At 32.7% G+C, this 126,779-nt stretch overlaps 11 protein-coding genes and 1 pseudogene across 17 annotated transcripts in view; 6 read left to right on the top strand and 6 right to left on the bottom strand.

The window, feature by feature from the left end:
• Positions 1-1,188, top strand: part of LOC137819763 (lectin-like protein LEC) — a 1,499-nt gene extending 311 nt beyond the window's left edge. Inside the window, exon 1 of the mRNA XM_068623742.2 lies at positions 1-1,188. This exon is cut by the window's left edge and continues 311 nt beyond it. Coding sequence (XP_068479843.1) covers positions 1-978 — 978 coding nt within the window. The 3' untranslated portion in view covers positions 979-1,188.
• Positions 1,189-2,203: 1,015 nt separating this feature from the next.
• On the bottom strand, positions 2,204-4,659 carry LOC137819765 (tubulin beta-2 chain). The gene is made up of 3 exons (XM_068623743.1): positions 4,034-4,659; positions 3,207-3,476; positions 2,204-3,093 (listed from the first exon to the last, which is right to left on the bottom strand). Exons 1-3 carry the CDS (start codon positions 4,425-4,427, stop codon positions 2,408-2,410), a joined length of 1,350 nt encoding a protein of 449 aa, XP_068479844.1. The 5' UTR covers positions 4,428-4,659; the 3' UTR covers positions 2,204-2,407.
• Positions 4,660-45,382: 40,723 nt separating this feature from the next.
• On the top strand, positions 45,383-46,199 carry SOUL-1 (SOUL heme-binding family protein). Its single transcript, XM_068621735.2, has one exon. It carries the CDS (start codon positions 45,412-45,414, stop codon positions 46,033-46,035), a length of 624 nt encoding a protein of 207 aa, XP_068477836.1. The 5' UTR covers positions 45,383-45,411; the 3' UTR covers positions 46,036-46,199.
• Positions 46,200-46,326: 127 nt separating this feature from the next.
• Positions 46,327-48,133, bottom strand: LOC137818363 (Yos1-like protein). 4 transcript variants are annotated; one of them, XM_068621737.2, is made up of 2 exons: positions 48,001-48,133; positions 46,327-46,686 (listed from the first exon to the last, which is right to left on the bottom strand). In XM_068621737.2, the coding sequence occupies exon 2, from the start codon at positions 46,681-46,683 to the stop codon at positions 46,450-46,452; it is 234 nt and encodes a 77-aa protein (XP_068477838.1). In that variant the 5' UTR covers positions 46,684-46,686; positions 48,001-48,133; the 3' UTR covers positions 46,327-46,449. The 4 variants fall into 4 exon arrangements, with proteins under 4 accessions (XP_068477838.1, XP_068477840.1, XP_068477837.1 ...); XM_068621739.2 differs by having other exon boundaries at positions 47,997-48,018; XM_068621736.2 differs by lacking the exon at positions 48,001-48,133 and adding an exon at positions 46,838-46,893.
• Positions 48,134-51,148: 3,015 nt separating this feature from the next.
• FLN1 (fructokinase-like 1) lies at positions 51,149-54,638 on the top strand. 2 transcript variants are annotated; one of them, XM_090296769.1, is made up of 3 exons: positions 51,149-51,989; positions 52,114-52,151; positions 53,688-54,638. In XM_090296769.1, the coding sequence occupies exons 1-2, from the start codon at positions 51,270-51,272 to the stop codon at positions 52,147-52,149; spliced, it is 756 nt and encodes a 251-aa protein (XP_090152895.1). In that variant the 5' UTR covers positions 51,149-51,269; the 3' UTR covers positions 52,150-52,151; positions 53,688-54,638. The 2 variants fall into 2 exon arrangements, with proteins under 2 accessions (XP_090152895.1, XP_068478361.1); XM_068622260.2 differs by lacking the exon at positions 52,114-52,151 and having other exon boundaries at positions 51,153-51,989.
• Positions 54,639-56,511: 1,873 nt separating this feature from the next.
• LOC150024152 (uncharacterized) lies at positions 56,512-65,023 on the top strand (annotated as a pseudogene).
• A 4,020-nt stretch (positions 65,024-69,043) lies between these two features.
• LOC137819083 (uncharacterized) lies at positions 69,044-70,549 on the top strand. The gene is made up of 4 exons (XM_090296564.1): positions 69,044-69,187; positions 69,287-69,536; positions 69,655-69,933; positions 69,969-70,549. Exons 1-4 carry the CDS (start codon positions 69,044-69,046, stop codon positions 70,547-70,549), a joined length of 1,254 nt encoding a protein of 417 aa, XP_090152690.1.
• A 3,702-nt stretch (positions 70,550-74,251) lies between these two features.
• On the top strand, positions 74,252-78,293 carry LOC137818523 (uncharacterized). The gene is made up of 4 exons (XM_068621994.2): positions 74,252-74,633; positions 75,137-75,280; positions 75,373-75,578; positions 77,866-78,293. Exons 1-4 carry the CDS (start codon positions 74,398-74,400, stop codon positions 78,012-78,014), a joined length of 735 nt encoding a protein of 244 aa, XP_068478095.1. The 5' UTR covers positions 74,252-74,397; the 3' UTR covers positions 78,015-78,293.
• Positions 78,294-80,006: 1,713 nt separating this feature from the next.
• Positions 80,007-84,608, bottom strand: LOC137818873 (Ribosomal protein L13 family protein). The gene is given in 7 exon segments (XM_090296407.1): positions 80,007-80,188; positions 80,190-80,390; positions 81,779-81,890; positions 82,117-82,283; positions 83,220-83,291; positions 83,427-83,520; positions 84,414-84,608. Coding segments are annotated over 6 exon segments (702 nt in total). The 5' UTR covers positions 83,463-83,520; positions 84,414-84,608; the 3' UTR covers positions 80,007-80,074.
• Positions 84,609-87,828: 3,220 nt separating this feature from the next.
• On the bottom strand, positions 87,829-92,167 carry LOC137818498 (uncharacterized). Its single transcript, XM_068621957.2, has 3 exons — positions 90,348-92,167; positions 89,407-89,828; positions 87,829-88,610 (listed from the first exon to the last, which is right to left on the bottom strand). Exons 1-3 carry the CDS (start codon positions 91,243-91,245, stop codon positions 87,906-87,908), a joined length of 2,025 nt encoding a protein of 674 aa, XP_068478058.1. The 5' UTR covers positions 91,246-92,167; the 3' UTR covers positions 87,829-87,905.
• Positions 92,168-96,323: 4,156 nt separating this feature from the next.
• PSP (3-phosphoserine phosphatase) lies at positions 96,324-100,178 on the bottom strand. Its single transcript, XM_068622737.1, has 7 exons — positions 99,698-100,178; positions 99,467-99,599; positions 99,254-99,361; positions 97,884-97,977; positions 97,164-97,313; positions 97,033-97,086; positions 96,324-96,688 (listed from the first exon to the last, which is right to left on the bottom strand). Exons 1-7 carry the CDS (start codon positions 99,924-99,926, stop codon positions 96,563-96,565), a joined length of 894 nt encoding a protein of 297 aa, XP_068478838.1. The 5' UTR covers positions 99,927-100,178; the 3' UTR covers positions 96,324-96,562.
• Positions 100,179-103,304: 3,126 nt separating this feature from the next.
• On the bottom strand, positions 103,305-108,245 carry LOC137819027 (O-fucosyltransferase 19). 3 transcript variants are annotated; one of them, XM_068622729.2, is made up of 8 exons: positions 107,386-108,245; positions 106,185-106,257; positions 106,024-106,091; positions 105,820-105,908; positions 105,594-105,726; positions 105,278-105,510; positions 104,669-105,145; positions 103,305-104,094 (listed from the first exon to the last, which is right to left on the bottom strand). In XM_068622729.2, exons 1-8 carry the CDS (start codon positions 108,001-108,003, stop codon positions 103,845-103,847), a joined length of 1,941 nt encoding a protein of 646 aa, XP_068478830.2. In that variant the 5' UTR covers positions 108,004-108,245; the 3' UTR covers positions 103,305-103,844. The 3 variants fall into 3 exon arrangements, with proteins under 3 accessions (XP_068478830.2, XP_090152891.1, XP_090152890.1); XM_090296765.1 differs by having other exon boundaries at positions 105,594-105,715; positions 107,386-108,198; XM_090296764.1 differs by lacking the exon at positions 107,386-108,245 and adding an exon at positions 106,416-106,678.
• Positions 108,246-126,779: the final 18,534 nt, after the last annotated feature.

Here is a 126,779-nt window from a genome sequence, read left to right on the forward strand (position 1 = left end):
GCATTTGACCCGATTCCTTTGTTTTCTTACGCTGGGTTTGGTAAAGATCTGAAATTTAAGCCCAACGTGGCCCTTTATGGTAATGCAAAGGTTGTCAATGACGGGTCTGGGATTCATTTCTCTGGGTCTGGGAGTTCAGACACTGGGAGAGTCATGTACAAGAAACCCATCAAGCTTTTTCAAGGTAAACCAAGGCAATTGGTGTCAATTTCTACTTACTTTGCATTTTCAATCTCCTTGGACATGGGGGGTGGTTTGGCTTTTGTTATGGTTCCAAAGGGTTCTGTAGGTGATGTGTTTTATCAAAGCTCTACTGGGTTGAATGATAGAAATTTTGATGTTGTTAGTGTTGAGTTTAGTGCTTCAGAGGGTGGTGGAAATGGGGTTTCTGCTAGTTGTAATGTGACCATTAGTGTTGGTGGTTCAGTTGTTGCTAAAATAAGTAACCATTTGGCGTTAACAAGTGGAGAAAAGTTGCATGCTTGGATTGACTATGAAGCTAGTTCAAGGCGCTTGGAAGTCAGATTGAGTCATCATGGAAAATCAAGGCCTTCTGTTCCACTGCTATGGCACTCAATTGACTTGTCAGATGCGTTGAAGGAGAATGAAATGTTTGCGGGTTTTAGTTCTGTGAAGGGGAATGATTCTCAAGCATGCTTTCTCTATTCATGGAGCTTTGTTTTGAGGAGTTTTCCTCATTCAATGCATTCAGAGCCTCTGGATCCAAAGGTCTTTGTTAAAAGCACTGAAAGTTCTGTGGTTAAACAAAGGAGTGATTGCTTTTTAAGAGTTCTTGCTGCAATGATATTTGGTACTGGATGTGGAGCTTTGACAGCATTTATTGTTCTTTACTTGTGGACCATCTTTGGTAACAAACGTGCAGTAGTGCCAGAGGAGACTGTTATGCAACCTGTAGATGTTGAGTATAGGAAAGTCAAGATTGTTGTAGATAAAACCATCCAAGACCGTAAGAATTAGAACCTCGTGAGGGAAGAGATTGAAAGCTTGTGTTTATAAATTTATTTTGTCTTGTATTTTAGGTTTTGCTCTACTGTAGCAGTCTTGGTAAAGGGGCTATGTATTTGGCTTTTCTGACGTCTATTGTTTTATCCAACTGTGTTAAAAATTGCTTACTTTTTTGATAAATGCCCAAATTGAGGTTATTAATGAACTATATGATGTTGCTTACATTGATTTTGTTGTATGAAAGATATCACAATCAACAAATGAACTGGTTGTTCCTCAACACATGTTTAAAGAATATTTATGTATCTGGTTTTCTCTGATATTGTTCATCCAAGAGAAATTCTAAACCGAGAATTTTGATTATAAACTGTCAATAAGAGATAGAACGACCTCTTTAATCTTTAATAAGTTTAGGGAGATTTACAGAAATGATGTTAGAGAAATAACTTTATCTTTAAATTATGGGACTCGTTTATTTTATATCCTAAAACCTCTTTACTTTTCATACCTGTTTTCTAGTACTTGAAGTATGACCTCCTATAAATCGACACCTCATAGGTTGTGATTAAACGAATGTTATGATTTGGTGGTATAATTATGGTTCCTTTATAGTCTCCACCATCTCCCACTTCTAAATCAGAACAAAAATGAATTTTGTGATTTGGTGGTATAAATAACGGCTATAATTATGGTTCCTCTAAAGTCTCCATCACCACCCTCCCGCCATTTTAACACTGTATTCAAAAGAATCTGGTATATCTTTCAAAATATCGAATATCTTACGAAATATTTCAATAGAGGACAAAATGGTAGGATAAAAAAAAGTAGTATAAAATGGAAAAAATAGCATCTAGTGCTCTAAATTTTGGTGAGAGCTGAGAAGTAGTTTAAGAGCTGTCAGACAACAATACATACAAGTAAGGTAGCTCAATTCAAACACACGCAAAGCTTTGTCTTAGAAAACTTTACTTGCGGACGAGCTTTGATTGCTCAGAGTTGAATTTTTAGTCATAAAGTAATCTTCAATTAGAATGAATGACCAACGACTTTGAAAAACACACCCACTTGCTTTTGTTCCCAAGGTTCAACATTCATTTGGAACTCATAACAGCAATCTCAACCACTCTGAGATGGTAGAATAACTTCTCTTTCAAGAGCAGTAAATAGTGACATATGCATAAGTAGTGCAAGGTGCTAAAAAGTGAACACTAATAATCATCGACTTTAGGACGGATCATAAAGAGAAATAGCGGTTTCATATTGTCTTTTCATCCCTAACAACAGGTTACATAAAAACAGAAACAAAAAACACCAGAGCCTGTTTTATATAGAAACTTAACCTAGCCGGAACAGAACCATCCCCTCAAAAAGAGACAATCAACCGGCAACAGGAAGTTGCGGCATGTTATACAGATTCCACCGCAGTACACTAACATCAAAATCAAACTTCATCTGCATGATAATCATCTTCCTCATCTTCCTCCTCATACTCATCCTCCTCAGCAGTGGCATCCTGATACTGCTGATACTCCGAAACAAGATCATTCATGTTGCTTTCAGCCTCAGTGAACTCCATCTCATCCATGCCTTCACCAGTGTACCAATGCAAGAAAGCCTTTCTCCTGAACATAGCAGTGAATTGCTCACTCACTCTGCGGAACATTTCCTGAATGGATGTAGAGTTTCCAATGAAAGTAGAGGCCATTTTCAAGCCTGTTGGGGGAATGTCACAAACTGTGGATTTCACATTGTTGGGAATCCATTCAACAAAGTATGAGGAGTTTTTGTTCTGCACATTGATCATTTGTTCATCCACCTCCTTGGTACTCATTTTGCCTCTAAACATGGCAGAGGCAGTGAGGTATCGGCCATGGCGAGGGTCAGCAGCGCACATCATGTTCTTGGCATCCCACATTTGTTGTGTGAGTTCTGGAACACTCAGGGCCCTGTACTGCTGAGAACCACGGGATGTCAGTGGAGCAAATCCCACCATGAAAAAGTGGAGGCGGGGGAATGGAATGAGGTTCACTGCAAGCTTTCTCAGATCAGAGTTAAGTTGACCAGGGAACCGCAAACAACAAGTGACACCAGACATGGTTGCTGAAATCAAATGGTTCAAGTCACCAACTGCACAAGAATGAAACAACACAGTCAGTATTCTCATCAAGCAATAGAACAATGGACAAACACAGGCTAAAATTGATTAGAAACAGGGTGAAGTGGAAATTGTAAAATCTTACAGCTTGGAGTTGTTAGCTTGAGGGTACGGAAGCATATGTCGTACAAGGCTTCATTATCAAGCACCATGCACTCGTCTGCATTTTCAACAAGCTGATGAACTGAGAGAGTAGCATTGTAGGGCTCCACCACAGTATCAGAAACCTTAGGAGAAGGAAAAACTGAGAAAGTAAGCATCATCCTATCTGGGTATTCTTCCCTAATCTTAGAGATCAAAAGGGTACCCATTCCTGATCCAGTCCCTCCACCCAGAGAGTGGCATACTTGGAAACCTACACGAAGGAATAACAATCCAAAAATCAAACAACTAACACGATGTTTCAAAAATCACCCACTGTCCAAACAAACAATTACATTATAAAAGACAACTCATAAGCCTCCAAATAATCACATACTTCCCAAACATAAAAAAAAAAAGAACCACAAAACCTGCAAATGAACACCCCCAATTCAAAATCAACCACAAAAAACCTCCATTTCGAGGATAAACAACAAAAAATTTCCTCGCCTTACCATCTAAAACCAAAGATTTTCCACATGTTTCAAATCAAAAACAGTCACGGAAAAAATCCCAAGCTACCTTAAAAAAAAACACATGCAAATCCTAAATCACCCACAAAATTTCTCACAAACACACTCCATGAAACACCCAACTCAAAACCAGCCACAAAACCCTAACAAGCTGGCTATAAACCACACTAACACCCTCATTTCAAACCACTGACAACCCTTCCACCCTACAATACATCAACAATACACAAAACCCTAACTTAAAAAATTTCCAGCAAAACAATGAAAAGCTTAAACCTTTATACATAAAAACCCATACCCTGAAGGCAATCGCAGTTCTCCGCCTCCTTGCGCACAACATCCAGCACAGAATCAATCAGTTCAGCCCCCTCGGTGTAATGCCCCTTGGCCCAGTTGTTCCCTGCACCAGACTGCCCAAAAACAAAGTTGTCGGGTCTGAAGATCTGACCGTACGGCCCAGACCGGACGCTGTCCATGGTGCCCGGTTCAAGGTCCATGAGAACCGCTCGCGGCACGAACCGTCCGCAACTGGCCTCGTTGTAGTAAACATTGATCCTCTCGAGCTGCAGCTCGGAGTCCCCATCGTACCTCCCGGTGGGGTCGATGCCATGCTCCGCACAAACCACTTCCCAGAACTTGGCACCGATCTGGTTGCCGCACTGGCCACCCTGAATGTGAAGGATCTCACGCATCTTCTCTGGAGAAAAGGAGAAAAAAAATGAAATTGGTGTCTGAAAGAGATAGAAAGATAGTGTTGTGTCTGAGTGGGGACGATGGGACAAGGAAGGTGAGAGGGTTCTTTTTTATAGAAAAGTTGGTGCCTTTTTGTGGCAACGGTTCGATTTTGAATAGGGTTGGAGAAATTGATGAGCTGTGTCTTGTTTTTTTTTATTTTTTTTATTTTGGGTGGGAAAAAGGTGTGTCTGAGATAGGGTTTTGAATTTTGAAATTTTGAATGTCCAGCTGGAGATACTGTTTCTGTGGACCCCAAAAGGGAAATAAATTAAGAGTTTTTTTTTCTCTCTCTCTCTTGAACGTTGGTCTTCATAGAGATTTGAAACTTTTGGCTTTTTATTTCTTCAACGTTTAATAATTGAGTAATTTATTTGTGTTTTTGCCTCATTTTTTGTGGAATGTAAATCTCTAATTAAAAAAAAACAGTGGAGCCTTTTTTTATCAAATAAGATTGATTCAATTTTTTTCACGCAAAATATGCTCAAATAATCATTACTAAAGCGATAATCACAACGAAAAAATATACAAAATTTTAATAATGTTTAATGTGCATGTTAATTACTTTTCACTTAAGTGCCTTTAATCTTCGTTTCCAATGGAAAGGTACTGCAAGCCGAGGAGTAAAAATTGAAAATAATAAATATAAAAATGGAGATAAAATAGATATACTAAATATAACTTCTTGCTGTATGTTTAGATGAGAGTTTGAGCATAAAAGGAAGAAAAGTAGGAGAAAAAGAAATTGAAGTTAAAGTTGTTTCGAGGTAAGAAAAAATGAATGTTTGGACGAGAGTGTGAGCATAAGAGGAAGAAAAGGAGGAGAAAAAGAAATTGAAGTTGAAGTTGGTTGGAGGTAAGAAAAAGTGAGTAAAAATAAGTAGGAGGTTTGTAGTTGAAATGATTAAAAAATTAATAAAAATTAATTGCTTAATTTCTTCATTTATAAAAATATCTTTGACTTTAATCTGTTAGAGTTATTTTTTAGTTAATGAAATTAAACATAAATTTTTATGTGTACATATATGAAATAGTGTACTTAATAACTTTTGTGTAGTTAATAACTTTTGTAAGTAAAATTGTTTATGTACCATTGGAATGACACTATCAAGTGACGTGGTCAAATCTTCATTCGGTTGCAAGATTGAACCTCACGCGAATGATATGGTCGAATTTGATGATTAAGGAAGCAATAATTAACTTTATGTATAATGCAATTAACTTCAACAAAGGTACGAAATGTTATTTTAGCATCAAGATTAGCTTTGCGATCTACCTTAATACAAGCTCAAAATAAAAACAAATGCATCATGCAAGCAAAGAACCTAAAAATTGAAAAGAATAAATATTGTTCTTGTATGGACCGGAAAGTACTTTCCTTGTTCTTCTGAATCCTTGTAGTCAGCAATGTTGCACTAGATCCGGTCTTTGATGATGAGGCGGGATACCTACAAAAGATACTTTGATGCCTAAGTTAGAACTCGATATGTGGTAGGTACGAGTAATAAATATTGTTCAATGATGCATACATTTCTCTTGCATATAGTGCATATTTATAGGGTTATAATGAACCCTTGATTATGAATCAAGATTAGGGTAGGCCACAAAGTTAATCTTGGTGTTAAAAGTAATATTTCCTACCTTTAATTAGGCTAATTACGCCATACAAAATCATTGGCTCGTTGGCTCCCTAGGTATCAGTTTTGGTCACGTCACTGATGTAATATTCAACCACGTCACCAGTGAGACACTCAGTCATTGTTTTATAAAGTCATATTGTTATAGAAGATTCATCCTCTTGGCGAGGTTATTGATTTTCGGGATTCACAAAACATTTATTTCAACCATACGATTGGAACAAATTTGATGATTGTGAAGGTCGTGACGCATGAGTTCTCGTCCGCTTTCACACCCTACAAAAAGGGGATGTCATTTCTACGAGGGACCATTTGTTTTCCTCTTCATTCCAAATAATGGCTAGGTGCAGAGAGTTCTCTTTTCTTCTAGGTTAGCATGTCTCTTTCATCAAGTTCTTTGTCATCTTCGGGTGGGCAGTCCCTGGCAGAATTTGGGGAATTGTCGGTTGTCAAAGGAAGTGGTACTTCCAAGATGGAGTCCAAGACAAAGTCATGTCGGGGGGATGCCCTTGATCGGGCAAAGCAGTTCATTATGGAGGAAGTTGAAAGAAACTTACTATTGTGAACGAGATATGAGTGGGTAGATAGCAAAGGGACCGAGCATTTCTCTTAATATAGGTGGTCTTCCTTGGTTAGGTCTTTCGTATTGAGTGCTCTCATGTTGAATCTAAACACGAAAGTCAACATTGTCTCGGCCAATAGATATTACGCAATTGACAACGTGTGTCATGGTTGGGAGGGTGTTGAGTCTGACTTCTTCTCTGTTTACTCTTTTTCCTTCATTGACCTTCATATCCATTTCCCCCTTGATGACTTCACCATGGGTATTCTCCGTGTGTTGAATGTTGCCCCCACACAACTTCATCTGAACTTGTGGGCAACTCTCCAAGCCTTTTGCTTGATTTTGTGACATGTTGCGATTATCCCTCATCCCTCAATTTTTTCTTCACTACTTTAGTGCTCATTCGGCATTCTCGAGGGGTGGTTATCATTAGTCGACACTTTGCGTTCTTGCTTGTTCTCTCTCTTCATGTCTTCATATAAAAACTTTAAAGGTAATTTTTTTTAAAGTGTATATAAAACCACCCGGTCGATCCCTATTTTTTTACAAGAATAACAATACGGGATTTCCCTTCTATTGGACTCAGAATTCGGTCTGTTATAGCTCATGGCCCGGGTCGCCCATGACGTCAAAAGACCAAGACATGCTAAGGATTTTAGATCCATTGACTAAAAAGTTGTCCACTCAAAAGATTATTGTCTTGTACTGGTCCCTTCATCGTTGGGGATCATGACGTTAGTCTCGTATGTCAAACTATATGGTGTCTCCTACATTGTCGACTGTGGGGTGTACCAATATGCCCATAAGACCTCTACTAGTTCTTCTTTTCACCTTCCCTTACACAAGTGGTGGTGGGTTTATATAAATATATTCCTTATTTATAAAGTTATCTTCAACCTTCGATGCAAGAAATTCAAATTTGAATTCCTTATTTAATGAAGAAAACACAAAATCAATTCGTTTGTATACTCAAAGAAAACATTCCTTAATCAAGAAACTAAATTATAAAACGAAACAAGAGAATAAAACAACTTGAACAAAAGCAATCATCTAACATAATTCTTATTCAATATTCTCCATTTCAAGAATTCAATCACTTTCTCAATGTAAATTTGTAGAAGATAAAGCATAAAAGAAGATACAACGTAAAGGGTGAAAAAAGAAATGAGAGACAAGGAAGAGAGAAAAGGAAGAACTTGAATAATCAGCACCAGAAACTATATAAATTGAAAAAATAGAGAACTAACTAAGCTGTAAAAATGGTAAAGTAAATGTAAAGTCGTGTATGTGTCAATTGTGCAATTCTCTTTAGTTATTCCCTATTTATAAGATTTAAAAACAACTACTATAAGAAAATGATAAAAAATGGTAAGAAGAAGAAATGTTTCTTATTCTCTTATGTGTATATTACATCACTTCATGTATAGGAAATATATAGGGAGTTTCTCCCCCAAATTAATCATAAAACCGGCTCAATGAGGTGAGGTTTGCACTACTTATATACTATGAAAGACTCTAATCTCTAGTCGATGTGGGATTTCCAACACACCCCTCACGCCGAGGCTACCAACTCGTGCGTGGAGATATATGTTATGGGTGGTCCGATAACGGCCCGATGGCGGGTGGCCTGATAAACCCAACAAATACTCGCTAGGATAGGCTCGAAATGGCTCTGATACCATATAAGAAAATGATAAAAAATGGTAAGAAGAAGAAATGTTTATTATTCTCTTATGTGTATATTACATCACTTCATGTATAGGAAATATATAGGGAGTTTCTTCCCCAAATTACAATCTAATTAGATAGGATAGTAATCATGAGATTCTATAATTATTAAATTAATTGCATATAATTGAGTACAATATCGTCAAATATTGCATACAATAATTATATATAATTTGATAATTATTATTTCCTTAATAACTACAATTAAATGATTTTAAACTGAACAAAATTTGGACACATAAAAAATCTATTTATGTATTTAAATTGTGTTTGACATTAATTTTAATCGATATATGAGAGTTTACCAAAACAATAATAATTAACAAAAAATAAAATATTTTCATAATTATATATATATATATATTAATTTTACTTTTATGATTTGATAATTGTTTTGTATTGTAATAACAATTATATTAAATTTATTCAACGGTTTGTCGTCCCTGTTTTTCTACTGATAGTATCACTAAAACAATTTGTAACTACTTTTTTGTGTTTACAGTTTGTTTTACTGTTTATTTCTAGTAGTTATCTTAATGGAAACTTATAAAGCTTACATTACATAATTATAACAGTATAAAATAATAAAAAAATATGTACATAATTTTTTATAATTTATAATATTTTTCATTTTTATATTATTATAATAATAATTATTATTATTTTTTATTACATTTTTTATTATCATCAAACGGCAAGATCTAAAAAAACAATCTTGTAGTAAAATAAGAACATAATCATATCTAAACCAAAAAAATTTTAAACTTGAAAAATTTTAAAAACTTTTTTCTTGAAGCTATAAAAGAAAATACAACATGCAGATGGTAAATAGCCATACGAATACAATGTCAGGAAAAAAAATCCAATTATGAAGGTAAAATAAGAACAGATCGTGTTTGAATAAGAAAATAAAAACTTAAACATGGTTATTAATCATACATAAGTGACCAATGTTGGTAAACATGATGGCATAAATATATTCTGTTTATAATTAAATTAAATTATGTATTAATAGAGAATCAAAATCATTTCATTTTGAAAAATTTAAAAGATTAAATATTATATTTTGATAAAAAATCTGTTTAAGCTAAAAAAAAGTTAATACAAATTAAAATAAATGATATCTTAACCTCCATTCTATTTACTAGCGAAAACACAGTCGCTACAACGCCTGTGTATCTGCATTTTCTTTTTCTATTCAATTTTTACGATGATAGAAATTTAACTTACATACAGTAAGAATTTTGGATGAGTCAAAAATTGAAAAACAAAAAATAACATGTAAAAGAAAAATGATAATTTGATTAATCAACCTTTTTTTTCTCCTATTGTTTGAGTTTCTCTTCTTCAAGCTTTTTCTTTTCTTCTATTGATGGTTTTGGAATCAGATAGTACAATGATGTTCACGTTAAGATAGATAAAAAAGAATGATGGTTTTACCAAAAAATAGAGCTGTTGTTTGAAATAGAATGGAGTGAGTAATTGGAAATGAATGTTATTTTATTTGATAAGTGAGATTTGGTGTAGAAATGGAGGAGTGAGGGTGAGAGTATGCTCTCTTTATTTCTGTTGTTGCCTTAAAATAAGGAAGTAAGGAAAGAGTGGGGGAGTCAGTTTGCATCACATAACATTAATTTTAAAAAAATAAAAAAATAATTTAAATAACTTAAAAAAATAATTAAAAAAAATAATTTTATTTTTAAAATAATTCATATGAAATGACAAAATAATCCATTGTACTAATAAGATGAGATATATTAAATTAGGGTAGAATCAGAAAAAAATTGTATACACCAAAAAATGACTATAGTGGGGAATCCTCTTTATATATAGTTAAAGTATATGAAAGTGAACAAAACTAGCGAATAAGATCAAGGAAATTTATTTTTTGGAAATTTCCTTGGGTTTGTTTATTCCTTGGGTAATTTTTGAGAAAATTTGTGCAAACCAAGACTATCATCCACCAAAATTTGTGAAATTTTGCCCTACTTTCTGCAATTTCATTATGGGTCCATACTTGATGAAAACCCACAAAGACCCCAAAACCAAGTCCACAAGAAGATGACCAAGGATGCCAAATATGAAGGGTCATCTCAACAAGCAAAGGAAGACCTCATCAATAGGAGGAATGGACATGGTCCAGAGCACTTGAAGTTCTTCCTTTTAGTCTTCTTAAATATTTAAAAAAATGTTGTAAATAAATTGGGCTCAAAGGAGGGGTCCAAATAGTAGAAATAAGCTAGAATAAAGTACCTTTAGCATAGTAGGGGGTGTGAGTAGCATTCTAGCTTGTTCCTAGCCCATTTGAAGTCATTTTGACCTAATTTCTAGAATGATAAACCTAGAATACGGGATTGACTTAGTCAAACCCTATGGCTGTCCACTTTTTTCCCTTTTCCCATTCTACCCTATATTCTTAGTCCCCATCAAGTACTTTCATATGTTGTTTGCACCCAGCTAAGGAGGCACGTCCATAAACAAATCACAGAAAGGAGATAGAGGGAAGAAAAGCCAGGACGTTTTGTTTTCAAAAAACCAGTTTTGTTCACTCTCCGTCTGGGACTTACTACGCCTTATTCCTTGGGTCTTTTAATGTGAAATTTTTACCAGGCACTCGTCATTGAGTGAATTGAGTTATGACTACGATTTGAGCCCCAAATTCGTCTCACAAGATTTGCAATAAATGTTTTATTCATAACTGTTAGGCCTAAAAGGAAGATTCGTTTGTCGGTTAAAGTGTTTCATTTTTTTCCTAGGTGAATACTCATCCGTTTAACCTAAAATTTGTCGCATTTTGTCCCAAATTCCGTCGAGATTCTTTCGAGAAATTTCAACAAAAAATTATTTTGGGAGAATTTTTCAGAAAATTTGTGCAAACCAAGGCTATCCTCTACCAAAATTTGTGAAATTTCGCCCTACTTACTACAATTTCATTATGGGTCCATACTGCATTGAAAAATTCCAAATATATTGACACGAGTACTTTCATATGTTGTTTGCACCCAGGTCAGGAGGCATGTCCATAAACAAATCACAAAAAGGAGATATAAGGAAGAAAAGCTAGGACATTTTTTTTTTCCGGAAAACCAGTTTTGTTCACTCTCGGTCTGCGACTTACTACGCCTTATTCCTTGAATCTTTTGGTGTGAAATTTTTACCAGACACTCATCATTGTGTGAATTGAGTTTTGACTGAGATTTGAGCTCTAAATTTGTCCCACAAGATTTGCAATAAATGTTTTATTCATCATTGCCAAGGCTGAAAGGAAGGTTCGTTTGTGTGTGAAACTGTTAGAATTTTTCCTAGGTGAATTCTTGTCCGTTTGACCCGAAATTTGTCGCGTTTTTTGCCAAATTAAGTCAAGATTCTTACGTGAAATTTCCACAAAAATTTATTTCGGGAGAAGTTTTCAAATTTTTTTGCAAACCAAGGCTATCCTCTATAAAAAATTGTGAAATTGCGCCCTACTTTTTGCAATTTCATTCTCGGTCCATATTGCATTGAAATATTCCAAAACTATTCACACAAGTACTTTCATATGTTGTTTTCACCCATCTAAGGAGGCACGTCCATAAACAAATTACAAAAAGGAGATATACGAAAGAAAAGTCAGGACATTTTGTTTTCGAAAAACTAGTTTTGTTCACTCTCAGTCTGGGACTTACTATGCCTTATTCCTTGGGTTTTTTGGTGTAAAATTTTTACCAGACACTCGTAATTGTGTGTATTCAATTTTGGCTGATATTTGAGCCCCAAATTCGTCCCACAAGATTTGGAATAAATGTTTTATTCATTATTACCGGGGTTGAAAGGAAGGTTCGTTTGTGTGTGAAACTGTTTGATTTTTTTTTCTTAGGTGAATACTCATATGTTCAACCTGAAATCTGTCACGTTTTTTCCCAAATTCAGTCGAGATTCTTACGTGAAATTTCAGGAAAAAACTATTTTTGGAGAATTTTTCAGAAGTTTTTTGCAAACCAAGGCTATCCTCTTCCAAAACTTGTGAAATTTCGCCATACTTTCTGCAATTTTATTCTAGGTCCGTATTGCATTGAAAAAATTCACACAATGGGTGCAAACAACATATGAAAGTACTTGTGTATATTTTTTTAACGCATTAGACACAATAACGAATGTCTGGAAAAAATTACAGACTAAAGCACCCCAGGAGTAAGGCGTAGTAAGTCCTAGACCGAGAGTGAACAAAATTGGATTTCTGAAAACAAAACGTTTTGGCATTTAATCCCTATCTTCTTTTTGTGATTTGTTCATGAACGTGCCTCCTTACCTGGGTGCAAACAACATATGAAAGTACTTGTGCGAATTTTTTCAATGCAATACAGACCCAGAACAAAATTGCAGAAAGTAGGGCGAAATTTCACAAGTTTTGGAAGAGGATAACCTTGGTTTGCACAAAATTTCTGAAAAATTATCCCGAAATCGTTATTTTTTGAAATTCAACGAAAGAATCTTGAGTGAATTTGAGACAAAACGCGACAGATTTCAGGTCAAACGAATGAGTATTCACCTAGGAAAAAATCAATCAATTTCACACACAAACGAACCTTCCTTTCAGCCCTGGTAGTGATGAATAAAAGATATATTTCAAATCTTCTGGGACGAATTTGGGGCTCAAGTCACAACCAAAACTCAATAAACACAACGAAGAATGTCTCGTAGAAATTTAAGATCAATACACCAAGGGAGTAAGGCGTAGTTAGTTTCAGACCGAGAGTGAACAAAATGGTTTTCCACAAACAAAACGTCTTGACTTTCCTTCCTGTATCTTTTTTTTGTGATTTTTTCATGGACGTGCCTCCTTACTTGGGTGCAAAAACCATATGAATGTACTTGTGTGAATTTTTCAACGCAATACGGACCCATAATAAAATTGCAGAAAGTATGACAAAATTTCAGAAGTTTTGGTAGAGGATAGGCTTGGTTTGCACAAAATTTCGTAAAAATTCTCCCGAAATAGTTTTTTTCTTTAAATTGCACGTAAGAATCTCGACAAAGCTTGGGACAAAACGCGACAGATTTCCGGTCAAACGGATGAGTATTCACCTAGGAAAAAAATCAACAGTTTCACACACAAACGAACCTTCCTTTCAGCCCTGACAATGATGAATAAAAGATTTATTGCAAATCTTTTGGGATGAATTTGGGGGTCAAGTCTCAGCCAAAACTCTATAGACACAATGACAAATGTCTAGTAAAAATCTTAAACCAAAACACCCAAGGAGTAAGGTGTAGTAAGTGCCAGACCGAGATTGAACAAAACTGGTTTTTCGAAAACAAAACGTCTCGGCTTTTCTTCCCCATATCTTCCTTTTGTGATTTGTTCATGGAAATGTCTCCTTACCTGGGTGCAAACAACATAGGAAAGTACTTGTGCGATTTTTTTGAACGCAATACGAACACTGAATAAAATTGCAAAAAGTAGGGAGAAATTTCAAATGTTTTGGAAGAGGATAATCTTGATTTGCACAAAATTTCGTAAAAATTCTCCCAAAATAGTTTTTTTTCCTGAAATTCCACGTCAGAATATTGACTGAATTTGGGACAAAACGCGATAGATCTGAGGTCAAACGGATGAGTATTCACCTAAGAAAAAAATCAGACAGTTTCACACACAAATGAACCTTCCTTTCAGCCCTAACAGTGATGAATAAAAGATTTATTCCAAATCTTGTTGGACGAATTTGGGGCTCAAGTCGCAACCAAAACTCAATAGACACAATAACGACTGTTTGGTAAAATTTTTAGACTAAAACAATCAAGGAGTAAGGTGTAGTAAGTCCTAGACCGAGAGTGAACAAAACTGGTTTTTCGAAAACAAAACTTCCTGGCTTGTCCTCCCCGAATCTTCTTTTTGTGATTTGTTCATGGAAGTGCCTGCTCACCTGGATGCAAAAAACAAATAAAAGTACTTGTGTGAATTTTTTCAACGCAATACCGACGCAGAATAAAATTGCAGAAAGTTGGGCGAAATTTCACAAGTTTTGGTAGAGGATAGCCTTGGTTTTCACAAAATTTATAAAAAATTCTCCCCAAATAGTTTTTTTCCTTAAATCCCACCTAAGAATCTCGACTGAATTTGGGACAAAACGTGAAAGATTCCAAGGCAAACGAATGAGTATTCACCTAGGAAAAAAATCAAACAGTTTCACACACAAACGAACCTTCCTTTCAGCGCTGATAGTGATGAATAAAAGATTTATTGAAAATCTTGTGGGATGAATTTGGGGGTCAAGTCTTAGCCAAAACTCAATAGACACAATGACGAATGTCCGGTAAAAGTTTCAGACCAAAACACCCAAGGAGTAAGGCGTAGTAAGTTCCAAACCGAGAGTGAACAAAACTGGTTTTCCAAAAACAAAATGTCTTGGTTTTTCTTCCCCGTATCTTCTTTTTGTGATTTTTTTCATGGAAATGCCTCCTTACCTGGGTGAAAACAACACAGGAAAGTACTTGTGTGAATTTTTTCAACACAATACGAACCCAGAATAAAATTGCAGAAAGTAGGGAGAAATTTCAAATGTTTTGGTAGAGGATGATAGCCTTAGTTTGCACAAAATTTCATAAAAATTCCCCCGAAATAGTTTTTTTCCTGAAATTTCACGTAAGAATATCAACTGAATTTGGAACAATACGCAACTGATTTGAGGTTAAACAAATGAGAATTCACCTAGATAAAAATCAAACAGTTTCACACACAAACAAACCTTCCTTTCAGCTCTGACAGTGATGAATAAAATATTTATTGCAAATCTTATGGGACAAATTTGGGGCTCTACTCTCAGCCAAAACTCAATAAACACAATAGCGAATGTCTGGTAAAATTTTAAGACTAAACAAATCAAGGAGTAAGGTGTAGTAAGTCCCGGACCGAGAGTAAACAAAACTGGTTTTTCGAAGACAAAACGTCCTGGCTTTTCTACCCCGTATCTTCTTTTTGTGATTTGTTAAATGGAAGGGCCTCCTCACCTGGATGCAAAAGACATATAAAAGTACTTGTGTGAATTTTTTCAACGCAATACCGACGCAAAATAAAATTGCAGAAAGTTGGGCGAAATTTCACAAGTTTTGGTAGAGGATAGCCTTGATTTGCACAAAATTTCTTAAAATTTCTCCCTAAATAGTTTTTTCCCCCTGAAATTCCACTTAAGAATATCTACTGAATTTAGGAAAAAACATGATAGATTCCAAGTCAAACGAATAAGTATTCACCTATGAAAAAAATCAAACAGTTTCAAACACACACGAACCTTCCTTTCAACGCTGACAGTGATGAATAAAAGGTTTATTGCAAATCTTTGTTGGACGAATTTGGGAGTCAATTCTTAGCCAAATCTAATAGACACAATCACAAATGTCTGGTAAAAATTTTAGACCGAATCACCCAAGGAGTAAGGTGTTGATGTGATTCCAATAACATGATATGGATATGATATGAACATGTTATGGATTCAACAAGAGTTGGAATATGATTAGGCACTTTTTAAGAATTGGATCAATGTTCTTAACATTCAAGAACTCACCAAAACACAAAAACCAAGCCAAACTCACATAGAAACCCATTTTGAACAACAAACCAATGGATAGAAACTCAAGAACACAACATATAGTATATATACCCATGGAGGACGTGACCAAAACAACAAGAACAACCAATTTGCACCGATTAAAATTGAATATAAGTGCAGCAAACGAAAGAGGACATCATAGGGAAGATATTGCATCGATTGAAAGTGAAAACAAATAAGTAGAACAAAAATGGGTAATTTGGAATGAAGGGAAAAATGGACTTATGTGGATGAAGCTCTTGGAATGTGCACGCCACTTGAAGGATGGTTGGCTTCAAGATGAGTGTTGTTGCCTCCACTTGAGAGCCCAAGAATTCACTCAAGATAAGACTAGAAGAGAAGAACACACAAGTCTCTCTCAATCACTCACCATTTTGGTAGAGGTTCTTTACTCTAAAAAATCAATCTTATTATTTCAAAGACCTAAGCATCCCTTTTATAATAGAGAGGGCTGGTCACAAATGTACAAGAGAAGCTTGAAAGGTTGCCTTCTAACTCCTTCTATTCTAGCGCCTAAAGGAGTGTGAAGAGACACCTTTCTAGATTTTTCCTAAAACTAGCGCCTAAAGTGCTATCCAATGGAGGTGTCTTTAAAGTTTCCCTCTTTAGCACATCCTAAAGCTATTCTATATTATTTACAAATTTATACAAACAAAAACTATAAAGAGAGATATTAATTGGAGCCCATTCTTGAATGCTTGTAGTCTTCTTGTTGGCTTTAGGCTTGGTCCTCTCTTTATTTAATTCTTCTTTAATTTTTTAGAAGACTAGAAGGAAGAACTTTAAATGCTTGGGTGGATGGCCTCTTCCTCCATTAGTGAAATCCTCTCTTACTTGATCTCCATCAAGGTATAAGGCGTAGTAAGTCCCAAACCGAGAGTGAACAATATTGGTTTTTCATAAACAAAACGTCCTGGCTTTTCTTCTCTGTGTCTTCTTTTTGTGATTTTTTCATGGACGTGCCTCCTCATCTGGGTGCAAAAATAATATAGAAGTACTTGTTTGAATTTTTTCACCGCAATACGAACCCAACATAAAATTGCAAAAAGTAGGGCAAAATTGCACAAGTTTTGGTAGAGGATAGCCTTGGTGTGCTCAAATTTTCTGAAAAATTCTCCCAAAATAGTTTTTTTTACTGAAATTCCACGTAAGAATCATGACTGAATTTGGGACAAAACGCTACACATTCCAGGTCAAACGAATGAGTATTCACCTAGGGAAAAAATCAAACAGTTTCACACACAAACGGACCTTCCTTTCAGCCCTGGCAGTAATGAATAAAAGATTTATTGCAAATCTTGTGGGAATGGGGCTCAAGTCTCAGCCAAAAACTCAATAGACAGAATGACAATGTCTGGTAAAAATTTCAGACCAAAACACCCAAGGTATAAGGCGTAGTAAGTCCCAGACCGAGAGTGAACAAAATTGGTTTTTCATAAATAAAACGTCCTGGCTTTTCTTCCCCGTGTCTTATTTTTTTGATTTGTTCATGGACGAGCCTCCTTACCTGGGTCCAAACAACATATGAAAGTACTTGTGTGAATTTTTTCAACGGAATACGAACCCAGCATAAAATTGCAGAAAGTAGGGCAAAATTTCACAAGTTTTGGTAGAGGATAGCCTTGGTGTGCTTAAAATTTCTGAAAAATTCTTTCATATGGTGTTTGGACCCAGGTAAGGAGGCACTTCCATGAAAAAAATCACAAAAAGAAGATCCAGAGAAGAAAAACCAGTTTATTTTGTTTTCAGAAAACCATTTTTTTCTAGTGTTGGTCAAGGACTTACTACACTTTACTACTTGGGTATTTTGGTCTGAAATTTTTACCTGACATTTGCCATTGTGTCTATTGAGTTTTGGTTGAGATTTGAGCCCCAAATTCATCCCACAAGATTTACAATAAATATTTTATTCATCATTGCCAGGGCTGAAGGGAAGGTTCGTTTGTGTGAGAAACTGTTTGATATTTTTTTCCAAGTGAATAATCATCTGTTTGACCTGAAATCTGTCCCGTTTTGTACCATATTTACTCGAGATTCATACGTGGAATTTCAGGAAAATAACTATTTCTGCAAATTTTTTCATAAATTTTGTGCAAACCAAGGCTATCCGCTACCAAAACTTATGAAATTTAGCCATACTTTCTCGAATTTTATTTTGGGTCCTTATTGCGTTGAAAAAATTCACACAAGTACTTTCATATGTTGTTTCCACCCAGGTAAGGTGGCACATCCCTGAACAAATCACAAAAAGAAGATACGGGGAAGAAAAGCTAGGACATTTTGTTTTCGGAAAACATGTTTTGTTCGCTCTCGGTCTAGGACCTACTACGCCTTACTCCTCGAGTGTTTTGGTCTGAAATTCTTACCAGACATTCCTCATTGTGTCTATTGATTTTTGGTGGAGATTTAAGCCCATAATTTGTTTCACAATATTTGCAATAAATCTTTTATACATCATTGCCAGAGTTAAAATGAATGTTCGTTTATGTGTGAATTTGTTTGACCTGAAATCTGTTGCAATTTTCCCCAAATTTAGTCGATATTCTTACGTGGAATTTCAGAAAAAAAATATTTTGGGGGAATTTTTGAAAAATTTTGTGCAAACCAAGGCTATCTTTTACCAAAACTTGTGAAATTTTGCCCTACTTTCTAAATTTTTATTCTGGGTCTGTATTGCGTTGAACAAAATTCACACAAGTACTTTCATATGTTGTTTGCACCTAAGTAAGGAGGCACGTCCATGAACAAATCACATAAAGAATAATCGGGGAAGAAAAGCTAGGACGTTTTGTTTTTGGAAAACAAATTTTTTAACGCTCGGTTTGTGACTTACTATGCCTTACTCCTAGGGTATTTTGGTCTAAAATTTTTACCACACATTCGTCATTGTGTCTATTGAGTTTTGCCGGAGATTTGAGCCCAAAATTCGTCTCACAAGATTTGCAATAAATATTTTATACATCATTGTCAGGGTTGAAAGGAAGGTTCGTTTGTGTGTGAAACTGTTTGAGTTTTTTTTTCCTAGGTGAATATTCATTCGTTTGACTTGAAATTTGTCGTGTTTTCTCCAAATTTCAGGAAAAACTCTTTCGAGAGGTTTTTTTAGAAATTTTGTGCAAATCAAGGTTATCCTGTACTAAAACTTGTGAAATTTCGCCGTACTTTCTGCTATTTTATTCTCGGTCCGTATTGTGTTGAAATAATTCAGACAAGTACTTTCATATGATGTTTGCACCCAGGTAAGAAGGCACGTCCATGAAGAAATAAAAAAAAGAAGATTCGGGGAAGAAAAGCCAGGATGTTTTGTTTTTGGAAAACCAATTTTGTTCAGTCTCGGTCTGGGAGTTACTACGCCTTACTCCTTGAGTGTTTTGGTCTGAAATATTCACCAGATATTCGTCATTGTGTCTATTGAGTTTTGGCTGAAATTTGAACCCTAAATTCGTCCCACAATATTCGCAATAAATCTTTTATTCATCACTGTCAGAGCTAAAAGGAAGGTTCGTTTGTGTGAAACTGTTTGATTTTTTTCTAGGTGAATACTCATCTGTTTGACCTAAAATCTATTGCGTTTTGTCCCAAATTCAGTAGACATTCTTACATAGAATTTCAGGAAAAAACTATTTCGAGAGAATTTTTCACAAATTTTGTGCTCTACCAAAACAAGTGAAATTTCGCCATACTGCAATTTTATTCTAAGTCCGTATTGCATTGAAAAAATTCACACAACTACTTTCATATGTTGTTTGCACCCAGGAGAGGAGGCACGTCCGTGAACAAATCACAAAAATAAGATACAGGAAGAAAACCCAGGACGTTTTATTTTTGGAAAACTAGTTTTGTTCACTCTCGGTCTTAGACTTACTACGCTTTATTCTTTGGGTGTTTTGGTCTCAAATTTTCACTAGACATTCATCATTGTGTCTATTGAGTTGTGGATGAGATTTGAGCCCCAAATTCATCCCACAAGATTTGCAAGAAATCGTTTATTCATTACTGCCAGGGCTGAAAGGAAGATTCGTTTGTGTGTGAAATTGTTAGATATTTTCCCTAAGTGAAAACTAATCCGTTTGAACTGAAATCTGTCGCGTTTTGTCCCAAATTCAGTTGAGATTTTTATATGGAATTTCAGGAAAAAACTATTTTGGGAGAATTTTTTAGAAATTTTATGCAAACCAAGGCTATCATCTACCAAAACTTTAGAAATTTCGCCCTACTTTCTGCAATTTTATTTTGGGTCCGTATTGCATTGAAAAAAATTCACACAAGTACTTTCATATGTTGTTTGCACCCAGGTAAGGAGACACGTCCATGAAGAAATCACAAAAAGAAGATACGAGGAAGTAAAGCCAGGATGTTTTGTTTTCGGAAAACCAGTTTTGTTCACTCTCGGTCTTGGACTTACTACGCCTTACTCCTTGGTGTTTTGGTCTGAAATTTTCAGCAGACATTCATCTTTGTGTCTATTGAGTTTTGACTGATATTTGAGCCCCAATTGGTCTGTCACGTTTTTACCCAAATTCAGTCGGGATTCTTACGTGGAATTTCAGGAAAAAACTATTTTGGGAGAATTTTTCAGAAATTGTGTGGAAACAATACTCTACCAAAACTTGAGAAATTTCGCCCTACTTTTTTCAATTTTTTTCTGGGTCCGTATTGCACTGAAAAAAATTTGCACAAGTACTTATATATGTAGTATGCACCCAGGTAAGGAGGTACGTCCATAAACAACTCACAAAAAGAAGATACGGGAAAAAAAAGCCATAACGTTTTGTTTTCAGAAAACCAGTTTTGTCTCTGGGACTTACTACGCCTTACTCCTTGGGTGTTTTGGTCTGAAATTTTTACCAAACGTTCGTCACTATGTGTATTGTGTTTTGGCTGAGATTTAACTCCCATATTCGTCCCAAAGGATTAGCAATAAATTTTTAATTGATTTCTTCCAGTGCTGAAAGGAAAGTTCTTTTGTGCGTGAAACTCTTTTATTTTTTTCGTGGGTGAATACTGATCCGTTTGACATGAAATTTGTTGCATTTTGTCCCAAATTCAGTGGAGATTCTTAAGTGGAATTTCAGGAAAAAACTATTACGGTAGAATTTTTCTGAAATTTTGTGCAAACTAAGGCGTACCAAAACTTGTGAAATTTTGCCTTACTTTTTATAATTTTATTTTGGGTTCGTATTGCACTTAAAAATTCATACATGTTCATTCATATGGTGTTTCACCCAGGTAAGGAGACACGCCGATAAACATATCACAAAAAGAAGATATGGGGAAGAAAAGCTAGGACGGTTTGTTTTCAGAAAACCAGTTTTGTTCACTCTCGGTCTGGGACTTACTACGACTTACTCCTTTGGTGTTTTAGTCTGAAATTTTTACTAGACATTCGTCACTGTGTCTATTGTGTTTTGACTAAGATTTGAGCTTCATATTTGTGCAATAAGATTTACAATAAATATTTTATTCATCACTGCCAGGGTTGAGAGGAAGGTTCGTTTGTGTGTGAAACTGTTTGATTTTTTTCGTGGGTGAATACTCATCTGTTTGACATGAAATTTGTCACGTTTTGTCCCAAATTCAGTGGAGATTCTTACGTGGAATTTTAGTAAAAAAAATATTTTGGGAAAATTTTTCAGAAACTTTGTCCAAACCAAGGCTATCCTCTACCAAAACTTGTGAAATTTCATCCTACTTTTTGCATTTTTATTCTGGGTCCGTATTGCGCTGAAAAAATTCACACAAGTACTTATATATGTAGTTTGCACCCAGGTAAGGAGGCACGTTCACAAAAAAGTAAAAAAAGAAGATACGGGGAAGAAAAGTCAGAACGTTTTGTTTTCAGAAAACCAGTTTTTTTTTTCACTCTTGGTCTAGGACTAACTACGCCTTACTCCATGGGTGTTTTTGTCTGAAATTTTTACCTGATGTTCGTCATTATGTCTACTGAGTTTTGGCTGAGACTTGAACCCCAGATTCGTCCCACGAGATTGTCAATAAATTTTTTATTCATCACTGTCAGGGCTAAGAGGAAGGTTTGTTTCTGTGTGGACCCTAAACCCTAAACCCAAAAATTCTTCCGAAATTTGGGTGAATACTCGTCCGTTTGACCTGAAATTTGTCGCGTTTTGTCCCAAATTCAATGGAGATTCTTACATGGAATTTCAGGAAAAAACTATTTCGGAAGAATTTTTCAGAAATTTTGTGCAAACCAAGGTTATCCTCTACAGAAACTTGTGAAATTTCACCCTAGTATCTGAAATTTTATTATGGGTCCGTATTGCGCTGAAAAAAATTCACAATACTACTTTCATATGTTGTTTGCACCCAGGTAAGGAGGCACGTCCATAAACAAATCACAAAAAGAAGATACGGGGGAGAAAAGCCAGGACGTTTTGTTTTCGGAAAATCAGTTTTCTTCACTCTCAGTCTAGGACTTACTACACCTTCCTCCTTGGGTATTTTGGTATGAAATTATTACCAGACGTTCGTCACTGTGTCTATTGAGTTTTTGCTGAGATTTGAGTTCCAAATTCGTCCCACGAGACTGTCAATAAAGTTTTTATTCATCACCGTCAGGGCTGAGAGGAAGGTTCGTTTATGTGTGACACTGTTTAATTTTTTTCGTGGGTGAATACTCATCCGTTTGGATTGAAATTTGTCGCGTTATATCCCAAATTAAGTGGATATTCTTATGTGGAATTTCAGGAAAAAACTATTTCAGGAGAGTTTTTCAGAAATTTTGTACAAACCAAGGCTATCATCTACCAAAACTTGTGAAATTTTGCTCTATTATCTGAAATTTTATTCTAGGTCCGTATTGCACTAAAAAAATTCACACAAGTACTTTCATATGTTGTTTACACCCAGGTAAGGAACCAGTCCATTAAAAAATCACAAAAAGAAGATACGGGAGAGAAAAGCCAGGACGTTTTGTTTTCGGAAAACCAATTTTGTTCACTCTCAGTCTAGGACTTACTACACCTTACTTCCTGGGTATTTTGGACTGAAATTTTTACCAGACGTTCGTCACTGTGTCTACTGAGTTTTGGCTGAGATTTGAGCCCCAGACTCATCGCACGAGATTGTCAATATATTTTTTATTCATCACTGCCACGGCTGAGAGGAAGGTTCGTTTGTGTGTGAAACTGTTTAATTTTTTTCATGGGTGAATACTCATCTGTTTGACCTTAAATTTGTCGCATTTTGTCCCAAATTCAGTGCAGATTCTTACATGGAATTTCAGGAAAAATCTATTTCAGGAGAATTTTTCAGAAATTTTGTGCAAACCAAGGCTATCCTCTACCAAAACTTGTGAAATTTCACCCTAGTATCTGAAATTTAGTCTTGGTCCATATTGCGCTGAAAAAATTCACACAAGTACTTCATATGTTGTTTGCACCCAGGTAAGGAGGAACGTCCATAAACAAATCACAAAAAGAAAATACGGGGGAGAAAAGCCAGGAAGTTTTATTTTCGGAAAACCAGTTTTGTTCACTCTCGGTCTCGGACTTACTACGCCTTACTCCATGGGTATTCTGGTCATAAATTTTTACCAGACGTTTGTCACTGTGTTTACTGATTTTTGGCTGAGATTTCAGCCCCAGATTTGTTCCACGAGTCTATCAGTATATTTTTTATTCATCACTGCCAGGGTTGAGAGGAAGGTTCGTTTGTGTGTGAAACTGTTTGATTTTTTTCGTGGGTGAATACTCATCTGTTTGACATGAAATTTGTCACGTTTTGTCTCAAATTCAGTGGAGATTCTTATGTGGAATTTCAGGAAAAAAACTATTTCAGGAGAATTTTTCAGAAATTTCGTGCAAACCAATCCTCTACAAAAACATGTGAAATTTCGCCCTAGTATCTGAAATTTTATTCTGGGTCCGTATTGCGCTGAAAAAATTCACACAAGTACTTTCATATGTTCTTTGCACCCAGGTAAGGAGGCACATCCATAAAAAAAATCACAAAAAGAAGATACGCGGGAGAAAAGCCAAGACGATTTGTTTTCGTAAAACCAGTTTTGTGCACTCTCGGTCTGGGACTTACTACGCCTTACACACTGAATATTTTGGTCTGAAATTTTTACCAGACATTCGTCATTGTGTCTATTAATTTTTGGCTGATATTTGAGCCCCAGATTCGTCCCACTTCACTGTCAATATGTTTTTTATTCATCAATACCAGGGCTGAGAGGAAGGTTCGTTTGTGTGTGAAACTGTTTAATTTTTTTTCGTGGGTGAATACTCATCCGTTTGACCTGAAATTTGTCACGTTTTGTCCCAAATTCAGTGGAGATTTTTACGTGGAATTTCAGGAAAAAATTAATTATGGAGAATTTTTCAGAAATTTTGCGCAAACCAAGGCTATCTACCAAAAACTTGTGAAATATCGCCCAAGTATCTGAAATTTTATTCTGGGTCCGTATTGCGCTGAAAAAATTCACACAAGTACTTTCATATTTTGTTTGCACCCAGGCAAGGAGGCTCGTCCATAAACGAATCACAAAATGAGGATACGGGGAAGAAAAGCCAGGACGTTTTGTTTTCGGTAAATCGGTTTTCTTCACTCTCGGTCTGAGACTTACTACGCCTTACTCCTAGGGTATTTTGCGCTGAAATTTTTACCAGACATTCGTCACTGTGTCTATTGTGTTTTGGCTGAGGTTTGTGAAATTCAGTGGTGATTCGTTTATGGACGTGTCTCCATGCCTTGGTGCAAACAACATACGAAAGGGTTGTGTGAATTTTTTTCAGCGCAATACGGAAATTAGGCCGGAATTTCACAAGTTTTGGTAGAGGATAGCCTTGGTTTGCACAAAATTTTTGAAAAATTCTCCCGGAATAATTTTTTCCTGAAATTTTACCCAAGAATATCCCCTGAATTTGGGACAAAACGCGACAAATTTCAGGTCAAACGGATGAGTATTCATCCACGAAAAAAATCAAACAGTTTCACACACAAACGAAACTTCCTTTCAGCCCTGGCAGTGACGAATAAAAAATTTATTGCCAATCTTGTGGGACGAATCTGGGGCTCAAACCTCAGCCAAAACACAATAGACAAAGTGACGAGTGTCTGGTAAAAATTTCTTTCCAAAATACCCAAGGAGTGAAGCATAGTAAGTCAAGGACCGAGAGTGAACAAAACCGGTTTTCCGAAAACAAAACGTCCTGGCTTTTCTTCCCTGTATCTTCTTTTTGTGATTCGTTTATGGCCGTCCCTCCTTGCCTGGGTGCAAAAAACATACGAAAGTGCTCGTGTGAATTTTTTTCAGCGCGATACGGACCCAGAATGAAATTGCAGAAATTAGGCAGAAATTTCACAAGTTTCGGTAGAGGATAGCCTTGGTTTGCACAAAATTTTTGAAAAATTCTCTCGGAATAGTTTTTTCCTGAAATTCCACCCAAGAATGTCCATTGAATTTGGGACAAAACGCGACAAATTTCAGGTCAAACGGATGAGTATTCATCCACGAAAAAAATCAAACAGTTTCACACATAAACGAACCTTCCTTTCAGCCCTGGCAGTGACGAATAAAAAAATTATTGCCAATCTTGTGGGACGAATCTGGGGCTCAAACCTTAGCCAAAACTCAATAGACACAATGACGAGTGTCTGGTAAAAATTTCAGACCAAAATACCCAAGGAGTGAGGCGTAGTAAGTCTCAGACCGAGAGTGAACAAAATCGGTTTTCCGAAAACAAAACGTCCTGGCTTTTCTTCCCCGTATCTTCTTTTTGTGATTCGTTTATGGACGTGCCTGCTTGCATGGGTTCAAAAAACATACGAAAGTGCTCGTGTGAATTTTTTTTCAGCGCGATACGGACCCAGACAGAAATTGCAGAAATTAGGCCGAAATTTCACAAGTTTCAGTATATGATAGCCTTGGTTTGCACAAAATTTCAGAAAAATTCTCCCGGAATAGTTTTTTCCTAAAATACCACCCAAGAATCTCCACTGAATTTGGGACAAAACGCGAAAAATTTCAGGTGGATCGGATGAGTATTCACCCACGAAAAAAATCAAACAGTTTCACACACAAACGAACCTTCCTTTCAGTCCTGGCAGTGACGAAAAAAAAATTTATTGCCAATCTTGTGGGATGAATCTGGGGCTCAAATTTCAACCAAAACTCAATAGACACAGTGACGAGTGTCTGGTAAAAATTTCAGACCAAAATACCCAAGGAGTGAGGCGTAGTAAGTCCCAGATCGAGAGTTAACAAAACCGGTTTTCTGAAAACAAAACGTCCTGGCTTTTCTTCCCCGTATCTTCTTTTTGTGATTCGTTTATGGACGTGAGTCCTTGCATGGGTGCAAACAACATACGAAAGTGTTTGTGTGAATTTTTTTTCAGCGCGATACGGACCCAGAAAGAAATTGCAGAAATTAGGCCGGAATTTCACAAGTTTCGGTAGAGGATAGCCTTGGTTTGCACAAAATTTCAGAAAAATTCTCCAGGAATAGTTTTTTCCTGAAATTCCACCAAAGATTCTCCACTTAATTTGGGACAAAATGCGACAAATTTCAGGTGAAACGGATGAGTATTCACCCACGAAAAAAATCAAACAGTTTCACACACAAACGAACCTTCCTTTCAGCCCTGGCAGTGACGAATAAAAAATTTATTTTCAATCCTGTGGGACGAATCTAAGGCTCAAACCTCAGCCAAAACTCAATAGACACAGTGACGAATGTGTGGATAAAATTTCATTCCAAAATACACATGGAGTGAGGCGTAGTAAGTCCCAGACCGAGAGTTAACAGAACCGGTTTTCCGAAAACAAAACGTCCTGGCTTTTCTTCCCTGTATCTTCTTTTTGTGATTCGTTTATGGACGTGCCTCCTTTTCTGGGTGCAAACAACATTCGAAAGTGCTTGTGTGAATTTTTTTCAGCGTGATACGGACCCTGAATGAAATTGCAGAAATTAGGCCGGAATTTCACAAGTTTCGGTAGAGGATAGCCTTGGATTGCACAAAATTCCTGAAAAATTCTCACGGAATAGTTTTTTCTTCAAAATTCCACCCAACAATCTCTACGGAATTTGGGACAAAACGCGACCAATTTCAGTTCAAACGGATGAGTATTCACCCATGAAAAAAATCAAACAGTATCACACACAAACGAACCTTCCTTTCAGATCTGGCAATGACGAATAAAAAATTTATTGCGAATCTTGTGGGACGATTCTGGGACTCAAACCTCAGCCAAAACTCAATAGACACAGTGACGAATGTCTGGTAAAAATTTCATTCCAAAATACCCAAGGAGTGACGCGTAGTAAGTCCCAGACTGAGAGTGAATAGAACCGGTTTTCCGAAAACAAAATCTCCAGGCTTTTCTTCCCCATAGCTTCTTTTTGTGATTCGTTTATGGACGTGCCTCCTTGAATGGGTGCAAAGAACATACGAAAGTGCTCGTGTGAATTTTTTTCAGCGCGATACGGACCTAGAATGAAATTTCATAAATTAGGCCGGAATTTCACAAGTTTCGGTAGAGGATAGCCTTGGTTTGCACAAAATTTCAGATAAATTCTCCTGGAATAGTTTTTTCCTGAAATTCCACCCAAGAATCTCCACTGTATTTGGGACAAAACGCGACAAATTTCAGGTCAAACGGATGAGTATTCACCCACGAAAAAAATCAAACAATTTCACGCACAAACGAACCTTCCTTTCAGCCCTGGCAGTGACGAATAAAAATTTTATTGCCAATCTAGTGGGACAAATCTGGGGTCAAACCTCAGCCAAAACTCAATAGACACAGTGACGAACGTCTGGTAAATATTTCAGACCAAAATACCCAAGGAGTGAGGCGTAGTAAGTCCCAGACCGAGAGTGAACAAAACCTGTTTTCCAAAAACAAAACGTCCTTGCTTTTCTTCCCCGTTTCTTCTTTTTGTGATTCGTTTATGGACGTGCCTCCTTGCCTGGGTGCAAACAACATACGAAAGTGCTCGTGTGAATTTTTTTCAGCGCGATACGGACCCATAATGAAATTGCAAAAATTAGGCCGGAATTTCACAAGTTTCGGTAGAGGATAGCCTTGGTTTGCACAAAATTTCAGAAAAAATCTCCTGGAATAGTTTTTTCCTGAAATTACGCCCAATAATCTCCACTGAATTTGGAACAAAACGTGACAAATTTCAGGTCAAAGGGATGAGTATTCACTCACGAAAAAAATCAAACAGTTTCACACACAAACGAACCTTCCTTTCAACCCTGGTAGTGACGAATAAAAAATTTATTGCCAATTTTTTGGGACGAATCTGGGGCTCAAACCTCAGCCAAAACTCAATAGAAACAGTGATGAATGTCTCATAAAAATATTAGATCAAAATACCAAAGGAGTGAGCCGTAGTAAGTCCCAGACCGAAAGTGAACAAAACCGGTTTTCCGAAAACAAAACGTCCTGGCTTTTCTTCCCCGTATCTTCTTTTTGTGATTCGTTTATGGACGTGCCTCCTTGCCTGGGTGCAAACAACATACGAAAGTGCTCGTGTGAATTTTTTTCAGCGCGATATGGAGCCAGAATGATATTGCGGAAATTAGGCCAGAATTTCACAAGTTTCGGTAGAGGATATAGCCTTGGTTTGCACAAAATATCAGATAAATTCTCCCGGAATAATTTTTTTGCTGAAATTCCACCCAAGAATCTCCACTGAATTTGGGACAAAACGCGAAAAATTTCAGGTCAAACGGATGAGTATTCACCCACGAAAAAAATAAAACAGTTTCACACACAAACGAACCTTCCTTTGAACCCTGGCAGTGACGAATAAAAAATTTATTGCCAATTTTGTGGGACGAATCTGGGGCTCAAACCTCAGCCAAAACTCAATAGAAACAGTGACGAATGTCTCATAAAAATTTCAGACCGAAATACCAAAGGAGTGAGCCGTAGTAAGTCCCAGACCGAGAGTTAACAAAACCGGTTTTCCGAAAAAAAAACGTCCTGGCTTTTCTTCCTCGTATCTTCTTTTTGTGATTCGTTTATGGACGTGCCTCCTTGCCTGGGTGCAAACAACATACGAAAGTGCTCGTGTGAATTTTTTTCAGCGCGATACGGACCCATAATGAAATTGCAGAAATTAGGCCAGAATTTCACAAGTTTCAGTAGAGGATAGCCTTGGTTTGCACAAAATTTCTGAAAAATTTTCCCGGAATAGTTTTTTCCTGAAATTCCACCCAAGAATCTCCACTGAATTTGGAACAAAACGCGAAAAATTTCAGTTCAAAGGGATGAGTATTCACTCACGATAAAAATCAAACAGTTTCACACACAAACGAACCTTCCTTTGAACCCTGACAGTGACGAATAAAAATTTTATTGCCAATCAAGTGGGACGAATCTGGGGCTCAAACCTCAGCCAAAACTCAATAGACACAGTGACGAATGTCTGGTAAAAATTTCAAACCAAAATACAAAAGGAGTAAGGTGTAGTCTTGGTGAATTTTTCGTGAGAATTTTTTAGAAATTTTGTGCAAACCAAGGCTATCCTCTACCAAAACTTGTGAAATATCGCCTTAGTATCTGAAATTTTATTCTAGATCCGTATTGCGCTGAAAAAATTCACACAAGTACTTTCATATGTTGTTTGCACCCAGGTAAGGAGGCACTTCCATAAACAAATCACAAAAACAAGATAAGGGGGAGAAAAGCCAGGACGTTTTGTTTTCGGAAAACCAGTTTTGTTCACTCTCGATCTGGGACTTACTACGCCTTACTCCTTGGGTACTTTGGTCTGAAGTTTTTACCAGACGTTCGTCACTGTGTCTACTGAGTTTTGGTTGAGATTTGAGCCCCAGATTCTTCCCACGAGACTGTCAATAAATTTTTTATTCATCACTGCCAGGGCTGAGAGGAAGGTTTGTTTGTGTGTGAAACTGTTTGATTTTTTTCGTGGGTGAATACTCATCCGTTTGACCTGAAATGTGTCGCGTTTTGTCCCAAATTCAGTGGAGACTCTTACGTGGAATTTTAGGAAAAAACTATTTCAAAAGAATTTTTCAGAAATTTTGTGCAAACCAAGGCTATCCTCTACCAAAACTTGTGAAATATCGCCCTACTATCTAAAATTTTATTCTGGGTCCGTATTACGCTGAAAAAATTCATACAATTACTTTCATATGTTGTTTGCACCCAGGTAAGGAGGCACGGCCATAAACAAATCACAAAAAGAAGATACGGGGGTGAAAAGGCAGGACGTTTTGTTTTCGGAAAACCAGTTTTGTTCACTCTCGGTCTGGGACTTACTATGCCTTACTCCTTGGGTATTTTGGTCTGAAAGTTTTACCAGACGTTCGTCACTGTGTCTACTGAGTTTTGGCTGAGATTTGAGCCCGATATTCGTCCCACAAGACTGTCAATAAATTTTTTATTCATCACTACCAGGGTTGAGAGCAAGGTTTATTTGTGTGTGAAACTGTTTGATTTTTTTGGGGGGTGAATACTCATCCGTTTGACCTGAAATCTGTCGCGTTTTGTCCCAAATTTAGTGGAGACTCTTACGTGGAATTTCAGGAAAAAACTATTTCAAGAGAATTTTTCAGAAATTTTGTGCAAACCAAGGCTATCCTCTACCAAAACTTGTGAAATTTCGCCCTAGTATCAGAAATTTTATTATGGGTCCGTATTGCGCTGAAAGCATTCACCCAAGTACTTTCATATGTTGTATGCAACCAGGTAAGGAGGCACGTCCATAAACAAATCAAAAAAAGATGATGCGGGGAAGAAAAGCCTGGACGTTTTGTTTTCGGAAAATCAGTTTTGTTCACTCTCGGTCTGGGACTTACTACGCCTGACTCCTTGGGTATTTTGGTGTGAAATTTTTAGCAAACGTTCGTCATTGTGTCTATTGAGTTTTGGCTGAGATTTAAGCCCCAAATTCGTCCCACGAGACTGTCAATAAATTTTTTATTCATCACTGCCAGGGCATAGAGGAAGGTTCGTTTGTGTGTGAAACTGTTTGATTTTTTTCGTGGGTGAATACTCATATGTTTGACCTGAAATCTGTCGCGTTTTGTCCCACATTCATGGAGATTCTTACGTGGAATTTCAGGAAAAAACTATTTCGGGAGACTTTTTCAGAAATTTTGTGCAAACCAAGGCTATCCTCTTCAAAAACTTGTGAAATTTCGCCCTAGTATCTGAAATTTTATTCTGGGTCCGTATTGCGCTGAAAAAATTCACACAAGTACTTTCATATGTTGTTTGCACCCAGGTAAGGAGGCACTTCCATAAACAAATCACAAAAACAAGATAAGGGGGAGAAAAGCCAGGACGTTTTGTTTTCGGAAAACCAGTTTTGTTCACTCTCGATCTGGGACTTACTACGCCTTACTCCTTGGGTACTTTGGTCTGAAGTTTTTACCAGACGTTCGTCACTGTGTCTACTGAGTTTTGGTTAAGATTTGAGCCCCAGATTCGTCCCATGAGACTCTCAATAAATTTTTTATTCATCACTGCCAGAACTAAGAGGAAGGTTCGTTTCTGTGTGAAACTGTTTGATTTTTTTGTGGGTGAATACTCATCCGTTTGAAGTGAAATCTGTCGCGTTTTGTCCCAAATTCAGTGGAGACTCTTACGTGGAATTTCAGGAAAAAACTTTTTCGGGAGAATTATTCTGAAATTGTGTGCAAACCAAGGCTATCCTCTACCAAAACTTGTGAAATTTCGCCCTAGTATCCAAATTTTATTATGGGTCCGTATTGCGATGAAAAAATTCACACAAGTACTTTCATATGTTGTTTGCACCCAGGTAAAGAGGCATGTCCATAAACAAATCACAAAAAGAAGATATGGGGAAAAAAGACAGGACGTTTTGTTTTCGGAAAACCAGTTTTGTTCACTCTCGTTCTGGGAGTTACTACACCTTACACCTTGGGTATTTTGGTCTGAAAGTTTTACCAGACGTTCGTCACTGTGTCTACTGAGTTTTGGCTGAGATTTGAGCACCAGATTCGTCCCACAAAACTGTCAATAAATTTTTTATTCATCACTTCTAGGGCTGAGAGGAAGGTTCGTTTGTGTGTGGAACTGTTTGATTTTTTTCGTTTCTGAATACTCATCCATTTGACCTGAAATCTGTCGCGTTTTGTCCCAAAATCAGTGGAGACTCTTACGTGGAATTTCAGGAAAAAACTATTTCAGGAAAAATTTTCAGAAATTTTTTGCAAACCAAGGCCAACCAAAACTTGTGAAATTACGACTTAGTATCTGAAATTTTATTCTGGGTCCGTATTACGCTGAAAAAATCTCACAAGTACTTTCATATGTTGTTTGCACCCTGGTAAGGCGGCACGTCCATAAACAAATCACAAAAAGAAGATACGGGAGAGAAAAGCCACGACGTTTTGTTTTCGGAAAACCAGTTTTGTTCACTCTCGGTCTGGACTTACTACGCCTTACTCCTTGGGTATTTTGGTTTGAAATTTTTTCCAGACGTTCGTCACTGTGTCTACTGAGTTTTGGCTGAGATTTGAGCCCCAGATTCGTCCCACGAGACTGTCAATAAATTTTTTATTCATCACTGCCAGGTCTGAGAGGAAGGTTCGTTTGTGTGTGAAACTGTTTGATATTTTTCGTCGGTGAATACTCATCCGTTTGACCTGAAATCTGTCGCGTTTTGTCCCAGATTTAGTGGAGACTCTTACGTGGAATTTCAGGAAAAAACAATTTTGGGAGAATTTTTTCAGAAATTTTGTGCAAACCAAGGCTATCCTCTACCAAAACTTGTGAAATTTCGCCCTAGTATCTGAAATTTTATTCTGGGTCTGTATTGAAAAAATTCACACAAGTACTTTCATATGTTGTTTAGACCCATGTAAGGGGGCACGTCCATAAACAAATCACAAAAAGAAGATACGGGGGAAAAAAGACACGACGTTTTGTTTTCGGAAAACCAGTTTTGTTCACTCTCGGTCTGGGACTTTCTACGCCTTACTGCTTTGGTATTTTGGTATGAAATTTTTACCAGACGTTCGTCAATGTGTCTACTGAGTTTTGGCTGAGATTTTAGACCTAAATTTGAACCACGAGACTGGCAATAAATTTTTTAGTCATCACCAGCAGGGTTGAGAGGAAGGTTCGTTTGTGTGTGAAACTGTTTGATTTTTTTCGTGGGTGGATACTCATCCGTTTGACCTGAAATCTGTCGCGTTTTGTCCCAAATTCAGTGGAGACTCTTACGTGGAATTTCAGGAAAAAACTATTTCGAAATAATTTTTCAGAAATTTTATGCAAACCAAGGCTATCCTCTACCTAAAAATTTGAAATTTCGCCCTAGTATCTGAAGTTTTATTCTGGGTCCGTATTGCGCTGAAAAAATTCACACAAGTACTTTCATATGTTATTTGCACCCAGGTAAAGAGGCACGCCCATAAACAAATCACAAAAAGAAGATATGGGGAAAAAAGACAGGACATTTTGTTTTCGGAGAACCAGTTATGTTCACTCTCGGTCTGGGACTTACTACGCCTTACTTCTTGGGTATTTTGGTCTGAAATTTTTACCAGATATTTGTCACTGTGTCTACTGAGTTTTGGCTGAGATTTGAGCCCCAGATTCGTCCCATGAGACTGTCAATAAATTTTTTATTCATCACGGCCAGGGCTGAGAGGAAGGGTCGTTTGTTTGTAAAACTGTTTGATTTTTTTCGTGGGTGAATACTTATCCGTTTGACCTGAAATCTGTCGCGTTTTTTCCCAAATTTAGTGGAGACTCTTACGTGGAATTTCAGGAAAAAACTATTTCGGGAAAATTTTTCAGAAATTTTTTGCAAACCAAGGCTATCCTCTACCAAAACTTGTGAAATTTCGCCCTAGTATCTGAAATTTTATTCTGGGTCTGTATTGCGCTGAAAAAATTCACACAAGTACTTTCATATGTTGTTTGCACCCATGTAAGGGGGCACGTCCATAAACAAATCACAAAAAGAAGATACGGGGGAAAAAAGACACGACGTTTTGTTTTCGGAAAACCAGTTTTGTTCACTCTCGGTCTGGGACTTTCTACGCCTTACTGCTTTGGTATTTTGGTATGAAATTTTTACCAGACGTTCGTCAATGTGTCTACTGAGTTTTGGCTGAGATTTTAGACCTAAATTTGAACCACGAGACTGGCAATAAATTTTTTAGTCATCACTAGCAAGGTTGAGAGGAAGGTTCGTTTGTGTGTGAAACTGTTTGATTTTTTTCGTGGGTGGATACTCATCCGTTTGACCTGAAATCTGTCGCGTTTGTCCCAAATTCAGTGGAGACTCTTACATGGAATTTCAGGAAAAAACTATTTCGAAAGAATTTTTCAGAAATTTTATGCAAACCAAGGCTATCCTCTACCTAAACATGTGAAATTTCGCCCTAGTATCTGATGTTTTATTTTGGGTCCGTATTGCGCTGAAAAAATTCACACAAGTACTTTCATTTGTTTTTTGCACCCAGGTAAAGAGCCACGTCCATAAACAAATCACAAAAAGAAGATATGGGGAAAAAAGGCAGGACGTTTTGTTTTCGGAAAACCAGTTTTGTTCACTCTCGGTCTGGGACTTACTATGCCTTACTTCTTGGGTATTTTGGTCTGAAATTTTTAACAGACGTTTGTCAATGTATCTACTGAGTTTTTGCTGAGATTTGAGACACAGATTCGTCCCACGGGACTGGCAATAAATTTTTTATTCATCACTGCCAGGGCTGAGAGGAAGGTTCGTTTGTCTGTGAAACTGTTTGATTTTTTTCGTGGGTTGATACTCACCCGTTTCACCTGAAATCTGTTGCGTTTTGTCCCAAATTCAGTGGAGACTCTTACGTGGAATTTCAGGAAAAAACTATTTCTAAAGAATTTTTCAGAAATTTTGTGCAAACCAAGGCTATCCTCTACCAAAACTTGTGAAATTTCGTCCTAGTATCTGAAATTTTATTGTGGGTCCGTATTGTGCTGAAAAAATTCACACAAGTACTTTCATATGTGGTTTGCACCCAGTTAAGGAGTCAAGTCAATAAAAAAAATCACAAAAACAAGATATGGGGGAGAAAAGTCTGGACGTTTTGTTTTCGGAAAACCAGTTTTGTTCACTCTCGGTCTTGGACTTACTACGCCTTACTCATTTGGTAATTTCGTCACAAATTTTTACCAGACGTTCGTCACTGTGTCTACTGAGTTTTGGCTGGGATTTGAGTCCCAGATTCGTCCCACGAGACTATCAATAAATTTTTTATTCATCACTGCCAGAGATGAGAGGAAAGTTCGTTTGTGTGTGAAACTTTTTAACTTTTTATTGGGTGAATACTCATCCGTTTGACCTGAAATTGGTGGCATTTTGTCCCAAATTCACTCTAGATTCTTACATGTAATTTCAGGAAAAAACTATTTCGGGAGAATATTTCAGAAATTTTGTGCAAACCAAGGCCATCCTCTACCATAGCGTGTGAAATTTCGCCCTATTATCTGAAGTTTTATTCTAGGTCCGTATTGCGCTAAAAAAATTCACACAAGTACTTTCATATGTTGATTGCACCCAAGTAAGGAGGCACATTCATAAACAAATCACAAAAATAAGATACAGAGGAGAAAAACCAAGACATTATGTTTTCGGAAAACCAGTTTTAATCACTCTCGATTTGGACTTACTACGCCTTACTCCCTAGGTATTTTGGTCTGAAATTTTTACCAGACGCTCGTCACTGTGTCTATTGAGTGTTAGCTGAGATTTGAGCCATAGATTCGTCCCACGAGACTGTCAATAAATTTTTTATTCATCACTGCCAGGGTTGAGAGGAAGGTTCGTTTGTGTGTGAAATTGTTTGATTTTTTTCGTGGGTGAATAGTCATCCGGTTGACCTGAAATGTGTCGCGTTTTGTTCCAAATTTTGTCAAGATTCTTACCTGGAATTTCAGGGAAAAACTATTTCGTGAGAATTTTTCAGAAATTTTGTGCAAATCAAGACTATCCTCTACCAAAACTTGTGAAATTTTGCCCTAGTATCTGAAATTTTATTCTGGGTCCGTATTGCGCTGGAAAAAGTCACACAAGAACTTTCATATGTATTTGCACCCATGTAAGGAGGAACATCCATAAACATATCACAAAATGAAGATACGGGGGAGAAAAGCTAGGATGTTTTGTTTTCGGAAAACCAGTTTTGTTCACTCTCGGTCTGGGATTTACTACGCCTTACTCCTTGGGTATTTTGGTATGAAATTTTTACCAGACGTTCGTCACTGTGTCTACTGAGTTTTGGCTGAGATTTGAGCCCAAGATTCGTCCCATGAGATTGTCAATAAAATTTTTATTCATCACTGCCAGGGCTGAGAGGAAGGTTCGTTTGGGTGTGAAACTTATTGATTTTTTTTCGTGCGTGAATACTCATCCGTTTGACCTGAAATTTGTCACGTTTTGTCCCAAATTCAGTGGAAATTCTTGCATGGAATTTCAGGAAAAAACTATATAGGGAGAATTTTTCAGAAATCTTGTGCAAACCAAGACTATCCTCTACCAAAACTTGTGAAATTTCGCTGTAATAGTTGAAATTTTATTCTGGGTCCATATTGCGCTGAAAAAATTAACACAAGTACTTTCATATGTTGTTTGCATTCAGGTAAGAGGCACGTCCATAAACAAATCACAAAATAAAGATACGGGGGAGAAAAGCCAGGTAGTTTTGTTTTCGGAAATCCACCTTTGTTCATTATCGGTCTGGGACTTACTACGCCTTACTCCTTGGGTATTTTGGTCAGAAATTTTTACCAGACGTTCGTCACTGTGTCTACTGAGTTTTGGCTGAGATTTGAGCCCCCCCAGATTCGTCCCACGAGACTGTCAATAAAGTTTTTATTCATCACTGCAAGGGCTGAGAGGAAGGTTCGTTTGTGTGTGAAACTGTTTGATTTTTTCGTGGGTGAATACTCATTCGTTTGACCTGAAATATGTCGTGTTTTGTCCCAAATTCAGTGGCGACTCTTACGTGGAATTTCAGGAAGAAACAATTTCGGGAGAATTTTTCAGAAATTTTGTGCAAAACAAGGATACCAAAACTTGTGAAATTTCGCCCTAGTATCTGAAACTTTATTCTGGGTCCGTATTGCGCTGAAAAAATTCACACAAGTACTTTCATATGTTGTTTGCACCAAGGTAAGGAGGCACGTCCATAAACCAACCACAAAAAAAAAACGGGGGAAAAAAGCTAGGACGTTTTGTTTTCGGAAAACCAGTTTTGTTCACTCTCGGTCTGGGACTTACTACGCCTTACTACTTGGGTATTTTGGTATGAAATTTTTACCAGACGTTCGTCCTTGTGTATAATGAGTTTTGGTTAAGATTTGAGCCTCAGATTCGTCCCACGAGACTGTCAATAAAAATTTTATTCATCACTGCCAGAGCTGAGAGGAAGGTTCGTTTGTGTGTGAAACTGTTTGATTTTTTTCGTGGGTGAATACTCATTCGTTTGACCTGAAATCTGTCGCGTTTTGTCCCAAATTCAGTGGAGACTCTTACGTGGAATTTCAGGAAAAAACTATTTCTGAAGATTTTTTCAGAAATTTTGTGCAAACCAAGGCATACTCTACCAAAACTTGTGAAATTTCGCCCTAGTATCTAAAATTTTATTCTGGGTCCGTATTGCGCTGAAAAAATTCACACAAGTACTTTCATATGTTGTTTGCACCTAGGTAAGGAGGCACGTCCATAAAAAAATCACAAAAAGAAGATACTGGGGAGAAAGCCAGGACGTTTTGTTTTCGAAAATCCAGTTTTGTTCACTCTCGGTCTGGGACTTACTACGCCTTATTCCCTGGGTATTTTGGTATGAAATTTTGACCAGACGTTCGTCACTGTGTAAACTGAGGTTTGACTGAGATTTGAGCCCCAGATTCGTCCTACGAGACTTTCAATAAATTTTTTATTCATCACTGCCAGGGCTAAGAGAAAGGTTCATTTGTGTGTGAAACTGTTTGATTTTTTTCATGGGTGAATACTCATCCGTTTGACCTGAAATCTGTTGCGTTTTGTCCCAAACTTTGTGGAGACTCTTACTTGGAATTACAGGAAAAAACTATTTCGGGAAAATTTTTCAGAAATTTTGTGCAAATGTAGGCTACCAAAACATGTGAAATTTCGCCCTAGTATCGGAAATTTTATTCTGGGTCCGTATTGCGCAGAAAAAATTCACACAAGTACTTTCATATGTTGTTTGCACCCAGGTAAGGAGGCACGCCCATAAACAAATCACAAAAAGAAGATACCGGGGAGAAAAGCCAGGACGTTTTGTTTTCGGAAATCCAGTTTTGTTCACTCTCGGTCTGGGACTTACTACGCCTTTCTCCTTGGGTATTTTGGTCTAAAATTTTTACCAGACGTTCGTCACTGTGTAAACTGAGGTTTGGCTGAGATTTGAGCCCCAGATTCGTCCTACGAGACTTTCAATAAATTTTTTATTCATCACTGCCAGGGCTAAGAGAAAGGTTCATTTGTGTGTGAAACTGTTTAATTTTTTCATGGGTGAATACTCATCCGTTTGACCTGAAATCTGTCGCATTTTGTCCCAAACTTTGTGGAGACTCTTACGTGGAATTACAGGAAAAAACTATTTCGGGAAAATTTTCAGAAATTTTGAGCAAATCTAGGCTACCAAAACTTGTGAAATTTCGCCCTAGTATCTGAAATTTTATTTTGGGCCGTATTGCGCTGAAAAAAATCACACAAGTACTTTCATATGTTGTTTGCACCCAGGTAAGGAGGCATGTCCATAAACAAATCACAAAATGAAGATACGGGGGAGAAAAGCCAGGACGTTTTATTTTCGGAAAACCAGTTTTGTTCACTCTCGGTTTGGGACTTACTACACCTCTCTCCTTGGGTATTTTGGTCTGAAAATTTTACGAGATGTTCGTCACTGTGTCTACTGAGTTTTGGCTGAGATTTGAGCCCCAGATTCGTCCTACGAGACTGTGAATAAATTTTTTATTCATCACTGCCAGGGCTGAGAGGAAGGTTCGTTTGTGTGTGAAACTGTTTGATTTTTTTCGTGGGTGAATACTCATCTCTTTGACCTGAAATTTATCGCGTTTTGTCCCAAATTCAGTGGACACTCTTACGTGGAATTTTAGGAAAAAAATATTTCGGGAGAATTTTTCAGAACTTTTATGCAAACCAAGGCTATCCTCTACCAAAACTTGTGAATTTTCACCCTAGTATCTGAAATTTTATTCTGTGTCCGTATTGCGCTGAAAAAATTCATACAAGTACTTTCATATGTTGTTTTCACCCAGGTAAGGAGGCACGTCCATAAACAAATCACAAAAAGAAGATACGGGGTAGAAAAGCCAGGACGTTTTGTTTTCGAAAACCAGTTTTGTTCACTCTCGATCTGGGACTTACTACGCCTTACTCCTTGAGTATTTTGGTATGGAATTTTTTCCAGACGTTCGTCACTGTGTCTACTGAGTTCTGGCTGAGATTTAAGTCCTAGATTCGTCCCACGAGACTGTCAATAAATTTTTTATTCATCACTGCCAGGGCTAAGAGGAAGGTTCGTTTGTGTGTGAAACTGTTTGATATTTTTCGTGGGTGAATAATCATCCGTTTGACCTGAAATCTGTCGCGTTTTGTCCCAAATTCAGTGGAGACTCTTATGTGGAATTTTAGGAAAAAACTATTTCGGGAAAATTTTTCAGAAATTTTATGCAAACCAAGGCTATCCTCTACCAAAACTTGTGAAATTTCTCCCTAGTCTCTGAAATTTTATTCTGGGTCCGTATTGCGATGAAAAAATTCACACAGGTACTTTCAAATGTTGTTTGCACCCAGGTAAGGAGGCACGTCCATAAACAAATCACAAAATGAAGATACGGGGGAGAAAAGCCAGGACGTTTAGTTCTCGGAAAACCATTTTTGTTCACTCTCGATGTGGGACTTACTACCCCTCAGTCCTTGGGTATTCTGGTCTGAAATTTTTACCAGACGTTCGTCACTGTGTCTACTGAGTTTTGACTGAGATTTGAGCCCTAGATTCGTCCCACGAGACTGTCAATAAATTTTTTATTCATCACTGCCAGGGCTGAGAGGAAGGTTTGTTTGTGTGTGAAACTGTTTGATTTTTTTCGTGGGTGGATACTCATCCGTTTGACTTGAACTCGGTTGCGTTTTGTCCCAAATTCTGTGGAGACTCTTACGTGGAATTTCAGGAAAAAACTGTTTCGAGAGAATTTTTCAGAAATTTTGGGCAAACCAAGGCTACCAAAACTTGTGAAATTTCGCCCTAGTATCTGAAATTTTATTCTAAGTCCGTATTGCGCTGAAAAAATTCAAACAAATACTTTCAAATGTTGTTTGCACCCAGGTAAGGAGGCACGTCCATAAAAGAATCACAAAAAGAAGATACGGGGGAGAAAAGCCAGGACGTTTAGCTTTCGGAAAACCAGTTTTGTTCACTCTCGGTGTGGGACTTACTACGCCTTACTCCTTGGGTATTTTCGTTTGAAATTTTTAACTGACGTTCGTAACTGTGTCTACTGAGTTTTAGCTGAGATTTGATCACCAGATTCGTCCCACGAAACTGTCAATAAATTTGTATTCATCACTGCCAGGGTTGAGAGGAAGGTTCGTTTGTGTGTGAAACTGTTTGATTTTTTTCGTGGGTGGATACTCATCCGTTTGACCTGAAATCTGTCGCGTTTCGTCCCAAATTCAGTGGAGACTCTTACATGGAATTTCAGGAAAAAAACTATTTCGAAAGAATTTTCAGAAATTTTATGCAAACCAAGGTTATCCTCTACCTAAACATGTGAAATTTCGCCTTAGTATTTGAAGTTTTATTTTGGGTCCGTATTGCGCTGAAAAAATTCACACAAGTACTTTCATTTGTTGTTTGCACCCAGGTAAAGAGGCACGTCCATAAACAAATCACAAAAAGAAGATATGGGGAAAAAAGACAGGACGTTTTGTTTTCGGAAAACCAGTTTTGTTCACTCTCGGTCTGGGACTTACTATGCCTTACTTCTTGGGTATTTTGGTCTGAAATTTTTAACAGACGTTCGTCAATGTATCTACTGAGTTTTGGCTGAGATTTGAGACACAGATTCGTCCCACGGGACTGGCAATAAAGTTTTTATTCATCACTGCCAGGGCTGAGAGGAAGGTTCGTTTGTGTGTGAAACTGTTTGATTTTTTTCGTGGGTTGATACTCATCCGTTTCACCTGAAATCTGTTGCGTTTTGTCCCAAATTCAGTGGAGACTCTTACGTGAAATTTCAGGAAAAAACTATTTCTAAAGAATTTTTCAGAAATTTTGTGCAAACCAAGGCTATCCTCTAGCAAAACTTGTGAAATTTCGTCCTAGTATCTGAAATTTTATTGTGGGTCCGTATTGCGCTGAAAAAATTCACACAAGTACTTTCATATGTTGTTTGCACCCAGGTAAGGGGGCACGTCCATAAAAAAATCACAAAAATAAGATACGAGGGAAAAAAGATAGGACGTTTTTTTTTTCGGAGAACCAGTTATGTTCACTCTCGGTCTGGGACTTACTACGCCTTACTTCTTGGGTATTTTGGTCTGAAATTTTTACCAAACATTTGTCACTGTGTCTACTGAGTTTTGGCTGAGATTTGAGCCCCAGATTCGTCCCACGAGACTGTCAATAAATTTTTTATTCATCACGGCCAGGGCTGAGAGGAAGGTTCGTTTGTTTGTAAAACTGTTTGATTTTTTTCGTGGGTGAATACTTATCCGTTTGACCTGAAATCTGTCGCGTTTTTTCCCAAATTTAGTGGAGACTCTTACGTGGAATTTCAGGAAAAAACTATTTCGGGAAAATTTTTCAGAAATTTTTTGCAAACTAAGGCTATCCTCTACCAAAACTTGTGAAATTTCGCCATAGTATCTGAAATTTTATTCTAGATCCGTATTGCGCCGAAAAAATTCACACAAGTACTTTCATATGTTGTTTGCACCCAGGTAAGGAGGCACGTCCATAAACAAATCACAAAAAGAAGATACGGGGGAGAAAAGCCAGGACGTTTTGTTTTAGGAAAACGAGTTTTATTCACTCTCGGTCTGGGACTTACTACGCCTTACTCCTTGGGCATTTTGGTCTTAAATTTTTACCCGACGTTCGTCACTGTGTCTACTGAGTTTTGGCTGAGATTTGAGTCCCAGATTCGTCCCACGAGACTGTCAATAAATTTTTTATTCATCACTGCCAGAACTGAGACGAAGGTTCGTTTGTGTGGGAAACTGTTTGATTTTTTTGGGGGGTGAATACTCATCCGTTGACCTGAAATTTGTCGCATTATGTCCCAAATTCAATGGAGACTCTTACGTGGAATTTCAAGAAAATACTATTTCGGGAGAACTTTTCAGAAATTTTGTGCAAACCAACGCTATCCTCTACCAAAACTTGTGAAATTTCGCCCTAGTATCTGAAATTTTATTCTGGGTCCGTATTGCGCTGAAAAAATTCACACAAGTACTTTCACATGTTGTTTGCACCCAGTTAAGGAGGCACGTCCATAAGAAAATCACAAAAAGAAGATACGGGGTAGAAAAGCCAGGACGTTTTGTTTTCGAAAAACCAGTTTTGTTCACTCTCGGTCTCGGACTTACTACGCCTTACATCTTGGGTATTTTTGTCTTAAATTTTTACCAGAAGTTCGTCACTGTGTCTACTGAGTGTTGGCTGAGATTTGAGCCCCAAATTCGTCCCACGAGACTGTCAATAAATTTTTTATTCATCACTGTCAAGGTTGAGAGGAAGGTTCGTTTGTGTGTGAAACTGTTTGATTTTTTCGTGGGTGAATACTCCTCCGTTTGACCTGAAATTTGTCGCGTTTTGTCCCAAATTCATTGGAGACTCTTACGTGGAATTTCAGGAAGAAAACTAATACGGAAGAATTTTTCAGAAATTTTGTGCAAACCAAGGCTATCCTCTACCAAAACTTGTGAAATTTCGCCCTAGTATCTGAAATTTTATTCTGGGTCCGTATTGCGCTGAAAAAATTCACACAATTGCTTTCATATGTTTTTTGCACTCAGGTAAAGAGTCACGTCCATAAAAAAATCCCAGAAGAAGATGAGGGGGAGAAAAGCCAAGACGTTGTGTTTTCGAAAAACCAGTTTTTTTCACTCTCGGTCTGGGACTTACTACGCCTTACATCTTGGGTATTTTGGTCTGAAATTTTTACCAAACGTTCGTCACTGTGTCTACTGAGTTTTGGCTGAGATTTGAGCCCCAGATTCATCCCACGAGACTATCAATAAATTTTTAATTCATCACTGCCAGGGCGGAGAGGAAGGTTCGTTTGTGTGTGAAACTGTTTGATTTTTTTCGTGGGTGAATACTCATCCATTTGACCTGAAATTTTGTCGCGTTTTGTCCCAAATTAAGTGGAGATTCTTACGTGAAATTTCAGGTAAAAACTATTTCTGAAGAATTTTTTAGAAATTTTGTGCAAACCAAGGCTATCCTCTACCAGAACTTGTGAAATTTCGCTCTAGTATCTGAAATTTTATTCTGGGTCCGTATTGCGCTGAACAAATTCACACAAGTACTTTCATATGTTGTTTACACCCAGGTAAGAAGGTACGTCCATAAACAAATCACAAAAAGAATATACGGGGTAGAAAAGCTTCGACTTTTTTTTCGAAAAACCTGTTTTGTTCACTCTCGGTCTGGGACTTACTACGCCTTACTCCTTGGGTATTTTGGTCTGCAATTTTAACCAGACGTTCGTCACTGTGTCTACTAAGTTTTGGTGAGATTTGAGCCCCAGATTCGTCCCACGAGACTGTCAATAAATTTTTTATTCATCACTGCCAAGGCTGACAGAAAGGTTTGTTTGTGTGTGAAACTGTTTCGTTTTTTTCGTGGGTGAATACTCGTCCGTTTGACCTTAAATTTGTCGCGTTTTGTCTCAAATTGAGTGGAGACTATTACGTGGAATTTCAGGAAAAAACTATTTCGGAAGAATTTTTCAGAAATTTTGTGCAAACTAAGGCTATCCTCTACCAAAACTTCTGCAATTTCACCATAGTATCTTAAATTTTGTTCTAGGTCCGTATTGCGCTGAAAAAATTCACACAAGTACTTTCATATGTTGTTTGAACCCAGGTAAGGAGGCACGTCCATAAACAAATCACAAAAAGAAGATACGGGGGAGAAAGCCAGGACGTTTTCTTTTCGGAAAACTAGTTTTGTTCACTCTCGGTCTGGGACTTACTAGGCCTTACTCCTTGGGTATGTTGGTCTGAAATTTTTACGAGACGTTTGTCACTGTGTCTACTGAGTTTTGGCTAAGATTTAAGCCCAAGATTAGTCCCACGAGACTGTCAATAAATTCTTTATTCATCACTGCCAGGGCTGAGAGGAAGATTCGTTTATGTGTGAAACTCTTTGATTTTTTTCGTGGGTGAATACTCATCTGTTTGACCTGAAATTTGTCGCGTTTTGTCCCAAATTCGGTGGAGATTCTTATGTGGAATTTCAGGAAAAACATATTTCGGGAGAATTTATCAGAATTTTTGTGCAAACCAAGGCTATCCTCTAGAAAAACTTGTAAAATTTCATCCTAGTATCTGAAATTTTATTCTGGGTCCATATTAAGCTGAAAAAATTCACACAAGTACTTTCATGTGTTATTTGTACCCAGGTAAAGGGGCACGTCCATAAACAAATCACAAAAAGAAGATAAGGGGGAGAAAAGCCAGGACGTTTTGTTTTCGGAAAACCAGTTTGGTTCACTCTCGGTCTGGGACATACTACGCCTTACTCCTTGGGTATTTTGGTCTCAAATTTTAACCAAACATTCGTCACTGTGTCTACTGAGTGTTTGCTGATATTTGAGCACCATATTTGTCCCGCGAGACTGACAATAAATTTTTTATTAATCAGTGTCAGGACTGAGAGCATTTATAGAGTTTTTTTTTTAGTATTTGCTGTCAAACAAAATTTATTTTTAAAACATACTTATTTAACAATTCCATAAATTAATATTTTAATTATATTTATTTTATTTTTAATATAAAATATTATTATATTATTATATATAGCTGTTATTAACAATTCAATAAATTAATATTTTAATTATATTTATTTTTTAATTTAAAATATTATTCTATTATTATAAATAGTTGTTAAATGAAAGTAAGTTAATGTTTGCTGTGTCAAACAAGTTTTTCCCAAAAAAAATTAAAACTTCAAAACCTAAAAAGAAAAAGAGGTGGCAACGGGCAAACGGTGTCCACAACTGCAGAATATCGTAGCAGAATCCCAACCATTAATTTTTGCAAGCAAAATTCCAAACGTTAACCCCTTTACAAAGAAACTCGAAGAAACATGTCACTCTTGCTATATATACTATCCAATTCCATGCTCCATCATCATCGAAATCACTAATTCTTATCTCCAAAGGCTTTTTCACTCTTTCTCTTTCTCCTTCATGGGTTTAGTATTTGGAAAAATCAGTGTGGAGACTGCAAAATACGAAGTGATCAAATCCACAAGCGAGTACGAAATCCGCAAATATGTACCCTGTGTAGTGGCTGAAGTCACATATGACCCATCACAGTTCAAGGAAAATAAAGATGGTGGCTTTATGGTTTTGGCCAGTTACATTGGTGCTGTGGGGAACCCCCAGAACACCAAGCCTGAAAAGATTGCAATGACTGCACCAGTTATAACCAAGGAGAGTGGTGGGGGTGGTGAGAAGATTGCTATGACAGCCCCAGTTGTGACAAAAGATGGTGCTGGTGAAGAAGGGAAGAAGAACAAGATGGTGACTATGCAGTTTGTTTTGCCAGCTGTGTATGGGAAAGCTGAGGAGGCGCCTAAACCTACTGATGAGAGGGTTCTGATAAAGGAAGAGGGTGAGAGGAAATATGGGGTGGTGAAGTTTGGAGGTGTGGCATCAGAGGAAGTGGTGAGGGAGAAGGTGGAGAAGCTGAGGGTGTGTTTGGAGACTGATGGGTTTAAGGTGGTTGGGGATTACGTGTTGGCCAGGTACAACCCACCTTGGACAATTCCTGTCTTCAGGACTAATGAGGTTATGATCCCAGTTGAATGAAATTGGAGGATTGTATACAAAAATTCAGTGTTTACACAAAATTCAGTGTTTTTTTTTATCTGTTATGATGTTAAGTTTTACTGGTGTTGAGAGGTTTAAAATATGTTGTAGTGCTGCCTTGTTTCAATTCAATACACAGAATAAATGTTTTATATGTTCTAGGATTTTTGGTCATGTCTCTTGTTGTCTGGTTGTTTATGATTTTGGTGACCGTTATGTAAACAGGACCAAAAGAAATCAGAAATTCAAAGGAAATTGAGAATGATAGCAAGACACATTCAAACTCAATACTTAACTAATACAACTGATTTACTCTGTTCATTATACATCAGAATTGAATTCATAGGATTGCAACTGTTCAGGGAACACAAAATGTACATATCATGCACAGAGCTTCAATGTCACTCTCTTAAGTTATCCAGAGACCAGCTTCACAATTATAAAGATAATGTTGAAGAGAATTAGAGGAAGTCTCAAGAATTGACAGGCATATATGAGCCCTATTATTTGCCCTTTAAGAGAATTCCTCCTAGGCTCTGTCATATCTCTCAAAGTCCATCCCCTTGGAGCAAGGAACCGCTCCTCATTCAAAATTGCCAATGCATTTGCAAAGAGCAAAAAGCCTTCTAAAAAAGTCCAGAAACCCATTTCCTGCCAGAAGAAACACAGAGTGTGCAACTTAGTACTCAGAGGAAATCTTCTTCACTAGTTCAACTCTACTTTTCACACAAGAATCAGATAAAGGAATTCAAATATCAACAGGGAATGAAAATAGTCAGGCACAAGCAAATTCTAAGGTCACCCATCAATAAAGGCTATCATTCTTCTGGCTTGATATGCATACAAGACCCATGCTTTAACTCCATGGAAAATCACTCAATAAGGCCAAAACCAAACTTCAAATACAAAGACGTGTTCCTTCTCTCCACAATCTGCCATTTCCTTCAAATATTAGATTGCAAAAAGACTCATATTTTGCCTATTCTGACTAATATAACATTCCACATAGAATTAACATTCTTATCCTAATACTAACATTTACATACTATAGCAAATTACTTACATTTGACAAAAAAACTCAGAAAAGTGATAAAATGCAAGCTGTTTTTCTTGAGTTGCACAGTGCTTCACAATTGTTTGGTATAATTTAATGATAGCCATATCACAAACCAGAAGAACAACAACCAAATCTCATACGCACAAGTGCAAAGAACAACCCAAAAAGCCAAATCATGGAGAACAACATGGATTGTAGAACCCCAAGAAATCAGAACAAACACTTAGCCCCACAAGGACTAAACTTTCACTCTAGTTTACTCCTCTTCTTCCACAGTTGAAATCACTGCAAAAGTGTTGCACGACATGCTGAATGAAAATAATAAACGGCGTGGTGAGATGAGAGGGAAGATGGTCAAAAGAATCTCAGTATATTCTGGTTGTCTACAATACCCTTAACAAGATAATCATACAAAACAGAGTTTATAAATAACATTCTTGATCCTCAAACACAACCAATTATGAGTAAGAAGTTCATTTTGATAGGTTTTAGAGTATAAAATGCAAAAATCAACTCGGACCAATCAAACCACACAAGATTCTTCACTGACAATCAAAGTTAAAAGACAAACAACAAATTTTACTTCCAACTTTCAACACAAGTTTTTTTCCAACTTTCAACACAAGTTTTTTTTCTTAGTAATAACTATTAACTACACATTGGTTTAACACAAATCTCTTTCTTGGACCAAATCACTCAGTAGACCGATGGCACAACCCAAACTCACATGCAAACAAAAACATATAAAATTGTAATCCCAGTTGAACAATAACAGAACCATATCAAATGAATTTTATGTGAACCCAAAACGGAAATAATCTCAATCCAACCAAGAAGTCAAACAAATTAAGAAACCAAACACAGAATTTTTTAGGGAAAAGAGAAAGAATGATGAGTTCCTTACTCACCTGAGACGCAAAAATGGAAAAAAAAAACAAGGACCTATGATGTCTGAGTCTGAAAACCCGTTCTTAAGAAAGAAATTTCTAGAAGACGATCCTATGACTTTCCGAAAACTCATCTAACGACACAGAATGGCGGTAGCTAACACGTCAGCGTGAGAAGTTAAAAAACACCCGTTGGATCAGAAGCCTAGGCGGCAACAACTGAAACACCCTGCACTCTATCATTCTCTCTAAAGTAAGTTTCACGTTACTCGATACTGTTCTTATTAGTACGAGTAACTATAGTAACTTAGATATTTGAGTGGTATTTTGAATTTTAAAAATTATTTTTGTAATAAGTACCATGGCAAAATTTATTCCCACAAATTTAAAAAAAATATTTTAATTTTTTTTTATAAAGTTGATTTTGAGGCTACGGAGAAGATGTGGTAGACTAACAAAACTTAATTTCATTTTAGTTTATAAGTATTTATTTATAGATTTTAAAGTCATTTAGTAGAAATTAAATACTTTAATCTTGTATGGGTAAATAGTAGAGTATATCTCAGCGTGGATTGGACATTTGAATAAGATAAAACTTTCTTGTAAAACCAATCCAACTCCTGAAAAACAAATTTTTTTTCCAATATGGGACTAGTGTATTATATATGATTGAATACATCATGGAATATATCGTAAAATTTGATCGGATATCCAAACGAGTACATCTTGAAAAACAGAAACAAAAGAAAACATTCCTTTAAACCATTTTATTAATTAAATCAAAGTGTATCGAATATTTGCTTAAACACTAGGATTAACTCAATAGTTCATACTAAATCAGGTGCATCGACACATCTTATCCTATAAATACATGTTCTAGAACAAGATAAAGGTACACATTTAATAATATTTATTGTCTTCAACCATCGAATACTGAGTACTTAAGTATTGGATGACCTTTTACAGGTACTCTCTCTTGACCAAGTTCGAAGACCGAGACCTATTAGAACCAATATCGAGGAGCACACACGATCACGAAGATGTCTCCTTCCGCGACCCATACAAAAACAAATTTGGACAAAACTATTAATGACCTTAAAAGTTATTAGTATGAAAATTAATGTGATGGTATGAATGATAAGGATATTTCAATCTTCTTGTATTGAGTTGATTTAAAGGATGACATAAAAAAAGTGTGTAACCTAAAAAGATTCTGAATATAAAATAAGTGAGATTAATAATGGAGAATAAATTAGATTTTGACCATGAAATAATCAAGACTAACACTCATGATTTTAACTAAGTGATAAAAGTAGTTAAGTGTAAAATATGGTCATGTTTCGTGTGTGAGACAATAATATTCATTTAACAATAGATAATATAAAACGCAAGTGTTTGGTTTGGTCTGTGGACAATACAACACTATATTATTTTTATATGTTTGATAACACATAATTATGCTATGATGATATACGCACAGAGATTTAAGTTAATCTCATACTACACAAACATTTATATGTTTATTCTATGTTGCAAGAAATGTTTGTTACTTTCGTCAGCTAGTATGAACTATTTAAAGTATAAGTCACACCAAATGATCTATTGGATAAAGAGATAAAGTTGATTTCTTCAAAAACTTCATGACACTAGCATTGTCAACTTTGGAAAGAATATGGAAACACTAGAAGTGGTTGTTTGACAAAGAATAATCTGTTATTAGTTATGAGTGATTGTTGTTCAAAAAATACTCTTAAACGGGTTACTCATAATCAAATATAATTCAAAATAATACTTGATTTTAATCAGGAGTGGTTGTGTGTCAAACAATACTTGTTTTAGCCAATAATGGTTATGTTCGAAATAAAACTTGTTTTAGCTAGAAGTGATTGTGTTCCAAACAATACTTGTTTTAGCCAGGAATAGTTTGTTTCAAGAAATACTTATTTTAATTAGGAGCAGCTACGTTTAAAAAAATACTAGGTTTTAGTCAGGAGTGGTTGCATTCTAAAAAATATACTTGAAGGGGTTAGTAAAGAGTGACTACGTTTACAAACAATACTCGAAAGAGTTAGTCAAGAGTGGCTACGTTTACAAACAATAATTGAAGGAACGAGCTTTCATTTTGTCTTTGATGAGAAGGGAAGGTCCGTCTGAAAAAGACTTTCTAATGCTTAAGTCAGTAGGAGCACAAAAGTGATATGTTCTTAACAATATAAGAGTTAAGAGTATGAGATAAGATAAAGTGTACTTCCTAGAGAGTATGTATTTATAGATTTTTTAGGTGATGTTCTTTGAGTTGGTCCATGAGACCTTTAGATTAACCATATGATTACTATTTATTGTTTCATAAATAGTCGTTCATCATTTAAGGCTCAACAATTAGACCGTTTCACTCATAATGGTCATTGATGACAATGAAGGTTGAGTTAGAAGATGTATACAGTCACCCCAAACTCTTTAATATTTCTGACCTTAAGATGAGTGGCTACATATTCATGGTCTATAATTATAAAAAACCTATTAAGTCATAATATATTTATATTAAAAAACTTTTATAATCTAATCCACATGTTATCTTAAAAAATAAATGCAATAACTTTCTTACTAATATATACATGTTCCAGCCAAGAGTCGTGGTGACCTTAGACCTAAAACATTCAGTATAGCCAATAATAAGTATACTCTTAGCTAGCGTGTGATCTGTCTTTCCCTGACATCTTCTTGAGTATATATATTGTTCTTCACCCTCTGCTTCTACATTACCTGGTTTTATTATTGACCTTCTTCCATAATAAATACTCTCCTTTACTCATATGCTGATTACTCGAAATTCTCACAATTTGTACTGATATGACATAAAATCTCTTTAAAACCACCTCAACAAATGATCCTTTAATATACGGGTTTGATTAATAACACTATAACTCCTAGTCTCGAGTAATAGTAAGTCATTAAAACTTAAAAACCAAGTTAATTCAAACTATCTTCGATCAATCTACATTTCCTTAACCTCAAATTCGACCCATATCACTACAATACCATACCAATAAAATCTAAAATTTAGACTAACGAAATTAGTGTATTTAAAAATCTAAAACAAAAATCAAATACACACAATCCGCCTGTGAGTACGCATCAAACTAGTCTCCTTAAAAACATACTTCGAACTTAAACACATTCCGACCCGATTCTTTTGAACTTGGTAGCGTGACCCGATAACATCCTTAACAAAGCCGAAAAACCAACATCAACGATAACCCTTCTACCCAACACTGATCCATCAACCCAAAATGGCGTCACTTCACCACCACCACCACCACCTTCTTCTCTCTCTTCCGTTCCCTCACTCTCCAACTCCACCCAAACGCTTGTTCTTCAAAACCACACGCCCACTCATTACAACACGCGCCACCGTCGAATCCCCAACTCCAAAACGACGCGGCCGAAAGAAGAAGCCCCCACCACCCGAAACACCACCTGCAAACGACACGCCGGAGCCCCAAAACGCAGAGGCTAAAAAGGAACAACCTTCGGAGGACGACGAGCTCTTCGACTACGACGACGGCATCGACTTCCCCTACGAGGATCCGCCTCTGGTGTGCTGCTACGGCGCGGCGCGGAGGGAGTTCATCCCCGGGGTGCGGGTGCAGTTGCATCCGATGCATGCGGACAAATACTCGGAATGGAAGATGCTGCAGTGGAAGCCACCGGAGTTCGCGCGGGCGCCGGGGGGGCCGCCCTCGAACGTGGCGGTGGCGCACGTGCGGCTTGGGGGGCGCGCCGCGTTTTTGGGGAAGGTGGGGAGGGACGAGTTCGGGGATGATTTGGTGCTGACGATGAACAAGGAGAGGGTGCAGACAAGAGGGGTTAAGTTTGATGAGGGGCGCAGAACTGGGTGCTCGTACATGAAGGTGAAGTTTGAGGAGGGGAAGATGAAGATGGAGACGGTTAAGGACTCTGCTGAGGACGCGCTTCTTGCATCTGAACTCAACCTTGCAGTTTTGAAAGAGGTATTTGTTTTGATTCTTCAACTGTTTTGTGCTTAGGCCTATGAATTATTGCTGTTGAGAAACATTAAGAATGTGTTTGGAAGTTTAATTGAATCAACTAATCAAGGTTTTTACTGAATTGAAGGGAAAGGAAATTGGTTGGAGAGAAAATGTAAGGTAAAGGTGAGTATAGATGAACTCTAGAAGTAAAAGTTCTAATTTTCCTTCCTTGTAAAATTCAAACATTTTTTTGTCTCTCTTATTTTCTTTCCATATCAAAGAGACTCTAGAGAACCACGGTTGAGCTTTGAGGAGATCAACTTAACCATTAGGTTTAAACTTAGTGACATAGAATAGAACCAACAACAACCTATTGTCTTCTTCCCAGAAGGAAGATGAAATAACTCCCATGTTTTGTTATGTTCAAGAGCCGCATTTCAGTAATCAGGGTTTGTCACCGTCTAGGATGATCAAGTGCTTTTGTCACATTTTTAGGAATAGTAATAGAAAAAACAGAATAAATAAAGGAAAAACAGGAAGGAGACAACTTGTGGTAGCTAAGAAAATTGTAAATAGGGTGAGGACCACAGGTAGAACAAGCACCTTTGCGAATGGTAATGGGCCTACTCGAGTCATCATGATCAGGAGCTCATGGTATTAAGTGATGGTTAAGGACCTGCTTGGGGCACTGAACTAGCTATTTGGTTCCTGCGTTGATAAGTAATAAGAGGTGGTGGCGATGGTTTAGGAGGATTGTGTATGGAATTTTGGGTGTAAAGAGTAGAAGGAACAGAATATTCATTAAGGGCACAGGTAGAACATGTTGGAAAAAATTAGAATCCTGTGTAGAAGGATGGAAGAAGCGAGTTGGTCCAAAAAATGTGACATTAGCATACATACTTCTTGGTGGGGAGTAACTGATATCCTTTTTAAAGTTGAGAATAGTCCAAGAAGACTCATTTGATGCTCTAGCTGAGAGTTTATCTAACCTAAATACATGCCATGGACAAACAAGTGGAGAGATATGAAAGAGGGATTATTTTTAAAATGGAATGGAGTAGGAAACTTTATTTTCAAGTTAAGAAGAAGACATTATGTTAATGAGAAAACAGGCAGTTAGGCTAGCATCATCCCAATCTGTTAATGGTTGTGGGATTTTTGAATATTGTAGTTGCATATTTCTTGGACTTGGAAAAGCATTTAGCAACTATGTATAGACTTGGTAATGCTGTAAACAATTCTCATTAAGCTGAGTGTGGAGGCACCAAGTGTTTATTTTGAATGATCTTTTTTAACACACTGCACTTTGGATAAAAAGGTGATGAAAATAGCAGCTAATCTTTTATGCAGTGCAAAAAGGATGGGTGAAATTTAATGTTTGTGCTTACTGTGAGTAGTGTGAGAAGGATGACAATTTAAGATGAAGGAAGGTTAAAAGAAATTATTGATGGACAAAGAGTGCAAATCAACAAAATATTACATAACAATTGAATACATTGCCAATTTGACTGTTGTTACATTTCTTTTGTTAGCTTGCAAACCAAACACTTTATTTTGATGTCATAAAGATACTGGGTAGGGAAATTGAATGTGACTTTAGGTGGTATAACTCCATAGATGAAGATATTTGTTACAGTAAGAGTGGGACTATGTTGCCTTGTTTGTTGTGTGAAGTGTACACTGAGTTTGTTGTGATTTCTTTTGTGTGGACTACTGCAGGCCAGGATTTTCCATTTCAATTCAGAAGTTCTTACATGCCCCACTATGGAATCAACTCTATTCAGAGCAATTAAGTGGACAAGAAAGTTTGGTGGTCTTGTATTTTTTGATTTAAATCTGCCATTATCCTTGTGGAGATCTCGCGATGAGACTAGAGAAAGAATAAAAAAAGCATGGAATGAAGCAGACATCATTGAAGTTTCAAGAAGCGAGCTAGAATTCCTTCTAGATGAAGAATATTACGAGAGAAAGAGAAATTACAGGCCACAATACTTTGCTGAAAGTTACGAACAAACCAAGAATTTACAAGAGTATTACCATTACACTCCTGAAGAAATTGCTCCTTTGTGGCATGATCGACTTAAATTCCTGTTTGTAACCGATGGAACAATTAGAATTCACTACTATACCCCTTCTTTTGATGGATCTGTTGTTGGAACTGAAGATGTGCTCATAACTCCATTTACCTGTGATAGAACTGGCTCAGGTGATGCTATTGTAGCTGCTATTTTAAGAAAGCTAACCACATGCCCAGAGATGTTTGAAAATCAAGATGTTTTGGAGAGACAACTACGCTTTGCTGTTGCAGCAGGAATTATAGCCCAATGGACTATTGGTGCTATCAGAGGTTTTCCTACTGAAAGTGCTACTCAGAACCTCAAAGAACAAGTTTATGTACCTTCAATGTGGTGATAAATTGTATGTGTAACTTCAATAGAGCTTAGCAGAGTTCAAAGGCATTAGTTGGCAGTTATTGTTTGATTATTCATTTGGTTCTTAGATTGCTAAAGTTGTTTAGTTCTTTGCTTTGGCTCCAATTCATGTCATCCAATGCCTTACTTTTTCATGACAGGAGGCAGGGTGTGAATTGAAATTTTTGTAGGTAATAGTTGTAATGTACACTATTTTTGTAACACTTTGTATTTCTAATGTTCTTCTCTTTCTTCCTCATTGTTGACCTTCTGCTGCTTTAGTTTTAGGCACCTTCGTTCTATTCATGCAACAATCTACTATTTGATTTCTTTATTTCTACAAAAAATTTAGCATAAAATAATAGATTTTGTTTGGTAATACATCTATATTTTTGAATATTTTGGTCATTTGCATATACTTTACTGTTAACAACTAAGTGAGTGAGATTATGGTTACAACTTCTTAGATGAGAGCATATTATATAAGGTTTTAGGTCTCGGGTAAAGATTACACTGTATGTGCTAAATTTTGCGATATGTGATTACACTATATGTGCTAAATTTTGTGTTTTTAGTACAAGAAAGGGACAGCAAGAGTGTTATACAAAACAATTCTTTCACATAAAATTATATCTATGTAGCACAGACACTGATACGATACCGACACGGACATGGAGATACGTAAAATCTCTAAAATGTAGGATACGAATCTATATATTATATAATTATGAATTATATAAATTGACAATAAAGAGTTATGCGCACAAGTATGTTCTAAATTAATTTTTGGAGTAGAAAGATGTTTTTCATGACTGGTTTACAATGATTTGTTTCTTATTTTTATAATAATAATAACAATTTATACAATAAAGTTTGATTTTTTAGAAAATTAATGTATTTTTCTTTTTTAAAATTGTGTTAAAACCATAATAGAATTGACATAAATCTAACAAATAATTGAAAACTTCACAGATACGTATCCTACAGGTGTCAATGAGTATCGGTGTCCGAGACACACCATTTAAGAAGAGTTTCTGAAGAATTATATTGTGTTGTGAATGTTGATTAACTTTCTAGTAATAATTTAAGTAGAGTTATCTTTCTTTATAAATCCTTCCTTTTCTTTTGAAGATATCTCAAACAAATACCTATAATTCTAGTTTTCAAATTATATGAAGCCAAACACATTTCAAATTGGACCTATTATTATTATTTTTGTCATCTTTTTAATAAGGTAATTTTAACTTTTAATAAATAAAATAATATTTTTATTTAATAAAATAATTGAGCATCCTTTTACTAATAAATAAGCCCATAACTGCTCTATTTAAAAGTAACCACCAAATAATTTTTTTCAACACTATTTCAAAAATTATATATTTTTTAAATTATATTCTTTTAATGTTTTTAATAATATCTTTTTAAAACTGTATATTTTAGAAAGTGTAATATTTTTAAAGCGTAAATAACGACAATTCGTTGCGAGGTTACTCTATTTAAAATTTCAATAATATTTTCTCATATGAATATAAAATATTAATAAAGTAATATGATTTGAAATTTTGGTTATTTACGTTTATAAAATAATAATAATAATAATATGTTTATGAAAGAAAAAAAATATTTAATAAGAATAGTGTAACCTTTTTCACACAAAACTACGATAATCTCTATCATAAAAACTATAACAAAAGATAATTAAAGTAAATAACATATTATCTTCATTTTTAACCCTCTAAATAAATTAAACTCTAATTAATATTAATTTATTAAAAAAGTAAAGGATATAACTCTTACCACTAAATTTTGATTAGTCAATTAAGAAAAAAAATCTAGTCAGAATGTTAAATAAGGAGACCTTAATAAAAATGGAAAGAAAATAAAATAAAGAAATATATATGTGAAATTAGGAAACTATATTATTGTTATCATAATAAATTTGTAATATTTTGTATTTCCCTTTTTCCCTTAAGTATAACAAACCATCTCACACTATCTCACAATATTTTCTCCACTTTCTCTTCTTCAAGTTTGATTTCAAAGTGCAAAAGATTGTGAGTTGTGTATTTGATTTGATTCGGAGTGTTTTCGTGAAACAATTTTGTTGAACGCATTCAAAGGTGTCGTTTTCAATGACTTGTGAAAGGGATAACGTTTTTCACTCTCTAGTTGCCTTCATTGTTGATCAATATCTCTCACAAAACCAATTCTCCCAAACGCAGGCCATCTTCCACAATGAAGCTTCGTCACTCTTTGCAAATTCATCAACAAATGAGGTTAATCTTTCTACTTTTTTAACCTTTTGTTGTTTTCTTTTCTCTTTCAAGTTTTCACGAATGAGTTCGCGTTCTTTTTTCACTTTTCTCCCAAATTTGTTGTTTTTGCGGTGTTTCAGAATTTGTTGAGTTTGGAGGAGATGCTGAATCAATATGTATTTATGAAGCAACAGACTATAATGTTAGAGAAAGAAAAGGTGATGGTGATGCAAGAGAAAAATAGAATCCAAATGTTGTTGCAAAACATTCAGAATGCTCTTGACAGTTTCCATGCAAGATCACCTTTGTCCAATGCCGCAACTATTATCACAAATTCTGCAGTTGTTCCTCCAATGCAAAGTTCTAATAGAAATCCTCCAGGTTGGTACACTATTTTTCTAGTTCTTAATGAATTAAAATATGGTTAATGTTGATTTTTGTATTTTTGAGTTCTTTTCATCCTAAACCTATATGCAAAACACATTGTCGTTGTCACCTATACCCGTGGACAATGTAAGCTTGTCATCACCTATGATCAAAGAGCTTGACGAAAAGAGAAAAGATACTCCCATAGTAGATGGATCTATAGTTGCAAAGAAACCTCGTGGTAGACCACCCGGCCAAAAAAATAAAGTCCAAGGTATAGAATTGTTTATATTTTTGTAAAGTATACACTAAGTTTTTATATGTGATCAATTACATTTTTTACTTTATCCTTATTTCTAGGTATAAAGAAATTGTTAACATCTCCAAATAACAAAGTAGATTTTGGATCCAATTCTGCAACAACTCAATTGGTCCAGAACTGTGCACTCGGGGAATGACATATTTCAACTAATTCATTTCAATGTTCTAATGCATCCCTGCCTATTGAGATTTCAACCAATAGAGTTATGGTTGAAACTGTAAAACAAATGGTTTGTAAAGAAGACAATCATGACATTTCTTATATTGAGGCACATAGTGATCAATCAAATAAGGAGAATACAAATTAGACAAGTTAGAGAGATGCAACCAAGACAAGTACGAGGACATTGGACAAGTCATCACCAAATGAGATTCCTACCTCTGAGTCCCATAAGGACACAATTGATTGGACACACCTTGAATTTCAAACATAAGATTCGACAATTGGTCTATAGTTGATTTTTCAAACTTCGAAATAGATGACTAAAATGTATCAATAATAATTTCACCTTCTGTTGCTTTATTTTTATGCTTTTTCTATTCCTACAACAATCTTCAAATTAGTGTGACACACTTCAAATAAGCAATGTTTCATGGAGGCTTAAGATATATCATTTTTATATTATTAACTTTTAAATTGATTAAAAGTGAACAATTTTATTATAAATTTCCCATCACATTATAAATATTATTTTTATTCATATTTGAATTGTTATTAATTATTATATTATTATATTATATAATAAAATAAACTCAAATAGATTACGTTGTTCATTAAATTTCCTTTAATACTTACCAATAACCCTAACCATAGAAAAAATAGATGTGTACTTATATATTTACAAATAAAAGAAAAAGTGTTGTACCTTGATAAATGTTGCAACTCTGAAATCAAATTATGATAAACCTTTCATAATGTGATGTTTAACAAAAGAATATAAATTAATTTTATTTGTAGTTTTAGTCTTTATATTTTATAAAATTCATAATTTAAGTTATTTAGTTTTCAATTATTTTTATTTAATTTAAATTTGCATTATATCTTATTTTTTTCCTTTATATAAAATTAAAATTATTAGACTAAAATAATATATTTCTTTGTTTGTTGAGACATCTATATTTTTTAATATTTTGATCATTTACATAATATATCATACTCTCACAAATCAAAAATTCTCCAATTGACTATATTGCTACATTCATTAGTGCAAAATGTTAAAATAACTACTATTTATTAAATGCGTTTTTACCTCAAACGTAGTCTTTCAAAAGACGGTGACATTTTTTAAATTATTTTCATTTATGAATGTGTCTATTTTTTTTTTCTTTTCATCACCATTCTATGTTGTTGTTCAACTTTCTTTTGTGCTTGACCATGACACACCTTGCTCGTGGCCTCATTTCCCGTATACTTCTCGGAGACATTAGGTAAGGTTCGAGTGGACGATCACCAAATGGGTGCTCATTGCCAGGAAAAATCCTTAATTTTTTATTCCTGTCCTGTATCCATTAATTTTTGGACACACATTGAGTCGAGTTGGTCCAAGAGAAGGTTGAGTCAATTCATTATGAACCCAAGTTAAGTCAAGTTAACCTAGGTTCAAATTGCGTTCAGTCAATCCATGTCCAAGTCAAGTTGATTCGGCTTGGACACACATCGAATTAAGTCACCCTAGACCTAAGACAAGTCGAGTTGGCCTAGATCAAGTCTAGTCAGAGTCAACCCGAGCTCGAGTCCAGCTTAGACCTAATTAAGCCGATTCGATCCAGACTCCAAATAAGTTGAGTCAACTCTAGCCTAGGTCAATTTAAGTTGGTCAGACTCAAGTCGAGCAGAGTAAGCCCAAACCTAGATAAAGTTGAGTGAGCCTAGACTTAAGTCGAATCGAGTTGATCCAACCTAGGTTACGTAGAGTCAGCCCAAACCAAGTGCAACTAAGTCAACCTAACCCAAGTCAAACTGAGCAAGCCTTAACCCAAATCAAGCTAAGTAGACATGGACAAAAGTCAAATTAAGTCATCCCATACCTAGGTCAAGCTTTGTCATTTTAGGTTAAGGTGAACAAACAAATAAATATATTATTTTAGTCTAATAATTTTATATAAAGGAAAAAATAAGATAATAGATGAAAATTAAATTAAATTAAAATAATTAAAAAATAAATAAGTTAAATTGTGAATTTTATAAAATATAAAGACTAAAAGTACAATTAAACTTAATTTATATTCTGTTGTTAAACATGACCTTATAAGCATATAAAAAGGTTTATCTTAACTTGATTTATACAACACTTTTTCTTGTTTCCAAATATATAAGTAAAAAATTATTTTTAGACGGTTATTGGTTCAGTACTGCACTAAAAGATAATTTAATGAATAATGTAATTTATTTGAATCTGCTTTACTATATAATAATTGATAACAGTTAAGATATGGATAACAAATACATTTATCATAACATAAGTTGTGATGGGTATAATAAAATTGTTCACTTTTAATCAATTCAAAAGTTAATAATATAAAAATGATATATCTTAAAGCCTCCACGAAACTCTTATAGTAGTTTTTTTTCTAAAAGCTTAACTAAGTATTTATTTCTTTGTATGCTTAAGCCGAACCAAATTCATTATGTTTTGTTACAATTTAAATAATTGCACCTAATTATTGTCATTTTTCAAATGCTCTTCTAACATGTTATGTAACTATATATTTTCTTCAAAATATGCTTGTTCAAAGTATAGGTAAGCATTACATCCAACTAATGAACCAAAGAGTAGGTTTCATCTTAAATGACAACATAACAAAATGAAACTTTGTAAGAATTGATGTAGTCAAAGTCAGACTTGAAGAAAGTCAGCTCTAGTTTTATTCTTGAAAGAAAAGAAAAAAAAACACAATTAAAGGTTTATTAATTCGAATAAATTTTCATGATGACTTTTTAAATGGACTATTTTCAATAACTTATTTTGAGTGAACCTTGCAAATCACAAATTAAGAGTGCGAGTCCACTTTGTGTCAAAAAAATGTGAATGAAAACATTAAGTAACAAAATAATTTCAAATTAAAACATACTTCTAAGGATTATCCCTTGACGATCAAAAAATTATTGATTCAGGATTTCTATATCTCTTGACATTTTAGTCATCTCATTCAAAGTTTGAAAAATTAACTTTAGATCAATCGTCCAGTTGTGTGTTTGAAAATTCAAGGTGTACCCAATCGGTTGTGTTCTTGTCAGACTTAGAAGTACGAATCTCATTTAAAAATGACTTGTCCAATGTCTTCGTACTTGTCTTGGTTGTATCCCCCTTACTTGTGTAGTTTGTATTCTCCTTATTTGTTTCACCATTGTGTGCTTCAATAGGAGAAATGTCATGATTGTTTTCTTTACAAACCATTTGTTTTATAGGTTCAACACTGACTCAATTGGTTGAAATCACATATACTTTGTTATTTGGAGATGGTAATAGTGTCTTTATACATATAATTGACGATAAAGTAAGAAAAATAATTGATGACATATGAAAACATAGTGTATACTTTACATATACATAAACAATTCTATACCTTGGACTTTATGGACTTTATTTTTCTGGTTGGGTGGTCTACCACAAGGTTTCTTTGTAACTGTGGACCCATCTACTGTTGGAGTGTCTTTTCTCTTTTTGTCAAACACTCTAATCATAGGTGATGACAAGGTATAGGTGACAACACCATTGTGTTTTGCATAGGAAAAATGGTACTAGTAGACAAAACTAACATAAAAGAGAAAAAATAAATCATTAGGAACTAAAAAATGAAAAAAATCAACATTAACAATATTTGAATTCATTAACAACTATAAAAACTGTGTAACAACATGAAAGATTTGTATTATAATTTTGCATTGGAGGAAGAACTACAAAATTTGTTATAATGGTTGCGGCATTAGACAAGGGCGATCTTGCATAGAAACTGTGGAGAGCATTATGCATTTCTTGCAATAACATTTAGATTATATTTTTCTCTTGCATCACCATCACCTTTTCTTTATGCAACACTATATTATGATTTTTCATAAACACATATCGATTCATCATCTCCTCCAAACTGAACAAATTCTGGGACACCAACAAAACAAAAAATTGAGGAGAAGAGTGAAGAAGGAACGCCAACTCATAGGTGAAAATTTGAAAGAGAAAAGAAAAGAACAAAAAAAGGTTGTTAAAGAGAAAGATTAATTCATACTTTTTTTAAAAAAATAATTATTCAATATATTGGTATAAAATTTTAATTAATTAAAATCTACATAAAAAAATCCTCATATTTTTATTATTCAGATATTTTTAGAAATAATGATAAATTTGTAAAGTTACATTTTAAATATTTTAAAAAAATTATAAATTCTCTCACAATCATCACACATCACTCACGAATTCTACTAAATATTTTCTATAAATTTACTCTACATACTTTAATCTAAAGAATCTTACTTTCTTCGTATTTTCTCTCAAATTGCTCCAAATTTACTCTGTTCTTTAATAACCTCAATTGGTAAACATTCTTTGTGTTCTTTCAACATAGCAAGGAGGCTGATTGACAATATAGGTTGACATTTTTTTTTTCTATCTTCTACTCTCTTTTTTATTATCTATACAACACATTATTTATGGAGTCTCACATGAAAGCTTGAGTTTGATTATTTTTTTTCCTCAATGAATCGGTAATCTATTTGGATTAGATTTTGAATGACTTTGTTTTACAAATGATGAAATTTCAAATCTAAGAATTGTTAGAGTGTAGAAAAATTATTTGACTAAACCCTAATCTTCAATCAACGAGTTCGTGATTGTATGAGTTTTACTTATATTATTGATTAGTGTGATATTAATTAATTTAAAGTGAATTTAAATGGTGATAGTTAATAGTTGAATCAACGTAAGTAGTTAATCTGTTTTAATCTTATTCCTAATTTTACAAAATCAAATAAAATCAAACGAAATCAAAACAAATCAAATCAAAACAAATCAAAGAAAAGAAAATCAAAAGCCATAAATCAAAGCAAATAAAATAAAAATAAATCAAAGCAAATAAAATAAAAATAAATGAAATCATATAAGTAAAATAAATCAAAATGAAATCTTAACAAAATAAAAATAACCATATCAAGAACTATCCTAGACCCTAAAATATTCTTGATATTCTAAAACTAACCTAAAATCTTATCTTATTTATAAAATAATTAAATATAACACTGATGAATATAAGTAAAATTCATACAATCATTGATTCATTGATTAAAAGAAATAATTTTTCTACACTCTAACAATTCTTATATTAAAAAAATAGAAAATAGAAAGAAAGATGTGAATCCGTGTTTGGATTAAGAATAAGATGCGTCAATGACGAATTTTGAGTGATTTGTGCAGAAAGTTTATTAAGTTTGTGAAGATGAGATGGTTAGGATAGAATTTATAAATTTTTAAAATTTTAAAATTTGTTCTTATTTTTAAAAATATTTAAATAATAAAATATAATTTTTTTTGTAAGTCTCAGTTAATTAAATTTCTGTACATTATTTCTTGAATAATTATTTTCATGTTGGAACATGACTATAAAAATAAAAATAATACTTGTAAAGGAAATATTTTTAACTAAGAAATCACCATTGTTTTAACTCACAACTCAGGATAGAAAAGAAAACCATCTTGATTGAATTTAAAAACGATTAAATTTAATTTAAAAATAAAAGATCAAACTAAATCTAATTAAAAATAAAATTATAATTTAACCTAAATAAAGGAACCACGTGTCATAAACGTGTACATATGTCCCTTCTAAAATAAAATAAAAATGTGCATGTATTAAGGGTAATATGGTAATGTGATGTGTTTGGACCAGCCCATCATATTATTAATAGAATAAAAAGGATAAAAAAAGATAAAACTCTGAGTAAATGTGTGTGAATAATGAAGATAAAGATATAGAGATAATATTAGATAAAAGAAGATATGAAAAGATAAAAAAAATGGAAAGATAAAATAAAGAAAATTGGGAAAGTATAAATAAATTTGAAACTTTTATATTTTCCTTTTTCTTCAAAACTCACTTACCCTCTCACACTACTCACACTATCTTCTTCCTTTCTCTAATTTTAGAGTGCAAAAAATCTTGAGTTCTGTATTAGATCGTCATTTTGGTATTCCTCTTTTGTTTGATTTGATTGGGTACTGTGTTTTTGAAACCATCTTGTTAAAGGTATTCAAAGTTGTGCTTCACAATGACCTGTGAAAGAGGTAACTTTTCTCGTGCTCTAGTTGCATTCATTGTGGATCAACATCTCTCTCGCAACCAACTCTTCCAAACGCGAGCTTCCTTTCACAACGAAGCTTCCTCACTCTTTGCCAATGCGCCACCAAATCAGGTTATTCATTTGTTCTTTCTTTCTTAATCTTCTTCTTCTTTTCTTTTTTCTTTCAAATTTCTTTCTTCACTCTTCTACTCAATCTTTGTTTTCTTTGTCTCCCAGAATTTATTGAGTTTGGAGGATATGCTGAATCAATATATATTCATAAAGAAGCAGAATGTAGAGTTGAATAAAGAAAAGGTGATGCTGATGCAAGAGAAAAATAGAATCCAGAGACTGTTGCAAGACATGCAGAATGCTGTGGACATTTTCAATACAAGATCACCCTTGTCGAATGTCGCAACCATGATCACTAATTCTGCACTTGTTCCTCCAATGCAAAATTATAATACAACTCCTCCAAGTAGGTGCACACTTTTTCTGATTATTAATCTTTGAGTTCTTTTCATTTTTTAACCTTTGGATTTGTATTTTTTTCCCTTTTTGTTAGTTGCATCTACTAGTACCGTTTTTCCTTTGCAAAACACAATATCGTTGCCACCTAAATCCATGAACACTGTAAACGTCTCATCGCCTATGGTTAGAGGATTTGACAAGAAGAGAAAAGATGGTACAACAATATATGAGTCTGGAGTTGCAAAGAAACCTCATGGTAGACCACATGGTAAGAAGAAACAAGTCCAATGTATAATTGTTTATGTTTTTGTAAACCCTAAACCCTAAACCTTAAAGTCTACAATAAATTTTTATGTCGTCAATTATATTTTTACTTTATCCTCTTTTGTAGGTATAAACATGCCGCTACCATCTCCTATTAACAAAGTAGATTTTGGATCCTCATCTGCAATGACTCAATCATTGGTCGGGAACTTCGCAACCAGCGTATCACACATTTCAACTAATTCAGTTTCGACAACACATCCCACACCCAGTTCATTTCATAGTGATACACATGACGTATCCCCGCCTACTAATATTTCTCCTATTGCAACATGTAATGGGGAGGTCATTGACCCTTCTTATAATGCGATTTCAATCAAGAGAGTTATTGTTAAACCTCATGAACAAATGGTTTATAAAGAAGACAATCGTGACATTTCTCCTCGTGATGTTGGTAAGAAGGATATGGTGGACAAGACAAGTATGAGGGTGTTGGGCGTTACTTCTTCCCATATAGTTGAAAACTTGGACAAGTCATTTTCAAACAAGATTCCTATTTCTGAGTCTGAAAAGGAAAAAGACGATAGCGCACATCTTGATTTGTCAAACAGAGAATTGGAAGACTGGTTACAAATTGATTTTTCAAAGAGAGAATTGGAAGACTGGTTAAAAAATGATTTTCAAACTTCGAAATAGTGGACTCATTCACTAACTTGTCAAGAGATATAAAAATGCTGAATCAAGAATTTTTTGATCATTCATCTTAGAAGTAGTGCTCAAAGGTAGAAGTAGTGTCAAAGGTATGTTTTAATTTTGAATTTTGTTGTTATTTAATGTTTCTATTTCACATTATTTTATTGTAAATTGTATTTGGTAGTCAAATTGAACTTGTTACTTTAGGTGGTATAACCAAAAAGGTGGAGATGATAACAATTTGTTATTTTAAGAGGAATAATACTCTTCTGCATGAACATTTTGTCATGTGAAGAGAAAAACTGAATTTGTTTTAACTTTTTTTTCTTCTTCTTTTTTTTGTGTGGATTATTACAGGCTATGATTTTCAATTTCAATTCAGAAGTTCTAACATGACCACCATGCAATCAACACTACATAGAACTTAAATGAAGTTGAAAGTTTAGAGACATTTTATATTTTTTTTTTATGTAAATCTGTCATTATCTATAAGACTATGTAATATATATTTTGTTTATAAGACTATGTAATATATATTTTGTTTATGTAACTATGGTTGACTTGCTGACGATTTATTATTTAGAACTCAGAATATAAATAATGTGACAATATCACCAAGAGTTGAAATATAATAAAAAAAATTGCAATGATTTTACATGGTTTAAATTGAGGTAGTTGTTCGTTGTTGTTATAGTTTCAATTTGGTTTCTTGTTAGATGTTTTTCTTATTACTTCCACCATCATTCTATAAAACATGACACTAAAGTGTCACAATGAAGAAAGTAAAGTGTTTTGCATTTGAAAAAATATCTTGAAAAATTCAAAAGGAATCACATTTTTTAATTTATTTGATTTCCAGTTGTTAGATTCAGTTTATAATTATACTAGTTTCATTCACTTGTTACTGAAAAAAAATTATAATTAGAACATGAGATCATAAAAAGACAAGAGCAAAACAAAACATGTACGTTTATTTACGGTTTCTCCAAATTTTAAACCAAGAAAACTCAGAATATCATAAATGAAGAGACTTAAAATAAAGCATGAACATTTATTTTTATACCTTATAAGAGAGACTATTTTGATAATAATAAAAATATAATTTAAAAATATCGTGACTGAATTATGAGTATAATTTACGTTATAAATTTGTTTTTATTATTATAATTATTATTATGCACTATTTTATACACACGAATTCACATTATAAATTTGTTGTTGTTTTTATTATAACAATAATAATAAATAATAAATAATAATAATTCTTATTATTATTATGCACTCTTTTATAAAATTTATAAACAAGTTCACACAGGAATTCTGATTATAAATAATTTATTATTATTATTATTATAATTATACACTAGTTTATAAAATTTACAAATATAATTATAATTATTATTATTCAGCGAAAACACAGAGCGGATAAAACATATCATTTAAATATAATATATAATATATAATTAAATTATAACAATAATCAAATGGTATAAAACATATAATTTTAAATTTTAAATTTTTTTAAAATTTTCAAATTTTATTTATTATTTTCTTTATTTATTCTTATTGAGATAAAAATAATAAATTGTTAAGTATTATGATTCTGCCTTGGTTTGTGCTGCGTTTACTGCTAGGACTAATGTTCCGTGGATGCTTCAGAATCGATGGAATACTTGTCTTAATTTTTGTGGGACAATCAGGTTTAGGGTAACTCATATTTTTCGTGAAGGGAATGCGTGTGCTGATAAGTTGGCTAATTTAGGATTTATTCATAGAGAATCATTTCATTGGTATAATAGACTCCCAGCTAGTCTGTTCTTAGAATTCTTTATGAATAGGTATAATCTACCTATGTATCGTTTGTGTTAACATATGGATTTTGGTCTAGTCCCCCCATATTTTTGTATTTTCTTTCTTTTTTTCTTTTTTTAATAATATTTTTTTCATGTGATGGCAAATGATTGTTATTACTTGAGGTGTCAGCTTAGCTGAGATGTCAAGTTGCATAGTGATGCCTAACACAAAAACTTTATAAAAAAAAAAGTATTATGATTTATTTGATTCTCATAAGAAAAATAAAAATCGAGTTACAACGTGAAATAAATAAATTAAAAATTAAAAAAAATAATAAGTGAAAGAAGTAAAAACAGAAAGAAGTTGCTTGGTGAAACAGTTTTTAAAACAAAATTATAATATCGTTTTTAAAATGTTATAAAGCGGAATATAATAATGAAAAGAAAAATCCTATATATTTTATAATCCTTTCTTCTTCTCTACAATAATGTCGTATTCGGAACGTATTCATCTTCTGCGTTGACATCCACATCAACAATAACATCAAGATAACTTTGTACATGTGCAAAAGTCTGAATGTCCTGTATTCAAGTAAGTTCGAAATATTCTGCTTCTCTATCTTTTTCTCTTCCGCCTTTACTTGTTGTACAAAAATAAAAAGCAGAGTAAAAGAAATAAAAAATAGGGTCATTAACAATTAAACAATGAGAATTTATACAACTTGTATGAATTGATCAGAACAAAATAAACGATAATGACATTGGTTCAATAAGAAATACAAGAATGAAAAACAAGCTAAGTTTTTGTAGTTTACATCCTTTTTTGATATTTATTATTCTTTTTTTTTTTCGTTTCAATTTTTTTTTCTTACACTTCTCTTAAATTTTTCTTTCAATTGTGCCTTCTTTTTGTGTGTTCGAGGTTGTTAAAGTAACTGTTCATCAAACCAAGTTTCAATTCAAAGTTTTATTTAACTCATTCTTTTCAAATAATTGTAGTGCAGACACAGTTTCTTTCAAATTTAATATTAATTTTTTTTAGTTGAAATGTAAGTAAATGTCATAAGGTATTATATTTTGATTTTGACAATTGGAGTATGATGTGTGTTTCTCTCCTTTATAAATAAAACTGATTTTATTTGACATATTATAGGTCTGTAGTTTAGGCTAAAACTGCATCATTTTTCAAATTCAATTTTCATAGTTGTTTTCACTCTATTATTGACCACACTAGACCTGCATGGCAAAAAAACAAAATAAAAGCAAATAAAATAAAATATAAACAAATCCAATAAAAGAAAATCAAAAGCAATAAATCAAAGCAAATAAAATAAAAATAAATGAAAGCAAATAAAATAAAATCAAAACAAGAAAATCAAAGGCAATAAATCAAAGCAAATAAAATAAAAACAAACCAAAGCAAATAAAATAAAATAAAATAAAATGAAATCATATCAGTAAAATAAATCAAAATGAAATCTTAACAACATAAAATTAACCATATCAAGAATTATCCTAGAACCTAAAATATTCTTGATTGCAACAACTCCAATTTGATATTTAAGTTGTACTATACATAAAATAAAATAATTAAATATAACACTAATCAATATAAGTAAAATTCATACTGATTGATTAAAGATTAGGGTTTAGTCAAATAATTTTTCTGACAATTCTTAGATTGAAATTTCATCCTTTGGAAAATAAAATCATTCATTTTCTAAGTCTCAAATTAATATAAAATATTATTAATAATAATAATAATAATATGTTGATAAAAAAAATCATATCTATTGATATTTTACTAAAATTTACTAAAATGTCAAGAGATATGAAAAAATATTTAATGTTTGATCTTTTTATTGTGCCCAATTCATATCATTAATAGAATAAAAAGGGTAAAAAGATAAAATTCTAACTAATGTGTGGATAATTAAGGAAAAAAAAATCTATAGAAGATATTAGATAGAAAAAGATAAAAGATAAATAAAAAAAATGGAAAGAGAAATTAAGCGAAATTGAGAAAGTATAAATAAGTTTGAAAGTTTTATATTTCTTTCTTCCCTTCAAGACTCATCACAGACTCTTACTCTGTTCTTCCTTACTCTGTTCTTCCTTTCTCTGTTTCAGAGCGCAGAAAATATTGAGTTCTGCATTTGATCGTCTTTCTGGTATTTCTCTTTCGTGTTTCTGAAACCATTGTTGAACGCATTCAAAGTTGTTCTTCGCAATGAACTGTGAAAGGGGTAATATTTCCCGCGCTCTACTTGCCTTCATCGTCGATCAATATCTTGCTCGCAACCAATTCTCCCAAACGCGAGCGTGCTTTCGCCATGAAGCTTCTTCGCTCTTTGCCAATGCGTTACCAAATCAGGTTATTCTTCCTTCTTTCTCAATCTTCTCTTTCTTTTCTTTTTCTCTTTCAAATTTCTTTCTTCACTCTTCTCTTCAATTTTATTTTTTTGTCTCACAGAATATGTTGAGTTTGGAGGAGATGCTGAGTCAGTATATACTTATGAAGAAGCAGAATATAGAGTTGGAGAAAGAGAAGGTGTTGCTGATGCAGGAGAAAAACAGAATCCAAAGGCTGTTGCAAGACATGCAGAACGCTATGACCCTTTTCAATGCATCATCACCCTGGTCGAATAACAATGTCGCAGGCGTGATCGCTAATTCTGCACTTGTTCCTCCAATGCAAAATTCCATTACAACTCTTCCTCCAGGTGTGTGTGCACACTTTTTCTGGTTTTTGATTAATTAAAATATGGTTTTCGTGTTCATCTTTCAGTTCTTTCCCATTTTTTTAACGTTGGGATTTATTGTTTTTTTCCCTTTTTTTAGTTGCATCTACTACTATGGTTTTTCCTGTGCAAAACACAACGTCCTTGCCACCTTCTAAACCCTCACCACCCATGAACAGTGTAAACTTCTCAACACCTATGGTTAGAGGATTTGACCAGAACAGAAAAGATAGTCCAGCAGTATATGAGTCTGGAGTTGCAAAGAAACCTCGTGGTAGACCACCCGGCAAGAAGAAACCAGTCCAAGGTCCGAAACAAGTCCAAGGTATAATTGTTTATCCTTTTGTAAAGTCTATACTAAATTTTCATATCCTCAATTGTATTTTTATGTTATCCTCTTTTGTTCTTTTGTAGGTATAAACATGCCGCTACCATCTCCTGTTAATAAGGTAGATTTTGGATCCTCTTCTGGAATGACTCAGTCAATGGTTGGGAATTTTGCAATCAGCGGATCACACATCTCGACTACACATCCCACACCCTTTTCATTTCACAGTGATACACATGGTGTTACTCCAGTTACTGGTATTTCTCCTGTTGCAACATGTAATGGGGAGGTCATTGTCCCTTCTTCCAATGTGATTTCAACCATTATGGTTGAACCTCAGGAACAAATGGTTTATAAGGAAAATAATCGTGGCATTTCTCCTCCTGAGGCAAGTAAGAGTGATAGTGTGGACAAGACAAGTACTGGGGTATTGGATGTTAATTCTTCCCATACACTTGAAAACTTGGACAAGTCGTTTTCAAAAGAGATTTCTACTTCTGAGTCTGAAAGGGAAAGAGACAATTATGCAGATCTTGATTTTCCAAACAGAGGATTGGACGACTGGTCAAAAATTGATTTTTCAAGCTTCGGAATAGAGGACTCATTCACTAACTTGTCAAGAGATATAGAAATGCAGAATCAAGAATTTTTTGATCATCAAGCTTAGAAGTATGTTTTAATTTTGAATTTTGTTGTTGTTTAATGTTTCTATATCTCATTCTTTTGACACAAAGTAGACCTACTTTTGCTTCTTAATTTGGGGTGTGCATTTCTAGTAGAAATAAGTAACTGAAAACCGTCTATTTGTATGACAGTTTGTCCTAGTAAATAAAGTTTTCAAATTCTTTGGTCTAGGCCTTTAATTGTGTTTTTTCTTTTCTTTCAAGAATAGAACTAGAGTTGACTTTCTTAACGTCTGAATTTGATTACTATGAAGTATTGAATGTGATGGATTGAATTGATTTTGAGAATTTTGACCATAAAGTTTTCAACAGGGAAAAGTTGGATGTGTGATTTTTATTGTAGCTACATATTTTTAGAACTTGATAATGTATTTAGGAACTAAATGAATCAACTTGTTACTGCTGTATATATTTCTCATCAACTGATTGTAGAGGCACCGATTGTTTGTTTTGAATAATCTTTTTGAATCTAGGATAGGTCAAAGTTTAAGATGTGTTTTGACTTCTTTTTCTTCTTTTTTTGTGTGGATTATTGCAGGTTAGGATTTTCAATTTCAATTCAGAAGTTCTGACATGACTCACCATGCAATCAACACTACAGAGAGCGGCAATTAAGTGGAGTTGAAAGTTTGGAGACCTTGTATAATTATAAGACTACAATAGATATTATTTCATTTGTGTAACTATGGTTGACTTGCTCACGATGTATTATTTAGAACTCAGAATATAAATAATGTGGCAATATCACCAAGAGCTGGAATATATCAGTTGATTAGATAATCAAAATTGCAATGGCTTTCTTATCGTCTAAATTTGATTACTGTGATGTACTGAATCTTACTAAGTTTCATTCTTATATTATTATTTTCACTTATCAGTTTGAACTAACATATCTTGATAAAGAAAAGGAAACTGTTGTTTAGTCAAATGGGAACCACATTCAATTCGTTTTTAGGTTGGGTTGCAACTTATTAGTACAATGTTTTTCTTATCAGTAACAACACTACTATTGCAAAACTTAATTCGTGTGAAATTGATTTCGTTAATAGTTGACTTGTTTGGGATTGATTTTGAAAATTTTGACCATGAAGATTTCAACTGGAAATAGTTGGACGTGGGGATTTTTATTGCAGCTGCATATTTTTAGAACTTGATAATGTATGTATGAACTTGTTTCTGCTGTATACATTTTTCATTGAGCTGACTGTAGCCGATTGTTTATTTTGAATGATTTTTTGAATCTAGGATAGGTCAAAGTTTAAGATGTGTTTAGTGATGTAAATTTAAGATGAGGAAAAATTAAAAGAAATTGATGGAGAAACAGAGCAGTTCAACAGAATATTATAGCACAATTGAATACATTTTTAGTTTTAATTCTTTCCCTATTACACTGTTTTTGTTTGCTTGCAAACATACCTATTTTTTTCCATGTTGTAAGTTGTATTTGGTAGGGAAATTGAACCTGTTACTTTAGGTGGTATAACTAAAATGGTGAAGATGTAACAATTTGTTATTTTAAGAGGAATAATACTCTTCTGCATGGACACTTTTGACATTTGAAGAGAACAAACTGAATTTGTTTTGTAATTAAGTGGAGTTGAAAGTTTGTATCCCCTTGCCCAATGGTTAGATAGGTCTGTAGTTTAGACTAAAACTGCATCATTTTTCAAGTTCAATATAGTTGTTTTCATTGTATTAGCAAAGAGCTGCTATTGGACTTAGACGCATTAATCTTGACGGTCTACTATGGCTGATTTTTTATGCAAAGCTAACATATAGTAACTACATGTCCACGACATTGATATTTGTTTCAATATCAAGTTAAAGCAGTTTTCTAGTGTCTATGATTTTAGGAAGTAAGCTCCTTTTGAACTTAACTGTAATGTCATAGTTTTTTGGCTATGTTTGGACTGATGGTTTGAAAATGGATGTAATAGAACAAAATCAATTTTGAGAAGGTCTACTACTGGCATACAGGGCAAGTTGTATGCACTTGTAGTATTAGTTAGCTTATTTGGTTTCTTATGCTCCTTAGTCTTCAGTTTTATTCATTCTATTTTGGCATTAAGTCATGGTATGTAGGTATATTGGCCACCTCAAGGAAAGGATTCTAGAGGATCAAATGGCCAAAGACCCTACTGAAGTCATTTGCAAAGCTGTTCTGCATATGCTGCCCAGAAACAAACTACGTGATGGAAGTGATATATTCACCAATAATTTTGGAATTTTAAGCTCAATAAGGAATTTCATTACTAGGGTAAATGAGGGTATTTTCATGTTTTGCTTGTATATTACTTAGAATCCCAGTAGAAAACCCTTTAGCAGGAGTAATTCCTGCTGTTCCTAGAGAGACCTTATTAAAATCACAACCATTTTTAGAGTTGTATCCTCATCTGAAGTTTCTTGGCAATCTTATTGCACAATTTGTTATCATTTCCTGTAAATTACGAAACTGAAAGTTCATTTTAGTCATCTGTGTCAACCAAACAGGAGCAAGTGATCATATTTTCTCAGAAAACTTCAATGAAACTTGCACCTGTAAACCTTACACAATGTGAAGAAAAAGGATTAAATTCTCCTTTGAATGATTTTCTCTCTCTTTTTTGACAGGGTAATTAGAAACATTACTTGAAGAAATCAAAAGGAATCACAGGAGGATGATAGTTCCATCTTTGTTTTTATTTTATTTTGCAAAAAAAAATCATTCTAAAATTACTTTCGCCAAATGATTAAGAAAATACAGTTATATGTAAAGCATCTGTCATATTTAATAGATTGAAATTTCGAAATAAAATGTTTATTTCACTTACTAGTGAAAACAACAAATCAAGTCATTGTTTCAATATGTTAAAGACAGACTGATAAAACCTTTTGAGAACACAAGTGATCGTAACCTATTAAAACATTATTTTAAAAGATTAAAAACATTTTAAGTAATTTTAACATATTAATTCAATAATTTAATTAGTTAAAATCTATGTAGCACAGACACAGAATACTGATACGACACGGACACGCGGATACGGAGATACGTAAAATGTAGGATACGGATATCTATATATTATATAATTATGAATTATATAAATTGATAATAAAGATTTATGTGGACAAGTCAGATTATTTTTTGGAGCATAAAGATATTTTTCTTAACTGATTCACAATAATTTGTTTTTTATTTTTATAATCATAATAACAATTTATATAATAAAGTTTGAATTTTTAAAAAATTACTGTATTTTTTCTTTTTAAAATTGTGTTAGAATCGTATTATAATTGTCATAAATCTAACAAATACTTTTTGAATTGGACATTTCACAAATACGTATCCTACCGGTATCATACGAGTGTCGGTGTCTGATACACCGACACGTCATTTAAAAGGAGTGTTCGAGTTTCATACTTTCTTAGGTTAAAATATTCATTGTAATCCTTTTAAGACTTTACAAAGAACACACACGGCTAATAGAAAAAAAGTCTTTAAACTTCACGAGAATTGAAATAGTATAATGTAACAATTGAAATATATGAAACACACAAAAAATAACCAAAACACCAACATAGCTCAAAACAGTTCATATAGTTCAAAACAATTTAAAGCATTTATCCAACAATTAAAAAAAAAACATAACATAGTCATAAAAAAAATAAAAATCATAAATAAAACAAAATGATTAGAACTAAGTAATATTGTTTTAACTCATTCTCTCTCTATATATAAAAGTTCATTGTCTTTAAGATTGCATATTTGATTGGGCATGATCTAAAAGATAAAACTTTGAATACCCCAAATGGTTATGTAATCAGTATCCAGATTTTGAGAAAATATAGAAGAATGGGCGATTACCATTTCGTGTACAAGGACGTTGAAGGAGCCTCTACTCAGTGGGACGATATTCAGACAAAGCTCGGAAATTTGCCCCCAAAGCCACCCGCTTTCAAGCCCCCACCTTTCACCCCTTCATCTGATCACCAACCCAAAGACAAAACATGGATCGATTCCCAAACCTCCGAAGAACTCGAAGACCTCGAAGACGACCTCGACGATGATCGCTTCCTCCAAGAATATAGGTTATGCTTCACTTTTTTGTTTTTTTCAAGCTTTTTCTTTCGTGGGCTGGTTTTGTTTCTCTCCATGGTGGTAGAGAATGAAGAAAGTTTAAAGCTTTTCATGAATTCGTTGGTGGGGCTCTTTGTGTTGTTTGGTAGAGAACAACTGTATGAGACTTGTATTTGTTTGTTTTTTTATTTGTTGATGAGTACAATTTGGTTGGGAAATGTTGTGGATTTGATATTTTATAGCAAATTAATGCTTAGGAGTCTATTTATTTACCCTTTTTTCCATCTTTTCTATGTTATTGAATACAATTTTGTTAGATATTGTTTTCTGGATTTAACATTTTATAGCGAATTAATGCTTAAGAGACTATTTGCCCTCTTGCTGATGGCTTTTTGGTGCTGAACTTACTTGAAAAGTAGGAATAAATGAGATTAGGAGAAAGCAAAATTAGGTGTGTGTGTGTGTGTTTGTATTTAGTCTACTTGTTCTTAATTGAATCATTTTTATGCTATAGGAAGAAGAGGTTGGCTGAGATGCAAGAGGCAGTTAAAATACCGAGGTTTGGATCTGTGATTCCTATTTCAGGATCTGATTTTGTTCGAGAGGTGTCACAGGCTCCATCTGATGTTTGGGTGGTTGTCATCCTTTATAAGGAAGGGTATGATTTGATTTTGGAATTTCTTTGATTCTATAATCTATGGTTTTTCAGGCTCGTGTTTCTCATGGTGATTGTTTATGTGTTCTTGACAGGATTCCTGAATGTGGCTTGTTGATGCAAAGCATTGAAGAATTGGCAATAAAATATCCTGCAACGAAATTTGTTAAGATAATATCTACAGATTGTATCCCAAACTATCCAGATCGAAATGTTCCCACTTTATTGGTTTACAACAATGGGGCAGTTAAAGGAAATTATGTGGGTTTGCATAGTTTTGGGCGAAGATGTACTCCTGAAGGTATTTATGTCTAAAATTGCCAGCCTCGTTGTTTTGTGTTCTTTTATTTTGATGGAATTAAGGGCAAGCTTTCAGTGGAGTTTCTAGCCAGAAGTGATGCATTTTTTATGACATACTAGAACTAGTTTAAAGGATTTTGTTTCCAGTGTGAATGTAATCCTGATCAATTTTGTTAAAGGACTAGTGCTGCCATAAGACTATAATAATGAGGTGTTGCCGCCGTCAATTTGTGAAGGGAGGCCAACTATGGCAGCATCATGGGTCACAATTGCGTCTTTATATGGTGAAATGTTGGCCTTCCTCCATCTGTCATTGATAACCTTGATCCTGATAATCTGCTTAATTAGTCAGATTTTGTTTTGGTCTACATTTTGACAACATTATTACATTTAGGTAGTGTTTGGTTAGCTGTTCTGTGGCTTTTCTTCTCCTTAGAAGGAGAAGCTGACACTCTTTTCATAAGCAGCTTATGTTTTTTTAAAGGAGCTTTTAAAGCAGCTCTTTGGAGGAGCTTAAGATCTGCTTATGCGGAGCTTTTTTGGCAAGACTCCAATTTGAATACCATCTCCATCTCTTTTCATTTTCTCTTCCTGAAACAATTTAGAAAACCTAAACTTCTCGACCAATAGACTCTTCCCACTTAGCAAATTTCCTCTGAGTAATTGCAGTTCTCTCACATTACATTGTTATTGTTGTGCGGTTCAGATCTAATGTACTGAGATTTTCGTGTTGTTGGTTAGTTTAATTTCCTGGCTTCGGACTCCTTGTCCTAGGTTTCGTACATTGTTCTGCTCTTTGATGGTATTCCTCTTTCATGTTTTGAATATTTGATGGAAAACCATCCAGCTACAACATCCACAAAATAAAAAGGTTGAAGACCTAGAGATCTAATCAGGAGCTGACAAGCAAATTGGGTCAGGCCTTAATCTGTAATAAATTGTACAGACTAGATTAAGATATTTTGGGCCTTGTATTGGACCAAGTAGTGTAGGACATTTGGGCCTTGTATTTAGGCCAAGTAGTGTGGGGTTTTGGGGTTGTACTTGGACCCTGAGTAGATTAGGGTTAGAGTAGTCTTGCTAGAGTTTCAATTGGACTCACTTAAACCAAGAGAAACCATAGAATGTCCACCATCTAGAAGGGAGCACATACTTTCCTCATTTTGAGCATATTGCTCAAATGCGGGAAGCATGAGTGGACAAGTGTCACTTGATCCACTTTATAACCTAGAATCAAGGGAATTTGAATTCAAATTTCCCTCTTGATACTTCCCTCAATGACCAGCCCCCAAGGCTATATATAGGACTCTCCACGCCTTTGTAAATTGACTTTTGAATTAGTAATGAAATGTTGTCCAAGTTAGCACTCTACTTGTTCTTGAGTCACCTTAGGAGAGCCTCCTAAATTCGGCTATCCTCGCCCATCCTTCCTAGAGGAGTTGGCCTCACCTCTCCTGTAGAATCCTTCTCCTTATTCCAATTCTTCCACCGAAATCTCTCCTCCTTCCAAGCTTCTGCAACCATCTTTCCATCTCCAAGCATTTGAAGATCAATGTGGGAAGAAGGTTATTAGTATTTGTGGCTTTTTTTTGTCTCTATCAGTCTCTACCCTTTTGGTAGTCATGCCAATATCATTAGCACTCCTTTGTCTCATACTCCACACCTCATTCTTTGTAGACAAATTTTGTGTCAATCCACTTGGTTTGACTAAGTTGGTTATTTTTTTTTACCGAATAACTTTTACCTTAAAAGCAATTTTAGGTTTGTAAAAATGTTAGGATTCAATTGCAAGGTATGACTTAAGAGTTCCACACTAAAATATGGGATTCCAGTATGCATTTTCTAAAGTTTATGGCTCTCCAACTAAAACAACTATCTTGTGGTATTGTTCCTCCAAGGTTCTTTAATAAAAAAAACATATAAGACGAAGTAGCAAACAGACAATTATTTTTTTGAAGTATTTACCTTTAGTTTTAATTTAAAGTGGCTGCTAAATTTAAAAAGAAGAAAAAGATAGACCAAACATTGTTTTCGGCTCATGTATATATAGTCTCTTTGCCACTTGACATATAACTTAGAGAACATGTAACTTAGTAAACATGTAACCATGTCCTTACTATACTAATTTACAAGATTAGCAGTGTAGACGGTGTTGTATTTACCTTATTTAGTGTCCCTTGATTAGATTTGTTCATCTCTCGTGGCAACCCTTTTCTTACCTTTTTTACATTCTTACAAAGTTGTGAAGTAGTAACTTATTGAATTATTTGCATGTTCTGGAATATCAGGTGTTGCATTAGTCTTGTGCCAATCAAATCCTGTACTTAATGATGGTCATAGTAAAAATGAAGCAGTCATTGAAGGAGTCCGCAAACAGTTTATAGAGAAAGTTGTTGCTGATCACGAAGAAGAGGGCGATGATTACTCTAGTGATTAATAGTGTTTTTTTCTTGTCTTTGTGTTGTGTTGTTTTCTTTGGAGGAGTGTGTTTTTCCAACTATCTTTTGGTCTCACTTTTAGAATTTTGCCTAAAAATATACACTAGTTGTAATGTTAAACTATCTTTGTTGTATAGTCTAGTTTCATTCCAAGTAATGAGAGTAATGAGATTATTTTGTCAGCACTACGTGTATCAAACTGATTTACTTTTTTGTAAACCTATGAGAAGTTATGGACGACTCAATGTATGTAAGATCTGTTGAATTGAACATCAAAACCTCGAAATTAGTTTACATTTCAAAACAATGACGTATAAATCATGAAGTTCGGACACGTCTGTTGAATGGTATATGGTGTATTCGTGTGTTTGACTATGAACACGTCTGTTAAATGGTGTTTCTTAAATTGTGTGTTTGTGTGTTTGACGTTTATTCTAAAATAGATATCGTTTATTTATCTTAAAAAGAATATTAGTATTAATTGATTAAAGATTTTAAATTTATTTTTTTATCTTAAAAAGAATACTACAAATTTAAAATAGAGATTGAACATTTTAAAGAAATGAAAATTGAAGAAAAAAATTATTAATTAAAATTAAAATTCATACATATTCTTTAAGAACTATACAACAATGATTTCAATTTTAAGGATTAAAAATAAAAAGGTTTATAGAAACCAAAACAATAATTTGTTACTTTTATAGGAGCTAAAAATATATTTAAGTTTATATTATATATATATATATATATATATATATATATATCAAATGCTAAAATCTATGTATAATAGTTGTTAAAATAATTATATGAAAATTGTAAACGTGAGTAATTTTATAAAAAAAAAATCAAATGTTCGGAGTGAACTTAATAGAAATTTGCGTAAGAGTAGGGTGAGAAAATAAATCTATTTATTCATAAGTAAATGCATTCCATTTATCTATTAAAAGGTAAACAAAAATACCTTTAAACTATTAATTGATTGCAAAGCATATTAATGAAATATAGCTTCGTTGCTCTTATTTGTTGAATAACAATTAATTAAATTATGAGTAGAAACATTAAACATTACTACTACCACTTAAAACTATTAAAGAACCATTTTTCATTTTGATTAGGATCTAGAATGTTAAGTAAATTTATATTAAAGTGAAGTATATCAATCCAAAATCTAATTGAGATGTTAGTTAAATGGTAAAGGAAATAGTTTTATATTAAGAGAGCATGGACAAGTGAAACTAAAAATTTATTGTTCAGTCTAATTTAGTTCTTGATTTATGTGAAATTTCTGACAGATGTTTAATTCTTACTTGTTAAAAAAAATTAAATTCATTGATAAGTTTATAATTAAAATTAAACACATTTTTATTTCTGAAATAAAGATTCATTTTTTTGCCTTTATAATCCTTAAATTTTGATCCTATATTTTTCTTTCAATTTTGACCCTTGACAGTGTGTTTTAAATCATGTAAATTTATTTTTTTTAGAATTTATAAAAAAAAAATCAACTTGAGTTAGTCCCTTAAAAGTAAATAATATAATTAGTACAAGGAAAAAAAAATGATTATTCAAGAGGGATTAAAATAAAAATAACAATGACAAAAACTATACTCAAGCCAAGAAATTAAGGGGGGGAAATCTAAACTAAATATTATATTGTAGTTATCTCAAAACCTCACCTCAACAATTCCCTAAAATGTTTTATAAATAAAATTAATATATAAACTACATCAAGATACTTATACATAAGATATGTTTATATTTCAAGGACATAAATATTATTCTCCGCTAAGAATAGAAAAAGATTCCAAAAGAATAAAGTGGAGATGCAGTGAAAAAATACCAATGAAAATCACTACAGTTAATTAACAATGGGAAAAAATATAGCAATTTAAGTAGCAGTGTTTAACAGTGAAGGAAATAGCTGAGGACCAAAATGCTGATTATTCTAAACTTGAAAGAAATATCACTGAAAAGGATGCAAGAAACGGCTATGATGTGAATCAATCATGCTCTTAAACCATGATGCTCTTTACCAACTGTAAAAATTTTCAAAAACAATTCAACATGACATATTATAGGATTTGGTTCCATGCAAACAGAGACAGAAGATGGTTTTTCCATTTAAATGATAATCAGTTCCTCCAGCAAAACTATCTTCATGCAGTTTCTTCTTCCTGCGCTTCTCTATTTTTTCTCTTCTTTCCTTCAGCATTCTGTTGTTGCTGCTCAACTTTCTTCTGTGCTCGAACCATGGCACGCCTTGCTCGTGGCCTCATTTCCCGTACACTTCTCGGAGGCATCACATAAGGTTCGAGTGGACGATCACCAAATGGGTGCTCACTGCCAGGAAAAATCCTTAATTTTCGATCCCTGTCCTGCATCCATTAACAATAATGCAAGTAAATGCAACTTAGAAGATCAGTTCTTCAGTATTATATGGAAAAAATAAAGTAAAAACAATTAAAAAATACAAGCTATTAAGAAAACTATGCTTTAGCAAAAGATACTTGATACTTCATTTCCTCATTTCCTAACATTTATGACAATGACCTGATGATTTTATATACACTGATAACTCCGTTGGTCAATCCTAGTCTCTCTTTCAGAAACCATGTTAATAAATTACTAAAAGCAATGTTATTGGATTAAATGATAACTAGAAGGAACAATTCATGAAGTAGACAATAGGAGGTTTGGCACCTGCTGCAACTAGTAGATCGAACTTCAAAAGACAACAAAAATGGTCATGGGTTCAAAGCTTTTTTATGCACTTTCATTGGTAAATCTGCAAATACCATTGCAAAGCCATCTACAAGGCTAGTGACATGCCCTAATCTTAAGGGGAAACCTTCCCCTTTAGAAAAACCTTTCTAATTACCCTGTCAAAAAGAAAAAGGAAAAAAATCATTCAAAGGAGAATTTAATCCTCTTTTTCTTCACATTTTGTAAGGTTTACAGGTGCAAGTTTCGTTGAAGTTTTCTGAGAAACTATGATCACTTGCTCCTGTTTGGTTGACACAGATGATTAAAATGAACTCAGTTCGTAATTTACAGCAAATGAACAAATTGTGCAATAAGATTGCCAAGAAACTTCCATTCAGCATCCATAATTAAAACTGCCATGACTCATAAGTCTTGTTACAGTAACGTAAGATGAATTGTTCTTGTCTCGTGATCCAAATATCAGGAATCAGAATTACTATATACAATACTGAGAAATATTCATTCTTCCACGAGATGAGGATACAACTCTAAACATGGTTGTGATTTTAACAATGTACAATTTCTTAATATTCAATTGTGATTCTTCTTTTCTCTTTAATTGCATTTTGACTTCAAATGATGATGAGAATATTTAGGCTAGACAGTAAAGAATCATGAAAGAATTGATGCTGAGAGAATAGAATTTTAAATTTTGAATTTATTTGGGTTCTTTTGTAGGTATAATAGCAGAGATCTTTTTTTAAATCATTGGATGCACTTGGCAAACTACATTTAAAATGTTGCTCCTATTGATCCTTTCGGAAAACTATTGGGTTTTGTCCATTACAACAGCTACCTCTTGATCTCTCTAGGAACAGCAGGAATTACTTCTGGGTCTTGACCTACCATTTTGAAAAAGTCAAAGTACACTTCTCAAGGGTTTTCTACTGGGATTCTAAGTAATATACAAGCCAAACATGAAAATAACCTCATTTACCCTAGTAATGAAATTCCTTATTGAACTTAAAATTCCAAAATTATTGGTGAATATATCACTTACATCACGTAGTTTGTTTCTGGGCAGCATACGCAGAACAGCTTTGCGAATGACTTCAGTGGGGTCTTTGGCCATTTGATCCTGTAGAGTCCTTTCCTTGAGGTGGCCAACATACCTACATACCATGACTTAATGTCAAAATAAAATGAATAAAACTGTGAAGACTAAGGAGCATAAGAAACCAAATAAGCAACAATAGTGACAATAAACTAGGAAGCATTTCATAGAAGATTGGCATCTTAACAAAAAAAACTATTTATTTTACAGTATGTCAGTGAACAAAACGAATAAATAATATATTTGATTAATTCTAACTAATAGTACAAATGCATAGAACTTGCCCTGTATGCCAGTAGTAGACCTTATCTGTGAGTTTTCTACCAGTCACACAAATATCCTTTGCATTAAGAACAATGCACATATCTCCATCCTCACGATTAGGGGTGTAAGTTGGTTTATCCTTTCCTTGAACTACAGTAGCTATTTGAGATGCTAACCTCCCAAGGACCTATTAAAAAGAACATCTGTATTAGCAAAAAAATCAAATATGCAAATTGCTCAGTCGTCAACTGGACTACAAATGCCAATTGAAAGTTAATGAATTGGAAGCTTCGCTAACCCTTAGTATGATCTCTACTAGCATTTGCTTATCAGTTGCAACTTATTCCGTGATAACAACTCATGATAATGGAGACAAAATATACATGATCCCTTCTTAGTTGGTTTCAAAACTAGATATCGCAAAAGATATATATATTCATTCCAGATGGTTATCAAATGAAATCTCCATGAAATTAACTTTTCTAAATCCATAGATAACTCGTCAGAGGATTTGATTTCCAATCCTAGTCATACATGCCATGCGAGCCAATAGGCTGACTTTTGTAAAGCACTTCATTAACCTAATTTCAAACATTTTATTCTTGTACTGTGGAAATGCTAAAAATTATGCATACCAAATCACATAGACTATGCTTGGGTATCTAATTTTCTAATTATGGATAGAATGGAACAAGGTGATATGAAATAAAACAGAATAAAATTACCATACAATTAAATATATAATGGAATAGGAAAAACTGTCACCCAATGCTAGAGATTTGAAAAGAATTAGAACGCGAATGGATAATAATTTTGTTCCACCCAATTCTGTCTCATAATAAGGGGTAGAAATAGAAGTATTTCCTATTCTAAACAAACAAAATGATGGCAATTGACGTGATTCTACTCCATTTTGTTCTATTACATCCATTTTCAAACCATCAGTTCAAACATAGAAAAAAATGAAACGATAACATTACAGTTAACTTCAAAAGGAGCTTACTTTCTAAAATCAATAAGACTAGAAAACTGTTTTAACTTGACATTGAAATATAATGTCATTGGCATGTAGTCACTATATATTAGCTTTGAAGGGAAGAAACAAGAAAAGACTGCAGATCACCTGGCCTTTTGCATCGAAAACCCGCCATCGTAGACCATCAAGATTAATACGTCTAAGTCCAGCAGCAGCTCTCTGCGAATGTAGTGAAAACAACTATAAAAATTGAATTTGAAAAACAATGCAGTTTTAGCCTAAACTATAGACCTATTTAACCATTGGGCAAGGGGATCTCTTTTAAGAAAAACAGGCTCCCAAAAATTTAATCACCTTCATGTTGCCAGTAAAAGCGGTTACCATCTTCATTTTTGTCTCGGTTTCTTTGATCAATCTTCCTCACAATTCAAAAAATAAATCTTCACCTCTGGATTCAAGTAATGAGATAAAAAAAATGAACAAAAAGTAGTGTGAGAAAGGGATCAGAATATGATCAAAAGAGGAGCAGGAGCTTTAGAGAATGAATTCAGGAAAGAATGTATCATTCAGGAATATTTAAAACCAATGTAATTCAGTTGAATCACCAACTTTGTCAAGGTACTTATCACAGGTTCTACCAAACTACCATTGAGTCACTAGTATCACAGGTTCTACCAAACTACCATTGAGTCACTAGTATCACAGGTTCTACCAAACTACAATTGAGTCACTAGTCAAACACGGACACACAGATATAGAAGACATGTCAAATAAGAACTAGTTTTATTTATAAATGAGAAAAGAACACATTGACCATCAGATCATACTCCATTTATACATGAATTGTCAAAATCAAATTATAACAACCATATGACATTTTTAAGTAGCCATAAGGCCTTCAAGTCACCTTTAATCTGATCTTCCATATATGGTAGTATGGTCAACAATAATCCTCTCATTCTTGTATAAAAATACACCTCTTACTCAATGTTATCAAAAGTCGAGGGTCATAACTCTTTCAAGAGTTATGCAAATACGAAAGTTACAGGCATGAATACAAATTAAAAATTACATAGACAATAATTAAGATCCAATACATTACTCAATTAGTTTCATAAGCCATAAATTAACTCATAACAACTAATAAATTCACAATTGCTTAAAACAAATTATGAACATAACAAAAAACTACAAACCTAAATGGAAGCGCGAGAACAAATAAAATATTAAGAAGAAAAAATATAGAACAAAACAATGTAGAAGAAATATCTGTTTAACTGTAATATTTTACTAAAAACAAGAAGAAAAAAATCTGAAAAGGCAAAGCAACTACTGACGCACCACCAACAGGTCTGTGAGTCGGAGATGGTGACGCGAACTTTGTGGAGGGAGATGCAAGCGCCGCCGACAGCAACGCCGCGGGTGGTTGCGATAGTTTGCAACTACGACGCGCGAGTTTAGAATGGCCGAATACCAGTCACTGTGAGCGGAGAAGGTTGATATCTGGTTTTTCTTTGCGACCTAGGAGAAAAGAACAAAAGGGTCATTTTTTGTTTTTACTTCTTTTAATTGGGTCTATAAACCCAGCCCAGAAAGCCCAATTACAAGAGATTTCAAAATTGCGTTGATTGATTAAAAAAATTAGAAAATAGTATTTATAATGCGAATTTGTGTGTATAAATTTTATAAAATTTTATAAATTTGTGCGAATTTGTGCATGATAATAATTATAATAATAACAACAAATTATTTATAATGCGACTTACAATGGTTATAAATTTTATAAAATAGTTCATAATAATAATAAATTTTTTATGATCAGAATCCTGTGTGTACTTATTTATAAATTTCATAAGATAGTGCATAATAATAATTATAACAAAATAAACAAATTTATAATGTGAATTCGTGTGCATTTTCAATGTTTATGAATCTTTTATAGTCTCATAATTCACTCGTGATATTATTAAATTATATTTTTTTATTACCAAAATAGTCTCTTTTGTAAGGTATCAAAATAAATGTTCATGCTTTATTTTAAGTCTCTTCATTCATGATATTTTGAGTTTTCTTAAGCTTGGTGTGAAATCACGTAGATGTATATGTTATGTTTTGCACATGTCTTTTTTATGTGTGTAATTATAAACTGAATCTAACAACTGGAAGAATATTGTTTTAGTATTCTTATATATATTTCTTCTTCATGCATACACTTTTTATATATATATATATATATATATATATATATATATATATATTTTAAAGAATCTAAATTAGATTCTCCAGTGTGATATATTCCAACTCTTCATGATGATATTGTCACATTATTTGTATTCATAAGCAACCCAACACTACTTACATAAACGAAATCTCTCATATAGTAATCTCAGAGATAATGACATATTTAAATAAAAATAAGATACACTGGAACTCCATACTTTCAACTTCACTTAATTGCTATTTATAAGTCAAAACTTCTAAATTGAAATGGAAAATCCTAGCCTTATGGAATTTATGAGATTAAAATCATGTTTTTGGAAGTTTCTTGCAAATCTTAGAGGTTATCTTGATTGTTCAAGGAGAAGTAAACATGATTGTTGTTTCAGTTTAGTAATTAAGTAAATCAGGTGATATCTTTCTTTTGTACTATTTTTGAGTAGATTACGAGGTTTTTTTTTCTGAATAGGGTGTTCAAATTGAAGATGTGTAACAGGTTTTTACAAGGTCTTTTTGAATATCTTCTTATAGGGTGCAAAAAGTTGATTCTTGACATACATGTTAATGATTTTTTCTGTGTTTAGCATTAACTTAGCTAGTGTAGCTGAATAACTAGATGTAGCTCTTCAAAAAGAGTGAATCAATATAAAATTTGTTATGTCCTTTTTGTTTTCTTGATCTTATAAATTGTTGTCATGTTCACTATTTATTGTTATTGTGATCGATTCAGATAATCAACTTGTTTAACGACATACTAAAATATTTTTAATATACTATTTCAACAAAGTATTTTCAACTAATCACAAAAGTTTTCAAACAATTGACAAAGTGTTTTATTGGTTCAATTCATCCTCTTAACTTGGGTGTCTCTTCTTTAGAATATGTTCATGTAAAGATATAGAGATTAATAAGAATAAACTTAAATAAGGCATATGACTCTAAATCAAAGAATGAAACATTACTAGAGGTTGTCATAATCCATGAACAACATTACTTAAGACATGGTAAATGTACTTAACATAAGAACATCATTTGTTGTTCAAAATTAAACAACAATTTATGAATGAATACACAATCTTAAGTAGCAATGAACCTGTGGACATAATTATTGACAAAAACAAACTAGCAACCAAATTGAAATAGCAACAAAAACAATAAGGAAAATGAAATTTGTGATTACCAATGGATTTCTAGGATTCATACCAAATTGCAATTTCAATCATGTTCTTTAGTAACCAAATGATTAGGACCAAACATGCATTGGAAGTTTATGATATGAAGATTCATTAAACATAAATTAGATAGCATGAATCTCATTTTCACTTCTTAGTGTGCATTTGGATGTCGAATCAGTTTGAATCATAAATTCTATTCAAAAAAGAAATTCAAAACAAGAATAAGAACAACAATTGAATTAAAAGAACAACTATAAGACACAAGAGAGATAATGGATTGACGAAAATATAAAGATAAGATGAAGAAGACAATTAAACTATCCAACAATTAGAAAAACGAAAAAGGTAGAAAAGACTTAAAGAGATGAAAGAAGCTCTAATGGCCAATAGAATTTGAAGACCAGTAGAATTTGAAGAAAGGTTCTTCATTTCCAAGATCATTTCCATGAGAAATTGTCAATTGATTCATGAGAGCTCAAGAAGATAAGATGCAAAGAGGATTATCACTTTTCACAAATATCTTACAAATAATTTGTCATATATTTTCAAAGTGAATTACAAGAAAAGGAGATAACTATTAATAAGCTAAGCCATGTGAAAAATTTTCATTTTTCCTTGCCACCTCTTATACTCTTCTCTTAGTCAACCTAACTAAGCCTAATCTAAACCTTATTAGTTACACCTAAAAAGATAGAAGAATGAAATCCTAGAAATTAAAGTTCAAAGAATACAAAATAATAATAAAAGAAACACTTTTTGTATTGAGCAAGAACATCTTATCTTGTAATACTTTTTATGATTCTTCTAATAATGATGTATTCAATATATAAGGAAGTGTTATTTGGACAATAATTCATGCAATAACTTACACCATTTTCCTCTATCACTTTTTAATTATATCTCTTTTTTTTTCTCTCCATTCTCATTATCTCTTTTTTCTTTCTCTACATTGTACAAATTACATTTCTGATGATTTTTTGTTGTTGCATCCATTTCATTTCATTGTTTGTGTACTGCAGTAAATGCCAACACAATAGCTCATCTCCCAGATAATTTCACCTGTGACAACCCAGACAATGTTTCATACACAATAATTACTAATACTGAACAATAATTACTAATAGTGAACATATGATTTATCACTATGAACATGGACACACTCTAATCTAATTAGATGTAGAGTTCATTCTGATATTTCAAACGTGCACTATATGAATCAACTAAGCATGTATCCAACCATGAACTTTATAGGCCAATGAATCTCAGGTAAAAACACTTAGAACTTTCACTTTTTGATTTAAAGAATTTAAAAGTAGGGGTAAAAAGGCTGCACAGATCTCATGGAATATGATGTAGAAAAAAAGTGAAAATAAAGGAAGCTTTTGGGTATTAGTAAAATATTAACTCTTTTCTATTCCTAGATGTCTAAAACTGTTTGATATCATTGTTCATCTTCCTCCATACAACACAATATGTTTTGTGCATTTTTAAAAACAAGAGAACCTTTCTTGGTCCTTTCAACAATTTGCCTTATCAATTGCTGTTCCACCTCGTTATCATCAAAACCATTACTTTCAACTTCAGTACCAGCTAGTTCATAAATTCTAGAGCTGTGCCCTTCCAACACAGTTACCTCGCTAGAATCATTTGCTCCACCATGTTGAACCCCTAATACATGCAAATCATGTAAATGTAAACCTTCCCTGTGGTCAATACTATCATGTGGTGAATTTTGTTCAGAGTCATTTATCTTTATCAGTTCTTCATAGGCCTCAGTGTATGCATCTAGAGCTTCACCTGATAAATTGAGGATTAAGGGTTGGGACATAAGGTCACAATCATCATTTCCTCTACTAAAGGAAGATGCCTTTTGAAGATAACCCTCTTGCTTTGATTCCAAAAGCATCACTTTCCTCTCGCTATTTTCGAGGGCAACCTCAAGCTCCTGCACGCGTTGCTCAAGTCGAGATTGTATAACTTCATGCAAACGCAAACTCAGTTCATGAGGCAAAACTGCATAGTTAGCAGGGAGAGGTGTTGGATCACCGGCATCCTCAGTGGATTTTGGAGGGACAGAATCTTTACCACTGACCATGTCAGCTCGTAACTCACCTTGGGAAAAATCTGCTACAAACTCTGAATCAATCTGCAAGAGTTTGTTTACCATTAACCCATTTAAGAACCATCAACTTCAACCACAAGCAATAGAAGAAAGTATAGAGTTTTCACTTGAAAAAAGCAAATGTGTATGATTTGCAAAACAAAGAAGCATTGGAACTTCCAAGAAAAATAAGGCACGTAAAATTGGCAAAGGGAGCTAAAACCAATATATATAGCAGTGCAAAGATTTCTTGTTCAGTTGATCAGCTCGCTGATGAAAGGTTGGCTGTGTGTCAGGAAGCTCAGTTATTTATTGCAGTATTCTGATTTCTACTGTCATGATAAATTAGTTATGTGAATTAGAATCCTAATAGATCAAAACAAGTGGAAGTTGCCCTTCTTGTTACAGACCAAGGTTATACTTTGTACTCTCCATAAAGGTGAAAAAGGTTAACAGGGAAGAATTCAGTAACATAAACTCTTTTAAGGAACTTAAATAAGAAGGGGTCATTTCCATTCCATTTTTTGTTATTTTCACCACAGCCAAGAATGAGAGACCAACTAAACTAGGAGGTGAATACATTGCAGTTGGCACGCAAAATCTTGCATGAATGATCCATATTTGGCATTTCAACAAGTTTTACACTAGCTGCCAAAAGCATCACACAACCCTCCTCCCTCTTACATGGGCTTGGGACCAACAATACTACCATAGGCTGAGTTAGGAGGTGAATAAATGGAAGAACTAATAATAAAACACATCAAATATATTTCAAGACGATGTTTTGTGCTAGAAGATCATGTAATTACTAGGCAATGTGAAAACAGACATATATTCTTACCTCAACAAGCTCAGATAACTTTCTTTCTAGGCTTGATGCATTCATGTCCAATCCCAATCTCTCGAGTTCAGCTTCAAGCTCAGCTTCAATTTTGCTCATGGATTCTGAACTTTGTTCTACCTTTTGATGACATGATTCTTTGGAGTCAATTCTTGGTGAGTTATCAACATGCTTTTCAGGGGAAAATTCATTTAGCTCCTTATCATATGAGGAATGATCACAAGTATCCTGCGAACCATAATTTTCATTCTGCAACTCCTTCACAGTCATTGCATCTTTCATTTCAAGTTCCTCTTGTAGATCTTGAACCAAGTTTTCAGTCTGCTTCAACAACTCTCTTAACTTGCCTGTTTCTCTTTTATTTGCCATAATGGAAGTTATCATCCCATAAGAAATCCCAAGACTGAAGAGAAGTGTTTTATCTGATGAATGTGGACATGTTAACGAATTTAGTAATCAAAGTATAACACTTTACATTATCCAAATCAAGTACCTAATACATGTCCCCCCCATGAATAAATAGAAACCTAATTCATTTCAAAGATCTATATTTGCAGTTCCTTATGAAGATGATATTTTTGGGTTATAATTTACAAAGCTAGGCTTGATCAAAACAGTTAAGATCAGATAATAAAGCCCTTTGGTAATTAATGCTGGGAATGCTGCTTTAGGACCTGAAGCAATATCACCCCTAAAAAAAATCCATTTGCAAATGAACAGTGATATTTCCTATTGTGTTTCAATATCAATGAGATTCCTTTACAACTTTTATCCTCACAACAATACAGTAGGAGACTGTTACTAAGCATATCACCAAGAAATTTAAAAACATACATACTATCATATTATCATCCTCAAGAGTAGCTAACAAGTGTGATTCCTACCATGAACAACAAATACATAAATCAAACATTTATTATTTAAATCAAGAAATATTATACCATATTGTTGTGTATGGACAAGACTTCCACTCGATACATTGTCAGAAGAGCTCAATCTTCGACTTCTCCCACTGACTGCATTAAATTTCTCCTTAGCATCATTTACAGATCTGACTTTTGGTAAGGAAGGAACCCCAAATACGTTTTCATTTTTTACTCGACCAGCTTCTTTTTGTAGCTTATATTCCTTGCTTCCAAAAGAAGCACTAAACAGACTGTTATTTTCTCTGTTGATTATTTGGCTTCCATTGCTTACAACAAATGATCTCGTGGTTGTGGACGGCGATGCAAGAGAACCAAAAACATATTCTTCTGTTTCAGTGTGCTCCTTGTAAAGCTGAGCCATAAAGCAACTTTCTATGGAACTTAAAGGTCTAGTCACACGCTCAGACAAAAGCTTCATCCTACGAAGGGTTTTTTGTCCAGAAGAGTTGTTGATAGGAATCACTTCAGCAGAAGAACCTGGAATAAGGAGACCATGATCACCAACAATGCCAGAGCTTTGGCCATTTGCATCATCAACAGCCTTGAAGTTATCATCATATGGTGATAAGGGCATTGCTAAGTTTGATAAAGATAGAACATCCTGCTTGCTATAATTCCAAAACTGCTGCATTTTTTCACCATTAAACCCTCTGGAAGAAGCCACTTCTCTTGTCACAAGACCATCCTGTGTGTACTGGTCTGAAGCCCTTCCATCAGAAAACACATCCTTTCCCAAATCATCTCTTCTGGCTTGTTTGGCGAAAGGAGAGGGGCAGCTAGGGGTGACAGGATTCTCAAAACATGAATCCTCTGAAGACACATGACAGGATCTATCACCATGTTTTGCAACCGTGTTCCAATATTTAGCCAAATAGCCAGCTCCAGTAGCAGCTGCAACAACCCATAAATCCATTCTATCCTCCCTACCACAGCCACTACCCAAACTCCACAGCACAAGTCACACCTTTTCTCTCAACAATTAGCACCAAACAGCATAGGGAAGAACCTTCCATGAATTAAAGATATAACCCTTCACCTCTTCCAGCAATAACAAACAAAAGAACCAAAAAATCACTTCTTTCAAAACTACAATCCTTCACTCACCACACACATATTCCTCCTCCTAAACCAAACCCAACCCCGACCATTCACTACTCTAAAGTCAAAACCGCAAGAACCTACTCCCCAGTCCCCAACAAAACTAAATAAGAACCTGATACTACCCAGAAACAGAGGAAATCAAAAAGGGTTAATTCACAAATTTCTCCCAACTTCAAATGGCAGAGACAAGCACAGTTTATTACAACAAAAACAGATTTTCATGGGAGAAACACAACCCCATTTGTCCGAAAAGAACAATAGAAGCTGACACACACAATTCACCAACAAAATAACACAGGCTTTTAATATTCTGGCATTGCAGCAAAGAAAAAGAAAAAATGAGTTTTTTTTGGGAATCGGTGGTGATTGTTGTGAAAGGAAATGTACTACATGAAAAGGAGTCGAATCTTAGAGGTCAGGTACCTCCAAACACAATGAATAAGACCTGCTACACCGTTTTCTCCACAGAACAGATACAACACGACGTTTTCACTACACAAAAACACCACTCGCTAATAAGATATCACACGGATAAGAAAATCAATAACCATTTATTTTTCAGCACATAAATTTCTATGCTTTTCTCTCTCCAGTTTTTATAGGGTCCATTGGAGTCTCATCCATTTACCCTATGTCTTCAAATATGAGAGAGAAAGAGTTGAAGAGAAAGGGTAAGAAGAATGAATGAGATAATTAAGAAACAAAGAAAATGTCTTGTCTTCTATATCTTCTATGTTCACAATTTTTTCTAGGTTGTCCCTTTTCACATTTTTTTTCTTTCTTTTTGGAATTAGCACATGGATTATTATTATTATTATTATTATTACACCATGTAAATAGATTTTTGTATTGCTATTCAATTATAGAATATGAAAATTTATTGACTTTTCAATCATGGTATTTTAGTTTAAACAATGTATAGACTAAACATTAATTTTATTTAATTAAAATGTATTTTTTAATATAAATAAGATACTGTAGTTAAACTTTGTAATAAAAAATATTTTTGTATTTTAGTACTTTTTTAAAAGTTAAAAATTAATTTAAAACTAAAAATATTGGAAATTAAAAAATTCTAAAACTGTTTTCGCCGAGAAAAAGTTTCGAAAACTGAAATCGTAAAATAAATACTTTTATTGAGAAAATTATTTTAATTTTGGAGAAAGAAAAATATTCAAAAAGTGACAACTGCTTTATAATTGTTTATTAAATGACAGAATAAATAAATTGCATAAAAAAATTGTCCACCAAATAGTTGCGTGGAAACTTTTCTTAAAGGAGATGAGAAGAAACTATTAAAGTATATTAATCTCATTTGTCAAAGCTATATACTAAATATTCAAAATTAAATTTCCTTAAAAAATTGAACATTAAACTTTAGTCATCGTGTATAAAGGATCTACATGTCTGGTATTTTATTCAGAATTAATTTAAATTTGACACTTAGATGTATGTAAGATATGTGACTATGATTGATCTAAACACATGTTTTAATCATTATTGGTTGATTAAAAGTAAATTAACTTTATTGGCAAATTGGACTCAATCACCAATTATTATATTAATTTATTAAAATCTAAAATAAAAATAAAAATTAGTTAGTTAAAGTAATTATTCTGATTCTAAATTGGTGTAGACCGTTATATCTTTAAAAAAATTGATCTCGACTTTTAACTAGTATTTACATGCGTTAATGTTTCAATTTTAAATTTGTTGAGATGACTCGACTTTTAACTAGTGTTCACGGCGCTAATATTTCAATCTTAAATTTGTGAGATGATATCTAAGATATGGTATCTAAAATATTGTCTGTTTTGTAGTTCAAAATTTTATGATGATTTTATTTTTGAAACAATTTTAATTTTTAAATTATCTGGGATTATTAGACATAATAAAATGTAATTAAATTCATACCATTATTATTTTTTCTCTTTCTTATTTTAGTATGAATCCATTATGCAAGGTATTCTTATGTTATTATTCGTTTGTTTTCATATAAACTTTACGAAAAAGGTTAGAAAAAGAGTGTCCCAACCACACTTCATGTCTGTAACATGTTTATTTAAGTTTGGTTTGGCTACGAAATTATTGGCTTGAAAGATGAAGCTTTGCTTCAGTTATAAATAAATTTCTTTTAGTATGTCAACATATTACTATAACTTTTTTTTTATTTAAATTTATGGCATTTTTTTAGCCTTTAAATGAGTATGTTCTTCTTTTTAATGAATGCATTATAAGAACTAATTAAAGAACCTATTATATGTAGTAATATTAATTATAAAGTGTTACTAGCAGTATCTAAAAATAAATAAATATTTTCTGTAAAAACGGAAGAAATAAATAAATATCTAATGTTTTTTTTATGTTTTCGAGATAATGAACGTCTTTTTACTTTTCTTTTCAAAATTAATTTGTTAATTATTTTCCTTTTAAAAAACATTAAAATTGATATAGGCAAATAAGAAGATATACAAAGGAATTAAAGAGAAAGGGTTCAGTAAAAGATGAAGAAAAGATATGTGCATTATTTCATTCACATATGGAATATTTATAGAAGAAAATAAAATATTATGGATGCAGGAGGTAAGAAAAGTTGATTATGTAATTATTGGTTAACAATAATTTAGTTAACTACATTGTAACTGTTATGCGTGCTATACAATTTATTAAATTGACTTGTTTTGATTTTAAGTAAAGTACTTTTAAGGAAGTGATTTAAAGTGTTTTTTTTTATATATATAATTTTGGACGTGTCTTATTTTAAGAATTTTTTTGTTAGTGTTTATTAGATAAATTAAACTATTGGATAGCAAAACAACTTCTAGAATTCAAAGATTTAGGTTGTTTTGGAGTTGCCAAAGTATTGGTAAATTAATTTTCTTAGACATGTTAAAGGTGATGTGTTATGATCGACATACTCATTGTTTAAAGAACAACTTATGGTCGATTAACTCATTGTCTAAAGGACAACTTGTAGTTATCTTACGCTTATATTCTAGATTTTTCTAAGTGTGGAATGATACACATTCTCCCGGTCTTGAGACAAACAAGGCAAAAAGGCATAAAAAGTGTTTTAGAACTGATACAAGACCGTCCAACGACCACACTTTTGGTTAAGAGGAAATGAGAAGATGTAGCTTCTCGGATGAAGAATCAACATTTCAAATATGAATATTAATAATATTTTCCTTCTTCTTAGTTTTTTAAAAATGTATATAAGTAGACTTATATAAAAATAGGAGTATAAATTCTTGGAATATTCTTTCTCTTGTATAAAGTAAAAGCATAAATAGGCTTATTTGGAGTTCAAAATCTTAAGTTGTAGAGTCAACATACAATCCTCTTTATTAGGAAAGTCAAAACCCTAATTGAAAAGGCTAAGAAAGAAGGCAAAACAAACCACCTCCCATCCACATGACTATGCAAGATTCAAAAGAGATTTGGAGCTTATAAACCCTTGAAAATTAAAAAAAAAAATGGCAATGTGGGACTTGATTCAAGGAGGTGACCAAAATTTAAAGTAGTTGTGTCAAGAAAGTTGGTCCTTGCAGCTTTGGCTCATGTCCTTAGATATATTTGAATGTTGATGTTTAATGCAAGTCTTCTTGAGGATATATGTATTGTAAAAATAGACTCAAACTTTAGGAATATTCTTTGATCTTGTGTTAGCTTGGAGTCTACATTGAGTTTATCATTTGATACTCCTTCACTTCTTTATCAAACATTCTAATTGATCTGTGTTATGTAACTTTCGCCTAACAATGCTTATTAGATGACGTGAAAGTTCTATTTAATGTTCTTTCGTCTATTCTTCGTTGTTCTTCAACTGATAGGCGTTGTTGTTTATTAGCAATTTTGATGCGCCGATATGATCTGAACTTCATCTTATCAGGTGTAGCTACTTTCTTAATTTAAACACTTAATGAACTTTTAACAATTTGTTATGATCAAAACATGAGGTTGTTTTATCAAGACTCATGAATAAACTCTTAAAGATTGTATTGTTTTGGTGAAATCGTCCAAGTAAAACGAAAGTCATAGGAATTCATTTTAATGATTAATAAAAGAATGAATATTCCAAAAGTAATTTTCAGGTACACCTCTCCTTACCATTTGAGATTTTAGACACATTGATTGGTGATACATGGGCTAAAATATTACATGTCTTAACCACTAATTTTGTACAATAGAGACATTTTTGTGTGATATCATAACCTCTGTATAAACAAAAGGTAGTGTTATTGTTAATTGTTTCGGGCCCAAAACTTATGTTTGGGTAAATAATTTTTAAAGGATGATTTTTTTTATAAAATATTTCTCAATCAACATTAATTAAGGCTTTTTTTCAATCAATGTTGATGAGATATTTTTCAACTAATGTTAACCATAATTTTACTTTTTTGCTTAATGTCAATCAAAGTTATTTATTGTTGATAGATCACTCTCAGCTAAAATAAATATAATTGACAGTATTAAAAATCAATGTCAACCAATGTCAATTTGAAAAAAAAAAACCTATCAACATAAATTATAAAAATCTTACAGAAATTTAACCGAGAAATAAGCTCAACCAAATGCTTGTTTAATATTAAACTATATTCTTTTATTTAGTAATAATTGAAATATCTATCAAAAAATAAATAAATTTCAATTAACTTGAATAGTAAACGGTCCAAATTCAATGCATTTTAATTTCCTTTAAAATGTGAAATTTCATCTCCAAAGACAATAAAAAAAGCTTGGCAACATAATGTTGAAGTGTATTTATACTTCTTACAAAAGCAACATGAGCATTTGCACAAATAAAATAACAACCACAAAAGAATTAAAAATGACAAAAGAATAATAAATCTAATTTACCAAGAAGAAAATTTTGATGACAACTAGAAAGAAAAGAGATCAAATGTTAATTTATTCAATTCCTCGAAAAAAAAAGTTTAGCATTTCATGCGAAGGCAAAAATACAAAGATAAAAATATTGAGTAGCAACTACAGAGAACACATTAAATAAATCAGTAAGACATAAATCTAAAAATTTTAAACAGTGAGATGGTGACTGCATACCAATCCTCTTCACATGGGAAACTTCTCATGCCGGCTCAGAAGAAAACAAATGGAAAAAAAAGAAGCTACCCCAATGAGTTTATAAGGTCTTTAAAATTGAAAACTAGCCAATCAGCTTTCACAGCAACAGATTCTCGAAGTTGAACACCACCATAGCAAATGAACAAGTCAGCACCACCTGGTTTTTTAGCCTAAAAGTGGGGTCATAAAAACCATACAATTACTATCACATATGAACAAGGCATGAACAAGGCATAAGAGGAAATAACTAACAATGATACAGCAATTTGGCCAAAATATTTGTAAAAACAAGTTGGTTCACCAATAAAATCAACAAGTTGTATGATAGTGTCATTTGTGTGTGAAATCAACAACTTGTTTAGTTTAGTAAGACAATATAAAGAGAAGAAGAAGAAATGATTATAACATTATCATTATGTAGTGTTCAGATGGGTGATTTCAGATTACAAAAAAAAAAGTCTAATCAGTTGGAAATGAGATTTTCTATAAAATTACAGGAAATACGTTTTCTTACCTCAAAATCAGTAGCACCATCCCCCACCATGGTTAAAGTATTGAAACCACGAGCCTGAAAATCAGTTTGATCAGCTTTAAGCAATGAAAGTAGTGCAAGAAAAGAAATTAACATGTGATTACAGGCTGAACCTTCTTGATCTGTTGGACAGCAACAGCTTTTCCTCCACTCCTTGAAGTAGGCTCATTTTTATCAAACCCCAGAAACTCTCCATTGCTCCCAAAACATAGTTGATTGGCAAAAATATTCTCTTTTGGAATTCCAAGTATTGATGCAACAGGCTTCATAAGAAGAGTGCCAGAAGTTAGAAAAATAAAGTATCTAATCCCTTATCTTTTCATAGAACATGTCAAATGTCAAAAGCACTGCATAAAATTCTGAATGCCATATCAACATTAAGCTATAAAACGCATTTGCATGGGAAGAGCATTAGAAGACAGAGACTATAGCTGCTAATTCAATATTCATTGCATTTCAAAATAATAGCATGCTTGCGGGATGGCTTAAGGGCAATGGAAGAGGCCCTGATCAAAATTCCAATAACAGATTTGATCCCCTCCTTCATACCCAATAAAACGTTCAAAATTCATCAAGCCTCTCTCACATTCATTCCAGATTCTAAAGTAAAGTATAAATGTATTCAGCAAGAGATATGTGTAGGAAATAACATGGTGCTAATCTTAAAGATTACGATCATTCAATGACTGTATGAACTAGTTATGAAATATTTTCAGTGGCAGTGCACTGTAAAGAAGAAAACAAGTTTATCCAAATTCACAACATGCCATTGAAACTATTCATTTCCTCCCAAACACAAAAATAGATCAAAAACCATTAACTATTCTTCGTACAATGATCATTTGGCGGAAGCCTCCAGAGACTAGATAAACAACAATGCCATTAGCCTTTAACTTCTGGATTAACTCTTCTATGCCAGGGGAAAGCCTGCACATTATGAAATAGAATCATAAACATTATTCCAAATCTGTCTGAATAGAAGGTGAAGAGAAAGAAAGTAATCAGTCAAGCTTTGATGATTCAAATATCAACCGTTTGTCTCATCAAAGATTAAGTTAAGTAGGGATAAGTCAATAAATCTCTTTCACAGAGTATCATTTCTCTACGGCACTTTCATTTTATCGAGTATATAGTGTAGTTTCTTTTCATAATTGAATTATAATTTAATAACAATTTGAAATACAATTTGAATACATTTTTTTGTTCTATAAACCATGCAGCTCTTTTTTGTTAGGGGTCAAAAGCAAATATATAAATATATATATATATATATATATATATATATATATATATATAAACTTGCATTGGGTGACTGATTATGCATTAGTAGCTACTGCTAGAAAGTGCCCACAAGGGTTGTGGTTGCAATGGGCATCCTAGGGGAGAGTGACCAAATCTCTAGAATCTATACATACCCTTTATCCCCATTTATCTGTTTCAGGCATGGATGGATATGTCAAACAGACAAAACTGGTTTGATAGTCAATGGTAGACCATAGTATAAAACTAACATCATTTCTCTTCCAGTTACAGAAAGACATTGCACAAGTACATAAACTGCAGTGTTAAAGATACAGTGATACTGTGATAAGGTCTTTCCATCACTAGGATGTTTGATTATATAAGCAAAAATACTACATCCAGAAACTTTGTCAGAATTAATTTGCACTTTGTTTTAACCAGTATTTGAGTATTGGTAAATTTCAGGCTGAATTATGTAAAAAAAAATCCTGACTTGTAGCAAAACTCACAAAAAAAAGCACAAAATAAATCCTTTCAATGCTATCAAATTAAAAGCCCAAAAGTACAACCTAATGCTATAAAGCTCTTGCAATGACCAGTCTTGGGAAGGGTCAGAACAGGTCTATTGTAGGAAGCCTTACCTTGCATTTACAAGAGGCTCATTCCACAACTAGAACCTGTCATCTTCCTATTCACACGGCAACAAATCTAACCACTGCACCAACAATCCCCTTCTAACAAATTAAGAAAACCTAAGGCAAGCATAATTGGGAAATTCCCAAAAAAAAAGCACAAAATAAATCCTTTCAATGCTATCAAATTAAAAGCCAAATCAAAAGCAAAATGCTCATACATTAATCAATAAAGTAGGTCATTGTTCATCAACATGTTAAATCCGAAAAAGGCCAACAAACAAAGAAAACTCCTAACAAAATCATTGTTCAGTCTCCCTGAGTCTCACCTTGGCGGCTTTTGCTCAAGAAAATTCTGAACTTGAGACAAAGAGGGGTTGAACAAAGACAGCCTAGCAGCCAAGGCTTCCTCAAACGGAACAGAACCACCCATCGCTCTACGAAAATCCAACACTAAAATCAGATATACCAGAAACGACAAAAAAATCTCAAATAAAACAAAAACTCTTCAATTTTAACAAACCCCAGTTAAACAATCCAACCTAGCAGTCCATTCAGCAACAGCCTTTCCAGCCCCACAGAACTCAGCAAGCTCATCAATCCCTTCATCCAGACACACAGTACTATCCACATCAAAGCACACAGCATCACCCTTTCTCCAAAGCTCAAGAACCTCTACCATCACAAAACATCACTATATTATTGTTCCCCAAAAACATGAAGCAAACAACATGAAAAACATGTAATGTACATAAATAATATAGCATAATAACCTTTGGAAGGGAGTGTGTTCTCAAAATGGCCCACTTTGGAGCCCCCAACAGATGCAGCCACAACGAAACACTTCTGTTTCTTCTTCTCCTCAACCCCAATTCCAATTCCAATACCGTACACGCTATTACTCCTCAGATGCAGCGTTGATGAAGGAAGAAAACGAGATTGGTGCTTTGTAACACCAAAAACACGAATTGTTTTGATCCCAGAACTCACCAACCCTTCCATGGAAACTAGCTTTTTTCAAAATCCAGTGACAAAAACGGTTGCTTTATCAAAAACCCATGAGAGGATGAAGGGTGCTAAATTTTAGGATCAAATGGGTACCAGCAGATGAAGGAAATGAATGAATGAGAGAGGGTTGGTGGCTGAAAAGGTTCAATCTCAGAATATGTGAATCAACGAACATTGTTTCTTTCATTTTTAAATTTTTTTGGAATAATGTTGTTTTCTTGTTTTTGGTAAGAATGTTCCTTTCTCAACTGATTGAGAATCACGACTATTGTGAAATATAAAAAGAGAAATGATGTCGTGATAATTTTCTTCATATATAATTCTTTATAATAATAATAATAATAATAATAATTGATTTTCTTATTTATGTTTTTCTTAAAAATAATTAAGTAATTGTAAATTAGTTATATAATTAATATTGTTTATCAATATATAACTACTCTTATAAAAATTATTTTACATTGTTATTAATATGGTTTACAAATATAAAAATACGAAATATATTGTCACATCAAAAATATGATAGTCATTATTCACATGAACCTTGTAATAATATTAAGACGATTGTAGGATGATCTCTTCAATCACTTATGAAAGTTAGTTATGAATGTTTTGCGTAATTAAGTGATTTTGAGTACAAATAGGAAAAAGCTTAAATCATGATTAGAAGGTGATTGGGCCTTGCTTAGCCATCCCTACTACTAAAGGCCCAAAGTCACCTCTATAGATGATTGTTTCTTCCTATACCTCCATACCTTCTTCTCTCACCTCCATAAATTTTTTAATTTTCAAAAATTTCCCTCTATAATATTCTGGATTGCGTAATCCGGAAGTCATTTTTCAAATTTGTAATTAGCTTCCGGATTACATAATTCATAAGCCTTTTTTCATATGCATGATTACTTTCCGGATTACATAATTTGGAAGTCTTATTTAGAAATCTTTTTTCAAATGAGTTTCCGGATTACATAATCCAAAAACTACTCTATGGGGGTGACACAAGAAGGATAAAAATGTATTTTTATGTTGTGTATGGAGGTGGCAGAAGAAGATATGGAGGTGCAATAAGAAACAGTCCTAGAAATACACAATCACTTTATGGGAAAGGTATGAAAATTCTGATCCAAAACTAACACATTTACTCGAACCTAAATTGATTTGAACGTCAAAGTATAACTGAAAATACTCCTACCAGAGAAGGTCGAGAAGACTAAGAGGAACCCAAAAGATAAGGAAGCAACATGTAACAAGGACTTAGAATCATAACACGTGACATCATGCCCTACAAACCATATTAAAACATAACATAAACCATATTAGAACATAACATATAGTAAGACTAAGTAGAAATGCAGTCTACAATAGTTCTAAACTTTCTCATAACAATATAGAGAAACAAAGAAGATAAAAGAGTCACTTGTATAAGAACTAAAGTCAAACAATGTTATAAACTGTCTTCAAACTAATTATAACACCTACAACTATCAATATAGTATACAAGCAAAGCCTTTTGAAAAGGAAAGAGTATAAGTGGCTTAAAAAAATGCAAGTTATTTAAAAGGCAATCCCTCTTTAACATTAAATATTTTTCACTTTGAGTGATACTTATGTTAAACATTTTTTTTTATTAAATATTAGAAATCACTTATAAGTTTTATTTAGAGAAAAATTTATTTAAAATATTTTGAGAATATTCTTTTAAAACATTTTTTTAAATGTTTTTAGAAAAAAAAAATTTAGATATCTTAAAATAAAGAATCTTGTTTTTATGAAATATTTTTTATTTTATGTTTTCCAACCTCTTTTTCTAACTTCTTGTTTTTTTACTCTTGTTTTGGTATATCTTCATCTTTCTTTCTTCTTTTATCTTCAAATATGTTAGTGTTACTTTAAGATTCTCATTTTTTTCTAGAAGAATGTTAAGATTCCTCTACATATTTAAAGGAACGATTGTAAAAAAACTATTTATCCATTTTACTAAGGTTAAATATGATTTTTTTTTAATTTATTGATAAATTATAGTGAAATTCAAATTTAATAGGTTACTGAGGACATCAAATTTTACATATGGAGTGAATGGTCAAATTCTAGATCCCAGCCAAAAGCTTGATTTAAAGAAAATGCATAAGATGATGTTCCAAAGTGTTATGCATGCATGTTTCATGGAAAGTAATGTTATTTTAATAATTTCAGGGTTTAGGCTATTTAAGCATGGAAAGTAATGTTATCTCATATGGTTCATCAAAAAGAAAGTAATGTCTTTTAATGCCCAAGAGATAAATAAATATTTTTTATTTATTTAAAGATTACATATTTCTTTGAAACTCAAGCAATCTTTGTATTTGTTGTGCCATGGAGAAATCACTAAGTTCATGAGGTTATTTAATTTCCTCTTTTGGTACTTCAACCTCCAATCCAACTTCTTTTGGATAAATGTTGAAATGAATAAATAAAACAATAATTGAAAGACAAATTTAAATTGTTAGGCATATTGTAAATCTATAGATGATCTTGCCACTTCAAGTTTTTTTATGGGATGAAACTTATCTTGCTAAAAAATATACTCACTTTTCCTTTCCATATTATTTTCCTTTTTTTCTTATTTTTTTAATTTATTTAATCTTTATTCACCTATTGAGAAGATGAATGTTTCAATTTAATCTGATGTCTCATGTATAATAAAATAATATATATTAATAACAGTATGATGTATGAATTTTTCATTATATTGTCATTGTATTCACAATAACTAATTACTAGATTTTATAGGAAAAAGTTCACTAAAAACTTGATCACAACATTTATATTTTAAGATTATTTTATAGGAAAAAGTTCACTAAAAACTTGATCACAACATTTATATTTTAAGATTATATTTTAAAATTTCAATTTCAATTTTCATAATATTTTATTTAACTTTTACTAAATGCATTACTTTTAAATCAAACAAGACAAGAGGAATATCATATTATTAAAAATACAAGAAAGATGAACATCTATCACATTAAAAACAAGGAAAATATTTTCCCAGAAAATAAAGTATTCATCATATAACATTTATTAGGAGAGATAAGTTTAATTTTCTCCCAAATTATTTATCAAATCAACTCAAGTGTGCTTAAAGGTCAAGTCTCAAGATTGACAATTAAAAAAATGGCATAAATTTTGAATTACTTTCTAAGAGATTCTTTAGAAAAAGAAGAAGATAAATGACCCATCACTCCAATCAAAGTAGCATAAACCATGTTGAAAAAAGTTTTCATTAGCTGTCTTTCACAAAAGCACAAGCGTTTCATTTAAAAACAGTGAGAATTTTATCCATAGAAAAATAATGAGATATTAGCTTACAAAATAAGTTAATGAATAAGAATAAAAAAAATAAACAATATTTCTACAATAGTCTGCAATTCATGGCAGACAGATACAAGATGAATTAAAACATATAAACAAGAGATCTATTTGTGAACGTATGAAGCTAGATTCCTATGTATCAACAAACAACTGTTCAATCCAAAATTGGAAACATGTTCCATTTGGCAAGAATCCTTCAAAAAAGAATCAATGAATATGAAATGATTTTTAACAGTATAACTCTCCCATCAAAAGGGGTAACTATTGTCAATGTCAATATCCCCACCAGTGTAATTCTAACCTTTGCTTTCTCTATTTGTACCATAGTGTGCCTTTTGATTATACACAAAAAAAAAAACCCTTCCATTCTTGCCCTTTTCTGTGCCACAAGGCCCCATTGATTCTTCAGCAGCCTCATCATGATGAACCAGGTTGGACAAAGGAAGCACATTCCCACCACAGCCTCCATGAGCTTTCCCTTCAACTTTAAGGCAATGTCATATGTAATGCATGATGAAACCACACTGTTTCTTTAGCCTTACCTTGTACAAAACAAAGACACTATCTTTGTGCCTGCACTCCAAACCGATGGTCTAGTTTATGGCTTGAAATTTGCTCCTCAGACTTGTTACACACGCAACCAGGAAAGGGATTGGCGAAAAAATTCTCCTCTGTTCTTGGTGACTCTCCTACCTGTCTAAGATAAGGCGAACCTAGCCTACTGGAATGTATATTCTTAATCTCAGAAGCAAATGCTTCCCAAGATATGCCACCCTCATCCAACTGATCGATCAGCCTTACAAAATTCAATCTGAAAAGTTCAAGAGACACATTACACCATCAGTAACATGTAAAATGGCAACACAACTTGCCCCTAAGAAAACAAGCATCACAACTCCCAGATTAGTTTTGGTCATGTTATTGCTGTCAATATTGTTGTCTTTTTCTCTCTACACAAAAACATTAACTGCTTTCTTTCTACAGGAAATGATCAGGAAGATTTTGATGGAAGAAACATTGTTGTCTTTCTTCCATCAAAACGCCTCCCAGTTTGTTCTATACAAGAAATAGTCCCTTCTAGAGATTTTGAGAAATAGGAAATAATTGTTAAGAGAGTTTTTGAAAACAATGTTTCTTTCATCAAAACTTCTAAGTTTAATGATTATTTCTTGTTTCGTATAAGAAATAGTTCTTGCGAGAGATTTTGATAAAATAGGAAACAATTGTTAGGAGGGTTTTTGATGGAAGAAAGATGATTGTCTTTTTCTCTCTAAACAAAAACAAATGCTTCTTTCATCAGCATTCCTCATAATGATTATTTCATGTTTTCTCCATTGACATGACAATAAAAGATCAGATTGTGATTTATATTCTGTGAACCTAACCTTTCAGGATTGATGGTTTTCCTAAACCCTTCAAACCTCCTGTGACCTTGCACTGCCTTAGCCATGTTTCCATCATAGGTATATACGAAGACGTTGCTTTCTAGGGCCACTATATAGTCCAAAGCAGCAAGACGGTTTTGGTATGGCTTGAAGGTTTCTAGCTCCTCATCAGTTGCAAGGGTGGAATGAGTGAAGACATTGGGAAACTCAGATTGAAAGGCTTCCATGCTATTGCCACCATAAATAGGTCCTGCAACAATGTAGATTGTTGTTGTGGAAGGGTACCCCATGGCCTTGAGAAAAATAGCTGCCTCTCTAGGCGACATAGGGCACCCCCCTTGCAATCTTTTTTCCACACTATCAATCTCTTTTTCCTTCCAATGCTTCACATCATACCTCATAACCCTTAGTTCCTCAGCCTCCTTAGCAGTGAGATTGTGACTGCACCCAGTAAAGGCTAGCATGTCTTTTTCATATCTGTATGCAAATAAACACTATATATCAACACATGAAAAACTGTCATATCATATCTTTTGGTCCTTGAATAAACAAAGAAAGTTAATCCAATGAGACTTAGTTTATGAGAGTAAACAAAGAAAGGACAAAAACCTTAAATGAAGGGCAATATATGGCTCATTGTTGTTTCTTAGCCTAGCCACCAAAATCCTTCCAAGATGTTCAATTTCTGCTGTGTACTTGAGAGCATGGTAATTGGCACGGCACCTCAGCTTCTGAATAGAGGAAGCAAGGCCATTGTTGGCGAGCCGGGAATCCGAGTGAGTAAACTGCACAACCTTGTGTCGCTTCAGCAATGGGAGAATCTCACCTCTGTAGTAACTAGCCTGAAAACAAAACATCTAAGCCACTATTGCACTAAGAAAGAACACAAGTGTTTGATGTCACAGAATTGGTGAATGCTCCAAACCTTAGACCAGGAAACAGGGGCCTTCACAAGAGGTTTCAAGGATGCATACTTGACCGGCAAGTACTCCACTATGTTAATGTCGTCTTTCAAAACTTTCATGAAGTGCCTCCAGTCAAAAATATCTTTAAAGTCACTGAAATATATTAGGGACATTATACTTTGGAAAAAAGGGTAACATGAGGAGATAACACTAAATGTTCCAATCAAACTATATGGGAAAATCTACCTCGGATCAGTCCAAAACGAATCATGGTCGAGAGAGGGAAGGACCAGCGTGGCATTCATTATTTTTGTCACTGCAACCATATCACATATCTGCAAGTCAATGAAGGTTCTAAGAATTAGCAAATACAAACATCATTCAGAAAACTAGAACACCACCATCACTCGAAATTCATACACATGATCCTATATTTCATTATCATCTTACCCCAGTTCTCATTTGATTCAATCCACCATTGGCATGAACAAGAAGATATCCATTTGTCTTCAATGGCCCTGAACCAAAAACAGAAGGAATGACAAGTGAGACAGAAGTTGATCAGGCATAGTGAAGCTTGAGACTAATCAAGTTGCAAATACAACACATACTTATTACATTCCTGGGTCGAGAAACGCATTGGTAATACTTGTCACTGTTTGGCTTTATCCATATTTCTGGAGTCTATTGAAAAAGAAGACAACAAACGAACAAATAAAACATCATAAGAAGGACAAAAAACAAATCAGGATGAAGTCACTAGGAAAAGTGTTTAAGCAATCTAGAATTATAACATGGTTGCAAAACTAAATCTGGTTAAGTAATCCTCAATTCTAGATTACCAATCACTTAAGACAATTCACCGACAATGTAGCACAGCCAGCTATGTATGTATCACGGAAGCATCAAGGAACAAGAAAATTCGAACGAAACGTGTGAGATATCATAGAATAGAATGCTTTACAATCACTGTATGGTCAGAGCCACCTTGTGAGTACCCAACATTGAACACAGTTACACGCGTCACCACTTGCCACCACTCATATGCAAAAAGTCAAATTTTGGCCAAAAAAGTCCAAATATCAGTCACCGGAGACATGTCAACCTCACAACACAACGGAAACAAACCATTTCACACCAGTCAAGAGAATCTCCCATTCTGCCACTCCATTTGTTCTCATACAATATTATAATAAAGATTAAAAAATAAATTTAAATACATAGTTAGCTTCTATAAAATAAATATATTTTGATTTTGTCAAGTACCCTTTTAATATATTATTCTAAAACATAAACTATTGATTTCAGTTCTTATAAAATGGAAAATTTCAGCTTTTAAAGGAACAAAAAATAAAACAAAAAGCTGGTTTATTATTATGTAAATTTGAAACGTTTTTAAATCTTAAAAAGTTCTATTGAGAGAATGTATGGAAAAATATCATCCCCGAGGATTTCTACTTTCTAGCAATAAAAAGTAAAAATAAAATCAGATTATTCAGAGAAATTATATAAAAAATTATAAACTAAATTGTTTTTTTCTTTGCCATTCTTATGCAGGAAAAAAATATAAAGAAAAAACAAAGGACCACTTTTAAAAGCTTTTTACCCTTTTCGATGGTGTATTATTCTGCAACGAACCCATATCTATTTATCCCTGGACGTTTTCCACACAGGGAGAAAAGGCAAAAGGGGTTAAAAAAACCACGATTCCCGAAACGGAATTTTTAGAGCAATGACGAGAAGGAAAGAAGAGAGTGAAAAGCGCTTTTTGGAGAAAAGCGCGTTTGTGAAGAGAGAGAGAGAGAGAGTTACCGGGAGTCTCTCGAGGACCCGTTTGGGCATGGAGGGTTCATTTCGGGTTTCGGTAATGACCCGTTGCGCGTAGGCCCAATCCTCCTTGAAACGCTGCAGAATGAGTTGGCCGTTCTCAATGCTCTTGAATCTTCTCCCGTTCATTTCCACGCCGGTTCCGAGCAGCGACACTTTCAGGAACACCGACATCACCAGCAAGCCGATCAGCGCCGCAAAGATCTTCCTCCCGACATATTTCCCCGACCGGAGACCCTGCACGGAGCCCGCCACCCAGAGAGCCAGCTGCTCCACGCGCAGGAACAGAGACTCCGGCACGCAGAGCAGGATACGAGCGCGGAGAAGCAGGTAGCGCGTCACCGGGTGCAGGTGGTGGTGGTGGTGGGCGTGCGGGTGCGCGTGGGAGTGCGCGTGGGCGTGGACGTGCGCGGAGGTCTCGTCGGTCTCCACCTCCGAGAAATCGGAGAAACTCGAGGAGACCTGCTGGTGCGGCAGCTGCTTCTCCGCGTCGACCGCGCTGTTGCTGATGTTGTCTGGCACGCGACGGCGCGTGGTGGTGGGCCCCGCGGCGACCCTTGGGCTGGTGTTGGAGGAAGTCGTGGTGGGGCCGCCGGACGACATGCTGGCGACGCTAAGGGAATGCCAAAACGACGTCGAATTGGGAGACGAGAAATTTTATCGCCGGTTATGTCTGTAATGAAGAAGAAGTTGCGGTTTGGGAGGAAGGAACGAAACGAGACCGTTTTGGTTGTGTTTGTTGTTCTTTGTTTCGTTTTTTGTTGTTTCGGGTTTTGGTTTGAAAAGGTTTGAGGGTCCGAAACAGAAGGAAGTGGCAACGTTAAATAATGTGCCAATCTGGGATCTCTGATTCTCTTCCAACGTGCCTTTATATTTTCCACTGCCAAATTACTCAATTACCCTCTCTCTTTTTTCTTTCTTTCCGTTTTTAAAATCATTTAATTATTTTCTTTTTTTTTATTTACCTCTCTCGCAATTGCGGGTGTTCTGTGGTCAAGCTTTGACTGGTTGTTTTTGTTTAAACATATTCAATAATAAATATATTAAATTACTTTCTAAAATTACTACAATTTAATTAATCAATTCTGTTTCCGAAAACCAAGAAACAAATCTTTTTTTTGTTTAGTTTTATGAAAATTGTTCTCACCTTACCTGAATTAGATTTTACAGTCTTCCTAAAATTTAGATTTTCTTTATACTTGGTAACAATGAGAGAGAATCTTTTGCTCTTGTAAGAGAAATTAATTTTTAAATTGATTTATTTACATGTAATAAGGCTATTATTCTGGTTAAAATTTACTGAAAATTTAACCCAAATTTACCTCAGATGTTAATTGAAAGTTGTTGGAAGATATAGATAATTATTTAAGTAAATTCTTTTTAAAAAAAAAATTAAAACATGCTATAATCTAAAAAGTTATATCGAATTTAACTATTTTTTTGTGTGAGAAAATTATTTTCGTTATTATTTAAACTAGTTATTATTTTTAAATGAAATAAATGTTTTACTTAAAAACTAGAAATGAATAATTGAATAATTAAAAGTATAATAATAGTAATAATAATAAAGGGTTTATCATTAAATCAATCATTCAAAAAAGTGTAACACTAAAATAATTAGTTCAAAAATTGTGTGATACGTCAGGATTTTTATTATTATTTTGAGATATAAGATTGTAGAATACTAGTTTTTTTAATAACTTATTTTGAAAGGTTGATGTGAGTTAATTATTGAAATAATTAAAAATATGTTTAAAAGCTACCTAAAGACAAATAAATCAAAATTTCATCAATCAAATATATAATCTAGATGAAATATTTTTATCATACATACACTAAATTTTCTTTAAAGGTTTAATCTGACTTTTATATATATATATATATATGAAAACTTGGTTTAACTTATTTTAAAAAATGTTTTATTATAAAAGACTAGTGAAATTAAGAGATGATTAGTAAAAATAGTTAGAAATATATACATTGAAGTTTAGTGATATATGATAGGACTTAATTTTTTATTCTCTTAATCACAGTAGCAAGAGTCCACAAAGCATATTCTCTATGATTGTCCAACATAAATTATTGATATGGAAAAATAGTTTAACCTTGCTCCATTGCTTTTCATAGAACAAGGTATACGTTGAAAGTTGCTTTTTGGTTAATATTATATTGTTGTATCTTTTTTTCATCTTCATGATATAGTATTTGTGTCATCTTTTGGAATAACTCAACCAACGTACATGTATATTTGTCATTATAATGTATATTTGTCATTATAATCTTTATTGTTCTCGAACGGATGTTTGGAGCCTATAAAATGATTGTCTTGCTCCTTCACTTGGTCAATCCTCTCTTAGTTTTTTGCTTTTCCTTTCTCCTCTTGATCGTCTAGTAGTACAGATTGGGATGGTATCTGCATAAGACACTCTAACTATCAAGTCAGTCAGGGTGTCGGCACTCGATTGTTAGAATACGGTAGATAATAACGTACTTAGTTCTTGTAATCTGCACTATTTATATTACCTTAATGGACCTTCGTTGGTGGGCCGGATTAGGACATTGGTTCGTGTTTAGGGTTTCGCTAAACAACTATTAATTATGGGTTAGCCCTGTCATGACTCGTCGTCATGGATCAGTCGTCCACGTATTATCACGTGACCTTCTTATCGTGGTCGAGTGGACTGATGATTCGAAATTCGAACCGACTCACTAAGTCGTCCGATTGTACCAGTACAATTATATATATATATATATATATATATATAGAAAAGGATAAAAGGAAATCCTTGCATTCCTTCCTTTATCATTTACATTATATAAATTTTGTAGTCTTAGTCATTTGGCAATTTTGATCTCCATAATTTACTAAATTTATAATTACGGTTCTTAATTTGTTTACATATTTTTGTTAAAAAAATTAATTGTCGTTAATTGTGCTAGATTTTCAAAACTTATTAAATGTGTTTGGTGTGATAACTAAAAACTAAATTAATTTGATTCAAATGTATAGTCAAAGGATAAATATTTGAACGAATTATACATTTACTTAAAAAAAAGAAAAAATTAATTTGGTGAGCATCAAAAAATCCCTTTTTAGTTGTATAAACAAGCGTGTTTAAAATTAAAAATGGTAGTTGAGCAGAAATTAAGGCATATATGTCCTGAAAATCTAAATAAAAAAATAATGTCTAAAATGGTATTTGCACAACAAGAAATTCATTAAATATAATAACTAAAATTAGAGACAAAAAAAATTATCACTATATTAACTAAAATAGATATTATTTTAAAAACTAAAAAATTATTTGTATCTAAAATGATTTCTAAATTGGTATCTAAATTAGCTACCAGGGTTTTAACTACTAATATCTTAGATTCTAAATTGGACTCAATTAGTCTTTAAAAGACTAATTTATAATCTAAAATATTAGAAGATAAAACTTTGATAGCTAATGATTAGATACCAATTTTAAAACTACTTTATAAATTTTAATTAATAATAGAAAGTACTTTAGATACCAATAATTTTTTTAGTTTCTAAAATGGTCTCTAATTTAGTCTAATAGTAACTAATTATTTTGATATTTAAAATTAGTTGCAATTTAATGGTTTTCTTATAGTGTTGACTTATGTATATTATACAAATAATGTGCATATTTCACACATATCAAACTTTTTTGTGATTAGATATTGTATTTAAATCATTAAATTGGTGAGGCATCTAAATTATTTTTTAATAAACAAGTATTTTCTTTTAGTAGTTTATAGTTTGTGAAAGATAGCTTCAAGTAATGTTTAACTTATAGATTTAGTTTTATATTTTTTTTTCAAAAGGATTACTAATCCTGAACTTTTCAAAGAATCCTTCAGATCTATTTTACTCAATCTCTATGACTTGTTCTTACAAAATCAAGATAAAAAACATTAAGAATAAGAAATAGAGTCATATGATTTGATTCGTTTTCAATAGTCACGAGATGATCATCTTAGGGTGATCATTTTGTTACCAGATGCTCATATTTTAAAGGATAAAAAATGTAATGGAAGAAAAAAAAAGATTGATGGATAATGAAAAGAAAATAGAAGGATGGAAGAAGAAGTAGAAAATAGAAACTAGGAATGGAAGAAGGGGAAATAAAAAGCTAAAACAAATTGAATTCTCTCTTTAGTTTCTACACCTAACAACAAATTCTAGACACCTAACAACAATTCTTACTAGAATTTGTTGTTTTAGGGGTATCTTCCATTGCTTCATTTGTTCTTAGGATGCTACAACTTTAGTCTTTTACACAAAACCCTAGTAAGAACAAAAGCCACAATGAAAAATAGTTCATGTTAGATATCTAAAACATTACAAGCATCAAATACTCAAATGAAAGAAACAAAATAGAGAGAAAAGAGAGATTGGAGTGTGTAGCAAGAAACACTTAATCAAGGTCTAAATGCTTGATCCTTGTTGACTTTAGAGTGTGGTGGGGCTATACCAAAAACAGAATGTGCCAACGACAACTTTCTTAGATTAATTTAATGAAACGATTATTGAACTTATAATTATATTAAATTCATCTAGCTTATTTTTAAGTTATTAAAACAAATATCTATTTTCTTCTATTTTATTAAGGATAATTTAGCATTAAAGAACAAGAATTTCAAAAGGTTATCGGAAAATGTTTTTTTTTTCTCTCTCTCTCTTACATTCAAGTTGTAATATAACTCTTAAATTTTTTTTTCAACTACTTTCTCATCAAAATTAAAGTTCTTGATCTTGCTAAAAAAAGTTCTATATGTTTACAAGGATATATAGGACATGATTTCCCATATACCCTACCACCTATGCTCTATAGTACAACATATTTTAGGTAATATTCCATTTAGGAGTTCTAACTGAAATTATATTACTTTATTCATATTTAGAAAAATATAATTTAATAACCTAATTAAAATATCAATTAATTTGATTATTAATATTATGACAAATTATATTCAATTCATAGATTCAGTAACAATTTAATTATTTAGATTTTAAAACTGATACGATCACTAAATTCAATTGTTAATATATATAGGATATATATGTTTGGATAAATATTTATACAAAAGTTTAAAAAGAGTAAAATAATGATATATTTTTTTCTAAAATGTAAATTAACTTATATACATAAGTTAATTATAGAAACTCAGTTATAAAATTATAGTAAATTGATTTTGTGAAATAAAAATACTACATGACAATTTTGAAATAGAAATCAATTTTAGATGAAAAATAATAATTAGTTGCTATAGTGACTAAATTATAGACCATTTTAGAAACTAAATAAATTTTTGGTTTCTAAATTAGTTTATATTATTGTTAAATGGTTTCTAAATTGGTATCTAATTAGTTTTGCTACCAAATTTAGAATCTAAATAATTTGTAGTTAAAACTCTGGTAGCTAATTAGATATCAATTTAAAAACTATTTAACAATAATATAAACTAATTTAAAAACTAAATTTTTTTTAATGTTTAAAATGGTCTCTAATTTAATCACTATAATAACTAATTTTTTGTTATAAAATTGATTTCTATTTCATGATTTTCTTGTAGTAGTGATAATATAGAAACTGTATTATAAAATTATTGTAAATTGATTTTATGATATAAAAAAAAAACTCTATGAACTGAGAAAATCGAAAGTAGTGAATAAAAATATAAATTATTTAATCCTTGATTTTTGGTTCATTTATTTTGCATTTTTTGTGGTTGGTGTGGTGTAGTTGGTAATGTTGAGAACGTGCATGTTGGCAGCAATAGCATATTAACAGTTACACTCATATCTGATTCTCCGCGTAAACTTCAATATTCTTTTTATTATTATTTTTTTCTTCTTTGGTCCCCTCAAATCTCTATTGGCACCGCCACGCCACCTCATAGCGTAAACCATTGGATACGCGCATGCATCATGATACATGTTTCAATTGCAAATAATAAGAGAAAAGAATAATTGTATAGGTATCTATGTCTTTATTTTTCTATAATATTAATATATATACTTATTTATTACTCCTTGGAAATTATAATTGGTGGATCGGCACTGGACGAATCATGTCATCCAATCTTAATGATAGACTCACTCGTTAAAGACATATTTAAAACAGTTATAATAAATAGTAGTAAATAGTAGTTAAGGCAGTTCTAAAGACTCTTTGAGAATCAGGGACATGTCCCACCAAATCTAGATAATGCTCTGAAAAATTAGGGAACCTCCCTAAAAATCAGCTAGCTTTAATATATGATAGATTCGATTATTATCACATAAGGTCAATGGCCAAACACAATAAATAAACCCTCTACATAGGAGTAAGGTACGCTTAATCATTTTTTCCTATATACTCTTAACATAGAGTACTAACTTGATCGTCGGAGTACATTTTTTCTATGTCAACCCTGACCGAGCACCAATAATTAAAGGAGAAGACTTGAAGTGAGGATCAAGGAAGCGACCGACACATCAATAATTGTATAACCAGTTCCATGTACTGACTAGGTACTATCAATCTATTAAATAAAGGGTAGAAATTTTTTTTATAAAAGAATCTTCCTTAAGGAAAGTAGGAGTTTTTTTGAATATTATGTTTGGTAAAAGAAAAATAATAGTAAAAGTGAAAGAAAAAAAATAAAGGAAGAGAAAAATAGGAGTTAACTTGTTATTTTAAGATTATTTAGTTAAAAAATAGTTACTTTACTTATTATTATTAATTTTATTTATCGTTATTAACATTATTTTTTTCATTATTCATTATTACATTAAAGAAAAAACCCACAATCAATCAATATAATCAATCAAAATAATATTTTTTTCTTCTTTTCTTTTGAAAAACATTTTTTTTTAAATCATCTCTTGTCAAGATACATATTAATAAATATTTATTATAATCAACTATCTAAACTGAACATTAACTTAATTATCGGATTTAGAGATACACATTCAATATTCTAACCAAAAATCGATACTCTTATAATCATATAAGAAAACTTCATAATTTTTTTTTATCTTTCCAACTAAATATTTTTATCTATTAATTGTCATTCGTTTTTTTTTTTTTTTCATTTCTCTCTTAAACATTCATCTCCTTATAAATTATCCTTCCTCCACCAAACATATTAAAAAAATGTATTTTAAAAGTAACATTACCAAAAGTCCAGAAAAAACAATTCTGCATTCATTTATTAATTAGTTTAGGTAGCTTATGAAATAAAAGAATGTAATAAAATTAATGCAGACTAATGTGAACCAACAATAAATGGGATTAAATTAGTGGACCTGGATTTTCTGTACTGCTTCATGCATTTAATGACGCAATATTAAACGTCTAATTTCTTTCTTTTTTATTTATTTTATAAAAGTTAAAACATAAAATTGAGTGTTCTACTTCCATCCAAAATTACACTAATATTTTTATTAAAATAATATTTTTCAATAAATACATTATGTTTATTCTGCTAATTCATATTATTTCACTAATTTATTAATTATTAAAATATTTTACGTGAGGAAAAATTAAGAAAAAATAATTAATCATACCGTATAAATTAAGAACATTAATTATTTTAGGACAACTTATAAAAGATAAAATGGTATATAATTTAAACAGACACAAATTATTTTCCCTTCTCTATATGGCTGCTGAAATCCACATGTGCTTAGATTGGTATGGATCAATTTCGATGAGTTAAAATGGTTTAAAAAATTAATTACTGTTAATTAATTACTTAACTCTTTTTTAGTTACAGATTTCACCTAACACAATTAAATCTATGAAATTCATAAGACAATATAAAAGAGAAAATCATGACAACTATGGAGAAGATTCAGTTAATATATTAAATTATTTTTCCTTTTAACCTTTTCTGATAAATGATACATGAATTTTTTTTTTGTCGAAAACTTTAAGATATCTTAATTATAGAAGTTAATATCTTTTATCTATTTTTTATTAAGAATATTTATGTATACGAGAGGGTGAATACCACAAAAATAATATCATAGAAAAAAAACAAAAATGGTCTCACCTTATTTATCAACATGATTTTTTATTTGCATTATTATTACTTATGTGTGTCCACACATAAAATAAAAAAAAAATAGGTTAATAAAGTTTTAAGTCTCATATTTAAGTATTTTCAATTGATTATCTAAAAAATAATATTATGTCGTCAACTAGATTACAATTATTTAATAAAAATGAAAGTATAAGTATTAAACTTATAAAAAACTTAAAATTTAATGAAGTGGTTATTTATTTTTTACATGGACACAATTAAAAGAAATAAGTAATATTGACTTACAACAATACACCAGAGACTTAGTAGAAAATATAAAAAATATAAATATTTTATAGAATAATTTCTTTAACAAAAATTCAATTAAAAAAGAGACACATATTTATTAGAAACTTAAAACCTAATTAATTTTTTAAAATATAAATATTTTTTATTAAAAATGAATTAGAAAATAAAAGTAAATAATTTCTTAAAAAATATTAATTATAAAAAATAAATTAATAAAAGAATAATAGCTATGTCTGACGGCGGTGAGAGAGGAGAATGACACGTGTCCCCACTAGATTTGGGTGAAAAGAATGTTAGTCTGAACACGACTCTTATTCTCTGTACCTATGTGGGACCCACTACTCCAACATTTCAGTCCTTTTCGCTCAATTATAAGGAGACAGCCGACACGTGTCGGTGCATGAGAGAGAGAGAGAAAGAGAAAGAAAAGGCACAACACAACTATCCATGAAAGTTCCAAAATCTCAAATGTCAAACTCAAAAGCTGTAAAATAGGAATTGCCCAAACTACCCCTCATAATTTTTTTTCCATTTTCTCTCACCAAATATTTTTCCTTTTCTTATTATAATTATTTATAACAGCAGAAACCACTTATAAATCTTTTCTAAAATTAAATCAATTTCTTTTCAACTTAAAATTTTATGTTGTAAACCTTGAAAGTTATAAATTTGGGTGGGAATTTGCACTCTTTATTCAATCATTTGGTACTCATTATTTTGTAGATTTGGAAAAAATACAATAAATTGTGTATTTAAAAATAGTTATAATTTTTATTAATTTCCTAATTTTATTGAATTAGTCAGTGTTTTTATTTTTCAGATGTTAAATAATTACTTTTCTATAATTTAAGAATAATATATATTTACAAAAAATAACTATGTGTATGTATACATAGATGCAAAATATCTCAAATAAAAATATATAACAAATAAAATATTTCTTTTCACTCATTTAAGTTTGTCTTCTTGTTCAAATGAGAAAGAGTACAAATAGATGGGAATAATCTGTTCATTAATGAAAATATAATGAGATGTATAGAAATGAATGTACAAGGATTTTTTTTTTCACAGTCAAAAATAAAATAAAAAATATATATATATATATATATATATATATATATATATATATATATATATATATATATATAACATAAGTAGAGTACAACCATAACATTATAAGTTGGTGTATAAGGTTTAGATAAGTTTAATTTTAATTTTATAAAATACTTGTTAAATTCTTAAACTAATTATATAAAATTGGGTTAAATTTAAAATTGAATTTCGCATATTTTTAAAATAAATTCCATACTCTTTTAGAGTACAAATTTGATGAAAATTGGTAACGAAATAAATAAAAAAAATTGGGAGATAAGAGAAAAAAAAAATAAAAAAATTAGGAGATAAGAGAAATAAATAAATAAAAAGATTAGGAGGTAAGAGAAATAAAAAAATAAGATACAAATCAGCAATAAAAAAATAACGAAAATAAATTAAAAACAAAATAAGATAACATAACATATTATAATACTTTATTCATACAATTATGTATTTCTCACCACATAGTATAATATTTTACATGTTTATTTATGTATTTTTCAATCCAACATGATTACCATAATTTATAACATTTGAAATTTATTTATATAATATTATCTAATATAATATTTTAAATTACACGACTATTATTAGATAATTGAAATATTTTATTATTTTGAAAATTCAAATATGTTAAATAAGAACATATTAAAAATAAATAAATAAATATATAATAACAACAAATAGAAAAACAAATAAACAAAAAGTCTAAAAGCCTAAAATATAGACCAAAAGCCTAAAAATACTAAAAAAACCTATTAGTAAATGTTTTTTTTTTTAAATTTAGGATTTAGGGTTTATCACTGTTCTATCCAATATTAGTAGTCCTCTATTTGACCTACACTAAAAGAAGTTAATATGAAAAGATTTGAGATAGTTGTTTAAATGATGATTGAGATACTAAGTTTGCCTTAAGATGAATGAATATCTTAGAGAAAGAATTCTCAGTCGAAGCGGAGAAAAAGATGTAGCAAGTGGTTCAAGCTTCTAATTCTATATTTCTTAGATGTTGTCTATGATCCTCTTTTTTTGTCATTATTGGACATGCTAGCATACTGTCCATGGGGTTTGGTGACTGTCTAGTGAAACCATCATACTTAGAAAATACAAAAGTTGTTTGAGAATCCATGTACTTACAAAATCATAAGTTTTGTAGATCACGATATGAGTTATACAATGTCAGTGATACATGCGTATGTGATTCACGTACTCGATTGTCTACCAGCCAGATCTGTGTTGCATATCCTCTAATGATATTTTTATGTTGTAGATGCTTATTTAAACACATCATATACATCTCCATTATCCAATAGTAAAGAAAATATAGATGAGATCATAACAACTATTTCTAAATTTGACCTAGTTAAGATGTAAGCAGCTGACTTTTCTGAACCACTAGCATCCACAAGATAATACTAAGGGAGCTAGAATCACTTATTAAAAATTGAAAGCTTGTTTAGTTTGTAATGCTGGATCAAACATGTGTTGAAATTCGTTGAGCAATTCTCATTCCATCCTTGCAACTTCTATTGAAGCTAAATCAGGAATTTACTCATATTATCTAGGATATTCATCTTTTGTTTCTAAACTTAGATCTTCTATCTCCTCAACTTATATACTTGATTGAGCATTGAGAACATCTTTCTGAACAACATTCACCTATGCTTTTTTCTCCATCAAATACTTGACTTATTCAAAGGAAGTGTGGTACAAGTCAAAATGACTAGAAATACCATGTGGTAAAGACGGTTCCAATTTCCAGGAGGAAAAATTAGATTCTTGGAGAAACATCATTGTAAGATCAATTGATGAATAAGTCTGAGTAGGCCTTACAAAAGATAACTAATGAAGACACCCTATGAGATATTGTATGTGATAAAATGTTGAACACCTTTATACTGGTTTGAGGTTGGAGAAAATCTAATTTTAGGTATTGACATGGTTCAACAAACTATAGAGAAAATAAAAATGATTAGAAAAAGATTGAGAACAACTTAGAGTAAACAAAAAAGTAATGTTAATAAGAAAAAACGAGTCCTTGAATTCCAAGAAAGTAATCATGTATTCTTGAAAGTCATACCAACAACTAGGTTGGTAGAATAATGAAATTAAAAATAAAAATAAAAAACTCACTCCCAAATGTATTAATCCTTATCAAATTCTCAGGTAGGTCATGTTGCTTATTAAAATAATTTATCTCATTTTCTTTTCCACCACCTTCACAATGTTTTTAATGTGTATATTTTTTACTCTTCTCATATCATAATGTTTGATATAATACAATTAAAGGATAACCTCACACTTCAAACAATGTCTCTATATAGATTACAAACAAAAAGATCAAAAACAAAAAATCAAGCAATTGAGAGGTAGAAAAATTCCACCCGTAAAACTCATCTCCAATAAAGCCACTAGACAAGCTACTTGGAATTGGAAGAGAAAAAAAAAATAAAAAAATTATCCTCATTTATTAGTCAATGAAAATTTTAGAGAACAAAATTTCTATGAGAGGTACATGTAACATTCCAAATTTATTTATACAATATTTTAAATCAAATTACTATTATTAGATAATTTAAATATTTTATTATTTTGAAAATTCCTAGTATGTTAAATAACCAACCATAAAAAAATTAAAAAAATGAAAGTAAAATTTATTAATAAATAAAAATCTTAAAAAATATTAGTGTTAAGTTATGTTTTCGGGAGAGATGAAAGTCTCCTCTTTCATCGTTACAAAGACCTGAATATATATATATATATATATATATATATATATATATATATATATATATATATATATATATATATATATATATAACATGATGAAGTGAAGAAGCAGGGTGAAAAAACAAAGAACGGAGAGAAAGAAATTAAGGTTATAGAATTAAGGAAAACATTATTACTACTAGAAAATTGCTAAATAGTTAATTACTATATTTATTAAATTATATATATATATATATATTATAAAAAAAATTTATGTTAGACATTACTATACTACTTGACATCTCAGTTAGGCTGACATCTAAGTAACAACAATCATTTGCCATCACATGAAAAAAAAATATTATTAAAAAAAAAATACAAAAATATGGGAGACTAGACCAAAACTCATATGTTAACAAAAACGATACATAGGTAGACTATACCTATTAATAAAGAATTCTAAGAATAAACTAAATGGAAGCCTATTATACCAATGAAAGGATTCTCAATGAATAAATCCTAAATTAGCCAACTTATCAGCACATGCATTCCCTTCACGAAAAATATGAGTAACCATAAACCTGATTTTTCCACAGTAATTAAGATAAGTATTCCATCGATTACGAAACATCCAAAAAACATTTGTCCTAGCAGTAAACGCAACACAAACTAAGGCAGAGTCACATTCCAGCCAGACATTAGTAAGACCCAACTTTGATGTTCTTACTGACTTGAGTAAAGTGTTTTCTGCAGGTAAAACTCCTTAGTCTTTGAAAGCCGAATCACTAGAGTTTGAAGGGAGACCATTAAGAATCCACTCGAATTTCGACTAACCTCGTATCGGCAAGAACAACTACCTTAAATGCAATAATAATCAATTAAAACTCGGAAAAAAAAAATCCCCATGGTTACTTCCAAGTTTCTAATTACAGTGGAAACAAAAACCCTATCCTATAACAACAACTTCCCAATTTCTACATGTTGATGTGTTGATATACGGTTAACGTACGACACGCTTGTAATATAACAAAACGTAAACAACAAAATCAAACATCCAATGACAATTCAAAACCACCATTTTGCTAAAATTATGATATCATTATTGAGTATAAGATAAAAACACAACACTGAAAGGGAGTGCAAATAGGGTTTTGGGTTCATTCAGAAGATAACGACACAAAAAGAGGTTGATTAATGATTACACACGACATACCAAAACCTTGATTAATGATGTTTTAATTAATGTGAGTCATTAAATTAGTTTAATCCGTGAGGACAATGTGATGAAGTTTCTTCTTCAATTACGTGAATGTGTACACTGAAAGAGTCCACTTAACTATAAATATCAAATTTTATATCCAGAAATTGATGCATGTCTTTTTTCAGTTTTTGTTTTTGGTTCTTTTCTTTTTAACTCATTGATCATGAACTTTTATCTCCATGCATGTATATCTCTACACTTTATTTTTTATTTTAAGTTTTTGGGATGTATACATCATAAAAGACCACTGATTATCATATGTAAAACAAAGTGGTTAACCAGTTAATATGATAACTTCTTTTTTGGAAGATAACATGAAAACATGTGTATGTTCAGTGTATGAGTCAATTTTTCACCAAAGAAAAAGTGTGCACATCAAATTAGAACGAATCACGAAATCTGTTATAAAAAGTTTAAATATATTTTTCGTTTCTCTATATTTTTATACAAAATTTATTTTTATCTACAATCTAAATCTTATTCTAAGTATTTTTTTTAGTTAGTAAACAATAAATAAATATAAATATTAAAGGAACATAAAAGAATATTTCAACCTTTATAAAAAGTAAATTTGTCAAAACAAAACACAAAAATTTCATACTTTCACGGAATAATGTCATGTAAAACAAAAAAAAAGGTTAAACAACTCCACATTAAAGAAAAATTGTGTCTCTCAAACAAGAAAACCAAAACCAAAGTAAGAACAAGAAACAAAGAAACTATTAAAATGGTTATTGTCGATTTTTTTTAAGTGTTAAACAGAGATTTTATTTTCAGTATGAACTAAGATGTTAAAATATTTTATATTAATCCATTACTGATGTGGATGTTATAATATTATAATATAATCCATGCTGAAAATTTGTCTGTTACTTAAAAACACTAATAATGACTATTTAGGATTTAGGGTTTAAGATTTATGGGATAGAGTTTAGGGTTTCAATAATTTTCTTACTACAAATATTTAGGATGTCTAAAATTTGTACTAAAGACAAAAACCAATTTCGTGTTATTGTATATGAAAAACATATTTAACCAGTTATAAAATATAATAAGAAGTTAAATTGATGTTAAAAATTAATAAAATGGTAAAATATTCTTAAGAATATATTACTAAAAAATATTTTCTTAAAATTGTAAATTATTAATATTAGGTTTATTAAAATTGTAATATACTTAGTTAAACCGAATCCTGAAATTAAAAAAAATAGTAAAACAAATTTTAAAATTACAAGCTATCAATAAATTTAATTCCTTTCTCATTGTTTGGTATTATCTAATCTTGCTAAATGTTAGATTCAAGTGTTAAGTGTTTGATTCAGAACTAATTAGACATACATTACATATATTCTTACGATACTGGATCAATTTTATCTACAATTCACGTTTTAAATAAGTTGAATAAGTATATTTTATGAAATAAATATTCTATTTCGTATCCATAAAAGTTCACATCTAAATAAACCTTTCAATCCAAAATATTAAAAAGATAAAAAATATTAATTTAATTTTTTTATTTGTTCAAATAAAATCTATCACACTACAATATACCAAATGGAATGAAATTATCTTTTTCGATTTCACTAGATTAGGTTTATTTTAGTTGATAACTTTCAAAATGTTATAGATATCTGGATTAGCTTTCAAATCTAGTAATCTACTAATTAAGCTTGCAAAACTGAAATTGTAAATTTAATATCTGCATATTAAGAAAAAAAAATATTTAAGATTCACAATAAATAAATAAATATATATATATCATTTAAAAAAATTATTAAATATAGACTAATTTTAAAGATAAAAATTATTTAGTTATTATATAAATTAAATCTTATTTTATAAATTAAAAAATTATTAATATTTAAATTAATTTTTATTATTGATAAAAATTTATAAAATAATTTTTAGATTAAGTATAACATTAGTTATTAACGTTTTACCCACTAATTATTTTAGATCCTAACTAATTATTAGTTTATAATTAAAAACTAATTTAGTATCTAAAACTTATTAAAATTTTAGTAGTTAATTTTAGATGTAATAAAAATTATTTTAGATACCAATAATTTTTAGTTATAAAATAGTATCTAATTTAGTTAATATAATGATTAATTATTTTTATTTTTAAATTAAATAGTATTTAATGATTTTTTAATAAAGATATCTCATCACAATTAAAATAATATAAATTAATAATTAATTTTCTTTTTCTTATATTATTATTTTTTCCAACACTCATTAGTTTTACATTGAATATTTAATGTATTCATTGAGTAAACGTGACCAGGTTAATCCTAAAACAAAGTTACGTGAAACATGCGTAATTGCATGAAAAATTAGAGTCGCAAAGGAAAAAGTTTATTATTATTTTAATAATGTTTTAATCATACGTTATGAGCATAGAAAATTGCAATCACACACGTTATGAGTAATTTTTATGATTATGCATTGAAACTATTTACTACAAAATTCTCATCTTAAAATAAACTTTTCATATGAACACTTTTTGTGCTTGAAAACTAAATTCATCCAAATGGTTTCACATCTCCCATTTGGTAATGTATCAATCCTATAGGACCATACTCAAATTCATGTTAAATGAAAATGAATTTGAACAGAATTAGTAAAATTATTTTATTGAAACTTGATATTTTTCATATCTTATTGAAATTTTAATATTTTAACCTAATTACTTATAATTTAAAAAAAAAATAAATGTGAACAATTTTAAAGATGGTCCAATTTTTATTTTTTTTAAAAAAATTTAACCTTATACTGACAATTAACAAAACTCCTACAAAAAAAAAAAGACAATTTAATACTGAAAAAATATCAATTAGAAAACTAGGGTCATGATCTTATTTAAGACTTTCTATCTTATTTTTTATATTGTCATGTCAATATATTTTTTTATAGAAAATCTTATAAGATCCAAATCACAATACTATTAAATTAGTTCATTATAATTTTTTCTTTTTTATTTTAATATTTTTTTATATTTAATGACAGATGATTGTTATTATTTGAAATCTCAGATATCGGATATCTAACATTAAAAATTTAAAAAAAAAAATTAATTTATTATAATTTATGGTTGAGTAAATTAGTTCTATAGTTTCGAGATAATATATTATAACTACAACTTTTTCCAACAATGTAGTTTCTCTTCTAAGGTTGAACTTTGGTGCCCTAATTAGAAATATGGTTAAGTTATTTGTGCACTTAAATGCTCTATTCCTTCTTGGCTCTTATTAATTAGTGTATGATCCAATTTTGATTAGTTAATAAATGAATATAAAGTAAAGGTTAGGTTGAGTTGCTTGGTACCTAATCTGTGAGTTGAAATGAAGCACATGCACTCTAGCTAGTTTCACTTTCAAGTCATTCCTCATTATTATAAACCAGAAATGGAGTTCCATCATTATGTCAACCACACTACATGCTCTTCAATTTTCTGCCTAACCAATTCCTCTTTTTGCACCATCCCCTATAGTGGAAGCTTCACCATTTAATTTAGATTTCAAACATATACACTAATTATTTATCATAAGAATTATAGTTATAGTTTTTAAAAATATATTTTACTTAAATGTTTAATACCCTTAGGAAACTATCTACTTTACTATAAAACCTAAAAGAGCATATGTAAAAAAAAAATAGTATTTCAAAATACAACTTTAACAAATACAAAAAATTATAAAAATACAAAAAAAAAGTAAAAAATATGTCTCTAATCTCTTTCCAATCTTGTTCTTGTATTTGTATCTATATTCACTTGTGTACAGTGATAACATATCACCACACAAACAACAAATACGAAAGTAAGCTATTAAATAAACTTTCAACATTAGAAAAATGTATATAAAAATAAATATTTTAATTAACAATTCAATTTCATCAAACACAAACATACAAAAGCCATATAAACAACACATGTATACAACAAATGATATTTAACAAATGAAATATCAACTAACAATTGTACCTGTTTGGTTCAAAGGCTAAGCGCATTGGCAATAGAGAGCAAGTAAGCTAGAGAAGGATCCAATTTAGAGAGTTTGGGAGGCTGAGCGAATTCAAAAGTTTATGAGCAAAAGATTTCCTTCACGAGCAAGAAAGTCTAATTTCGCTTGGCTGGGCTTGAAGCTAATCCAAAGCAAAAAGGTTTCTTTAGGAGAAAGACACGTTCAAATCGCTTGAGCAGGGCTTGAAGCGGATTCAAAGCGAAAGGCTTTCTTCATGTTTAAGAAAGGAATTCGATAGGTCAAGCTTGACACGAATGCTCTAAGGAATGAAACCATAGATTTCACTAAGCTTAGAAGAGGGACTTTGAGTCAAGAGGTTTCTTTAAGGTGAAGAAAGTCAATCTACTGAGCAGATTGGCATGACACTAAGCTGAAGGAAAATATGAAGGAACATCTCACTAAACTTTATAAATAGGGAGGTCCTGATACTTAATTTGGATGTTGAAACACAAATGTACTAAAGAGAGGAGAAAACAACCTTAGCTGGCAAGCAACATTCGAGGTTCTATGCCTTTTGTTGCAAGTTGAACATGCAGAGTTTTTGTATAAGCTTTATCATGAGTAGTTAAATTTATCTAGTTGAAAATGAAGAACAATGTAATATTTATTAAGTTGTTCTTATTTAATTTCAGTTATATTGATTTGATTAAACACAAAATGGTTGATATGTAAGGAATCACCATTCGTGATTTTAGAACTTAAATGATGTGAGGAAGCACATTCATTTTTGAACTCTTTTAAATTAACCAAATATGTCAATGTCTAGGAATGAAATAAGATATTGAGTATACAATATAGGTACAATCATTTAAATACTCAAACATTTATCTTTTATTCATATTTTAATAATTATAATTTTATCTTTAAATAATTAAATATTAAATACAAGACAACAAGTATGATTATATAAGTATCTAAAATTTATTTTATTTATCATAAAAAAGGTAAATTCATATAATTTTTTGGTACACTTTAATATTAATAACAAAGCTATATATATATAAATAAATAGTCAACAATGGAAAGAATGGGCCTAAAAAAGAAATAGGCTCGTATTTAAGTAAAAATAAAAATTAAACAAAAATCAAAATAAAAGTATGGTGGCCTCACATGCACCAAAGTGTGACGTACATGGGCATTGAAAGTGTACACGAATACAAAACAACACAACAATCAAATCATATTAATTAGGGAAAGAATATTTTTACAAACCTAAACAAATATATCCACCCAACAATCAATTTTAATAATATAAAAAATATATTAAAAATTTAAACTAAAATAAATAAATAAATAAATAAATATAATTAAATATTATTATTTTGAATTTTTAAGAGCATGTACTTTTATATTTTAATGATATCAAAATATTACCATTCAACGTTTTTTACACCCACCAAACGATCAATAATAATATTATTTTCAATAATTTTTTATATTATTTAATTAAAAATTATCATTTTTTTTATATTTTTTTTCTAAAAAGTATAAATTAGATACAACAGGGATGTGAAAGTATAGTATTTCCTCGATTAATTACAACACTCATACTTTGACACTATATAAAAAAATTATTTAATAACTTAATAAATTATTATTTTAATTATATTTATTTTGTTTTTAATTTAAAATATTATTATATTATTATAAAGAACTGTTAAATGGATGTTAACGGTTAAAAAGCGTAGTTGCACACATGAAGAAAAACTGTGTAGACGAAACAAGTGTTAAAATGTTTTATGTTTGTGATTTGGGCTCTTTTTGGATTTGAGCTTTTCCCACCTCGGCCCATTTTTCTTCTTTTACATTTGCTGTTTGTAACACCTTTTGTAACTCACTTTTTTTATTAATGAAATTGCATTTTTTTTCTTTCAAATGGAAGACCAAGCCATTTATTAAAAAAATTCTCCAAAGAATTCAACCTTGAAATTTTAATCTCAACTTATTAACTCAAAATA

Source organism: Phaseolus vulgaris, chromosome 10, assembly GCF_051622355.1.
Source record: "Phaseolus vulgaris cultivar YP4 chromosome 10, ASM5162235v1, whole genome shotgun sequence".
Classification (NCBI taxonomy): domain Eukaryota; kingdom Viridiplantae; phylum Streptophyta; class Magnoliopsida; order Fabales; family Fabaceae; genus Phaseolus; species Phaseolus vulgaris.

Coding starts and splice junctions, on each gene's coding strand:
- PSP (XM_068622737.1), bottom strand. CDS start 99,926: ATGGAAGGGTTGGTGAGTTCTGGGATCAAAACAATTCGTGTTTTTGGT. Junction 99,362..99,466: donor GTTGCTGAATGGACTGCTAG/GTTGGATTGTTT, acceptor GGATTTTCGTAG/AGCGATGGGTGGTTCTGTTC. Junction 97,087..97,163: donor CTGTCCAACAGATCAAGAAG/GTTCAGCCTGTA, acceptor ACTGATTTTCAG/GCTCGTGGTTTCAATACTTT.
- LOC137818498 (XM_068621957.2), bottom strand. CDS start 91,245: ATGGATTTATGGGTTGTTGCAGCTGCTACTGGAGCTGGCTATTTGGCT. Junction 89,829..90,347: donor TGTCCATACACAACAATATG/GTATAATATTTC, acceptor CACATTCATCAG/ATAAAACACTTCTCTTCAGT. Junction 88,611..89,406: donor AGTTATCTGAGCTTGTTGAG/GTAAGAATATAT, acceptor AAACTCTTGCAG/ATTGATTCAGAGTTTGTAGC.
- LOC137819765 (XM_068623743.1), bottom strand. CDS start 4,427: ATGCGTGAGATCCTTCACATTCAGGGTGGCCAGTGCGGCAACCAGATC. Junction 3,477..4,033: donor GAACTGCGATTGCCTTCAGG/GTATGGGTTTTT, acceptor TCCTTCGTGTAG/GTTTCCAAGTATGCCACTCT. Junction 3,094..3,206: donor CAAGCTAACAACTCCAAGCT/GTAAGATTTTAC, acceptor ATTCTTGTGCAG/TTGGTGACTTGAACCATTTG.
- FLN1 (XM_068622260.2), top strand. CDS start 51,270: ATGGCGTCACTTCACCACCACCACCACCACCTTCTTCTCTCTCTTCCG. Junction 51,990..53,687: donor ACCTTGCAGTTTTGAAAGAG/GTATTTGTTTTG, acceptor GGACTACTGCAG/GCCAGGATTTTCCATTTCAA.
- LOC137818523 (XM_068621994.2), top strand. CDS start 74,398: ATGGGCGATTACCATTTCGTGTACAAGGACGTTGAAGGAGCCTCTACT. Junction 75,281..75,372: donor GTCATCCTTTATAAGGAAGG/GTATGATTTGAT, acceptor TGTTCTTGACAG/GATTCCTGAATGTGGCTTGT. Junction 75,579..77,865: donor GCGAAGATGTACTCCTGAAG/GTATTTATGTCT, acceptor CTGGAATATCAG/GTGTTGCATTAGTCTTGTGC.
- LOC137818363 (XM_068621737.2), bottom strand. CDS start 46,683: ATGGGTTTCTGGACTTTTTTAGAAGGCTTTTTGCTCTTTGCAAATGCA.
- SOUL-1 (XM_068621735.2), top strand. CDS start 45,412: ATGGGTTTAGTATTTGGAAAAATCAGTGTGGAGACTGCAAAATACGAA.
- LOC137819027 (XM_068622729.2), bottom strand. CDS start 108,003: ATGTCGTCCGGCGGCCCCACCACGACTTCCTCCAACACCAGCCCAAGG. Junction 105,909..106,023: donor TGAATCAAATGAGAACTGGG/GTAAGATGATAA, acceptor ATTGACTTGCAG/ATATGTGATATGGTTGCAGT. Junction 104,095..104,668: donor AAAACCATCAATCCTGAAAG/GTTAGGTTCACA, acceptor TGAACTTTTCAG/ATTGAATTTTGTAAGGCTGA.
- LOC137819083 (XM_090296564.1), top strand. CDS start 69,044: ATGAACTGTGAAAGGGGTAATATTTCCCGCGCTCTACTTGCCTTCATC. Junction 69,188..69,286: donor CCAATGCGTTACCAAATCAG/GTTATTCTTCCT, acceptor TTTGTCTCACAG/AATATGTTGAGTTTGGAGGA. Junction 69,537..69,654: donor CATTACAACTCTTCCTCCAG/GTGTGTGTGCAC, acceptor CCCTTTTTTTAG/TTGCATCTACTACTATGGTT.